The following is a 143,123-nucleotide window of genomic DNA, read 5'->3' on the forward strand; positions in this document are numbered from 1 at the left end:
ATGTACCCATCTTGGAAGTTCCTTCCCCTTTGCCCACATCTCTTGTTCAGCATTTGTATAATAAATACATGCTCGCACAGGAATGTTTCTGCTGCAGTAGCACTGCTCCTTTCCCACACCATACTACAGATAACAGAATCGTGTTTCTGGACCAAGGACACTCTAGCAGCTCAGCGGAGGTTCAAAGCAGATACAAACCAACCCATTTCTTCCAGTCTTGCTCTGAAATAAGTTGACTTGTTTACCTGAACTCATCCAAGCTCCCAGTAGAGAATGGTCCCAGCCTAGAAGATGCACAGTGCTGTTAGCATAGCACTGCGTTCAGTTTACTGAGCAAAACTATCTGCTGGAACACAGATTAGGGGTTACAGCTGCCTTGCATCTTTTCCGTCCTTTCCAGCAAAGAAAATCCTTCAGAAAAGCACTCTCACACTCCAGTGGGAATCTTAAGGGAACAAGGAGATATCTTCATCATTGTGACCTCAAAGGAGCAATTTTTTTTGTTCTTGTTTTTTAAAAAAGACACAGTGGCATTTCAGAACTGCTAGTGAAGGACTGTTTCTACAAGCACAGATAATGTATCATCTGTACAGTAATTCTCCCAGTGGAAGATACATGTCACTTCTTGAAAGAAATTTAAACCTGACTGGTGAAGTTCAGAATTTATTTTGGCATAATTACAAACTGAGCACAGAATTACGCAAACTGCATTTAATTAAGAGGTAAAAGTAATGGAAAACTATCAACTGGAAACCGAGCATGGAATACTAAATTTCAGCTTTGCTTACCTGAGTTATAAATCCTTACATCAAATAGTTTTGGATAAACAAGCAAATGGATGGATTGCATTCAAGTTTTAACTGCTCTGTTTAGACTGATGGTGTTGATAATTAAAAGGTATTGATATGGTTCTATATCCAGTGGCAGCACTGCAGGAGATGACTTTAGTAGACCTCAAACCTTATCTGTTCAGTATCATTCCTTTCATTATGCTATCATAGCTCATCCAACCGTGTGGAACCTGGATTAGGGAACAAGCCTGTCCAAGATGTTACTGCCACAGGCACACTGGTTGTTCTATTCCTAATTTAAGTACCTTCAACCAAGAAGCACACATTAAGAACTGACTCATTACAAATCCTATGGATTTGTGTCCATAAGTCAGCTGCAGACCTCATCTATCACAGACAAAATCTTCAGGGCTCTGACAGCTGAGCTTAAACATTTTGTGATAGCCCAAGTGACAGCTCCACCTGCCCCACAAGGACACCTTTCTCCTGGCAGAATTCTGGAACCTCAGCTTCCCCCTACCACCAAGCTACAATGCATTAAATGCAAGCCCATGACAAGATGTCAAAATACAAACTGAGGAGTTGGACTCAATCCCTCCCCTTTCAGCAAGGACTAGACCCCCATGCAAAAAACCACACTAAAGCAAACAAAAAGACTACCAAACCCACATATGCCTTTTATAATGAAGCACCAACAAATTCAACATGGAAAAATGACTAACAGGGATTTTTAAAGTCTTTAATTCTTCTGCATAAAGACAATATGCCAAAAACATAACATTCTCATATCTACAATCATAAAGCACATGGAAGCATGCACACTGGAACAACAATGGTCTATATATTACTTTAAAAGGTGCTGTACAGATTTGTACCCCATATACACATCCCATGCTCAGCAGTATGTGACTGAGCCACGTTGTGCTGGGATACTACCAAACCCCGTGCCTAAGCACGGACAGATGAGTCCCAACAGCCACAGGAACTGCACAGGACAAAAGTCACCAACCCACAGGCAGTTTCCCTCCACCCCACAACAGTTAGAGGTTAACTAACTTTTTAAATAGCAGAGGCCCCAGCCTCTTCAAGTGTTTGGGAACAGAGCACACAGCCAGGACATTCTTACCACTGAGCAGTAGCTGTGACCTAACACACTTCTGTTAAAGCAGCAGCACACATTCCCCTACCTAATCGAAGTTTGTTCTTTGTTGGGAACTGTCAAACTCATGATAAATAACCACAGCAGTGAATTTCTGTGCACGTGACAGTCCTTGGTGAAGGCAATCTAATGTTCCAGCCCACTGCAATAATGCTGTTTGCAGTCAGGTTTTCCTAGTGCACTGGACGCATCACAATTGTGCCTGAAAATCCCAAACAAGCACAGAAATCCTGCAAAAACTCACCTCGAAAAGATTTTAGCAACAATTGGAAATGCAGTTTTGGAAGGGACTGGAAGTAGTTCCTGAGGAAGCAGCTTACTTCTGCTTCAGCAGCATATCTGGCTACTAGGCACCATCCCTAGGCCACAGTTTCTGCAGAGGCCTTACAAAGGTCTGCAACAGCAAAGCTGAACTACTGCAAAGAGAATTCCCAGCTCTAACAGACACTCGTACCTCATACATGCTACATAAGTCACAAGGTCTGTAAAAAATTCTTCCAATTGAAATAGTTCTGCTCTAAACTCCACTGGAGCCACAGCCCTCACTTTTGAGGTTTTCAGCACAGTGATACAAAGGTAGAGCAAGGGAGAGTCAAGACCATTGTGGATTTCAGCCAGGACACTCCATGCCCAAGAGCAGCCCCAAACCTGCAAATACTGCTGGCTGTCATCCATTTCCTGTAACAATACCACTGCCCTCATCTACTTTCAGCAGTAGATTGTTTTTTCAGGACATGCTGCAACACACATGAAAGTGCAATCCAGGTATTCAGACTGTGTTGCTGTTCAGTCACTCATCCCCTCATAGAGACACAGTTGATTATAATAAACCATCTTCCTTTCCCCTTCTCTCCTCTCACTTAGGCAGATGCTAGCTTAATGCGTTTTATCTCAGAGAACGGAAAATAAGCTGAAAAGGTAATCGCCAAAAGTTAAAAGCAATCTGTTTTTAGCAACTGAAGAAAGGCTGGAATTATCTACATTCTTTTGAAGCAGTTCTCCAGGTTGCATGTACAATCATGGTCCAGTAGAACAAACAGGGTTTTAAGTCCTTGGTTTAACAGGAAGTATTCTTCACTCTGACTCAATATTGGACCAATTCAGCAGCAAAACATCAGTTCGCTTTATGCAACATGGTCTCCAAATAGCGACAGGAAGAGCCATCAACTGAAGTAGACTTTACAGTATGGTGCAAGTCATCTGTCAGTGCAGGTCAAGAAGAAACAGTCTCACAAACTTTAAAGGAACATCCATCATCATCTTAGCAAAAGCTTAATGAAATTTGAGGTTTTACACTTGAGGCAGAACTCGCAGAAGACAATTTATCCTTAAAGATCTGGAGAAACCTAAACAAAAGGCAGATAACATTTTATAAATACAATATTATCTAGTCATTAACAGCAAAACATTACTCTCCTAAGCTGTGGTATTACAGTACAAATGGATCAGAGCATTGTACAGGGTGAATTTAAAGCACAGTGTAAAAGACACAGCCATACTTTCCATACTAAAGGAAGTGTTACAGACTGCATGAACACTTTGAGAACATAACTTACTGTAAAAAGAATACATACCTGATATAACTAAACTATTTGCCAATAAGAAAATGAAACAGCTGAGCCTATATCCCAACCCCTTACATCATCTTCACCTAAATATTTACTACTTCAAAAAATACATTTCTCTCAAATCTAATCAACACATTCCTGACATGTGTCCTACTATATTTTTTTCCTCTTTAAAAAGCAACCAGATACATTCAAAATTATAGACAAGTAACGGGGCTCAGAACAGCTCCATTTTTTTTTCCTGAGACCAAAACTCCAAGTAGAAATTTTCAAAAATGGAGCGGAGTGGGGTTCTCTCATAACTCACAAGCTGGTTTTAAAGCAATATTCGCTTTCCACAGATATGTCAGAAAGCTCCTGCCATTTGAGAGCTAGAGCTCATCACTCCTGAAAACTACTGTAAAAGGTATTGTCTCTCTCTGAATATTGATCTCTGTATCCCAGGCAATCTAGGTGTTGTCTCAGAGAGAAGCTATTTAATTCACTTTCTGTATTTTATGTGCCACAAAGATAGCTTTTCAATTAGAATGAGTGATTACGAACCCACTGAGCATAAACAAGCATTATAGCCTTGTTTAAAACAAAGACAACTACAAAACAGATAAATATCAAGTGACTACCCAGAAGACCACAAAGGCTCCCAACTCTGATTATAAATGCACGCTTTTTTCACCTGCTCATTTCACCTCGTGCTGATTGTACATATGCTGACTGTAAATCCCTTCTTCTTTCAGTGCAGAATTTATGAGACTTTACCAGTCTTTCAAGTCTTGATCCGCTGATCTCGTGCTGTATTATATTCTTCAAGTCATTCTGTCACAGGAGGAAAGTCCTTCTTTGATAGTTCTATATACAAAGACAGACTAAATATTTACAAATACTGAATTAGCCATTTAGAAAAAGTAACACATTAGGTCATAGTCAAGCTCAAAGAATTTAACTTAAAAATCAATTGAGCCAACAGCAAAAAGATGTTAGTAGAACAACTTTTTTTTAGAGTGCTACCTGCCTTTTCCTCATATTCTTAGGGGAATGCAAAATTTAGGTAGTGTTAAACTAGTTATGCGGCACATTTTTAATAAGGCGATATTTTAATGATTTTATTATGCAATATATTTCATGATAATGACTGTTAAAGACATCTGTATTCTATTCCATATTTCAGTCTTCCTTAAGCGTAGATCAAATTACATAAAATACTATGTTCATAAAACTCTGACTCAAGATACAAACCATCTTATTAACACAACAAAAGAATCTACAGTTTAAAAGAGAACTTTCATTGAAACCTATTGCTGCAAATGCAGAGCTGATTTCATCACAAAATACTAAAGGCAGAAAATCTGCTACTAAAATAGTTTTCAAAAAAAATGGCAATTAGGTGATAAGACATGTTTTCTAACCAAACAAATATTTCAACTAACTCTGAAGTATTAGAACTTTTAAGGTACGGCACTAAATACAGGAGGATGAGAGGTTAACACTTATCATAAAGGAATAAAAAGAGAAACTGATCTGTTTGAACTGAACAGTTGGATTCTGTTGAACAATGCTGCATATGGGCTACTGAAACAGAATAGGTAAAACAAGTAGTCACCATGAACTCACCTTGATATTTAAATTCTTTTTGTCATTATTCTCTCTCCAGTGCTTCCCCATCCATTTTCAGAGTATTCTGGCTTATGTCCTTCCAGTAAACTGCTACAAAGCTTAAGCCTACAAATAGAAATCCACATATTTTCCTTCTGTACCCCTTTTTCAATTCAAAATGATTAGGTGGCTTTATTCCAGTAACTTTTTTTCTACTAAGAACAGTGATAACTTCCTACTTAATCTAATTGACTATCACAAGAGAACAGTAAGGATTGAATTTTACCAGCAACACATCCTTAAAACCAATAATAAAAAAAATAATGAAAGCTTGGATTGGAATATAGTAATACTGCAAGCTTGGTTCTAACTTAATATGTGGAAAAAAACAATTGATAAGCTGCATTTTATACCTCTCCAGCCTGCAGTCTGAATCTCTGAAAGTTTTGCTGTCAGGCAGAAAGATGCTTGTGTTTTTCTGTTTCTGGGCATTCCATCCCGAAGAACAACTCGCTGGAATCAGGTCACTGCATAAAAACAAAGAACTGTCATTGTTACCAGCTGTAGAGCAGCTGGTAACTTCTCACTTCTGCGGAGAAGAAAGTTTTCAGCTCCTAGGCTTAGCAGGCTGGTAACAACAACAGGGACCAATTCTACGAATTGCCATTGCTTTCCGTAAGACAACAGGGGAAAGATTGCCAGCATCTTACAGCATTTCCTAATGGTGGAAGCAGCAGAAAGCAGTAGGTGGGGAGTTAGACTAGGAAAAGCCAGGTAAATTCAAAGAACGCAATTAACCATGTGTTGCAGGAAGGAGAAAAAAGCAGTATTATACAGGGATGAAAAAGCGAGATTAAAAAAAAAAAACCATGAACACCTTCACAGCATAGACAATTAGAGATCATCATTATAGTATTTACCTTGTTATTTCTATACCATGTTGTACTGTCATTACTTCATCATTGTCACCTAAGGTCTCCCACTCTGAACAATTCGAAAAAGCCCTCTGATGTCCTGATTCAGTAAAACTGAAAATAAAATGAAAAGGTCTGAAATCATGGAGCTTTGTATCATAGTTCCTCCTAATTCTTCAGAGGATAAGGGGGCTAAGTTGAGAAAAAACACAACCATATAAACATTTTTACTAATGCTTGTGAAAAAAACTACTCACCTCCCTCCCCCCACCCCCCAACTTAAAACATTGGATCATGGCTGCATTTTTTGTGGTTCTGACACAACTTTGTATAGAGTTAAACCTCATTCTCCTTTATTAACTTATTTGCCTGGAAGATTTTTACACCAAAACTAGGAAAGGGAAGGAAGAAATAAGATCAAAATCAATCACTAGAGCAGAAGTGCAATTCCTGAGCAACTTAAACAAAAAAAAAAAGGTACTAGCCTGAAAAACTCTACCTTTCTGTTACATATTTTTGAACATTAACCTGACTCTGGTCACCCAGCCTGGGACTAGGACAATTCTGTTGTGCCAGTAAGTACTTTTTCCTCATACTACCTTTCATAAGCAAGGAAAAGCTTTATCAAAATACAGAAGGGATATGAAGAAAGAACTTTTCATAAATATAATTTCCCTGTAGTATCTGTAGTAAATTTAACAGGGTAGTAATTTACTAGGCAGCAAGCTTCAATATTTGCTGACTTATGAATGCACATTTTTTTGTGCATTCCATTCCTCTACTATAACATTCATTAACTTCTATATAGCCAAACTTCTGCATGCCAGAAGGTAGAATGCAGTGCACATAACACGTACAGAAAATAACTACTGCAGAGCCACAGTAATTTCAGAATTACAACCACTGAAGCAGAAACTACATTCTATGCGGAATCAAGAGCAAGACATTAATGTCATCTGAACATATACATAAAAAACCACCTGCCTCAAAATAACCTATGCTGTATCTCCTGATGTTTTCTTCAACTTTGCAATAGAACACAGTGTAAATATATCCAATCATACAGCATAATTATTCTGGAATGAATTCCTGTCTTCATTAAATTGCACTATGTTTACATAAAATTAGAGCTATTAGCAAATGGGAGGATAAATTCCAGTTATATTCCAAAAGTCTGTTTGTAATACAAATGGATCACCACATGGAGAATCATTTCATACCTTTCCAGTGCATGGTACATATGCATATAATGGCTTTTGCCCTTTGAAACCACAGAAGGGTCAGGATTGTTTCGTTTTCTGCGTTTCCATACTGGAGAACAATCAGGAGAGCAGGAACTACAAAAGTAGGATGAAAAACACTGTGTAAAAATTCACATGCATTTAAATGCTTACCGGTTTTGCAAAGTAACAGCATGTGATGCATGGGAAGATTTTTTTCCCTTTGTGGTATGATTCTTCAGTCATAACAAAGGAGTACTGAAGAAGAAAATGGTTCAAATTTGGTAATCACTCCATTGTATTCTGAAAACTGAACCCAGTCAGAATTGCCCAAGAAACTCCAGTGAACTTGGAAGTGGAACCATCTTCAGCACACATAACTCCCAATTAAAGTAGTTCAGTAGAAAGGTGAGTGCATGAGGTGCTTCGGTTTTACACTCCCTGCTGATCTGCTGACAAGCAGTGCTGTTAAAACACAGAAGCAGAAAGAATGCTGCTCTCTTCTGCTGTTCATCAAGCAATTCTGCAATTCTCATAGTCTTTCCCCATTTAATGCTCTGTACCATAGATGGCCTACATTCAGCATTGTAAATGTGAAGCTCAGTCCCAGCATCAGCCGCTCCCTCACTAAACATTTTCTACAAAAAAAAAAAAACACCAACAAAAAAACCCTGACAGCAGCAATATTTAGTTATCTCAGTAAGTTGATCAAAGTTTTATTTCATACCTCTCCAGTGCATAGTCTGTCTGGCTGTGTTGGTTTCCACACTCACTTCTCTTCAGTTTTTCATCAAACATGGGGAAAACAGAATCATCATGATCTCTGCAGAACCATTCCTGAGAACTGCCTGAAGGTTCCGTATTACTAAAAATAAATAAATAAATAAATCTGGATTTAAAATACTACACAGCTAGCTTACTGCTCCAAAATGACACAAAAGCTGCTGCAGTGGTTCATGGCTCATGTCATACAACACCCAGATGGTGCAAACAACTGCAGCTTCCACTGCACGTCAATCAGAACACAGCTAAAAACTATTTACACACCCCAGTTATAGTGCTTACAGAAGTACATTCACTCTTCTACTCCCACTTTACTAGTCCAAAACTTGTAAAGTGTTAAGTGGTGTGAGTGAATGAAGCTAGCCTTGTTACAGAAATTCAAAGGTACGAAAAAAAATAAAAAACTTCCATCTTGAACACAGCTGCCAGTCTCCTGCAAAGAACACAGAATTCTCTCTAATCTTCACAGTATTCTTTAATTCTCTCATGTATCATTATCGCAGGACAGTGGTTCTGCTGACAACAAAAAAAGGAACGATGGAAAGCTTGTCAAGGTCAAAGAACAGTAATGACCAGATTTCTACTTATTCTTATCCCTTTCTAAGATAATTTTATCTTGTGCTGACTGGTGTGAATGCACAGGGGAATACTGTGTTCTACCACAGAAAGACCAAATGCGTTCTTCCTTCAAGTGGAAGGAGATTCATCAGAGATGAATTTAGACTAAAAATGGACTTGAAGATTAACAGAATTCAAAAATTAAAACAAAGTTTTCAAGTAGGTCCCCATTCCTGAGTCTGAAACTCGTCTCCTCTTCAGCTCCTACTTAGGAACACTCTGAAGGAAACACAGAGTCTTCCTGTGAAGCAAGAGGTGTGCTGCTGACCGATTCACCAATACATACACCGGCTGCAGATCCCAGGTCTCTTCAGCAGGAGGATCCCACGCGTGCAGTGCTATCTTCCACAGCCTGATCTGCTGGTCCCAGGATCTACGGCTGTACTTCTTAAATTTGTTGGGTGTTCGAGGATGCACTCCCGGTATTCGCTGATTCCTGTAAATACACAGTAATGTTTGTACTTCAAGATACTATTTTTGTTCTTAAAAATCCTGTCTAGCAGATAAAAGCAAGCAGCAGTGGTCTAATAGTTTTCCTATTTCTAAACACTTACACTGAGATATGTAAATTCTAAAGCATTGTTGACAACAGACTGCACAAGCAACAACAAAATACTGAATCAGACCATAGCTTCATTCAGTCCAGCAAGACACCAAAGCAGGTGCCTACTGGCTGCAGACAAACAGGAAACCAAAGAAACACACTTCAGTAGTACCCTACCCTCTGGATACTTCTATCTCAAACTTCATGAATCTTGTCCAGTTTCTTTGTACTCACTGTTGTACTGGGCATAGCTGGGATGGAGTTAGCTTTCTTCATAGGTACCCCTGCTTCGCTGTGTTTTGGATTTACAGCTAAACAGTGTTGATAAGAAACTAATATTTTGCCTACTAATTTGTCTCTCTTTTTCCCTGATCTGCCCAGCTCCGTCCTGCAGCCAGTAAGCTGGGAAAACAGCTGTCACAGCTGACTCAAATTGCCCAAAGCAGTATTCCATATTATATAACATCAAGCTCAGCAACAAGAACTGGGGCAGAGGAAGAAGAGGATGTGTCTTCCAATGTGGCTGCTTCTCAGAGACCAGCAGGCTATCAGTATTCTTGTGTAAGTGATTGCCTTTGCATCCACCAAGTTTCCCCCTCCTCCTTTCCATCACCTATTAATTTTCTCTGATCTCAATCCATGAGCTTTCTTAATTTTGCTCTCCCTATTCCCCCTCCAAGCCACTGAGAAAGGGGCAGTGAGCAAAGAGCTGTGTGGGTACATGGCTGCCAGGGGTCAACCCAAAAGTGTCTTCGCTGAAGACTTCTTCCACTCATTATTACAAGGTGGATTGCTCTACTTCTAAATAGCATCTTTCCTTCGGGAGCATGGAGAGCTGTGTACCCACATGCTCCAGCTAATTCACAAATGGTGTGCCTTTCCTAAATCATCACTGGGTAGATGCTGTAACAACGCTGTCTGGGATCGAGCAGTGACCAGAGGCAGTATTTCTCAGATGGTGCCTCCAACTCAGACTCTGACCACCACTAAGTTCACTCAAACCCTGGCTCCAGTACAAAATACTGTTCACAGGAACAAAAACATAATCATGCTTTAAATCACACAAAGCACCTTTACCTCAAGTAGTTCTCCCTACCACCTTCACAGATCAATATAATCATCCACTGCAGTTTTGCTATCATTTTGTAAGATAAATAGATCCCTGCTTAAGAACAGTATTATTAACTGCCTTGTTAAAATGCCACCCAGAAAACTTTTAAAATAGTTTATCCATTATTTTTTTGTTTCCCTCCTCAATGTTCTCACCTCTTCCTGTTTTCCACCTACAATTTAACTGATCACAGCACAGCTATGCAGCAGCCAGGCACCACTGTAAGACTGGCTGCAGCCACTCCTATCACTGATGACACAGAGACAAGCAAAATCACAATTCAAAAGGCAGTCTGCAACTCTGAAGAAAGAACTTTACTGAAGATGCGTGCATTATATTGTGGAATATCTGTGGTCATTTATGACACCTGTTGTTGATATTTAATCAAGTTTTTAATATTTTGTTCAACAGGAAGCTTGCTGCACTCACTGCACTGGCTGGCAATTTTCACCATAGACTCTTAAAGGCAGAATCCAGAGAACACAATTCTAAGTATCAAGTCACATTAAAACCAGAAACTCTTCCTAACTACCTCCAAAACTAAAAACCAAGAACACAGATGCACATCCACATGTTACTACAGAGTAGTTTCTGAGTCCTGATAGGTCTGCAGTAAGCAGAGGGGACTAACTAAGAAGTCTTCAACTTCCACAATTCATATTAAAAAAGCCTGAAGTGGAATAACAAAGATGAAAAGAAATCCAAGTTTTGATTTCAGTTAGTTACTGACAAATCATTGAAGATTGGTTGCTCTTAACAATACTTAAATGCAAGGCTTCATTCATTCCTTAAAGAGAGGATTTCCTGGTATCAATTAACTTCATAATGGCCTACTAACAGTCACCAGAAAGGTCTCATTGAAAAAAATATCTTTATTAATCAGATTTTTAAGCATGATCGCCACCATATCAACAGCAATACACAAATGCAACATATAGCTTTAAAACTTCAGTAACTAAATTTGCTCCTATACAAAAAAAAGACTTCTTTATACAGAAAAGAATTGATTCAAGTTTTCTTCACTTATCATTCCTATTACTTCAAGCAAACTGAAGCTGTGTGCTCACCTACCCACGTCAGGAAAAAAAGAAGCAACCATGCAACACGGTACAACTTACTTTGGAACTTCTTTAATGTATCTGTCATATGCAAGTGTGTTCTTTCCAAAATTGATCTGCTTTTGTCTTCTCCTCAGAACCACTTCATCTGTTTCCCTTTCAGACGGATTAGCAGAATCATTTGAAACAGAGCTTAAGAATAAAAGTTAGAATGAGACTGTTGTAGAGATATTAAGGTGCTTTTCAAGTCACATAAACATACAGTCTGCAACTGCAATGACAGACAGCGGGCAAAACTCTTACTTCTCTAGTTTACAGAGCTGAAAGTTGGACTAACCAAACCAGCCACTAGAACAAACTGACTGGGGTTTTCTAGGTTAATGCAATTGCTCAGGTTTGTAATAAACAGATGTACTTGAGGCTACTTAGCACCAGAGCTGCCTTACAACAAGCTTATGGTTAGTCCCACAACAAGGAAATCAAGTTGTGCATGACTATTGCATACTTCAGTAACAACCTCCTAGTATGTATTAAAAATCTTCAGCTCAGTAAAACAAAGGTGGATAATATAAAGGCTTGAATGACCTCATAGCCATTTCTCTAAGCCTAGAAAATTGGTTTTCATTTTCCCACCTCACTATCTCCATTTTCTTGGACAGACAATTGTAATGAATATGAAATTTAACCTAAAAAGGAAGAGAACTTGCAATGATCACACAAACAGCTTTTGAGTTCTCCAGGCTACTCTCTACTTAATGTTTCCTTCAGACTTGATATGAAAAAGCCTGTCTGTATTTCAAGTCTTTGTTTATGTATGTGAAGTAGGTGAAAATCATCAGATGGTCATTGCTAAAACCACACAACAGTAATTTAGTAATTATTCAATACTTACTTTGTCATTTTCCTAGCAGATGTTCTCATTGTTTTGCCTTCTTCAATTCCACCTTCCCAGTCAGGGCAATTATAAAGAGGCTGAGAATCGTCTGCTGTCATAGTCCTGGAAAATCAGAACTGTGTATGAACATTTGTTGCTCATAAATATTTAAGTGACAGAATCTTCAGTGGTGGACAAATGCAGCTTCCTCCCCAACTGTGACACCATGAGAGTGTTCTTATTCCATTTTAGTTCAAAGTCAAACAAATTAAAACATTTCAACTTAAGTCACCTTCTGTGGCAACGTAGTATAATTGGGTTAACTTTGCAGGAAAAGAAAACAGTCATAAAGTTTTATATCAAAACATAGACCTTAATCTCTTAAAACATTCCCAGCTTAGCTACTGCCAGTAGTTCTCTCTACAGCTCCATCAAAGAGTACAATAAACGAAATTATGTAACGTCAAGAATCTTTCACTGGCAAAGGACTTCATAAAGGACAGGAGAAATGGAGTAGATTAGAAAAATATCTATCACCCAAGCAGAACTAAGATCCTGACAGACACCTGTATTTCATACTTTCCTGGCACACCATTTCAAGAATGTAAGCTCTGCCACATAAGGGCAAGAAGGGAGCCAGGAAGCTGCTTAATAACTAGTGAATTATTGATATTTTCTGAGTGAAGTGACACACACCTGTTACAGTTAAAAAAAAAAAGACACAGTAAATAAAAACTGGAAAATGAAGCAATATTCTAGGGGGGTCAGAAGTTTTCCTTCAGACTGAAGTCTGTCCACTTCTTTAATGCCTCAACTTTTAACATAAAGTAAAATAAAGTAGATTTAGTTTACAGTCTAACCTCCCTGAACTGTTTTGCATCAACAGTTGAGGTGACCATTGATGCTGTTAAAATAATTTTAACACTACATGGCATGAAGATCCAGCACAAAGGAATTTGTCTACTCAACCAAAAAGAAAGAATATGTTGCTAACACATCCGTTTTGATTCACAATCATAATGTGCCATTGTTTGTTTTTTTTAACGACAGCGTTAAGAGACACAGGAAACACTCCTGAAGGTAAGATTATTTTTCCCAACCTCTTCAAAAGAGTTGCTTATTAACTGAAACAATATCAAACACACCACTGGAAATTATAAGAGCCACTTTCATATAATGCAGTACTCAGATGTACAAAGCACTCAGAAGTTTTCATGTATCTTCACTAAAATATTTAGCTTCTCCTAACTTATGTTCTATGCAATATTCTGCAGGTATCCAAGCATTCACCACTTCTCATACTTTCTGTCAGACATTAAAATACCAATTTCAATCAGTTCTTCTGCCTGAGGTCTTTAGTCCAGAATATCTAAGAAGCAAAGCAAAATACTCATGGAACTACCTACCTGTAATATTTGATTTCATCAAGTTATTATCAACACTAGACTGCAAAGAAAATTGTTACTTACTAAAAGTTGCAGTAAAGCTGAATGCACTGTCAAGAGAAGAGACTAGAAGAGATCATTGTTTGCCCCACTCACGTAAAGATGCACAAACAAGCAAAGCATAAAAATTAACAGCATATATCTTCCATAGGAGTTTTATACTAACACTGAAAACATAAATAATAAAGAGCTTAAGCTACTGCTTCAGTATATACAATTACTTTCATAATCATTACTTGCTGATGTTATGGCATGTATTTTAATTAGCCAAACTTAATGGTCTACTGTTGCAGATATAGTTTGCTAACTGTGTGCTATGGCATTATAAGAAAACATTGAATTCGATCACATCCCAAGCTTCGTCAAATTGCTTAAGACAAGCGTGCCAAGTGAGTATTTAAACAAATTTGACATGCATTGCTTACCTCTCCAACCACTGATCTACATGGCTACATTGATACTGATCAATTCCCAAAGAATCCGAATCATTCCAGCTTCCACATTTCTGTTCTTGTTGCCAGCAGTCTGGATCTTGCATGTAACTAGAAAATAAGAATTTTCATTCCATCACAGGGAGTCACTAAACACTGACTATGTGAAACAGAGTATCGTCATTTATAGTTACAAAATGCTGATTACTTTGGCAGAGATATGCAATTTGTGCCAAGTTATTCATTCAGCAATGCTGTCTTGGAGAGTGTGTTCGATAATGCAATTACTGAGAAAAGGGTCTTTTACTACTGCAGTTATGACACCTGAATTTTAAAATAGACTGCTCATTTTTAGAAAAGCAGAAGTACCCTTTCTCTATTTGGGATAAAAAAAAAAAGGGGGGGGGGAAACGTAACTGAAGACCTTCAATAGTGTTTATAGAACTGCTGACGTGTGCCAACATTCACAGTTTGCAATACATTAGTTTACATTTATATACTAGTCTATTTATCATTTAATGCTTGGAAGAACCAAACATACAGAATTATGACTTTTAACACAGGAAAACGGCACGTTTCAAGAGACTTAGGTCAACCGTTGACATGGAAACACTTTTACACAGGAAATAGTTTACCAGACACTGCCTTGGGGTCCTCACAAGCACGGAAGGAGCTAGCGTGAGGCACTTGTAACAGGCTGGAAGGACAGCTGAAAGATTCAGTTAAATTTTTCCTTGCCTTCCTCCTCAGTTCTGGCGGCTTTGACATCTTAAATGATAGGTTACTAAATAAAACAGCTCCACAGCCCTGGCTTCTGCGGTAAGAACCAGCAGCTCTGCCAGCACCTCCCTGAGGGAAGGAGCCCGTGCTGCCGGCTCCACACTCCGGGCACACAGACCCGGCTCCTGTGAGGTAACTGCACTTTTTTAAGTCAAAAAGTGAAAGTGAGGGCTTTGTTATTGTAAACCTGGCTTAACAGCCTAGCTTTTCTTCCTCCACCCAGACTCGCTTTCGACACATTCCGTGACACATTTCCATTTCGACTCACTTTCGACACATTCCTTTTCGCAAAGACAGTTAAAAGACAAAACGCCTCCCTAATCACCCGCGACAATTACCCAATTAAAACACCTAAAACAAGCAGCACACAAACCCCAACCAAACCCCCGCGCCCCTCACCACCGACCCTAATACACACCACCAAGGCAAAGCAGCACCTTTCCTCCTCACGACCACGAACCGAGGCCACCCCACAACCTCATCTCCCCCCAGAAGCCGCCCTGAAGGAGCCAAACCCTCACCCCCAGCCCTCCGGGGGGGGGGGGCTCCCACCTGTGCAGCCCGCCGTGCCCCCCACCGCCATCGCAGCGCGGCAGCCCCCGCCGCCCGCCCGACATGGCTGAGGCGAGCCCCGCCGCCGCCGCCGAACATGGCTGCCGGCTGGGCGCACGGCGCAGGCGCGGCAATGGCTGCCTGAGGGGAGCCGCAGAGCGGGGTTCTCTGTCTTGACTTATTTTATCCAGTCCTCCTCATTCATACTACACTAGGGAAATGTGTAAAAGAAGGAATTGTCAAGTGTTCCTTCAGGAGAATGTTAGCTCTTCTTCCACTGTCATATTCTGAGCTGAAACCACAGCAATAAGTTGGTCTGCTTTCAACCCACCCACAGTTTTAACCATGAAACACAGCTTAAAAAATGAAAACCAGAAGTCTTTCTTGCATAAAATCAACTGTATTTTTATTAATCTCTTCACAAAGTTTTAAAATGAACTACATGTATTCATTAAGCCTTTAACATAAAGGCTGTCCAATAACTGTTTTAAAATAGATAAACTGTTTGGATCAAAAAGCAACACAAATAACAAACCTTGTGGTATATCTTTGGAAGAAAATGTCTTGTAGTGCATGTCAGAGCTTGAATGTTCGTATCTCACCTCCTCAAATATCTCAAAATTTCTTAAGAAATGTCACTCATTAATAACTTGTGTAAGTTGAGGCTGACTGGAATGCTACATAGCTGCAGTGTACAACGCTTCAGCACAACAAAAATACTCGATTGGAAGTGATCACATAATAACCAGGTATTCTTGTTGCAGGTTTTGGCAAGCCTCCTGGTAAACAACTTCATTTACAGCATGGATTCCAACTATATCCTGCTTAGACAACATGCCTTTTGTGGGTTACCAAATTATGTTTGTCACTAACAAACATTTTGCCAGTATTATCTGGAATGCTACAATTACAGAAAACCAAACAAAACACAACTGTGGAAATAAATAATACAGATAGACACTGCCCATGTTCTCAGAAACACCTGTTCAGCTGCAGTGCATATGGAAATTTGGGCTATATATGTCTACATACATATGTGGTACTTACACCGACACTATGCAACCATGTATAACTTGTCATAATGTAATGACATTACATAATGTACTGCAGTTTACTAACATTACCTACCTACAGGTGCGTGATGGGAAGAACATGCAGCTGAAAAAGTATCTCCAAGTCACTAATAATAGAAGAACGTTTTATTCTTAAAGTAAATATTTTATCCCATAACATTACTCAGTTCATTTTTCTCTTAGAAAATTGCTGTAAAAATAACAATTCTAAACCCTACCCCTTTGTTTAAGAAACATATCATGGTTGGGCGGGAGACAATGTGTTTATTTTTTACTGCAAGCAAAATGAGGACCTGAAGCTATCACAAAGACAAATTCCTATTTTTATACTATATAAATTTCATGTTCAGTGAATTATGCAAGACAAATAAGATTATCAGATGACCTGTGTTAAGAAACCTGTCATGGTTTTTCCTTTTACTGTCTCTTAGAAGAAAGTGTCATACAGATTTTTAACAAGTTAGTTCTGTAACATAGCTTTTAAAAAGCTTACCAACTTTGGAGGCATGCCAGATTATTACAAGAATTTAAACTTGGAAAAATGCTCGTTTTAAGGAATTTAAGACAGGCAGTATTATTAACATAAATCATTATTTTATTTTTGTAATTGTTACAAAGTTTTCTTAGAGGCACTTCTGTGGACAGAACACTACCATAAAAAATATGCAACAGTATTATACATTTATGACTCTTACTTTGCTGTATTGTCATACTGGCAAAAGAAATAAGATGGGTAAAATCAAAGTTCTACTGAAAGGAAAGCTTTCAATCAATACAAAGAAGATAGAGTTATCTAAAGAAAAACACTACTGCACAAGCAATTGGGAGACTAAAGCTTTTACTGCATGAGATATTACTGGCAATTGACTGTTTTTTTTTTAATATATATAAATATCTGCAACTACATGTGCTTATTGTCTAAAGTTCTCAAGGCCTTTATGATTTTAACTTCATACATCATTACAATAAATATTTTTATTCCAAAGAGGAAAAGAGATGTAGGAATTGGCTGTCAGTGACAGAGTCCAGAATCCTACCTTCCCTTCTGCAGCTATTTCAAGGACCATATCCCTTATATATGTGCCATATTATGCAAACTTACCGTTAAGTAAATGGTTCAAAATGCTTATTTATAAAGTCTACTGTATAATAAGAAGGTGCATGTCAGGTGATACCACCTGGCCTTGTAGGACTCTTCAAAAGGTTAAAAAAAGTCCTGCAGAGATACTACTTCAAAATTCCAAATAACTTTTCTACAAAAGTACTGGAAAATTCACTCATCAGCTTCTTGATTTTCTACTAATTTTCAGATTTGACAACAAAACTGAAACTCAATTTTATGCTATTCAGATGGCACATGCCATTTAAAATAAAATCATACTGCCAGTCGCAATGTTAAATTTTTACTTTTTATGATCTGAAACAACATGTAATGAAAACCAGAAAAACCACTCTTATTAATAGGCAGTACAGATAATTGTGTAGTAAAAGTTGTATATGTAACGACTGAGATATATACTCAGTGTCCTTATACTCAAGTTTGGTCTCTTATAAGTGCAAATTTAAAAACAAACAAACAAACAAGAAAAAAAAAAAAAAGCTCCTCCACCAGCCATACAATATAGTATGTCAGATGTCAGATCTCAAATGATGCTGTCAAATCTGTTTTCAATTCCTTATCGCTCTCCAAAACATGGCTTAAAGCCACATATATATAACCATTTCCTGACCACATTGCTTTAATTGGGGTTCGGTGCATTCAGCATACATCCTATGGCTAGGCTGATACTAGCAAAATATTTGGTGGTTGCACTTCCAGTACTTGTACCATTTTTAACACCCTGCTACCTATTCCTTCTCAGAGCAGTCTTGCTTCTCAAGGACGTCAAGTTTTTTTCAGTTAGCCACTGGCATACGTGTTACCTGTGCTTATGATTTACAGAACCTTCTGATTACACACTATCTAAGGGAAGCATTAAGGCTTTCATTCTCCTAGACCAAAGCTTTAAACTACTCCTTTCTCTTACCATTTGTCCCACCTGTTTGCCAGAGGTTACTGCCCCTCTAAGATGGACTACCTGGATAAGCAAATACCTGCATCTCAGCCACTGAAGAGCACAGATCAGTGTGAGAACTCAAACACTCATTCTCCAACACCTTGAAGCTTTTCACCAAGCAGTGTGACAAGCAATTGTTCATTGAAGGGTCTGATAGACATACAAAACAGTAAGCACAACATTTAGGTCCAGGAGAAGGACTCTCTTAAATTTATGGAAAATGCTTGGGTTTAAATTTGCAAATTATCCTGATGCAGACTGTATCAGGGAGTGTGCATCAGTGCCCTCTGAATGTTAAAACACTGAATACTGCTTATGAGCAGTCTTGAAAATGCACACCTGAAAAATTCTGATTAGTGAAATGAATGATGGTCATTCTTGGGGCATCTAACATGGCAATTTACACCTCTGTGATCCCGGCATCTCTTTCAGGGAAAAGGTTACCTTTCAAAACTTAAAGGCTTTGAAAAAGCTGAGCACTCTTTCAGAGTAATTTGACAGTTTGGATATTTGCTGTGCTCCTTTCAAATGTAGAAAATAATCCATCATTAGAAAACATTGAAACCCTAAGCAATGTAGCTCCTGGAAACCAGCAGGTTTAATGACGCACAGCATTAGTAGTGTAAGTAAGCAGGGTACAGTTCTGAATCCTTCTGTTGTTTGAAATAAATATGTCCATCAAAAAATAAACTAGACTCAATTGGAATAAAAAGTCCCTGTGGGAACTGCATATCTTCAGGAATTCAATTCCTGAGTTTACAGAAACCCATCCCCTTTACATGTGGAAGGGACCAGCAGAAGGAACACAACTGGAATACTTGCTTTGTGAACACTCGCCAAGATGAATAATAACTTGAAAAACAGATTAAATAAACACAAAGGTATCAATGAAGACTAACCAAAGTCATTTTTTTTTCAGTTAGCCCTTTGTGAAAGAATCAGAAATACCTATGTTTAAAAGAGAATACTACTGCACACATGGATGGGATAACGTTATTCCATCCACGACATAAACAAAATATTGTTGTTCCAGAAACTGACATCTGATGAATAAAAAAAACAAAGACACAGGTAAAAATGGAAAGGAACATGAAAAGATCAACATCCATTTTAAAGGCTGTAAAAGAAAGCTCTGAGTTTGAACTCCTGTAGAATGTGAAGTATAAGAAAATGCTAACAGGCCTTTTGGCCAAAACCACTATGAAATACATTCATATTAAAAAAGTTAAAGCATATCCAAGAATTATTCATCTTATTATGCAAACATCTAAAATGCAGAACTTGGCTCGGCAAGTTGGACAAGGCACGCGGCTTGACAGCCAGGTCTCTGGGTGCTGCTGATCCTGTCGGCTAGCAAACCATTTGCCCATGCAGGTGAGGCACCACATAGGACGACAGTAGCATTGCTGGCATTCCCCTTCATTTGGCTCCTGGCAATTCTTGATGAGCTTGATGTTTGCAATAGTCTGCATACACCCTATGCATGGCTCCAGCTCCTGAAGGAGAATAATGTCAAAACTATGAATCGCACACAATGGCTTGCTATTGCTCTTCAAAAGGCTTTTTGAAAATTATCTCCATACAAGCACAGCAGGAACCTGAGCTGGGCAGAGCCTCAAGGCAGACCTGCCTCAGCAGAAGATATCATGTGCTTCCAGTCTCCAGAGCTTCCATGAGAACACAAACTAATGAATGAGAACAAATTTACTCTATAGGCAGAAAATCCAGAACTGCTGCATGAAACTGATTAAGCACAAATGACTGAAAACAGACTTTTTTCAGGTCTCTGAAGATCTCCATCTGTTTCCAGAGTACAGCAGCCACATTAAGGTAAACAAGCAGCCATCTTTATCATTCAGACATGCTCTTTTTCAAATAACACAGAAATATACAGTTAGGAAAATAATCAAAGCAAACAGTTCTCACTACTTGTTACATCAAGTGGTTCCTATCTTCCATGTTTGTAAATAAAAGACATAAATAACAGGAAATATGGGGTCTCCTGAAATTAATGAGCACTGGTCTTGAGGGACCAGAAATTTACTTAATTTTTCTCGGAAAATATTAGAATAATTTATATTTCCCCACAGTTATTATGCCATTTGAACTAGCAGTTGCATATAGAGAGATCATCTTGCTCTGAAGTGTTTTAGCAATTAGAATCACAGAATGGTTTGGGTTGGAAGGACCTTAAAGATCATCTAATTTCAACCCCCTGCCACTAATTAATTGATAAACAATTAGCATTTCCCATGTGTCTTCCAGCTAAAGCTCTCCAAGAACCTGATGAAGTTTAAAAGACTGCTGTACAGGCAAGGAGATGTGAATCCTGTTCATGCCTCTATCAGGGATTTATAAAATTCTGGGAAATGCATCTTAACACCTAAATGTGTATTTATATTAAAGAAAAATGGAAATAACTATCTGTCACTTACCTTTTAAAAAAATATAATGGCATAAATGAAAACAAAACAAAACATTGAAGTGCTTACTAGCATTTACAAAACTATCCTCACAGCAGGGTAAAACCATACTGTTGGTGTAAGATAGCACTGATATAACAAAAAGCAGCTCTGCTGTGTGGTCTCTGGCTACCACTTCCACAGCACATCTTCCTTTAACCACATAGGTGGTTTGATTGTCGAACAGATCAGACAAAAACTAGTCATCTTCCTTAGCCTCTTTTCACCCCAGTCATTTCTCCCAGTCAGGTTCACCGCAGACAAAGTCTTGCATCAACATTGGGAAAGGAAGGGTGTAGGAAGCAGGACTGCTTCTTTCAGGGGCTATATAGGGTTTTAGTTTGAGAAACTTAGTTTTCTTAGTTTTTAGGCAAGAATAACTCCAGTGCAGAAAGGTTAACTAACTTTTTCAATATATTCATGGAGCTTCAAAATAGGGAAAAATCACGTCGTATTTTTAATGTCTGCATCATATTTTTTGTTGTTTTTTATTGTGCAATGTCAAACCGAAATTGAGTAGCTCAGTTGACACTTAAATATGTCACAAATTAAAAGCCCTGAAAGCAACTCTAACAAATAAATAGTATATTTTCTTTAATGTCTTCAGACTGTTTGCTGGCACTGCAATCAGAATGCACAACCTCACTATGTGCAGATATGTCTGATCCAGCTTTATTTTGGCTATTGCATGTAACCATGCAGTGAAGATAATAGAAGCTGCGTGATACTGCCCAAGATATCAAGTACTCACTCCATTAGCTGATACATCTGCCACAGCCTCCCTGCAAGGTCACCAGAGCTAGTTCGATTAGTTGCCTCTGTTACACTGAACAATGCTTTAGTCACGCTTATGATTACAGTACAAGTATAATAATAACCAGGTCTCCCCAAAGGTTACTGAAGGAAGGACTCCATGGCATTATTTACAATTAAAGCAAGCCCCAGTTAAGCATCTTTAATTTATTACAGAAGAAGATCCAGCAAAACCTGGCTGTCTAGAAAAGCAAGCTGTAATAGAGCAAACTGCCTAAAGCACAGTAACAACAGCTGTTATTCTAGGTCTCTGTAAACCTTCTGAAAATACAACCTCACCATATCCAAATGTTTTCAAGTAAAAGTTTTATGGAAATTATTATAGGGGACTTCCTTCTACTATTTTTCTCTGCTATTTTTCTCGTGTCTCAAAAATGTAATGTTCACAAGACAGTTTGTTTCTTAGTAGAAGGAACAGAAGCAGCAACCAGATCTACATAATAAATGTTTACTGAAACAGAAGGTGAGCCCTAAGTAAACAGAGTTACCAATTACAGTAATCACAGGCTCACCTACATTGAAAAATATAATTATTACAGTCTCACATGGATAGAAGGTCTCACCTGAGTGCTTGGAACAGAATAAGGCTGGTTAGTTTCCACCAGAGAAGTAAAGGTTTCTAGAAATAAATCACTGAGGCTTTGATGGATCACAACATTAGCTGCATTGCTGATGGGAGCACGGAGCTTTTCTCGGAGCTCCCCATACTCTGTGGAGTTCAGCCTGAAGAAGAAAAGATGGAACAAAATGTTACTTTGGTTATCCATTCAAATACCTTGATAGTACGGTGCAGAGATGAACATCAGAAAAGTGAATACATGGAAAAGCTGTGTGGGTTGGTACATACTGGTTAGAATAAACATGACAGCAATGATTTTATTTTCTTTTGCTGTTTGTTTGTTTCTGATACAACTTGAAACATGATGTCATCCTGCCTGGATCCCAGCCTGCATATATAAGTAAGTTCAGGCTTCATGTCCAGCCAGTTCTTCATCGTACCCTTATCAGATTGCCAGCAGGATATTCCAAAGATCAGCTAAAACATCATAAAAGGAAGGCTTTTGAAGTCATTAGCATGAATAAAAGTAATACTGATAGATAAATCATACTTTAACTAGAAAATACTGCATGCACAGTTTCTGTCCATCTTTTTAATGCCTATTTACTTATACAATAGTACAAGTTCATTATAATAATATATATAGTTCCCTAGAGTTCATGAACTCCTGAGAACACAAATTATAATTATCATATGATGAGGCTTGTATCACATATCAATACAGTACGTGTAAACATCAGAAAAATGACAGTTGATATAAGTTTCTATGACTCTGTGATACAATTACAGATTAAAACTGAGATTTCACAAAGGCTACAAATGGCTGCTGAATGTGACATGCTCTGATTTAAGGCAGCAGCAGGCTGTGTTTCACACTAGGTTGCCTCTAGTAAAATAAGTCTCCCTAAGCGAGTTGCACAGGCCTTAAGTACCACAAGACTTTACAGATCCTGTAGTGGCACATTATTATTGTTACCCTTTCAAATTTAGCAGCTCTGAACTGTAGATTCAGAAGTCTCCATCTCAGTGTTTCCACTCATTAAACAGCTTTCATTGAAGGAGCCCTGGGAACATCGCCCTGAAATTCCTGGGTCATTCTGCCACTAGCTCAGTTCCTGCAGCACAAGGCTAGTTTAGTTTTAATTCCTGGTGGTCTCCATTGTTTTAACTGCTGTAGGATAATGGAGTTTGCTGACTACAGTGTCTGTGCAAATAATAGAGACCTTTGTATCCAGAGAATGAACTCACACTGAACACGCAGAGAAACATGGCCTGCCTACACAAAAGCGTTTTTATTTCAGAAACATCCCGCTGTATCTACTTCTGATTCTGCATATATACAATGATTCTGTAGCCTTAAAAAGGGATTTTTGTCCTATGGCAATTTTCTTAAATACTGTATGGCTGCAGCCTAACTGATTTGCTCTTTTTGACATGTCTTATTACAAGAGCTTCTAAACAGTCTTCTCGGTGCTGTTCCATTTAGCCATAGAATTTGTGGTTTTGGGAATTTTTTTTCCTAACAGAAATTGCCAAGGAAGTCACACTTTTCTCAGCAGGGGATGTAGTTTTATCACTCTGACACTGAAGCACTTACAGAAGAAGATCATTTAGTTGTTTAATATTTATTTGGTCACCACTCTCACAGGCCTACAGAAGTCTCCTCTTTTGGATTCTGTCATGCTCACCCTAACTTCTCAGTTTGAGCTGTTCACCTGGATGTCTCATGCCTCCCTCATGCCAGGACCCCTCCATTTAGCTAAATGTCTGGTAACGTCTACTTTTAGTTACCTCGTAAATACATGCTGCTGACTTACAAATTTACAGCAGACACTCAAATACCTTTTCCAATGTATAGTTGCAGGAGCACAAACATGGCTTTGTGTACTCCTTTTAATGACACAAGAACAACAAAGACCTTAGCACCATTCTATTCAGTGTTACAGGTTTCTGCAGAATCTTGTACTTTTGCCCAGCTACAGAGAAAGACTGCTAAAAAAATAGCGCAGGCCCTGGGAAAACTATCCATAACAGTTCACAGAATATTTACGATGATTTACTGCTATGAGAATACATAAATCATAAATGGACCAAAATTATTTCCTTGCTTTAAGGGTAGTTGGCTTGCTCAGTGAGCTCTCTTTTGACAAGTGACAGAGTTACAAGCCTTGAGCAGGAGGAGCAAAAAAAGACATGGGAGTACAACAGACAGTTTTAGACACATCACTATTTCTTCACTCCCAAAATTCATGAGACCAAAGATTCAGAGATTCTCCCTTTCTTTCCTGTTCTTCACCTTTCAACTAAGTTTTTCTAGTTACTTTTTTTTTTTTTTTTCTGCATCCAGAACAACCCTTTTCCTAAGAGAGGACCAAACGGGGCAGTTCCTCTGTTTAACCATTGTGCATTTATTATTGTAGGTACATGAATCTTCCTAAACAATCTTTCTTCAACACGCTGCATGGTAGAGCTGTGCTCACAGCATCTCTGAACACCAGGCTGGGAGCAAAAAGGAAGGGGCAAGACCCAAGGAGCCTTCAGATCTGCCACAAACACACTCCATCAGCATCATCAAATACAATATATATAACATAACAGGGCAAAATATTTTGTTTTACCGAATATCAAACGCCTTCACGTAGGGATTAATACTGGCAACACGGATGGTGAGGAACTGCACAGGCATATTTGAGTCTGGCGTGAGCTCATGCTGTCTGGAGTCTGTCACTGTCAAATGAATGTCCTGCTGCTGGGCAACATGTAAACAGTAGGTGGTCACCTTAATCACCCACGTGTCCGTAACGATCACCCTCGCTCCTGGGGCTCCAGTAGCAAATTTGTCAATTCTCCTGAATTCTGTATTGATGGAAGAAGCCACTGCCCTCCATCCTGACTGTGGGAGAGCGTGAACAGCGAGCGTCCGGGCTAAGGGGTGGTTATTCCAACCCTTCCGTGACCAGTAATATGCCAGGGCACCAGCCACCGCTGGGAAGAGAACGGCGAAAAACAGGAAAGTTTTCCATCCACTTGAAGCCAGGTAGAAAAAATAAAGGTGTTTTTCAGGTGCAGCAAAGCACATACCAAGGTAATAACCTGCAAGGAAGAGGAAGCAGTTAAGTACACACGTAAAGACACACCCCTGGATCTTACAGTTAATCTAGCCAGTGAGCTCACCCCTGGGACAGCTGTAGGACGGTATCTGTCATCCTAAGCAATTTGATACTTCGTACCCTTACCTGTCACTGAGTTTTACTAGAAATATATCACTCAAGGAAGCTGATTTGAACTTCCTGGTTAAATAAAAACCTCTGTTTTTTGTAACAGCATGGACACAGCCAGGTAGTTTCAAAGCTCAGCATTCCAAAGAAGCCCGAGAGCTCCCACCACACTGCCCGCTGTCGGGGAGCTGCCCACCTTCCCGCACCCAAGGGTGGGAGGTGGGTGCCGGCCCCTTTCTCCCCACCGAAGCCGAAGCCGGGTGTCTCACCGAGGGGCAGCAGGGAGTGAGCCAGCAGCGTGCCGGTGCTGCGCCGCAGGTGGTACTGCACGAAGGCCGCGTCCTCGCTGCCCAGCCAGGAGGCCAGCAGGCCCTGCACCGTCAGCCCCGCCGAGCGCACCTCGTCCGGGGGGAAGACGAAGCAGACGGCGAACACCACGTAAGCCAACGTGAAGGTCACCGCCGGGCTCTCCATGCTGAGCCGCCGGGGCACAGCACGGCTCAGCACGGCTCAGCTCAGCTTTGCGAGGCTCTCTGGGAGATGTAGTCCTGCGGGCTCGCCAAAATCCTGCTGCCACCGCACGGCACGGCCTCAGGAGATAGATGGCCGTGGGGAGGCTGGGCAGGGCCAGGAGGGTTTGGGGTTGCTCCTCACCCAAAGGCTCTCATTGTGGCGTCACCTGCTGTCTCCATCCCCGGCAGCCAGGCACGTGAATGCGGAGGTGCTGAGCTCGATGAAGTTCATAAACTTTTAATTGTACGCTGCGCAGGCCCGGTGGAGGAAATTAATTAGAGTTTTAAACGCAGAAGAGCGCCGTATGAAGATAACATCCATCTGAATTAGGCTAATGTTTTACTTAAGGCTCCGGAAAAAAAAAAGAACAAGAAAAAAAGAAAAAAAGAAAAAAAAAACACTTTTTATCCAGGCTTCCTGTTGTGTTTTACGTAATGTTTTCTTTAGAGGATGATCAGCTAAGACCTTAATGGGAGACAGATTTAAAGGTACATTTGTACACTCCAAAACACAGTAGAGTCCTACCTGTGATTTCTGGCTACTCCTGAAATAGAAACGAAACAAAACAAAACAAAAACTAATAGCCACAAGAATGGCTGTTTCTCTCAGAATGCAACACCCCCCCTGCCTGCACCCTGCAGTAACCATGAACTGCAACATTTGTCTGTTACAAAGAAAGGGGAAATTGTGTAATTGGAGAAGCACAGAAAAGAAACCATTGTGCAACATTTTAAACTGCTACCAAGTAAACCAAGTAAATAGGAAATGCAGCCCCCACAATGTGAAATCTTATGCTGGCAGATGGTTGCCGTGTTACTGATGTTGTTGGGGATCAGGAATTCACGGTTGTTTAGTGATTCTTGAATAAGATTGCTGCATCGATACAACTAAGCTTGGATTGGGAACATCTTATTTCATCCTAAAAGACAGTGTTGTTACAAAATTGTTTTAACAATCATTTCATTGTTGCTAATGACTCAGCTGCAAGATCTGTTTTAATTCCTGGGCTGGGCTATGAAGATTAATAAAAATAAGCTTGTGAAGCTTTTTTTTTTTTTTTTTTTTTTTTAAGAGGAATGTTGAAACAGAATAACTGAGATGTTGTGGAAGTTATTGTGCCGGAGGGAGGAGGAAGGAGAGGCAAAATACTCTCAGAGCTATGTGGGACAGTTGTGCAAAAGTCCTGAAGGTCCATGTGGATTTATTTATCAACACAGATTTCTCAACAGAACCAGAATTTAAAGGTGGATGTAAAACTTTTCCAACTTCTGAGCTGATCCTGCATTATTTTCTGCATCAGCAAATTTTTATTTATTTTAAAGGATCTTAATGGGGAAAAAAAGAAACATTTTATGAACTCAGCACAGGCGTGACTCTCAGGGGATGCTCTGGGTTTTTACTTCCAGAGACCTCTCAAAAAGTCAGCCCAGCCTGCTGTAGGCTCAGACCTGACTCCTCCAGTCTCCTGAGAGAGAATATTAGAGCCTATTCCTGTGATTTTTACCCTTTTTTGCTTCGTGTGGACATCAGGGTGTGTGTAGTTTGGACTGATGAGCACAGGCAGGCACCTGCCTGAGTCTGTAAATATCTCTATGGGTTTTCAGTGCTTTGCAGGCACCCTCTTAGCTCATTTCCTTCTGCTGCAAGAGGGTTTTGGCTATTAAAACGTTGGTTTTGTAAAATGTCACACCGAAAAGTGGAGTTATTTAGCACAGGATTTACGGACCCGAGTCTCTGCCCCCCAAATACACTTCAGTCCTGTGGGGGCCGATCTTGGGGTGCCAGTAACACCACAAATTTCTCCAGAATAACACTAAACACGGGGTTTTCTCCCCCCAGAACCAGCAGGTGCTTGGCCTAGCGGGAAGCGGGGCTGAGCCATAACAGAGCGCCGCAAACTACAATTCCCAGCATGCCTCTCGCGGCAACACCCCCTTCCGCGGCGCCCTATTGGCGCGCCGCCCCTCTATCCCCGCCCCACCTGGCAGCGCGCTTTTCCGATTGGCTAAAGCGTTGTAAATGCCGCTTCCCATTCGCCGGTTGGAGCCGCCGTTGAAATTTGAAATCCTGAGGCGGTGGCGGCTGTGGCGGAGGGGGGTTGGTGCCTGCCGGGTCCCGCTGGACGCGCTGAGGGGGCTCGGGCCCGGGTCGCTGCCGGCAGGTAAGGGCTGAGAGGGGCTGGGGGGGTTCCTTGGTGTGCTTTGGGGGGCGTTTGGGGGCCCCTTTGTGGTTTTTCGGGGGGTTGGGAGGGTTTTGTGGGGGTCTTGTGAGGGGGTCTGTGGGGTTGGGGCTCAGAGGCAGGGCTCAGGGGGCGACGAGGGGCCCGGGAAGGGCTTGGGGTCGTCCTTGGGTCTTGGGGACGGTGTAGGGGGTCTCTGGTAAAGGGGGGTGTGGGGGGGGAGGGGAGGGGGGCACGGGTTTGGCTCTGTGGGATTGGGGTCCCCAGGGGGCTTGGGGGGGGGGGGGGGCTCGGTCAACAGAGATACGCGTTTCTGGGTCGCTGAGGCCGCTTTTTGGTCCCCCCACGAAGAAGGGGGGGATGAAGGGGCTGGCTGCTGCCCCACAAGGCTGTTCTGAGCTGGGGCTGCTGCGAATTCTCCCTCAAACGGTTTGGGAGTCGGGTGGCCTCTGCGGTCAGAGGCAGGCCGCGGCTGTGAAGGAGGCTGTTAATGGGAAAAGTCATTGCTGGTGCTGGGCTGAGGTGTTTGTGGTAGAAATGAAAGACTTTTTGAGGAAAGTCCAAGCGAGCTGGGCCTGTTTAGCCTAGAGAAGAGGGTACTGAGAAGGGATCTCATCAATCTCTACAAATACCTGAGGGGGCCACGTGAAGAGGATGGGGCCAAACTCTTCTCAGTGGTGGCCAGTGATAGAACAGGGGTTAACAGGTGTAAATTGAACCACAGGAGGCTTCATTGCCATATGAGGGAGAGCTTCTGTATGGTTTGGATGACAGAGCACTGGAACGGGCTGCCCAGAGAGGTTGTGGAGTCTCCTTCTTTGGAGATGCTCAGAACCCGCCTGGATGTGGTCCTGTGCAGCATGCTTTATGTGATCCTGCTTGAGCAAGGGTGGACTAACGGTCTCTGAAGGTCCCTTCTAACCTCAACCATTCCGTGAAAAGACAGCTGTCAGCTCTGTGGGGAAACACAGCAGCACGTGCCTTGGGTCACTTAGTGATGTGTGAGCTGCAGTTAACACATGAAAAAACAGCCCAAAATACCAGGTGTGAATGTTGGTTGTAATGTGTTACTCCATCTGGGGTGAGTGCTCGGCATCGTAGCTGCTGGAGGGCATCAAAAGAATAAGTAAGTAGGAAAAAATTGCTTTTGCTTTGCATGTTCAGTGCAGGCATTTGAGACCACACTGGTGTATTGGGTGTTGTGCCCCTGTGACTGGTAGAAAATAACAGGTAGCTGCTAGGAAGCCCTCAATTTATAAATTGTATTCACTTGGTGTCACCAGACTTATGTTCTCAAATACAGAATGGAAGACTGCTGCTTGTACATAGATAAATATTCTTCAGAAACATGAAGCAGTTTCATTTTGGGATCTTTGAGTGGCCATAGTGGGGGAAAACTTGTCTTTCACAACCCCTGCTTGCATGAATTGGCTACTGATCACCTCAAACAACGATGTCATTTTTTTTACTTAAATTCTGCATTTATTTAAAATATTTGACTTCTAGATTTAATATCTAAAAGTCTGGACAAAAATACGCACATGTATATGGGGTCAATTTGTTAGCCATTTTAGTGATCTGAATCTGGTGCATGTGTAGCTGAATAACAAGCCTGAAGTCTCCAGGTGAGCATCCCATGCTTGTGGAGCTTGTTTTAAAAGTGCTGCCAACTTCATCACATCTTAGGCTTTGTTTCTAAACTAATTGATTGCACAAAATACCTAAAGATTTGTTGATCTGTTGTCCCAATTTTAGCTTGCACTAAAGTGTTTTATTTCAAGTTCTACAGGTTAATGTAAAAAATATTTTATGTGTAAAATAACTTGGGCTGAAGTATGAGTGTGATGAAAGCTAAAGAAGGAACGAAGAAATAGCAAATAGAGGTGTACTTGGCATTGCTTCCATATCTGTTGTTTGCATTCTATTGCTGATTAACACCCTGCTGTTGTCAGTCTCTCAGACAAAGCAGCTGAGCTCACTGGAGAGTAGGAAGCAGACTTTCCCTTAAGGATTATTGTAAGAGTGGGGAGATGAATATTCAAATTTCCATATTTAAGTCTCTGCATACAAGGGCAATGAGATTGAAAATGTGACAAAGCTTTCAGTGTGAGTGTGCTTGTTACCTCTTTACGAAAATTAAAATGATCATTTGGAGTCTCCCTCTGCTAATTTTGTTGACTGCATGATGGAGGATGGAAAAAGAAGCTGATGGTCAGCTGTTTGTTCAAATCAAGCTTTTGAGACAACTTGGAATGGTTATCCAGTGCAGAAAGCCAACGTCTCTGCTTGATGATCCTGGTTATCTTGCATAAGTGCTGTCTGATGCCTTCTAATTTCAATTCTTATGAAAGAAATCACTTTGTCAGGGGCCTGGCAGATAGCTGTGCTTCTCAAGAGCTGAGCTATCCTTGGTGGACAATGGTTATGCCTAGATCTTGCTTAAAATGCCTCTTGTGCTCTGGTCCTTTTTGGTTGTTTCTGTTTGCTCAGTAGCACCACTGAGCATTGTTGCTTTAATGTTTAAAAACAGAGGAGACTCCAATGGGAATTAGAAGTAGACTGAGTTCAAGTACATAGAACATGTTGGCTTGCCTGGGATACTTGAAGTGTTCTTTTTGTATTTCTAACTTATTTTCATCTTTGATCTTAGATGTTGTAGAAATTTTAGTTTCAAGTCTTTCACATTTGAAATATTAGGAAAATTAGACAAGCCTGTATGGTCTAGTGAAGCTTTGTGCATGTCTCAAAAGCAATATTTCATAAATATCTATTTATTACTTTTTTTTTTTTAGATTTACATACTAGTAATGTCTATACAACAAAGGATTCTTAAGTATATGTGCTTCACAAAAGCAGCATGTGTTCAGACAGTGCTGGAAAAAGCTGAATAATTGTATTCAGGACTCTGATCCTAAACACACCCTAACTAAACACATTTGTGTTTTGCTGATATACAATGTAGAAATGAGACCATGTGAATAAAATAGAGGAATGATTGTCATCTGCCCCTTGCAAAAGCTGTAATTTTGCTTAGCTGGATGCCCTATTACAAGAGACGTGACTGCATGTCACTGCTGGTTTTAAGGGGCTGAGAATGAAGAAACTTGCAAATGATAGAGCTCCTTCTAAAGTATGGGCAGCTTAATTAGTAGGGTAGTATGTTAACTGGGAAGCATAATATTAGCAATTAACTGCCTAGACCACTAGCAAAAGCAGAGGGGCTGGACAAATGCTGCATTTAGATGCTTTCATAGTCTCGAGGTACCTTTTCATGTCAGGATTTTGAATGCTTTTAAGGCTGCTTTTGAAGCTTTTTTTTTTTTTTTTTTGCTAGCCAGTATCAGGCTTCCAACTTCAGTTATCTGAAAGTGCATCTGGCTGACCACACCCTCTCATTCATGCAGTGATGTTGTATGTGTTGATATCCTAGAATGAGTCTGCAGATTTTAAATGCAGAAAATGGAGAAAATGGAGAAAACATCAGTGATGATCTAACAGCGGAAGACTGTGGCTTTTGCTTCGCACCGCCGGAACCTACAGGGAGACCTTCCATTCTGCGCCTGTCCCAGAAAGAAAACTTGCCACCAAAAAGTGTGGCAAAAGCTATGAAGGTAGAGTTTTGCTTTCATATTGGTTCTGTTCTTCTTCCTCCTATGATCTACACTACTAAATGTGTATGCTGTTTGGAGCTTGAAGATGTTCTGGTGTTCATGTTCTTTTTTTCCTTCCCTCTGCTCACCCCTGTCCCTTTCTTAAAGGTGACCTTTCAAACTCCTCTAAGAGATCCTCAAACTCGAAAAATCTTGAGTCCTACCATGACGGACAAACTTGAGTCTACTTTCACACTTGATGATTGCAGTGAAGCCTTTCAGGATGATCTTTTATCTGCACCCGTCAGTATTGAGTAAGTAGAGTATTCACTGCTAGCAGCATTAGCGATGGGGGACATCTGCAAGCTAATTTTCCCCTTTTTAAACCTGTATATTTAAACTGTAATATAATATTTTGTAACGAGATGGAAACAGCAAAAATTAATGCTGACTTGATACACAAACTTCTTTCAAAGATAACTGTTACTGCTTTTAAGAAAGCCTTCTCGTGGTTTGTAATATTGAATATTGAACTAGATTTTTAATTCCTTTAGTAACTGATTTCCTACAGATGACTATAATAAGATATATTTCTTAGTGTATATACTAGTAAGCATAAATAATTTAAGAGAAAAGCACTTTAGGCAGAGAATGTGAAACTGCTTCCTACGGTAAGGTTTTCATGCGAGGCTATGACTATTCTGAAGTTAATCAAGCCTTAAAACTTCATCTTTATGTTAGGTACTGCTTTATCTCTTTAGGCTTTCTCCTTAGGATATGTTTTCTGGAGGGTTAGCTTGAATTGCCACCTTGAGCCAGTGAGTGTTAAGATTAAAGGAAATCTAATAACACAGGGAATATCATGTCAATTCCAAGTAAAAACAGTCTAGCAGCCTGGGTTTTAAGGAGCCTGGTGGCACCTGTCTAGAGAAGAGCACAAGGTCTGCAGTGTTACAGTTTAGGGTTTTGTAACCTCTCCTTTACTACAAGTGTTGTTATAATGGTATAATGATAAAATATCTAAATAGGCAAGCCTCAATGCATATTTTTCTTACTGAATTTTTTCAGCTCCTTGTTAAACTTCTGCAAATATCTGGTGTCTACAGTGCCCAGTGACAAGAAGTCTCAGATCTTAACTTTTGTCTTCTGTGAGGAAGTATATCCTTTTGTCTTCAGCTACCCTATAGTATTCATTTGATCCCAATTCTTGTGTTTGGGACAGGGAGAAGGGAGAAAGATTGAATGCTTACATGTTCATTAAACATTTAGGTTTGCTTCAGCTGTTAATTTGTATGTAAACTCCAGTTCAGAAAAGTACATCTGAACAAACCACCTCAATTTTTAAGTAACTTAATTGTGTTTATGCCTCAAACTTATTGCTTAAATGAAGATTTGGTACATACATGGCTCAGTTCAGTTAAAAAGGCTAGCACCAAACTGGCTTTAGTTAGGGGGATGAGTGTGTGTCAAGATACCACTTTGGCTGTGCATATCTTTTCTACATTTAAAATATAAGAATCTGCTTGCAGCAAACAAGCTAAAGGAGTGGGTCTTGCTGAAAGAGGTCACTTTTGACTAGTTTCTGAATAAATTAAGCAAAGTTTCAAGCAGGTGTCTTGCTCTGGGCTGGCATTTATTAGGTTAAGCACTGAAGGAGAATGGGAGGGGCCTGAGCAGTTGAACAAGTCTGGGGCTGAACTATCGCAGGGAAGAGGCACTCCAACCCGGTGAGAAGAACTTCCTGAACTCTATCTCCTGCCTTTGCTTTCAGGCTTATCAAAGTGCTATTTTTACTGACAGGCTTTTAATCATGTCCTGCTCTACAGCAGATATGAATGGCACATAGAAATAGCTGCTTTGAGCAGGGACAAAACAATGGGAGGAAATCCTGTTTCAGGAAGTAATGGCTTAACTCCCTGTAGTCTGAGGCAAAGCCTCAGAAGTTAAGTCAAGTTTGGGGAACTAACGTGGAGAGCAATGACTTGTAGACTACCCACCAGTAGTGAGTACATAAACTCATTCTTTAACCTGTTTCTTCTGCTGGAGAGTCTTATGTTTTATGTACTGGAGAAGTATTTGCTTGTATACTGCTTTGCTCTTCAGCTCTTGTGTTGTATTGAGTTCAGAGTGCCTGAAATGTAGGTTCTGTTTTGACATATAGGCCTGTGCAGATGATATCCTGGTGGATACTTGCACTGGGGGGAGGGGGGGAAATCTGTTGGTGACCAGACAGAGCATTGACTAGAATGGGAGAACCTGAATCATAATTTAGTTTAGTCTGTCTTGTGACTCGGTCATGACTCATGGATGAAATTACACAAAAATGCACAACTTGTTGTGCCTTTCCTCAGACTCCTTGTTGTTAATAACTTCCTAAACAACGTGTATTTCACACTGCTTAGTGACAGGGAAATGTCTGTAAGGTCATCAGAGGTGACTGGCATAAGGCAGCTGTGTGTAGAACTGGTGGCTTAAGAATACTGAGTACCTTCAAAGATTGATTTTTCATGTAGCTTGTGTGTGCTAGCTCATGATTTCAGACTACTTAGGTAGCATCTGGATTTTTGCTTTTAGGGTATTCTTTTGCTATCAGCTGCTCGCATTATACCACCAATTTTTATTATCTGAAGAAAGCTACTTAAGCAAATAGCATTTCACATCATATTTAAAGAGATCTAAAAAATGGCTATATCATGTGTGATTTGACCTTTTTTAATGCAGCACGAGTCTTCAAAAGGCTGAAGCTGAAGCAAGTAATACAGAGATAAATACGCAAATGCCAGAGAAAGTCAGTGCTGCTCCTTTCCCAGATGATGAGATGCCAGTGAAGAGCCGAGGTTCCTACAATATTGATTTTGATAACTTAAATGACATCAATCCCTTTCAGAGTTCAATGCAGCTTCAGAACTCTCCTGGAAATCTGCAAAAATCTCCTGTAAGAGTATCTAGCTGCTCTGGGAAAACTTCTGAAAAAAGTAGTAATTCTCTTCCACTGGATAGTACAGCTTCTTCACCTATAGCAAGTACTGAGCACCCAAGTGAAGAGGAGAATACTCTTTTTGCTGGAAAAGAATCTGTTTTGACAGAGTTGGAGTCTAACAAACCCAAACTGTCCCCAAAACAAGCTATCAGTGACTCTGTGCAGGAGTCAACTTCCACAGAAGTAAACCAAGCTGGTAAATCTGGCAATCTGGGTCCTAGTAGCTCTGATGTAACTGATTCTTCTAAAACTGGGGAATCAAAGCTTCAGAATGTTTCAGTAGCAGAAAAAGCTTCTGCAGAAGAGTTGAAGCCTCTGGAAGAACCTGCTGTCTCTAAAAGGGAACCCTCAGAAAAGCCTGGTGTCCCCAAAGCCGGACCAGTAAAACTGGAATTTGACTTTGATAATACCAGTGCTAGAAAACCACCGCCGAAGAAACTAGGTAAAAGGCCTGGTATTAAACCACCTTCCAAAAAAATTCCGACTACCAAAACAAAGCCAGAGAATACTGAAGTGCAAAATAAAAGTAATGTGGAAGATGAAATTCCTGTTCCAAAAGCATCTTATAAATTTGACTGGGACAAACTTGATGATCCAAACTTCAATCCCTTTGGAGGAGGCTCTAAAATTTCCACCTCACCCAAGTGCTCTGAACCTAGCTTTCAGAAAGCTGAACTGCAGGAGGAGCTGGATCACACCTCACCAAGCAAGGAACCTCTTCCAGTGGAGCAGGATAACAGACCAATTACTGGTGAAATTCTTGAGAAAAAAGAACCCAGAAGCCCGTAAGTAAATCTGTATAACTGAAAGTAGAAGGGCCTTGAACTCATGTGAGGAAAAAGTAGTTAGATGGTATCTATCTAATAATAATTAGGCTCCTACACCTCCTTGACTTTCTTCCTCCAAGGCTGGCTTGCTTATATTGCACATGGTAACCTTTAACACAACATGTTGCAGCAGCTAAGATTTCATTGGAGAAACCATGGCTAGCTCTTGGCAAAAGGTATCTTTAAATTTGGAGGAAGGGAAGGGGGCAGACTTACATGGGAAGAGCATTAATGCCTTGGTCAAGTAGCTCTTTACCTACTCCAAGATTAAAGTGAAGTGTGAAATATCAGGTAACTACTATCTTTCAGTAAACAGGTAAGTAGGCAGTGTTGCATATCAGGTACTACATGGAAGAACTAGGCAGTTCTGTTCTATACTTAGTGTCTTGGCTGAACTCAGAGGTGCTGTTTCTGCCTTGCATTTTCTTGGTATCTGAATGCTGTCTCCCATAAAAATGCTGGTCATGAAAGTTCTATTTTTTTGGCACCAGAAGAAGCAAGCTTCTCCTACTTGGGAATGGGAGATGACGTGTTGCCTTTTCTTGGAAGTGTAACTATTAAAATGTCAGCATTACAATAGGCAGCCAGGAACAAACCTGAAGGAGACTGCCAGGAGATGCTGATTTAACAGAAATGTTTGCTCTCCCAGTGTACTGTAATCAGCTACTATTTACCAAAGGGGAAAGTTATGCTGTCAGCATTAACTGAAGTATTGGACCTCTCTAATGAAGTTCTATGGCTTACACCAAGAATCACAGTGTTATTTTGGTGGAAAGAGCAGCCTGCTTGTAATTCTGCTCTTAATTGAACAAAAGCCTATCTTTAGTTTAAAAATGTTGGGCTGCTCAAATGGAAATGAGAAGGGTGTTGAGTGAACAGGAACAAGTAATACTGTTGTGATTTTTCTGCTTCCCACATAGCACTGCTTCTGGTGGAGGTAGAGCTTTGTCATTTAAGTTGTGACCAGGCAAGACAGAGAATTTACATCCTCATCTTCCTTGAAGCTTCCTGTACTTTGCAGTAGAAGCGCTCAAATAAGCTTATTTATTCAGTGCTTCAGTATATCTCATAGATAAAATTCAGAACTGTCTGTGACTGGGATTTTGACTTCTCCCTCTTCTTCCCACCAAGGGAGATTGGCAAACAGAATGTGGTAGAAGACAAGCCAAGAATGCAAGAAACGCCAGGAGTTCAAGGAGAAGCTGAACTTCCAGAAGCACCGGCAATGGTAAGGTATAGAAAAGATAGCCAGCTTTTACCAAGTTGTTCCTTGGAACAAAGTTCTTTGCAACTTAACCTTGTCAGACCCATGTTTGATAATTTATCCAAGAAATAGTTTTTTTTTTTTTTATGAAGCTTCAGCAGTTCTAGAGTAAATGAAAACTGTGTCGACTTGTCTTTTGAAGGTAACATCAGAGACAGACAATTGGTGCCTTGGTATGTGGTATCATTTTTGATCAGAAGTTGCATACGAGGACAAACACAAGGGTGTGGATTCTTAAAAAGTGACTCCTGTACTTAGTGTTGGTACTGTTTAGTGTCCCAGTCTGAATTACTGAGGCTTATTATCCTGGTTGCACAGCTAATTTGTGCCAAACCAATTTGATTATTATTGTGACTTTCATATTGCATTTAAATTGTTGTTTTAAACAATAAAAAGGATTGTTTTTTTCTTTTCAGGAGAAGCAAATAAACCCATCTAAAGTGTCTCCAGCTAATACCCCATCTCAAGATAATTTAGTTTCTGCTGACAGTGGGAAAAGGTCAATGTCTGCAGAAGAAACTAAACCTAGCTCACACAAAACTGAAATAACAGCAGATGAGCAGACAGCAAGCACTGAAGCTGAAGAGTTCTTCAGACCATCAGCAGAAGGTAAGGATACTCCTTCACAGTAAAATGGAAAGATATTGTTATAGTAACTTCTGTGCATATATTTCTCTTCAGTTTTAGGACTAATTTTAGCTTTTATCTTCTATTTCCTTCTTCTGGAAGGATTGTTGGGGGGGAAAAAAAGCCCAACACAATAACTAGCAGGGTGGGAAATGTACCTGAGCTTACTTCTAACTTTTTCTGTATTAATAGGTTAAGCTAAATTGAAATAGCTGGCTATCAGCCATCAGCTGCCTGTGAAGATGAAACTTGGGCTTGTGTAGAAATAATTTATTTGGGGCTTCAGTGGCAGCTTTTCTTTTTTTAAGAAGAAAACCTCTGCCCTTAAAATCACTTCTGGTATTAAGGGGTTTCTAAAGGGAGAACACTGGAGCTATACAACTACCTGTAATTGTGAGTCTTGAGGGTAACTGCAAGCCCTCAGCACTGCTTGAATAGTTGCTGCTTATTGCTATATTGGATGGTCATTCATCCATTTTAGAACCCTTTGCCTGATTTTCATTTTATTTCTTTTTGAGATAAAAGTACAATATCTTTTAGTAGATGGAAAATGAGCTCGTGAGATAGGAGCACAAACTTATTGACCGTATACACCAGCATAGCTATAGATGCTTCACTGTGAGATAGCAATGAAGATGCAATATTATCATATCATATCACTTCTTTTCCAGTTCTAGGAATGGGCAATGAAATAGACTATCTGGAGCAGTTTGGAACTTCATCAGTAAGTATTGTATTGAAATGCTTTGTTTGCCTCCCTGGCTGGGTGAAAAGGAAGCCATCAAGCCTTAAATGTTTTTGTGAAGTAACTTGACTTTGAACTTGCTTACAGAAATGCAGGTTTATTTCATAGGAATGTGTCTATAAGGCATGGTGAGGAGGAGGGAATGAGGTTATAAACAATTCTGCAAAGAATCAGGTGTCCTATGCTTCCGGTTTGCAGAGTTTGCCATTTTTCTTACAGTGGTGAAGTTCAGATGGATGACATTTCCCCTCTCTGCCAAAATGGCAAGAACAGCATGCTTTGAAAGTGCAGGATCATTGTTTTGAAAAGATTTTTTAAGCCCTTCCGTTTCATGGGCTGTTTCAGGAAATGTTTCAGGAAATCTGACTCTGAATTGGCTATGTCATGTTTCAATCAGTTCAGCTCAGTTGTTTTTTTTCTCCCGCTTTGGGCTGGAGTGGGAGTGGCTTTGAGTATAGAGTGAATATACTGAAATTAAACTTGTTTTTTAGTCATACTGTGTTTGTCCTTATTTTTATGTGAGCAAAAACAAAAGACAAGACTGCGCATTCAGTTTACAGTACCATCTTTTAGTGTCTTTGCTGGTTTTGAATAGTTAGTAAAAGTTTGTCCTTTTGGCTCTATCTGTGAGCAGAGGACTGTTCACTTGATGTTACATAAGGACTTCAGAACTCGGTGCCCACAAGCTTATGTATTTTTCTCCTGAGAACAATACTCTGGCCACAGAAGAATAGGCTCACCCTCTTTCCAGAGGGTTATTTGTGTGGGGGTTTGCGTGTGTGTTATTCTGTGAAGCAGCAAATCTACCAGTTTATGCCTCTTCCCCTCAGTTCAAAGAGTCTGCTTTGAGGAAACAATCTCTGTATTTGAAGTTTGACCCTCTGCTGAGAGACAGTCCAAGAAAACCAATTTTTGGCACTTTTGAGACAAGTACAAGTATCATGGCTGTTCCACCACAGTATGGGTAGGTACTGATTTAATCTAGACTATAGTATGTGGTGGTGTAAGGAAAGGCAGCACTGGAATATTATGTTGTGTTTGTTTGTTTTTAGCCCTGTTTCTGATCTAAGCAAACTGCTTGAGGAAGCTGAAAAGCCTGCAGTGAGTCTTCAAAATGAAGAGAAACCAAAAGGACTAGATCTTCTAGGAACATTTACAACTTCTGTAAGGATGTCTGGAGTGATACTGGGTTTAATGTCTTTATTTTGGGGAAGCGATCAGCCAGAATCTGGAGTTAAGACTTACACAGCTTTTAAAGATTGCAGAATATTTGAGGCTTATCTTAATTGTTGTCCTAGAAAGGTTGGTTAACTACTCATATCAAAGCTGAACTTTTGGATGGACTTAATTTTCTTGTATTACAAATCTTTTTTGTGGAAACTGATGGCATTGCACATGGTCCAGGAGAATTTGAACTGTTTTTAAAAACTGCTTTAATCAAGCAATCTTTTTTCATACAGCTGAAGCCACAAAAATAAGACAAACTTCTATTTTAATTGCAGTGCTGAGATGAAAAGCACTTTTGATTAAACTTGATGCCATACAGTGTAAGCTTCAGAGCAATGAACACCCTTATATGAACAGATCTGCACATAGTAACTCATCCTGAAAAGGTGTTCTATTTACTCATAGGGAATAGTGTGGTGTCATAACCATCAGAAACACAGCAGATAATTGGAGGATAGCACTCTGTTACACCTCAGATACCGATGTAGCTTTATAAAATACCTACAAGATAAGAAAGCCATGGTAATTAAGTTATGGAGGTAGTTAGGGGGGCTTCTTATTGGGATATATTCATTTACACTGATCTATCAACAGTTAAATATTGCATAAAAAATTCAGAATCACTTAACTCAGCTTTTATCTCCTCACAGGACACAGATTCCTTAATCCCAGACTCTTTCACTAGTGACATTTCTCCACTCAATTCTGCTGCTTCCACAGATGCTGCGGTGGATGCTATTATAGATGTACTAAAATATAGCCAAAAAGACATGGATGCAGCTGTTGAACTGGTTAAAAGAGAGGTATGGTGACACTTGACTCTGCATAGCCTTGAAAATCATTTTTGTTTAGATTCTGTTGTAGAGTTCCACGCTTGGCAATTCTATCAGTCATACATGACATAAACATCTCATCCCCAAAAGCTTGTTGTGTTCTTGATAGGAACAATAGGAGTAGAACTCTGAAGAGCTGGTATCTAAGGAAATACGTCAAACTTAACTTTTAGTTGGGTTCTGCCTTAGAACCGATCCATATTAAAAAGCATTCTTGATCAGATCTGGGGCTTGATACCAGTTACCAAAATATTTTTTAAACTACCCAGGAAATACCTATTCTTACCAGTGGGAAGGAGTGGCTGTGTTTTATATAACTATTCCAGTAAAGCAAGATAAATCTGTAATGTCAATTCAGTGTGGCGATAACTTTTTTTTTTGTGGAATAGGAAGGCATGTCAGTATGTCCAGCAACTAAAATAAGTGCTGGGAGATCCAGAGCTCCCTCTGGACTAACATTAGTTGGGAGGGGAAGAAAGAGTCAATGGGATTTTAAACATTGACTCACAGAGTGGCTGAGGTTGGAAGGGCCCTCTGGAGGCTGTGTGGTCTGACCCCTGCTAAGGCAGGGCCACCCAGAGCAGGTGGCCCAGGACTACGTCCAGGTGGCTTTTGAAGCCCTCCAAGGAGGGGAGCTCGGGAGCTCCACAACCTCTCCAGGCAACCTGCATGGTAAAAAAAAAAAGTTTCCTGATGTTCGGGGGGAACCTTTCGTGTTCTAGTTTCTGCCTGTTACCTCTTGTCCTGTCACTGGGCACTGCTAAAAAGAGCCTGGCTCAGTCTTCTTTGCACCTTTCCTTCAGATATTTACAGACATGGATGAAATCCCCCTGAACTCCTTTTTCCGTGCTGAACAGTCTCAGCTCTCCTCGTAGGATAGGTGCTCCAGACCTTTCACTATCTTGGTGGACCTCTGGACTCTTTCCAGTGCTGGGGGACCCAGAACTAGACCCAGCACTCCAGGTGCAGCCTCACCAGTGCTGAATTAGAGAAGGATTGCGAGAGGAAGGATTGCCTCTCTTTCCCTGCTGATGCTTTGCCTCATGCATCCAAGAATAGTTAGCCTTCTTAAGAGCAAGGGCATGTTGCTGGTTCGTGTTCAAATTGGTGTCCACCAGGATTCCTAGATCCTTTTCTGCAAAGCTGCCTTCTAGTTGGGTACCTCCCAGCATGTGTTTGTGCCATTTGTTCCTCCTGAGGTGCAGGACTTCGTACGTCACTAGTGTGTTGAGGACCTTCTGGATGACAGCATGACCCTCTGGTGAATGGGTCCCTTTTGCCTCATCTGTGAATTCATTGAGGGTGCGCTCAACCCCAGTTATCCAGATTGTTAATGAAAATGGTAAACAGGACTGGACCAAGGGACCAAGTATTGATGCCTGAGGTACTTCCCTCATGATTTTCTGTAACTAAATCACTACAGAAATTGCTTTTGAAATCCCACCTTCTCCCTGATGCCGAAAGAATAGCGTATTCACTCACTTTAAAAAATCTGGATACTTAAAAAATTATAGCTTTTGGATTATGTGAATTCATGAATACTGAATATTGTAAGAGCAGGACTGAAGCACCAGTTCTCATAAAGCTAGTTTTCACTTCAAAAATAACTTCAGAAGAAAAGAGCATTCTAAATTCTAAGTGAACAATATCACAACCAGTAAATGCCCTTAGTGAAGGTGTAAAGCAGCAATAGGCTGCAGGTCATTTCTTTTCTTTCCCTTTTATACTCTAAAAATACTACCTTTTCTGGGAGTAACTTTTACCCAGTATGTTGTCTAACACATGAAATGGGTGGCTCTGGCAGGGGTCAGCTCTTAGTGCGCTGATCTGAAACAAAGAAGTTATAAGCTTTGCTCCCTGTTCTTCTAATATTTTGAACATAATTCTTTGAAGTGAGATGTTAGAGCACCATTTTAAACATGGAGAAATAGTTGCAGCAAGGCAGGTGTGACTGTTATACCAGCTATTTGGGCTCTTAAAAATGGATAGAAGTGCTCGGGTTTCCTGTATTAACCTGAAAGCAAGATGGATCGAATTTAAGATTTTTTTGTGAAACACCTCAAGCTGAGATGAGAAGGAGGGAAAATGTATTTTCCTCCTGAGCAAATATAACGTTTCATGAAAGCATGCTTTCTTGTCTGCTGAACCATTTCAGATGAGTTTGCTAATGAAAGCTATCTCAACATGCTTCTGCTGTTTTAACACTTATTTCTAGCTTAACTATTATTGATGCCTTCTGCAAGCATACCTCTTGAGTTGAAATGTTCAGATTCTCCTTATGTTATATTCTTTTTCACTCCTGACTCACTTCCTGCCATCTGAAATACTGCAGTACACTTAAAATGCATTTACTCTTAAAACTGCTTAAACAAACAAAAAACAGTATACTGCAATGTATCATGCAACTTTGAGAGGAAGACAGCAATAATTAAGTGCACTTACCTTTTTCTGTTCAAATTTCACAGCTGTTTTTGGGCCTTGTTCGATGTTCAAGGCCTCCCACACTGTGCAGTCAACTTATCAACATTATGGCTATTAATAGAAATTCCAGGACAAAACTGAATTCATGGGGTTTGCACAAACTATTTAGTATTAAGCAGTAAAAGCACTCTTTGCTGTTACTGTGAGCTCTGCTTTAATTAAACTGATGTGAAATAGTTCTATTTATTTTTAAGATGACTGAGGTGTCTTAAATTTGGAAACATGTTAGGGAGGGAATTGAGTATTGAATAAAGATGACTCCAAACATCAAATTAATCTTGACCAGCGTAGTCTTTCAGTATTTACTGTCTGTCTTGTGTTATGATCAGTAGATGTGTGACTGACTTTTTATGATTTGTAAATAAAAAGGGAATATATGTCACCTGAGAGCATTACTGGCCAATGAGCTATGTGTAGGATGGATAAGAGCAGGCAAGTGGTGGACTTGCCAGCTGAGAGAATTTGGTAACACTGGGAATTGTGCAGTTTGAGTTCTAGTTTTCACGTACATCTTACTTGACTCAAATTTGTAAATAAATGTTTCACTTTGAACCTGTTAGGCAGTTAGAGTTTGAAATGGGGAAAATTAAGTATAACTAAGCTATCCTTTGGACCATTCCAAGTATCAAATCTTGTATCACTTCATGTGAAAGAGACATGTTTACTTTTCCCTGAAAGGTTCAAGAGAAAGAGTTGGAGACTCTCGAATGGAAAAAGAAGTATGAAAAGCTTCATATGGAATACAAGGAAATGGGGTAAGTATCTCTTCTATGCCAGCTTATTTACTGCAGCTGCTTCTTCCATCTCATAGTCTAACTTTCTTTTCTTTTTATAGAAAAATAGTTGCTGAGTTTGAAGGTACAATAACCCAAATGATGGGTAAGTTCTGAATTTGCATTTGAAATTATTCTGGGGGCTGTGTTTAGCCTAAGGTTGCCAATTGAACTGTTTCACTTCTGATGTCATTAATGTTTCAAGTGCTTTGAGGGTGAATAAGGTTTCAGACAAGGTACTTAGAGGGTAGCATTTCAATGAATATTCATATAGACATGGCTGTGTGTTGATTTAGTAGACAATAATGACATTGGGAGGCAAGCATGAGCACGTCTAACATCCTCTGACACTCCAGTGGACTGTGAACTACCAGTTTATTAAAACTGGCAGATCCAGATGTCTGCAGCTTGCTTAACGGTTTATTATCTGGCCTTAATTAAGCGATGGGATGTCAGTAGGGGATCTTGCTGGACTGATCTGCCCTCTTCTTCCATCAAGTTTGTCTTCCTAACATTGAAGCACATTAAGTTCTTGTTACATAGGTACGTTGTTCTAGCTGAGAAGTGAATTAGCCAAATCTGTGCCTTGCTTAAACGTAGTTCTTTAAGGAAACTGAAGAGCATGCTAGTTTTTTTTGTATGTATGCTTTTTTTAAAAAGTAAGCCTGTGGGAAATGTAGCTCAGGTGTGCTAGCAAGAAGTTGTCCTGGAAAGGTTTGCCAGGCTAGTTTGTCTTGTTATCCCAGTCTTCTCCAGTTACTCGACTATTGTGATAATCACAATCTTTAATAGCCTTGGGGTTAGTACAAGAGAACATGTAGCAAACTAAGAGAATACTACTACTTTACTAAAAGTAAAGACACAGCCTCCTTTTTGGAAGAGACATTATGCTATGAAAACATCTTTTCATAGTGTTATCTGGTGGGTTACTTGTCTGTATTATGGATCTAGCTTTATACTAATTCAATAACTATCATTAATGTAACCCTGTTACCTCCAATTTCTTTAGAGGATGCTCAGAAGCAAAAGGAGCTTTCAAAGAAAGAAATGCAGAGGATGGCGGAAGAGAAGCAACAAGTTATTTCAGATCTGAATTCTATGGAGAAATCTTTTTCTGAACTCTTTAAGAGATTTGAAAAACAGAAAGAAGTGCTGGAGGGTTACCATAAAGTAAGATGCTATAATGCAAATAATACTCTTCCAAGATAAATAAGACTTCCTTTCCTCTTAGAGAAGATCATAAGTTATGCATTTCTAGAGCAGCCATTAATTCTCTAGTAGAGGCACAGCCTGTAAAACAAGTCTGCTTTAAAGATTTAAAAATGTTCATTATATTTAGTGGCTGGCTTAAAGTATGATAATGATCTTTCTGTTAGAAGCCAAAGGCTTTTCAAACAAAAATGAGCTTTTTCTTATTGTATGTATATTGGTTTTTCTGTTAATTATGAGGAACAAATCTATTGTAGCAACTTGTTGCATAAGGACAGCTTGTTTTCCCCTACGTAGCATTGAATGGGTACTGAAGAGGATTTTCTATTACAAGTCAAAATGATATATTTACTGAATGTTCTCTAGCTTAAACTGGTGAAGTCAAACATACTCAGACTAGAAGAATGAAGCTAATGATGATCATAAGCTATGGTTTCTTATACAAAATGCTTAGACTTATTCAGCAGAAACCTATGCAGGACTTCATCTTGCATTCTTTCCATCTCTCTGCCCTGCTTTCCAAAGCCCTTTCCTTAGCACAGAGTTAAAGCATCACCTGGAGACAGTGATTTGCCAAAGTCAGGAGTTGGAATTAGTAGGGAGACTTGGCGCTTATTTCATAGCTTGTGTTACTTGGCAATTTTTCCTCTTACTCTGATTGGTAAATACTGTCACTTTGGTGTAGTTAAGTTGCTGACTTGTGCAAAGTCTTTCCATTTTACCTACTAGTACATAAAAAGCCAACTAAACTTCTTCCTGGGGCAGAATGAAGAGGCTTTGAAAAAATATGCTGAAGAATACCTGGCTAGAATTAAGAGAGAGGAACAGAGATATCAGGCACTAAAGGCACATGCTGAAGAAAAGCTGCATCAGTAAGTACCATGCCAAGAAGCCAAGTACTAAGAGTGAAATATGCAGTTTTCCCAAGTTGCTGTTAAATGGGGTTTGCTTATGCCAAAACCTGGCTTAAAGTAGTGATTTTGAGGGGTTGATCTTCAAAGAATGAGAATCTAGTGTGATTCTATGAACAGTCATACTGCTGTTTGAAGGTGATAGAAACATCCATTTTGCTTCAATTCCAGAGCAAATGAGGAAATTGCCCAAGTACGAAGCAAAGCTAAATCGGAGACTGCAGCGCTCCAAGCCAGCCTCCGCAAAGAACAAATGAGGATCCAGTCTTTAGAGAGGAGCCTTGAACAAAAGGTTAGTCAAAATGCTGTGACTGAGTCTTTTTAATCTATTGCCTTAGACAAGCTGAAGAAATACCTTGCACCACTACTAGAAATAGTCCTAATAACTGCTGTTTTAGATGACTGCTGTCCAGGTAGGTGTTGGGAAATAAGTACTGAAATTGAATCTTGACATAATTGATGTGTGCCTTATCTGTATATAGATTTTTTTTTTTGAGCAAGAGGGCTTGTTCCCATAGATGGGTCACAGAAATGACCAATCGAGGCTGCTGTCTCAGGGTGCTCTCTAAGCTACTGAAGGAGTTAGTGTTTTGAAACTTAAACACATCCAAGAGCAGAATCTGGAAATGATCTTGAATAACTGCCTGATTCAGCTTGTTTGTAGACACATGATTTGTAAGCCATTACCACTAGTCAAGCTGTTTTGTATTGGCTGAACTCTTTCAATATTGTTCAGGCCCTTAATCTTTATGAAGCACTGCGATCAAATATACTTCATGGATGAAGTCTTGAAATGCTTTGTACAGCCACATCAGTCTCCTTTGTTAGAACAAATAAATAGAAATATTTCTGAGGGTTGAAACATATTGCTGGAAGTGCATGCTCTTAGTTCTACTGCATCATGGTTGTACTTTTGCCAATGCTGAAGACTCAAAAACAGATAATTCTGATGCATTCCTGCTGTTAAGAAAAAATATCCTGTATTTATGTCTTCACGGTGATGGCTAAGGTTTGAATAAATGAGGAAACAGTAGGCCTATAACTAGAAAGATGAAATGAGTCATTTAGCACAGAAGTATTTTTTTTCCTGTTTCAGATTTGATTTTTCTTGTATTTTATGTTAGGAACTCTTATTAAAATGGTTTAACCACTCAAGCAATTAACACAAGCTGGAAACTACTACCACATGTCGGTAAAAGTACCGAAGCATCATGCCATGGAGATGTCTGTCTTGTGAAGTTTAAAATCCAAACCATTGTTATCATCTTGAATTTCGGTATACCTAACAAAATGACCTTGAGTCTGAAAAGTCTAAGTTTACCAAAATTTTTAGAAACAAATTGATCTATGGAAATCTGTTGAAGTAGAGGAACTATAGCTAATTCTGCTTCACTTCCTGGGGATCTTACGGGGATCTACATGAGATCTACAAAGTAGATTGTCCCTTTGGAGTAAATTTCTGTAAGTCACTAGCATATAAACGGGCTTTCTATTCCATGTTGGGAAATGTGGCTTATTGTGACTCAGCTTGCTACCTGTAGCATACCTTACATGTACCCGTAACTCTTCTTTTTTTTCTTTAACAGACTAAAGAAAACGATGAACTAACAAAAATCTGTGATGACTTGATTTTGAAGATGGAAAAAAATGCATAGCTTAATTGTTCTTGTAAATATTTCTAGTTTTTCTGACTTCCTGTCCCATGTGTTCATTCAGTCTTTTAATTATGTATTGGGGGAAAAAATAAAACTTCTGATTTGCACTCCTCTTGTATATTATTATCTCTTGTTGGAAATGTCAGTTTACTGATATGTTTATAAATACTGAAGTTCAATTTTCTCTTCTGGTATGTATCAATATATTGCCTACTTTCACATATGTCAGTGGAAGGAAAAACTAATCGTCTTACCCTCAGTCTCTTCCCTGTGTGAGAACACCAAGATTCTGTGATATCCTGGCTGCTGATGAAGGTCAGCATTAAGGACATGTCTATCTTGCGCTTCCTGCTGTGTCATTTCAGTCAAAACTTTATGAAGTTAGAGGATTGTAGTTTTAAGCAGACTAGGTGTCACATCCTGTCAATGGTGACTTATGTTCCTTCTTTATAAGAGACAGTTGTGAATCTTGAGAAGACTTGATAGCTGTTTGCAGTAAACCAGGCCAATTACTGACCTTGAAAGTGAATACTGAGCAGAATATTGTATAGGAGTGTTTTGTACTTTATTTCCAAGCAGGGCGTGGCGGTGGGGGGAAGAAGGTTTGGGATATTTTTTTCACTTAGTGATGTAAAAAAAACCTCAGAACTTCAGCTTTTCTTTATTAAAAGAAAAATATAAACCTGAGCTGAAGTGATTTGTTTTCAGATGAGCTAAGATGCCAAGGGACTGGAAAACAGGACAGACTTGCTTGCTACTCTACTGCCGTAATATTTTTTAAGTCATTAGTCTGATGCTATTGACTTTCCAGTCAGCCATCCAGAGCTCTATGCCACTCTTACAGAAAAGCTTTGAGGAATGTAGTAGGCTGCAGGTCACAGGTCATAATGAAATCAGTTTTAATTAGGACAGAAGTAGATACGTCAGATAAGTTATTACCTAACAGACCTTCTACAGGATTGTCTCATTGTGTAAGCTATAGTTTTTCGTTTAATATTACTGGGAGGTCATTCCCTCACTTGCCTAACTAGTGGCTGCATTTTTCTCTCAGAAGGGTTGTTGCTGCCGGGTGTGCTTGTGGCTGTACTTGGAGCTCTTCCCGTATTTGTTAAGGGTAGTTTGCTTGGGGCAGGAGGAAAAATGACTAACAGTACTTAAATCATGGAATCTGGGGTATACTCTGGCTAGGTAGCTACTCGTCATTATTGGTATGTTTACAGGAAGCTGTATGTAGCTAGAATACTTGAGACCTGTTCCACTCTAGGGTTAATTAACACTTCAAAGCTCATGGTGCGTTGAGTTTTCTTTCACTTTGTAGTTTCAGAACTAACCTGGGAATGTCAATGTGAAGTCAGTAGCAATGATATTGAATGCCCGCTTCCTGCAGAAATTGCTTTGCTAGATTTTTTTCTTTAATCTATAGCTCAGGAAGTGCTACATGGAGGCAGAGAAGAAGTCATTCACAGAACAGACTACAAAAACAAAGCCTTGCTATCTCAACTTTAGATAACAGGGATTACTCCAAGCTGTGTCTTGGAGTGTCCCTTTGTAATAGACTTAAACAGAACTGAGAAACTTGGTGCCTGTTGAATATGAACTTTTGCTCATATTTTTAATTATGGAGACTAATTTCTCTTGAAGTTCTCAGTGAATACTGAGGCTGCAGGTTGATGTTAAGATAAGATTAAGCGTGCAGCCACAAAGTGTAGTCCTTTTCTCTCTGGTGTTGGATCATCTCTGTGGTGTGCTGGCCCGGATGGACTAACTGGCCAAGGTGAAAGGGTGTCTGATTAGAAGAAACTGGTTTGCAGGGGATCGATGTGCTGTGAAGGTTCACTTTTTACATCTAGTACAAAAAGGGATAAAAAACAAAAAAGGCAGGTCACTTTGGCAGAGTAACTGACTACCTTAATGCAAAACTGAACTTGAACTGATAACTCTACAAACTCATTAGAAATAAACTTGCAATGGCAAATCTTCCCACAAGATGTAGCTGCTGCTCTTCCAAATATTGGCTGTAAATGGCAGGGCTGTGTGTCAGCACACTGCAGAAGTGGAGATAGTCCCTGACTAGTGCTTAATACTAACAAGGCAATTGTTCTAGTAGGTTCCTGTTGGGAGGGATGAAGAGCTGCAAAGTGATGTATGCCAACAGACTGTATATACATAGTGATAACACTACATGAAACTTCAGTGCTACAGCTATCAAAGTAGTAATCATACCACCAATTAATATAATCAAGTTCTTCAGAGTTGGCTGGGTGACAGGGTCTCTGCTAGTTTTGCCCTTCTGGTCTATGGATGTGGGATGGGGGAGTTGTAGGCATTTTGTGTGTGCCTTTAGGCAGCTGCTGCACAAGGGAATACTGGCACCCTCCTCACCTTCCTTCGTTCCGTCAGGGTGAAATGTCCATGGATGGCTTTGGGTGAACTGCATAACTGCATAAAGCAGACAGTCTCTGATCCAGTATCTCGGCAGATAAAGGGAGGAGAGCTGTGAAGTGGAGGAAGGAGAGGAGCCTCTCAGCTTGCTTGTTCCCTTGCTTGAATATAAGGGCATTGCAGACACCTTAGTCCCCAGTCTCCTGACTGAGGTGGATGCAGATCAAGTCCAGTAAGAGAGCAGCACACCAGATACAATTCTCATTTGGTCTCTTATCACGTGTATCATCAAGAATCACATCTCATGTGGCTGTTTATTGCCTATTGATATTGAATAATGGAAACTGCACTTCAGTAAGATGTTGAGAGACAGCACACCACAGTCCTACTGCAATCTGTGACTACTGTGCTGTGAAATCTGCCTGAGGCTCTTCTATTTGCTGGTTGTCTCCCTCTGTACAAGATAACTACGTGACAATCATCACTCAGAGATGGCTATGAATACCTGTGCACTGAGGAGGATGAGTGGGCAGTATTTGAATGTGTGAGTTACCAAAGCTTATCGCTTGAGTATTCCTTAACTTCCAGCCTGGATGACTACATTTTGCTTGTCAAGTTTGTGCATGGCTTTTTTTCCCTTTTGCTTCTTTGTATGGTCTGCTTTGACCTTTGCATTTTAATCAGCTCAGAAGGGATAACTTATTTTTCTCTACAGGTGCAGTATATATCTTCAATTTACACTCACAGTCTGTGAGAAAGTCTAATGTTTCATAATTTCTAGTTGAAGAGCGTTTAAGTGTCACCTTCCTTATTTCAAAGCATCATTCTTTTTTTTAACTATTATTCCTCTAGTGCTGGACAGTCCCCATCAGAAGAATTCATTTTTACAGCATGCAATATAGGTGGCTGGGTGCACAGTACTGAAGCTGTGTGTTCCAGTTGGATGAGATTAGAGTGCACTACCCTCAGATATGCATCAAGCTGGTTGGTTTGTTATCTTATTGCTATTTACTAGTAGCAAGCAGATAATAGGGAAATAGCGTACTGCCTGGTGCCTCTGTGCTCACTTGTTTTTCTTTATTCATACTAAAATAATATAGATTTTATATAAATGCAACTAATTGCTAGGTGTTGCACAATCAGAGGGTGACAGTTCTTGCTCCAGACAGCCAGTTTCTGGTTCAAGTATACAGGATGAGATATTTTTATTTCAAAGTTGATTAGGGTGGATCAAAGGTACTGAATCTGTTGTGAGAGCTAACTGCACTCCTGTATTTATAGTAAGGTCTTTCAGGGGACTGGGCTTTTAACACATTTTCATGATGTTTCCCAGGTTCTTCATATTACTCAAGTCTTAAGGGTGCGCAGCTGCCCTTGGACTCCTCTCAGCTGTGCTACTGTGCAGGCAATCTGCATTGATGTTAGTCAGACTGTGATGGGACTCCTTTTTTCTGTTAGGTTTTCAAAGCAAATGTAACTGTTTAGCCTTGTCTAGCATATCCAAAGTCACCTTTCCAGCCATGTCAGCTCCTGTTCCATCATAACTTGATTTCAGGGTAACACTTTTCATGGTCCAAGCATAGACTTCTTGGACTCGCATCTAGTTAGAGACATAGGTTCTGAAGTCACGGCTCAAACCCTGCTGCATTTAATACATATCTCCAGACTCATTCCAGAATTGGAGGGTTGCATTCTGACTTTCTAGTCCTTTTTGCACTGCTCTGGTTTAAATAAATGCCCTAGTGTAACGTGGGAGAGTTTCAGGAGAGTCATCTCAGTGTGAAACTTGAACCGTGCAGGGCTGAATCTGTTGCTGTGACTTCAGATGGACACTTCAATGTACCAGCTTCACTTCTAAGGCTGAAACTGGTTACTCCAAAGCAGATGTAATTCACTTCTGTCCCACATTTAAAAACACAAACCAAACACTGTAATTTGCACAGAAGAAAGCCAGACAAATAATGGGACATCTGTGTTTTCCTCATTTTGGAGCAAGGATTTGCTACCTGAACCACTAAACAATATTTTAAAGTAGAAAATAGAAATTGACACTCTTTTTCCACCAGAAAACAGATTTAGAAAGCTTTTAGCTTCAGCATGCTGTATTTGGCTGAATGAGGAGCTCAGCCTTGTCAGAAGTCATTCGATCATGGCACAACTGATCCTTCTTTGGCTTTGAAAGATTCCTGTGATTTTTTTTTTTTTGAGCTTGTAAAATGGATTGGTCACAGCATTTACTTCCTTAGATGTCTTTTCCTTTCCTGTATGCCTAGTTAGTACTGGCAAACTAAATGCTGCACAGGAGTGAAGGAATTCCTGTGAGTTTCTTCCTACTTTTAATGATACGAGTGTCAGTAAAACTAACAGCAGTTTACATCAGGTATTTGCTTTTCAGCACTTGTCAGGCTTTTGCCAGTGATGTCTTACTCCCTGAACATCTCGGTGGCCATTTGCAGACTGGGAACATAACTCTGTCAGACTCTAGATTTATTTTTTTTTTTGAGTCTGCTGGGCGAGAGTTTCCCAGTGGTGAAATCCTGCTGGCTTTAAGAGGGTTGTGGTGTAACTTTATCTGTCTTCTGGAGTCCTTCCTGACTCTTGGTGTGCTAGAGGGGAGAAGCCAGGCTGTGAGACTGGCTCCTGGCTGGTGTCACCTGCCAGAGCGCTGATGGAGCTGGAGCCCAGCTTGTGTATGATCCCAGTGTCCCAGAAGCAGCTGTGATAGTTTGATGGAGCAAACATGGGTTGCAACAGAGCACCAAGTGTGCTCATGTGTCATGTACCTTGTTAGACATAAGAAAAGAGCTGCTTGGGACATAAATCTGGTGAATCTTCCTCCCTGCATCTCTTTAAATTCCTTGGACTTACAGTGCAAGACTGGGGGGGAAAGGTCTTCGAGCCCTTCCACTACTGTGTTGCTCTAGTCCCAGATTTGGTGGCTCTTGTGCAACACCAGGGTGGAATTCAGATGCTTGTGGAAGAAATGTGGTAGGATGGCATGGAGCTGTCTAATGAACCATTCAATGCTTTTCTCCAATTTGTCTTGGGAGCATGTTGAGCTATATTGTATCCTTAAGCCAGTTATGCTTTTTAATTTGTTTAGATGTATTATTTTTTTGTCCAATTTCATCTACAAAAAAATATAGTTTCTCTGCATTGCCTTTTTCTCCCCAAATCGAAAGCCTGTATTTTTCCCTCCCACCATTAGTAAATATTGGGCTTTTCAAATTCAGTTAACTCCCTTTTGTACCAGTTCTTCAAGCTGCTTCTCTTATTCCCTCATAGCTAGCCAAAAAGAGAACAAAACTTGCAGAAAGGTGATTCTGGTTACAAGGAACAAAGAGTCCATATTAAATAGTGGGAATGGGCTGTGCAGCCTGGAGTATGGGAGGGCATCAGGCAGTAGGGGAATCCAAAAGTTTTCCTTGAATTTCTGGGCATGGATTTGTCCCTAGTTTAAGAGCACAAGTACCATTAAGGAGGAAAAAAAAAGGCATTGCGTGGCAGACACAGGAAAAAGAGAACATTATTTGGGGAACTTTGCATAACTAAGTTCCATCGTGCAGCAAGTTCCACCACTTGTCTGGCTCTGGCACCTAAACCAGCCAGCCCCTGCCTTTCTTTCCATTAGCAAACCCACCGGGACTGCGTTTGGGAAGCGAGTGACAAGCGTTACCCTGGCTTGCGCTGAGGAGCTGTGCGGGAGCCTTTGCCCAACAGCTGATGGTTTTATTTATAAGCGTGGCGCCACGACTTGTCATTCCCTTTGAAAGCAACGTCAGTGTGATGAGGGAGAATTATGTTTGGGTTGGAAGAGAGGTAAATGTTGGTTTAAAAATAGATCCTCAGCCTAGCTCCTAAAGTGCGTTCAGCAAAGCTGAAGGCATGGAGGTGTGCTGGCTGCTTTCTGTTCTCCCAACCTCAGCAGCATCTGTTGCTGGCCTGTTCAGTGCTGCTGTTCACCATGTCCCTTGTAGCCTGGAGGCAGAATGTCACTGAACATAATCTATAGCGTTAATCGATAACATTTTTTATTGGTTCTTGCAGTAAATCAATAACATTTCTAATTGGATCTTGCAATAAAGCTGGGGTTTAGTCAATGGGGGGCTAAATTTGAGTGCTGGGATCTAAGCGCTGAGTCGTAGCGTGCGCTTGGAGAAGCTGCTTTGGTCCTCCGTGCCTCCGTTTCCACAGTGGTAGCTGGAAATTGATGAGGGCTGCTGCTTTGCACAATGCACTGGGAGGTTTTCAGTTCCAAAAGCTGAGCCTGTTACTAATATTTTCCGTCTGAGGGGCAGCCTGGAGCAAGCACTCCGAATTTTAGCTGCCCAGATCTCGTGATAGAAAAGCTGTTGTTCTGATAAATGAACTAATTAACAATGAAGCATCACATCTGGTAGAAAAATCTCTGCTGGAGTTTCTAGGGAGATTTCTGTAAACAAATAAAATCCTTTCCAAAACAGTGTTTTGATCAGCAGTTGTTTCCAAACAATGGAACTTATATCTGGGTCTCAAATCTGAAATCTCCAGCTGAGATCTGGTCTGCCTGGAATCCAGGACATGGGGACTGGCTGTGGGTTTAACTATTGAATGGAGGTGACAGATATTTTTTTTTTAAAAAAGCAGATCTTCTTGTTGCACTGTTCACGTTGTCTGTGACGAGTGTTCTGGGTGACGAGCAGAGTCTGGCTGTACATCGTGGTACCTCTGAACCTGCCAGCCCCACAGACATCTCCCCTGTCAGCCATCTCACAGCTGGCACCGTGGCAAAGTTCGTGTTTCTCTCAGCCTGTCCCTATTTCCCAGGGCAAGCTGTATGGGGTTGCTTTGGAGGAGAGCCTTTCTGTGGGAAAAGATCATGCTAGGACGCTTGGTGTCCATTTATGCCAATACATTTCAGCCGAGGGGCTGACTTGTGAGCAGCTCTTAAATTTTATTTAGTCTTGGTTTAATCAAGATGACCCCCAAACCTGGGGCTGCAGCTCTGGGATGTGGGGGTGAAAAGCTGGGCTGTGTTTGGTAGCACTGGGTGAGCAACTGGCAATGAAAAAACGTGCTTTTTCTAAACAAAAATGGGACCACCCTGTATTTTCTGTAAAATGAAGGCTTTTAAAGAGTCTCAAAGTGGTGGCTGATGCTAGGACTTAGGGCGAGGTTGTCTGGTTGCTGCAGAGCCCCCAGCAGCCGGTGCCGTATCACACACCGTTTATTTAGCTGGCACTGACAAACCCATTGCTCAAACTTGTGACATTTCAATACTTGGGGTGACTCAATATGAGCAGGGAGTGTTGTTAACTTCTTTCTGCTGCCCGAGGTCTTCGAGTGACAATTATTCAAGGCAGAGCCCAGAGCTGGTTTGTCTGCTTGGGGTCTGCAATTCGTTCCTACAAGTGCTGCTCTCCTCTTCCACCATAAATCCCATCCGAGGCACCCCAGGAAAGCTTGTGCTTGGGCTTTAGGTAACAGCAGACCATGGAGACCATGGAGGAGGATGCTTTGTATTACCCAGTATTACGTCCAATCTAAGCATCCATCCTAATGTGAGCAGGATAAAAAAAAAAAAAACAAACCTGCAACTGGAAATGTTGGTGGCATATTTGTCCTTTCCTATTTAGATACATAACTATAAGACCACGGGTCAGTACACACATTCACATCTCTCTAAGCATCGTTCCTTGTTGTCTGATCCAAGCTCCAAACCTCCAGATGAGGGTTTTGCGTGTTCTCCACTATGCTAAGACGCGGCTCAGGATCTTACCAGCTCCGAGAAGTGTTCCCGAAGCTAAATAAGAGTCCCACTCCCCCAGTGGCATAGCACTTTGCAGCGCTGCCAGGTGTTCTTCAGCTGATTCGCATGGGTGGACAGGGAGCAAAGCAGCTTGATTGCTGTAGGCGAGGAGTTAAGGTACCTGTGCTGCCTGTCCAGGTGTGAAACTGTTGTGCACTTAATTGCTTGCTTTGCTCACAGCGATATTTGGTTTCTCAGCTTTGTAAGAAATATAATTTATGGGAACTTTATACTCCTGGCAAGCAACCAAGCAATTAATTCAGGCTGCATCTTTCAGTTGCGTTTTGCTGTGCTACGTGGCTGTGAAATCCAGAGGATGATGAAGAAATGGATAAAATTGTGGATCCATGATTACATAGTGGATTCTTGTAAATAAAATGAACAGCAGCTTGGGTTGTAGTTTGATTGATAATGAGGAAAATACGAAGGGAAAGGCTGGAAACCTACCAGAGATGATAGGAGAAATGAACTGGATGGGCAAAACCGAGCTCCAGGTTTTATGGTATGGCTCAGGCAGGGTTATGAAGCCTTTTGTTAGCAGCAAGCACATCTCCAGGTCCTTACAAGTGTGCTAAGAGGGGCCTGGGCTGTGAATTCATGGCGGAGGATGGTGATAGACTCCAGGGCTCGGGGCAGTATGCTGCAGCGTGTCTGCTAGGACAGAGGGCAGAAAAGAGCCAGCATGAGTTCCAACCCATGGTTCCCAAAAAGTTAGTTGAAGCTCAATAAATAAATGGTGTAAGTGTGCTTTAATTCTCCAGTTTGTAGTTCACACCTGCTTTGTACTGCTGGTAGAGGTCTGCAAATAAAAAAAAGTGGAAAGAGGGTTGCTACTTCCCTTGGAACATCAAAACAAGACAACAAACTGCAAAGCCACGTATCCACGCCATCTGCAGCAAGGAACAGGCAGGAGCTAAGTTTCTGTGCCGGCTGTTCATAATTGTAATAATTGTAATAAACAGGTCCAAGGCACGTTTCAGCATGACTGTCATGCACGGGAAGCTAGAAATGTCCTGGTCCTATACAGCCAGTTCCTTAAGGCTGTTAGACATGTCATTTGCACAGATTTCAGTGGGAATGAGGTATTTGCTCATGATGAGGACCCAAGTGCTATTCCTCCCCCCTACTCTGCGCTTTGCATGTGGGGAGATGGCAGACTTGTGAGGTACCCCTGCCACCAAGCTGCGTTTTGCTGCAATTCCCCTTTTCCTGCAATACCTGGTAATATAACTTATGATTCCAGGGGTAACTTTACAAAAAATAAAAAATAAAATTAAAAAAAAATTATATATATATGGTGGAAGCTAACAGGTATCAGTGGAGTCAGACATTTCCTCTGGCCCAGAGCTGGCCTCTGTCCCAGCTGTTTCCTCCTGCACGAGACAGCTCCAGGGTGGGAGGCTGCTGTCACAGCAAGCTGCCTTTCCTTTACATCTTCTTCACAGCTCTGCAGATGGATCAATGGACTGCTTTCAACTCAGCTTTCCTTTTAGACCAGTGGGGAAATAATATGTCATTCTCAAAGAAAAGTAGGGAGGTGACATGAGGGATCCTCTTGGATTAGGGCCATAGATCAGTCGTGGCAGGAGTGAGGGGTAGTTGCAGGAAGGATTTGGTAGGTTTTAAGGACTGTGACTTTCAAAGACTGGTGAGTCGGGGCCATGCTAAAGGTCTGCAGAACACAACCATGGCTTTTTGCTCAAGATGGTCCACCTGGCTATGGGGCTGACACAAGCCATCAGCTTTATGAGGTGAATTTCCAATCCCAATTCCTTCCCTCCATCCTATTCCAAGATGCAGCCACCCTGACAAAAGCAACAAAGAAACAACTTGCACAGAAGTAAATAAAGAAATAAATAAAGGAATAAATAAACCTTTATTAAAGACTGTGACCCCTGCTTGGGGTGGCTCTGCTGGGGCAAGACTCAGAGCAGAAGGCCCCAGAGGTCCCTGCCAGCCTCGGCCACCCTGTGAATACTTACTCTAGCTTTGGCTTGCATAAAGTGGTCTAGCAAGAAAGGCAGAAATCTCAGCTCCTGCTTTCTGTTACAGGTGGAAATTCAGACGTTCCCCAAGAAATTCTTACAAGTGACCTGAATTTTACTTAGACTTAGCATTTTCAAGCTTTGTAAAAAAGTTTTAAGAGGCTCTCTCAGACCAAAACTTGCTGAGCGAGAAGGAGCAGCAAAACGGGGACTTTATTTTCCCACTAATCTCTTTTTTGCAGCCACTGGTGAGGAAAAAAGCAGCTTTTCTCAGCTCTTAGCTCTTTTTTTGCTGTCAGACCTTTCTGTTGGGAGAGAGTTGTTGTTTTTTTTTCCTTATTCTTATTGTGACTTGGGATTGTGCACACCAGAAAGCAACTGACTGCATAATAAATGGGAGGCGACCTGAAAAAAAAACAAATAAGCTGGAGTTTCTTGGGTGTTCAAAAACCTGTTTGTCTGTACATTGATGGTTATTTCTATTTACCAAGGAACTACATGTACGCTTCTGCTTTTTCAAAAGTACATTGTGTGTGTTGTTGACAGGAGGCACTTTGGCTCCAAAATACTGCCAAATATCATTGTCCAACAGGGAGAGATCTCCTTCTCCTTCTCTCCTGTTCCCACTGTACTCCTCTCCCTCTACATCTCCTTCTCTTCCTCTCACATCCTATCTGCACGTCTCCCTTTTTTCTCTTCCTCTCCACTCCCCCTCCAGCCAGAAAACCTTCCCATCACAATTTTGCACTGAGATCTGCTATAATTTGCATTAAATTCTTAATTAATATAAAATTCTTAGTTAATATAATTGCGCTTAACTAATTTAAATACAAAATTGTTTTGAGTCATGATGTGAAGCAACCAACATTACCAAGAAAGCCAAGGAGCTGAAGTTGTTATTTTGGCTTAGAGAGTTTAATATGAAATGCAAATACAGATAGCCTCTTTCCCCTGGATTTTGTGCCTCTGGTTGTAGCATTCTGGTTCGGGAATGTCTATTAATATTAAATAATACACTTGGGTGAATTTCGTAGGTGGAAGCCAGTACAAATTTCAAAGGACTCCAAAGGAGGCCCTTCATAAAGGAAAGAAATAATTGCACATTGTTTTTTTATTTTGTTATGTTTTTACCTTATTTGCCTCCAAGAAGCTTTAAATAGGCTTTCTTTGTTTGTCCACACTGGAGCAATATAACCAGGGAATTTGGCAGGATCCCAGATCCTGGCAGCAACTGCCAATAAAAGCTCGCTGAGCAAGTACAAAAAATAAAATCACACAGTATCATTTTTAACTTTGATTAAGTTGTGCTAAATTGCTCCAAGGGAGGTAATGGCAAGCTCCAAGGGGTTAGGACCAGCATGGGATGTGAAGGATGTTTATCTTGCAAGTGTTTGCTTTGTGCTGTATGTGTAGTTCCCACTGCTGGGGAAACACTTTGTGAAAAGCCCACTATTGAAAGTTTGGGGAATAAACACTGCAACAACAGGAACAAACAAAAAACTTTTGTACATGCATAACAAGTCACTATCAAATAATACAGTTGATTATGCCTTAAAACGCTCTTTGCCATCCAGTGATGGGGCTGCCTCAGATTTGCCAGCAAGTGGCTGAGTGATGCCAGGGACCGTGGTCCTAAGCCTGATGCACCATGACTGATGTGCCACCGTCTCGAGGAACAGGGCATGGTTGAGTGATCACACACTTGTGTTAGGACAACCACAATAATGCTAGTGCCCATCCATGGTGTGATGCTATATAGGGCGGGAAGCTGGGGAAATTGGCTCTTGTTATTCCAGCCTTGTTTGCTGTGAAACACGGTTTGGGAATGCTCCTGGAGTGGGCTTGGCTGAGAAGGGATCCAGCTGAGTGATGGAAGCCACCACCAGCCCCTTAGGAGCTTTCTGGGGGTGCTTGAGGACCAGAGGCTGAGACATTTAGGATATTTGTGTCTCACATTTGGCATGGCAGGGAGTTAATACAACTTCGTGGTCATGAAGCCAGCAGATGGGGCCCATTCATGGGGATACCCGCCATCCTGAGGCCTGGGAGCTTCACGTTTCAACCTTCAGATGCTTCACGTTTATGTTTTCTTTAGGGCATGATGTCTTCCCTAAGTACCTGGGATGCCAGGGATGTCAGGGCTCCATGGTCAGCCTATTCCTGCTCTGCGCCCACCCCCAGGTTTCCCCTGCACAGCACTGGGACCACAGTTGAGGATCACCTCTCCCTCGTGTTATCCTTCTCCTGGGACAAAACCACTTTATGTGTGGGGAAGACCACTGGAGGAAAACCTCCTCTAATCTCATCTAATTCCACCCAGCCTGGAGACCTGCTCCACACCTGCCATTGCAACGGAGAACCCCAACTCCTCCATCAATAAAAATGTTTTTTTCTTGCCTGGCTTCTGGCAAGAAAAGGCTATTTGGGAACACAAAGTAGCTCTCTTCCTCCCTGAGCTGTTATCCAGAACTTAGGTACTCATTTTTTATTTATTTTTTTTTCTTTTCTACATCACTGCCCTGTGATAAATGATCCTCCAGCGCATCTCACTGTCCTGATTCCCAACTTCCCTTCACTTGAAGCCATGCACTTGTTCAGCTCAGTGGCTGCAGAAAGCATCCGCTCCCTGGACATTTCTGCTGGCCTTGCTGTTTGGAGTTCTAGCTCTGCTGCTCTCAGTAATTCCTCCTGAAAATCTTGGGTCCCACAAAGAGTTCTCTGTCGAGCCAGGAAGTGTTTGTGCTTCATGGTCTGTGTGCAGATGCCAAAGTTCTCAGCTGTGGAGCAGAATTCTCTACTCTGTCCTCCATTCCTTGGTTTCAAGTAAAAAAGGAAAAAAAAAAAAAAACAATCCCCAAACAATAGTATTTCTCCACATTCTTCTGGTTGCTGGAATCCCAGTACTCATCAAATGACTCCTCAGACTTCACATTGCTTTTTGGGGTAGCCATGCCCCACTCGATTCATCTGCTTTTCTTCACAGCAAGAGAGTACAATCAGTTGTGTCTGCATTTCCTCCACTTTATCCCATTATCAGCTCCATTATGAACTCTGTGCTTGCTACCACATTGGTCTGAAGGTGTTTTTTTTCCCCTGGAAATCCACTACTGTCAGGAGTCCTGGCACCGGTTTGCTTGGTTTCCACATGGTTTGCCTGCTAACACAGCTCCAGAGTGGCTCTGGCCCAGCCTCTGTCAGCACGTTTCACAGATCACATGCTGATGTAACTCATGTTTTTTACACTGGAGATTTTTATTTATTTATTTATTTTAACCCAAAGAAAGAGTAAAAACTGTGGTAAGGACAAGGATTACAGCTGGGGTTATGTTTTGCCTTTCTGCACGTGTACCAGGCCCAGCAGCACTATTCCAAGTGGGCCTGCAGATCAGGCCTTGCACCAGGCCCTTCTCCAGGGGTAGTAAACATTTTCATGACAGAAAGGGAGCGATTTGGTCCCCAGATGTGAACATCTTGTGCTGGTGAGACACCCTGTGGTGCCAGTGATGTCCTGAGCAACCTGCTCTGGCCTGGCTTGAGCTGGGGCCCTGGATAGGACATCTCCAGAAGTCCCTTACCACCACAGCCATGCTGTGACCCTGCCTTAAGCAGCTTTTAAGGCCTGTCCCTGGGTGCCCACAGGTTAGGACTAAGCCTTGCTCAAACTTCAGGGATCCAGCTGTGCGGAGATGGGGTCCTTTCTTCCCTATCACTTGCTGGGTTTTGCTCTCAGCCTTCAAATCTGTCGTGTTTATGTGTGGATTTGGTCCCCTTCTCTGCCAGATCAATGGCAGGACTCCTAGTCTGGCAATCCACAGGACCAGACTTTGTTAAAGCATGTGTTTGAGTTATTTATGGCATCTGCTAAGCAGCCAAAAAACATTGGGCCAGACTTTCACATGCTACTGGGATTTCTTTGAAGAGGCAGAGATGTTTCCATTGCTGTAAGCCTATGTTGTGAATACAACTGGCAGGTCTGGTCAAGGAGATTCACCAAGTGTCTGGGTACCGAGAGAACAAGAGGGCCCAACGAGGACAAAGCAGGCAGCATCCAGTGTCCACACGTGGAGTGACAACCGCCAGCCAACAGAAGCACAGCCCATGATGCCTCTTGTCTATTGAACCTGGCCAGGTGTCCTGCTTTTAGCTGTGATAGAGTTAATTTTCTTCCTGTGGTGCTGTGTGTTGGATTTTGCATGAGAACAATGCTGATAACACCCTGATGTTTTTGTTGTTGCAGAGCAGTGCTTACACTAAGTCAAGGATTTTTCAGTTTCTCATACTACCCTGCCAGCAAGGAGGCTGGGAAGGGACAGAGTCAGGACAGCTGGCCCAGGCTGGCCCAAGGGATGTTTTGTACTGTATGGCATAATTCTGAACAAAAACACTGGGGAGGGCACTGCTCAGGGCTGGGCTGGGCATTGGTCAGCAAGTGGTGAGCAACTGCATTGTGCATTTCTTGTTTTGTATATTCTTTTATCGTTAATAATATTTTCCATTCCTTTTCTGTTCTATTAAACTGTCTTTATCTCAACCCACAAGTTTTATTTTTATTTTATCTATTTATTTATTTATTTTCTGTTTTCCAGTTCTCTCCCCCATCCCACAGCTGGGGAGTGAGCAAACAGCTGTGTGGTGCTGAGCTGCCTGCTGGGTTAAACCACAACATCAGCAGAGCAGAAGAACCAGAGCTAGTAGCTTATGGCTCAGCAGATTCCCCCCCCCTTTTTTTTTTCTTCTGTGCTTGAGCAGCAACTTCTTTTAAACCTTCATCTAGGGCTGAAACTCCATTTTCTGTTCCTCAGGGAATGCCATCATTTCCTCTCGTCCTGTATTGCACCGAAACATTGGGGCAGATGAATGTGCCAGCAGCTACCAGGTGTTGGAGCTGCATGGAGCAGTGGTGGGGACTGACCAGTACAGAGGGGCAGCCACCCCATTGTGGGAGGAGGTAGTAATGATTCCTGGCTTGCCTTACAGTGCCAGGGGGATATCCAGGGAATGCACTTCATCCCAAGCACCTGGCATCTTGGTGGATCTTGATCTCTCAGTCCAGGAGTCCCTCAGTGTTGCAGAAAGCCCAAAGAAGCTATAAGAAACAAACAAAAAAACAACATTAATAAACAACAACAACAACAACAACAACAATAATAATAATAATAATAATAATAATAATAAATAATGATCAAGATGGTCCCCTCCAATGGACATGGAGAAGTTCCTGTGTATCAGGAGAGAAGGCTGTTTAGGCAAGATAGGGCACAAATGTCTGGCCAGCTTGGTGTCTCTGTGGTCAGTCTAGCTGGAGATCTGCCAGCTGAAGGGTAAAGGAGGCACCTGAGGTGAAAACTTTATCAAGAGATTGTAAATGCAAAATTCAGACATTTGCTCTCATTGATTTTCTTTCTGGAAGCCCACAGGTTTTCTCTGGCTGCTCCAGAACCATTCTGTAGCACATTTCAAAGTAGAAAAAATCATTTCTTAGGGAATAGCTGGTGTTGGGCAGCAAGCCCTTCAACTCTCAACGTGTTTCCAATGGCTTTCACATTTTTTCCCTCATATTTCTGTTGGCCTGTGCTATAATTTAGACACTTGCTTCTGTACCTCTTTGGTTAAGGTTTAAACAAAACTAAAATCTCGTGATGCTTTACTGTGCAGACTTGGGCCTGGCTAAACTTTCTAGGCTCTTTATCAACTGTTTCTGTGTGCTGCATAGTAACGTTGGTTAAAAGCTCTTCTTTTGTAGTAAATGAGAGCCTGCTTGTATTTATTGTACTTCTTCTTGCAGAAATGCCAATAGAAGAGAGTTACCAGCACAGGTTTGTGTGGGTGGTATTTTTGTATATTGTCACTAATGCTTTAGGAGAGGTGGGTAGGATGTGTATGCTCAAATAGCATAATTCCTGTGCCCCCTCTTGTGTGTCTCTGGTAAGATGATAACTGTGTGGAAATCTTAAAAGGAAGCCCTGATTTACACCACAGGTTGATCAGAGATCATAGTCACAGGGGACAGAGGTAGAATCATAGGGTCACAGAATCATTTAGGTTGGAAAGGACCTCAAAGATTATCAAATCCAGCTGAAGCCTCAATTACTTTCAGGTTTTATCCAAAGATCATCTAATTGGTAGATTTTGCTGATTTTGAGGACTCTGATGTGAATAGGTCACATTTCAAAGCAGGGATTTTAACCTCTTTGTTTCAATGAGAAATAAATTCTCCAGATATATTGTATAAAGGTTCATTTCTGTGTTATCACGATTGAAAATATTGTCATCAATTAGCAAGGAATACGCTATAATGACATAATCTGAGTACAAAGTGTGGGTTACAAATCTATGTCAGTAATTATCTGTGTGTTCTTTAACTAGTTAATATGATGTGATAGATAAACCAGAGAAAAACAATGCATTTTCTCCCTAATTCCTTATATATAAAAATGATGAGCTGGACATGAGTTCCCCCAAAACTACGAAAAGTTGAAGGTTGTGCCATTTGTCAGTGGAAAGGTCATTTCACTGACATTAATGCAAATTTGATCTAAAGAGCTAGAATATCCTCAGATACCATTTTTTGTTCATTTGTTTGTTTTGATTAACATTATAAACAGCATCTAAGCAGGGTTGTGGTTATGAGGAATCCCAAACTTCCAACCCATGAATACCAACTGATGAAAACTGACCTATGGAAAAACTGCCCTTGCATGCACATGCTTCCATCACTGCAGCCAGGATACAACCATTGTCTGCCATCCATGCTTTGGTCCCCTGCTCGACCTGTCCCCAAAGGGAGTGCTGGACACACTGGAGAGGGTTTTGCTCCAAGCAGAGGCTGTCCATTTATCTAAGTCTATATCTTGGCTCAGGAGATTTCTGGATGCATTTAAAAACTTCTGTACTCTAAAGAAATAATCAGGTTGGGGTTCATGCTGTGTGTTTTGGGGACCTTTCTGCCCCGCTGTGATGTCTCAATGGTTTTGCTGTTCAGCACAAGCTGGCAGTCTCGCCTGCTCACTCGACTTGTGGGGCACAGAGCCCAAGGGCTGTTTCAAGGTGCACGTGAAAGTAGTGAGTGCTGGAATCAGTGAGTGGCTGTGAACCCAACACAAATCTGCCAGACTGAAAAGCTGGCACGTTCACCCACCTTGCCACCCCTTTTATAACAGTGACTGACAAGGCTTGAAAGGATGTGTACACTGGAGCCAGGTCCCATTAAGTAAATTGAAATTCTCCCCCTCCCTTTCCCCTCAATCTGGCATCCAAACACTTCAGCAGAATAAATATAACAGCTACATAAAATCTACTATTTACTTTTGATCCACTTATTTGCTACTTTACTGCATGCTTGCCCAGTTACATCACTGGCCACTCGCTCGGGGAGCTCAGCCCGTTCTCTGGTGAGGGCACTTCTGCATCACGAGCACCTCCCGAGCTGCTGGGGCTGAGTGTGGGATGGAGCCTGGCTCCAGCCCTGCCTGTCACTGGGTGAGCTCTTTGAAGCCATGATTAAAGGTAAGGTTTTTCTTCTCGGTATTTGCAGCAGCTGATGCTTTTCTTTGGTGACATGTTAGGAAACAGATGCTTTCAGCCCAATGTTGAAGGGTGGTGAAGCCTGCTGGCCTCCAGCCTCGAGTCAAGTGATTTGTACACGAGTACATCTTTTCACAGCTGTGCAGGTGGCTGCTGGACCTGGGAATCACTGCTAAGCACCCTTCCTGGTACTAAAAGCCACTGTGGCCTTGCGTCCTCACCCAGAACTTGGCACCACCCCTCCTTTGAAATCCATCAAGACAGGGTTGATTCCCATCATCATCTGAAACTTCCTTCCACGTGGTTCTTGGAGGAAGTTTGACTGCTGGGGGGGAATCCAGAGCCATCCAGCACTCTTGAGGTCTAGCCTTTCCCTTCTCATGTCCCCATACACCTGCACCAGTGTCACTCAGGATCACTGCTCTAGGGTCCTTGGGGACACTCCAGTCCCACCTGGGTGCTTCCAACCAGCCATGAGGTTTCTACCAGAGAAGCAAGGCCAAACTCTGCCCATACCTGTATATTATAAAACTGAAAGCAAATTTTCCTATCCATGCATATCTAACATATCAGAAAATACTTATTTCCACCCACGGCCATCAGCAGTGCTATAAGCATTTACCCTGCCTCACTACAGGGGAGAAGGCCTGGAGAGTTGTGTCTTGGCTGATTCAAGTGCACGAGCCTGTTCATACCCCTCTGTTGTTATAGCTCCCCCTTAAAGGAGAAGATTAGCACTCCATTTAACAGCTCTTTATATGACAACACACCATAAATTAAGTTCAGCATAGAGGCAAGCGTGTGCACCTCCAGGCCTAGTCTCTGAGTCTTCCTATTAGGAGCAGAGCAATATCCCAAATCAAAATGCTGTCCTGTGGCTTTGCCACAGTTAAATCCTCTTCAGGTTTAAGCTGGGACTCCGGAAAGAAGTCCCTGGAGCTTTCTACTCTCTCCTGAACAAAGCCCCAGAAAGAAGTGAGAATAGGCTATAATGAGGAGACTTGCCAAAATGCTTATTTTCCAGGCAGATATTTCAACCTGGATGAAGGTGTGAAGTGACTGGGATGCATACAGGCAGGCGTGAAGAACAGACCACATGTGGATGGGGGAAAGAGGGATTTGGAGCGGTGTTCTGCAGAGATGAGAGGGAGTAACTTTGGATGTTGCTGATGAGACCAGCTCCTGGCCTCAGGGCTGAGACCTCAGGCAAAGGCTGAAGAGGATGTGACTGGGGTACTTTTGGGACCTACAGATGATTTAGTGGAAAGAGAGTAGAAAGAGAGGGTACTGTGTGATTAATTAAAACATTTTCCTAAGGGCTATCACTGCTTCTCTGTAATCAGAAATACCTAAAGCTCACGAAACACCAAACCAATGCAAAATGTGAGATTCTGCATGGACTGATGAGACTCGGGTGGTTTGACTGGTCTCCGGCTTGGTATGCGCTCACTTTGGAGACTGGTGACCACAACCAACAAAAGGGGAAAAAAGCTGCTGGCAGTGGGACAGACTGACAAGAGAATGGACAAGGAGGGGGGATGCTGCCCATCTTTACACAGCTGCTGTCTTCAACGGTAGCTAGTGGAAGACAAGGCTCTGGGCCATGTATTAGAACAGCATGGGTATGAGAGAATGTTTCAGGTCTTTTACATCTCTATTACAGTGTCCTCTCCAAACTGCATCCCCTCTGATGGTGTCTGCAGTGGAGCTGGGAAAACAGGAATGGGAAAACTGGCAATCTCCCCTGACTCCTCTGCCTGGGGTGGAGCAGCACGCCTTCCACCTGCACCAAAACCATCAGCAAGAGGAGCATGTGAGAACAGGAGAGCTTAAGCACTTGGGGCACTCTAATTATATTTTTAAGGCACTTGGTGACCTGGACTCATGTGTTAGCCCAGATGAATCTGGGCTGTGCTCTCCTGTGCATAAGAGACACATCCTGAAGCCCTTTTAGTTTTGGTCAAAGCAAAGATCAAAGAAAGATCTTCCACAGACGGCACACGCTGCATCCAGCTTATCTCCTGAGATGGAGCGACAGGTCCTCAGGTACAGAGAGTGGAAGTCTCACTCCAGTGGTAACAAAGCAGGACACGTATATGTATCCTGATGCGTAGCGTTAGCAGTTTCACACACTTCATAGCTCTTTGCTCACTCAGGAATGTGGTCACTGCACACAGGCATTGAAATGCCAGTTATTTAACAGCACAGTGTTGCTCAGCCAAGGAGAAATGGGAACAGAAGTGTATTTTCTGCCTCTTGTTAAAAGGGCACACTTTTGAATACGGGGCCTTATTCTGACCTCAGTCACTCAGAATGGCTCCACGTTAACAAAGGAGGTAGTGTTGATTATACTGTGATATAGAGACCAGGATTGGTCCTGTTAGTTGTCTTTATATTTTAACCAAAATTTCAAAAGCATTGAAAGGCTGGTTGATCTTTCAAATAAGAGTTGCACTCATAAAAAAAAAAAAAGGGAAAAAAAGAAAAAAAAAAGGAAAAAAAAAGAAAAATAAGTGTTTTAAATTGGGCTGTTGAAGGAATGTGTAGATTTTAGTCCATCCCAGATTCAGCTGCAATTAGCATCACCATTACTATGCTGATTTATTCCTGTATAGTCCCTTGTTACTCGGAGAGACAGAGTGAATGAGATCAAAGATGCGTGGTCCTGGCACTTCAGCATCTCCTGGGAAATCTCTGCTCCCTCCTTCCAGGAGCACTGTTTGGCTTTGCAGTCGTGGCTCCAGGACCTGGTGGTTGCTGCTCCTGGGTACCTGAGACCACCGTGCATACAGCAGCTTTCTCCAAAATGCTCGAAGCATTTCCTCAGCAGTGGCAGAGGGTTTCATCCAAACTACCTACTGGGAGCATGGCTGATGGTCCGGGTTGCTTTGTTGTGCCCCTGCATCATGTGGGTGGCAGTGGACAGCTGTGGGATGGCACGTGAACCATGTCTTGGTCTCTTGGTCCCATCTAGGTTACTAAAATGGGTGTAACCACAAGGTACAATCTCTGTCCCAGACAATTTCATCTAATGAGCACTGGTGGGGTTTAACTTAGCTGTCGGCAGCACAGCAGATCCTGCTTTCCGAGAGGAAGGAAGAGAAGACAAGGGGGAAATTTATGTGTTCCCCTGGGTTTACTGGTCCATGGCTCCTGTAACAACACAGCAAAACATGGACTTGCTGCAAAAAGAGGCAGGATAGGTTAGTTTAGGACTAATCTGTGTGTGTGTCCAGCTCTTTCTCCTGCCATTCTGCATACATCATGATGCAGATGTCCCCAGCTGCTGTCCTCAGTGGTGGCATGTAGCACTGGGGCCACGCAGGGTTGTCCTTTTCCATACAAACTCCAGTGCTTTGGCTCACCCGTTTTTCAGGATCTAATTGTTTCCAGTTCATTCTGGGAAAGACATTGCTCTAACCCATGCTCTCAGCACTGGCTCCTCTAAGCAGCTGAGTGCTGTCTCAAAGGCCAGCCTGGGGAGCTTAAAGTGCTGGGGCATCAGGAAGAGTTTCCCCTGAGACCCAAAAGACAGAGGGAAGCATTTTTTTTTCATTTATTTTATTTTATTTTATTTTATTTTTTTCTCTCCCCTGTGAGCATGGGGCATGCTCTGCTTGCTAGCATTGTCCCCGAGCTTTATTGTTCAGATTGCTTCCTATTGCAGAGATCTGCAAGAGGCTGTGCCCTGGGTTGCTCCTGCTCTCTTCCAGTGGCATGTTAGAGTGATTTCATATGGTTTTCTTATATAGGATATAAACTTGCTCCTTAAGTGCCCTTTGGAAGCCCTGCACGGCACCAGCGCTTGTCGTTGTTTAAGGGACTCTTGTTCTGCACTGGATGGATGTTTTTAGGACACTGAACCCCATGACCCTCTTCATTTGCCTTTGGAGAAGTAGCAATGACCCGGCTGTTGGCCAGGAAATCAGAAGCAGCATCCACAGTGGTCCTGGCTCCGTCACCAGCCGTTCTTGTCACGTTGCCCAAGCTGCCTCCCCTCTTTCACAAGATGAAAGCACCGTACAAGGCTTGTACCCCCGCTGGCTCACCAGCTTCCTCCTTCAGATACATGCAGCACTACCTGGGAACAAGCTACCAGCAGATAACTTGTCTAGCTAGGAACACATCTTTTTGCCTCTAACACTACTACGCCTACCTTCCCGTTTTTATTACAGTACGCAAGCTGTATATGGCTGCGTGTTACCTTTTCCAGCCCCAGAGGTGTTCTCTCTGTTATTTTCTCTTTCTACCCAAACACGAGTAAATTATTTGTGATTTTTTTTTCTTTTTTTTTTTTTTTTTCCCTGAGCTGCAGATGGAAGGAGGGAGGATATTCCCTGCAGAAGCAGGCTGCAGATGTGGGAGCAGGCTGTAGATGGTGCTGCTGGCCCAGGAAAGCGGAGCTGGGCTCTATTTGCCTACAATAAAAGCTCCAGTGAAAGCAGCGCCTCTTGAGCAAGTCAGCACAGAGAAAACCAAGGCAGCTCAGAGCTCTCGGAGCACCTCGGCGGGTAAATCCTGAGCTCTGCTGCCAAAAGCTGATGTGTTGAAAAGGGGACGCAGAGAGACAGCGCTGAGGGATCGAGGACCACCGGGGTGTTTGGGGGGACAAAGCGATCTCCTTCGGCTGTCCTCTGCAGACCCAGCCCTGCCCATGGTGGAGCAGGACAGAGCTGCGCCTAGGCCAGGACTTTTTGGGCAAAGGGTAGATGCTCTGGCAAGAGATGTAAGAACCCACGAGAGATTAGGAATAACTGAACATCAGAGAAATTTCTTCCTAATCCCCAGCCATTGGTTTAAGCCCTGAAGATTTTGATTTCTTCCAAACCTCTTGTTTTTTGTTTGTTTAATGCCGGCTATTATGACCGACTAATCTCGTTAGCCACAAATGCAAGCAATTCTCTTGTGGATTCCTACTAGATTTGTTGGCTAGAGGAAGAAAATCACTGGCAATTGAATTATCATGGCTTAATGAATTACCACTTCTCCGCTGAGCCCTGGCCACTGGCGATTTATGAGCTCTTAGCCCTTTGCAGTTGCACAGTGGAGCTCGGCAGCACATTTAACTGAGATCTAATCTGCTTTTGCAGAGTGGTAGCATCTCCCAAAACGCCAGGCACTGTTTCAACACCAGCCAACCTACCAGGGAATGAGCCATGATCTGCTCACACCTGGAGTCACGCTGATGCCTTGCAGCAGTGAGTTTCACAGGTCAATTAGACAGCATTTACCAGCATTAGTATGCTGACATGTCTGCAGCTGGCCAGGTGCCTCCAGCTTCCCTATAACTTTCTAGCCCAAGCAAGAGAAAACCAAACTGACATGGCAAAGCATTGGACTTGGCTGCTGTGACCTGCCAAAAGGTTTTCTGCCCCTAAATGCTCCCCTAATACACTCTCACCGTTTTCTGTGATGCTTATGGAGCAGCTCTCTGAGCCCGTCGTCTGTCCTGTGCCTGTTTCCAGTATTCATGCCACTGCAGCAACTGTTTGGGGTGGTTCAGATCGGACATTTCTGTGTCACATGGCAGGAGGAGCACTAGGTAATGCTGAAACTTTGGGGCTGAGTCCTTATTTAAGGCCTGGCAGGACTCCACAAGTCCTGAATAAACACCTTCATCGGTCCCTTCAAGTAAATCAAGAAAACCAGCCCTCCTTGACTCCGTTTCAGGCTTGCAAAGACTTTTTCTTCTTTGCCTTCCCTCTCTTGGAGGAAGTTTATATCAGAATACTGCTGAAATTCAAGATCCCTCATCTGCCTCACCCCCTAAAACAGAGGCACAAAAGAGGCATTAAAGACACCGAACATGCAAATAATCAAATGTTTTCATATGCAGAAGAACGGTTGCTTTTAGTAACTCATCCTAGAACACGACGGCATTAGAGGTTTTGGAATGAGGGCCTCCCAACAGCATCAATAAAGGGAAAAGGTCCAAAAAGTAAGCTAAACAGTGCTGCCGCCTGAATATAGCCTTTCATTCAGTCGTCCCCACACTGTTTCAGGCTCATTTTAGAGCTTTTTCTTTTTTTTTTTTTTTGATAAATGATGGAATTTGTGTTTTTTGGCTCCCATTCAAGAGTTTATATTTTTGTTCTATAATTTCCTTAAACATTTAATTTCCTACATTAGTTGACGGTCTCTTGCATCTGCCGGAAAATTAGTTCTGGTGCTTCTGTGCCTGCACTGGGATTTTTTTTTTTTTATTATTATTATTATTTTAGTTTTTGAAGCTGCAGAGAGAGTGAATCCACCCGCAGCCAGATGCTGTGTTGGTATACAGCCTCAGCCTTGTGGATGATGTAGGAAGACACCACAGATAAAGAGATCAGAGTCAAAGGGCTCTACTGTTAAAGTTGTCAGGGGTTCCCCTATTCTGTTTAGCTGCAACACCATGGCCATCTCCAAAATATTTGAACTCTGAGGTGATAGCTATGTGGGAACAGTTTTTTTTTCTTGATTTTTTTTTCCCTAAATGCTGCCGTTGACCTGTGGAACTCATTGCTGTGAGGTATTGATGCTGTCCTGAATGGACAAAAGTATTTCTGACACATTTCTCTGTTCCTCCTTCACTTTGATGCTCTTGCTTTCCAGTGCTGCCTCTGCAAATGAGGTGTTCCTCATTTCAGGCCAACCCTCCCTACAATGGTGGAGACTGCACATCTGCAGAGTGGCAATCCTCAAAATGAACACATGAAAATACTTTTCCTAATGGCATTTAGGAAAAAATGGATGGGAAATGGCATTTAGGAAAAATGCCATTAGCAAAATTAGCAAAAATGCCACTAGCACAGAAGTAGGTGTGTTTGGACATTTCTTTTTGGAGTTGGTGAGGGGACATCACATCTGTAAATCCTGATTCCCACAGCCCCGAGGAATGACACATGTTGAGAAGCATCCTTTGACTCTCTCGTGTCTTTGCTCATTCAAGTAAACTGAGACAAGGGATTTTTTGGGAGCCAACCCCCCTGAACCCAATGCCACAAACATACACCCTTATTCTCCTTCAGGAGAGGGCAGCATTCGGCCCTGTTGTCCCAATGGCAGCAAATAACTCCTGACACACGGCAGCCCCTCATCTGTTCCTACCGGGCAGCTGCAGGATAAATCTGCACTGATGCAAAACGACGGGATCTGTCCCAAGTTAGATAAGCTGCACATTATTAAAAAGTTACTGGAAGGCAGAGAAATCATCATTTCCTTGATGCTTGGCTGGGAAGAGAGGCATGTGCTTCAGCCTTTTGCAGAGCGGAGGACTGAGCGTTCTTGGCACTCCGGCAAGGAAAATGAGGTGAAGTCCTGGGCTGACATGGGATTGGACATCCGAATGGGCAGACCTCAGAGCAGTGGGACCAGCTGAACCCCCCTCTGTCAGCAGGTCAGGTGCTTTTTGGCCAGGTGACAGCATTTCTAGAGTTTAGGTCTGGTCAGGCGCATCGGCTCTTGCAAACAATTCTGATTCTCACAACAATCTGAGCCTGCTGCCATGGTATCCAAGGAAATCTGCTCTGGTTTGAATTAGCATACCATTACAAGAGATAAAGGCGCTCTCCCAATTGCTATCAGCTGAGGTTTGCTGCAGCAGATGTCTTCCCCTGTCTCTTCCTAAGTAAAAGCTTCCACTGACTGGACTTGAGAACGTCTCGTGTCTCGGTGGGAATGATCTGATGGAAAGCTTAACAAATACTCTTTGTTTATTAAGCCTGCAACATACACAGTGTGTTTGTGGCCATGGAGGATGTGTAGGAAAATCTTCATGTGTCCTGGAAATACTGGGAAGAGCAAGAGTTGTTTATAAGTGGAGAAAGTGCCTGTTGGAAGGGATGCACGGAGGGCTGTGGGCTGCAGGAAGGAGCTATGCCTGCAGGCAGCACCTTTTGCTGGGCGAAGGCCTGTCTTTGGAACAAAACAATTGCATTTTGGAAGAACTAAGCCCAATGCACCATTTCTGTCGGCTAGATGCATCCTCGCAGCCTGTGACATGTCGACTCATGAGTTACGGTGGAAACCAAACCTTCCATTACATCAGAAACAAGTCCATGGTAAATGGAAGGCTCTTATCCTAACTCAGCAGGGTGTGATTGCTCCACCTGCTAGGAAACCCACACGAATGCAACGCTGATTTATTTCCAGCCAACCTCTGGGGACAGCCCTCCACCCCACCAGGAGCTCTGCAAGGGGCCTGGACCAGCCCTGGGGCTGAGCTGGTGGCGAGGAGCCCACTTTTGTAAGGTGGCTTTGGCATAAGGTATCTTGCCCAAAATACTTTGGCCTACAAAGAGACCTGCAGGTGGCCTGAGAGGAAGCAATGGGCATGCCAGCCTGCATGCTCTGCCCAAAACAGGGCCCATGCCTACAGGAAAACCTAATGCATGGCTCTAGGATGCAGATCATGGGACCCTGTCCTTCCTCTGTCAAAACTTCCACTCATTTCCACGGGGTTTTTCATCTGAGCTTAGGCTTCGTGGTCCTCTCTTGTCAATGGCTGGATTTCATCTCCTTCCCTTCTGCACAACGTGCTGGTTGCCTCCTCCATCCCCATCTTCTTCGTCAGGTTGGGATATTGGGAGAGCTGTGTGTGGTCCTGGCCAGCTCCTGGTCCACGCTTGCTCCAGGAGAAATTAAAGTTTCAAAGGTAAAAAGTGTGTGTGTGTGTGAAGTGGGGCTTATTTTTCTTGATACCAAAAACGTCTGGAGGAGTGATGTTTGGCTGGGAAATTCCTGCCCAACCCCACAGGTCACCTGAATTCCCAGAAAGGCAATGGCTGGAGAGCACAAAACAGTATGTGAGAAAATATCAGACATGGAAAATGTACAGTAGCAGTTCTTAGGCCAGACACATTAGAAAAATTAAGAGGCACAATCAGTTCTGCCATCCTTTTCTGCCAGATGATGTGAAATCTGATACTGAGACTAATACAAAAAAGTCACAAGGGCCCTTGTACCTCTAGGATTTTTTGTTTTTGTTCTGAGTTGAGATTTTTCTCTTTTTCTGAAAAAGTGGATTGCTCTATGTTGGCCCCACTTGCTGCTCTGCTCCTTCATCTTGATACCTGGAAACCTCTGTGAGGCAGGGCTGGGACAAACAACCACAAAAGGAGGACAGATTTATCAAGAAAAAGTGCTGTGGACATTAGGTGGGATGCACTTCTCCTCATGTAACCCTCTAACCTGGATGCTGAGGGTGCCTCCATGGGGTGCCTCAAAGGAGGTACCTCGAGGTAGTGCATAGGAATGAACCTCCTCTGCTGGAGGTCATTGCTCCTCATGATGGAAAAGCACACGGGTGAGTGTGGACTGGATGCCTCACTTTTAATCAGCTTATGCTGAGATGAATCCTCTTTGGAGATTTGATCTATGCGCAGGAGCTCCAACAGAGCTACATTCAGGGCAAGGAGAGAGCTTAAGTGACAAGATTAATCTAGAAGCTCAGTCCCCTGAAGATGGTGATGGAGAGAAGAGATGGACAGACTGAGTTCTGCTGTGCAGGTTGAGGTAGGCATGTCTTTGGAGTGCTGACAAACCAAGACACTATTACAGCTGGCTGAGAACTGTCTATTTTTTATGACAAAAAAAAATAAACAAGCCAACAATATTGAAATGAAACATTTGGGCTCAGCTGTGTTCAACATTTATGCATGCTTAGCTCACACAGGAGGGAGACCTGGTGGCTAATCTCTTACATAGACCAAGCCTGTATCTGGACTACATATCCCACGATGAATTACTGCCTTCTGCCTTGTTGCATTTCTGTGTTTTGCCGTGGGACCTGCTGATGCATTTTGGGGTGGGAAGTCTCAAACGTGCTGAAGCTTGTCTACTAAGGAGGCTGGGACCATAGGGCATGTGCCTGGTGACCTCTCAGCAGCTCGTCCAGGTGCAAGATCAAGCCTGAAGCACGTCAAAGTGACGTATGAAATATTGCTTCCCAGAACAATTTATTCTATGAAAAACATTTTGATATTTCAACATTTTGTCCCGAGTCATAACGGAAACAAATACTGAAATATTGGAAATTCCTGTGGGATGAAATTCCTGTGAAGTTCATTTTTGCACTTAGTGAAAGTAAATACAAAAATGTCTTGTGGGTGATTTCTTGTTTTTGCTCCCCTAATTAAAGTTTCCTGATTCTTTTCCATGGTGCCAGGGCCAGTTTAAAGTGCTTATTCCCTTCAAGAGCCATTGCACGCAAATAGGCCTTAAGATGTCTCCACAGTGGGGAGGGAGATGCACATGGAAATCCAGATTTCTAGTGAGGGTAGTCCAAGGGTGGGGAGCAAAACCTCCTCCTTGCTCAGTTATGGGCACCTCTTTGCAGAGCACTGATTGTTGCTGTGGTTTGCTTGCTGCTTTGCATCAATGGGATACTGTCAGGAAGAAACAAAGATATGCATTTTTTATTCATTTTCTTCCTGGCATATATAAAATGTGCTGCTTTGTTGGAAACCTTTTCGGTTTATTTTAATAGCAGTGTGGGACGTCAGGAAACATTCAGATTTCAAGCCTTGCACAGTGGCAGAATTCACATTTCAATTAAGTTTGCAGGAAGGCTTCCTTTAGCCAGCAAGGTGCTCACCAGCGCTAGTGTTCTTCTGCTAGTGTTCCTCTTCCTTGTCCTTTCTTCATCCCTAGCTCAAGTGACCATGGATAGAAAGTTTATTGCTACCGAATTTGGCAAGGGCTTGACGCCAGTCTAGGGCTTTCCAAAGCAACTGGCATTTTTGGAAGACTTGGCCCATCTGCATCCTGAGATTCTTAGCCTGAGGTCCAAAATATAATTTTTGCTCTCCTTCAGTGTACACAAATATTACTGAGTTATGATGTCAGCTCTTTCTCCAGAATTTGCCTTTTCACAGAATTCCAGAACAGCTGAGGTTGGAAGGGACCTCTGGAAGTCATCTGGTTGAAACCCCTGCTTAAGCAGGTCCATGTAGAGCTGCCAAGGGCACTGAACATCTTTGGTGTGTTTGGAGTTAATGGGTGGCCTCTGAAGGGGGTAAAGTTTGGGAGGCCTGTGCAATCAGGGTGGATCCCTGCTGTATGGGTCCCCTGCTTTTGCCACTTTTCCAGCATCAGTTTCCCAGCATCGATGAGCATTTCCCAGCCGGAGCAGTTTAGGACAGTTGTCACTCAACACAAATGAACTGTTATCTTGAGCACAGACCATCCCTAGCATTTCCAGCACATTAGGAACCTGCTTATTATGTTTGTCTTTGGAAAGGAAAATATCACATACAAGAACAAAGCCCCATACTCATAACAACTGCAGGGTATCAGCACAATATTTACAATGTGGTGAGCATGGGGAGACACAGAGGGGAATGAACTCAAGGCTCTTTGTACATCCACTGGGGCCATGGCCCCACACCAGCATGGGTCCAGAGAGGTGATGTTCCCGAGCGACTCTGAATCCACTTGCAGAAACAGATTCTCTTGAAAATTGCTGTGCTTCCTGTGTATCTAATTTGGGATTAGCGAGCCAATACTGTGGTAATTTGAGCAAGTGGTTTTGGCTGTTCGGCCCTCTGAATGAATTGGGGTGGCTCCAGAAGGCACAGCTGCTTTCGAGTCCTTCTCTGCAGATTGATATGGGTCTGCTGCTGCTCAGGTGGCTACGACCACCATCAAACTGGCCACTGCAGAGAAGTTATTTAGGGCAGCAGTTAGGAGAATGATGTGTCTGAGCCACAGAAACAAGCCAGGGAGTCCTTTTTGCAGGGGCTATGCCGGCTGCAAATCAAAGCCTCTGCTGGCAGGGGGGTGGATGGCTTACGGTGATGTCTGCAGTCATGGTTTGACAGCAACTGATACGATGCCTCAGCAGTTTTATTAGCAAAAGCAGAAAATTCAGTATAAATATCCCTATCCCATTGCCACTTTAGCTTCCTACAATAATCCTTCCCATCTACATCAATGGTGAGTTTATACATGTCTTGTTTTGAGGCCTTTGCATCTTAGGAGAAGTTAGCCATAGGAAATGCCAGGTAGTAAAAAATCTTTAGTCATTTGGGATTATTGCCACTGCATGGCAAAATGAGTTGAGGTAGAGACTTACCAAGTTATTAGACTTTTTTCACCCTTGATCCCCATTCAAATTAAATGTGGGGAGTCATTGTAATACAACATGAGCTACTAACCCGTGTACAACATGTGCTACTTAACAGTGCTCTGTCAATGTAAGGGTACAGAAATACTGTATTTCTCAGCTGTTGCCCAATTTTTCACAAAATAGTTAAACTTCTCTAAAATTCAATGTGCATAGAGAGATTTCAGACCCAGCTTAGGTGTGGTGGGGCCAGGAGGGCAGATCTTATAAGTGAGTGATCACAAACGAGGTTGCAGGCCCTGATAGTACCCTCGCATGCACCTGAGCTCATTGCTGCCATGGTCCAGCCTGTACATTGTGATTAAATTTTGGAGAAATAATGCTAGCAGTGATAATATCGATGCTACGTAACGTTTCAGCGAATGGACATATTGCAGAGGAGTTGACTGGATTAAAAGAGATCACATAGATATGCTCTTAGAGATGTTTGTTTCTATGACTTTCTGGAGACTACAAGAAATCAGGTTTCAATGTGCTTGCCAGGCACAAAAATAGTAAGCAGTTTGAGCATCAGAGCAACACACAGAGTGCATGAGCATGAGGAATGGAGAGGTGACTTTTAAGTTGGATGGAAGTTGTGAAACATTGGTATGTTGAGCACAAAAAACTCATCAGCAAATTCAGACTCCAGGGTGGGGGTGGCTGATATGGCAAATAAAGCCTTGGGAGCACACATCAAGAGGTACATGCACGGGAAGCTGCCAGGCAGAGTGGGAGAAAACAAGCAGCAGGAGCTGTAGCTGTCTGCAGGGTTTTCCCAAGGGGACCAGACAGTCGGGAGGCTGGTGGTGAAATCCCCACAGCCCTGCTCATGCAAGCCCATCCCCGTGGGCAGATTTGGGTTCTGATCTGGAAATCGTCGCTTGCCCCTGTGTCTGTTCCTCCCCTCTCACAGCTATGTGTTCATGGCAGGGTGTCATGATCAAATGCATGGAATTGCCCTGGAAAGGCGTTTTCCTCTGCTGTGTACAGACATGCCCAGTGCAACAGCGTTTGGGGCTATATATACTGATTGAAATAAAGAAGAGTGAGGAAAGCAAAGCTGACATTGATGATTGTTAACGAAACTTTTTTTTTTTTTTTGGAAAGAAAATAAAAAGTCTTCTAACATATCTACTTCTTCCTCAGGCATTGAGGAATTTGCTCCCTGCTTCATTTGCTTCCCTGCTGTGCTCTGGTACATGATTCAGAGCAGACCTGTCCTGCCATGTATGCTTCACACCACTCCATCCCGACAGACTGAACAGTGATGGAAACAACTCCAGGAGAGCCCGTCCTACCTGGGAAAGTACATGTATTTCTGCAGGGCTGCAAAGCTCTGCATTATCCGCCAGGTTAGATTTGGCTTTGAAAAGCCACCCACTGCCTCATAAAGGCTGCGCCAACTATGCATCCTCCAGCTGGAAACACTTCCTGGGTTCCTGTTTTTCACCATGAGAAATCTCCACGTGAATCCCCCCCCCCTGGAGCAGGCTTGTCCTGCAGAGTCAACCTGCATCTGCTTCTTCCTTGACTTCGTCAGCTGGTGGGATTTATGGTGTTGGTACCCCACAGGAACTGGAGAAAAGCTGTAATTTGTTCATGGTGCAAGGCACTGTACACATGCAGAATGCAGGAAAACAAGAGGCCAGCTGGTGCTGAGCTGGGTGTATCAGCAACCACTCACATTTTTCTTGTATTTATTTTTATCATAGAGAAGGGTTTTTTTGTTCCTGAGTCAGGGGGAGACTGTCTAAAGTACTGCTGGTATTTGCTTCACTACCTTCCTGTGAGTGTAAATCTTTCCTTCTCCTTTCTCTCTATGGGGGCAAACCATCCAGTAAATCCCCTTTTTTAAACTAGTGATCAGATATATCAGCAGGCACAAAATGAATTGTGAATTGAGTTTAGATCTCCGCCTCTGCAGGGGGCTCTAGGTCTGCTAAACTTTCACACTTGATAGCCAAAATCTGCTTGTGATTAAAGGGGAAAATGAAAAGCAGACAGCTGAGGTGAAAGGTGCAGATTGCTCTGTTTTGCTGCCTGGGTTGGTACGTCAGGCTGCAGCGCTGTGGAAGGGCAGTGCCTGACATGCAAACCCAGCACAACCAAGTCAGGTGGAGATGCTGCGATTTCACTTCAATGCTGGCCTCAAACTCTGGTTTCCCATCTGCTAAATTTTGGAGAATATTGCAGCAATTGCACATACTTATATCTTCTAATTCACTAGATTTTTGCAAACACCCAGTGCTAGTGGCCCTGGGACAACCCCTTATATGCCTAGGGAAGGACTTGGCTGGCAGCAGCCACCGTTTGTGGGGCCTGAGACATCTCAGCAAGAAGGAAATTCCATCCCCAGGAGGTGGCTAGAAGCAGCATGAGGGCAGGAAACCTGCAGGAAAGGAAGCACGGAGGAGGGTGGCATTTGGTGATGAAGCAGTCATATATGCAAACCCCAATATGTCTGATACGGGTAGCAGGAGTTTTGTTTGTCTGTTCGATGGAAGGAAGGGACCAAGTCAGGAAGAAAATGCCCCCATAGAGAAACTCAAAAATTTCTTTCATATTTCAGGGAATAAAGGGACCATGTCTTCAAGACAATGTTGATGAAGGGCCAAATTTAAGTTGTCTAGCTACAGGATGCAGCTTTAGAGTCATAGTACCTTCTCTGTACAGGGAGATATGGCAAGAAAGCTGAGTAATAAGTTTTCTGAATTGCTGATTGCTACCCAAATTTTACCTAACTTGTTAAATACCTACTGGAAAATGTGGCCTGAAGCCTGATTTGTACACTGTTCAAATTGCTTTCACAGATGGAATGAAGCACAAGAAAGCAATGAACTGGAGAGTAATGCATACCCATGAACTGAAGCTACTTCAGGAGGAGGTACCTGAGACCTTGAGACTGCAGAGAGGTGCTCTTGTACCTGGTGAATCGGCTGAAGCACCAGCACTGGCAAATAGAGCTGGAGAGGTGGCTCCAGCCTTCCCTTACTTCTTTCTAAACCCTTCCTCTTGGCTCCCTTCTCTCACCATGGCCATGGGCTGAGATCACATCAGGACTTATGCTCCACGTGGGCTCAGGTACTGCTTCTCGGCACTGCAGATTTCAAACCAGGAGCTAAGGAGTCCCTCCTATCTGTCCCCATTTCAAGCCTTATCGCATCCCTGGAGCAGCATCTCCAGCTCGGGGGAAGAGGAACAGGCCAAAACACAAGGGTGGGAGGGACGTGGGAAGTTTGGATTGGACGGGCGAAGTGAACCTTTGCCTTGACTTTCATGCTAGGCATCTATTGCCAAAAGGGATGAATAATGTTTATGCATGAATTATCAACACAGAGAATCCCTGAAGCAACAAGTCGCTCCCCGCTGGCTGGTGAATGTTTTCACAGTGGCTTGCAGCTGGGCGCAGCACCCCTGGAGCAGTGCTAAAGACAGGCAGAGTTTTAAGCTGGTTGGAAATTGTCACCAGCAGGCTCTCGTGGAGACACAGGACATCTCTCTAGCTCTCTTTTTCAGCTGGGGGGGCATGCTAAGCATTTTGTGCTGATGATTTCACAGGCTCTCTGATGTGCACATACTGAGAGATCCTACCACGGGGATCAGACAGACACTTTGTTCAAGTCTGCAGATGAAGTGGTGAGAAATTATTAAGAGGATTAGCTGCTGGTCCAAATACATGTCTGCTGGAGCAGCCAAAATACTGCTAGACGCAGGGAGAAAAAAATGTATTCGTTCATACTCTCTTTTGTATTGTCTATGGTTTCATAATTGAGGAGTTCAGAGTTCATGGGGGAGCTAAACCAGTGCAGCAGCAAAAAGGGTAGATTCCTGTAGCAGACCCTTGAAAGAAAAGAAAGCCAGGCATGTTATCAAAATGTGCTTTTAAATCCATGCAAGTTACCAAAAAGAACCAAAACCTGACAAGGACTCTGAAGGGTCAAGCCAAGCCCCACCCCGACCAGGGGGCCTGGCAGCCATTTTAGGGAGGGCTGAGCTGAACTGATCTGCCATTTTCTGAGGCCCTGAATATATGAGCAGAAAGCTCAAAGAGAGCTCTATCATATTTTGGCTGGACTGGAACAAGTCCCTAGCCTCCCAGAAGAGGCTTCAGCACTTCTTTTGCCCACCTTTCTGCCATCCTGCTGCAATCTCCCCCTTCAGGCCTGGGATATATTTGCTCAGGACCTTGCCCCCTAACCCAGCAATATTATTCTGAAGCCTTTTACTTCTGAGTAAGTCTTTATTTCTTCTTGTTTTATGTGATATACAGACAAAGGTGTAATTTATTCAAGTTCCTGCAGTGGTTCTTGCCAGAATAAAGAGAAGTAAGAGCTGTCCAGTTGCATGACTGCTCACTACAGGCCTGGGACCCCAAATGTCCATTCCCTTAAGGACAAGTGGAGATATTTAGATTCCATGTTTAGTTTAACCTGTGGCTACAAAAGAATAATAATTCAGATTTTGGCTGACACTCCAGAGTTGAAAATCTAAAGTTTTTCTTAATAAAGCTTTGCATACATATGAAGCTGTGCAGTGAACATAAATTACAGGAGAAAATTGATTTGGACATTAGAAACAGTAGAAAGGCAAGGAAGCACTGATGGTGTTAGCTGTGGGATCTGCTATGGGAATCTGTGGGAATGGGTTTAGATCTCATCTTGAGGCAACAGAAGGTGCTATGGGAGTCCTGGGATTGTTTTCAGCCATTTTCTATGATTCTGTGCCAAATTTTCCCTGGGTGCGATTTTTTTTTTCTCTACTTCTGCTCCTAGTGATTCTGTTATTCTCTCTTGACAAAGCATAGGCTGAGGCAGTTACTTTCTTAGGAAGGTGAAAATATCTCCATATGTTAATCTGTAGTCCTGAATTCCTTTGGGATGACCCTAATGATATAAATACAGCTATGATTTATTATCCTCTGTGCTTAACACATAGATGTCCCACTGTACTCTTTGTTTGGAGTTCATTCACGCCATGCCCATGCATCACTTGCTGCTAACAAACTTGTTGATTCTGGATTTGAATTCACAATGTTCAAGGGATCGGCTGTCTTTGCAGCCTCGTACAGTTTTCTTCATCAGCCCTTTGACTCCCTCTGGATTTATTTTGTGGATATAAATAAAGCTTATTCTGCAGTTCTTTTAAGTGAGCTAAATATAAGTGGGGAGAAAAAGCAACAGACTTAGAAGCACAGAGAATGCAAGAAAAAACCTCTCGCTGAATTGTCAGGACTCCTCTGTTTTTATACCAAAGCTCTGCTTGTCTGAACTCATGACCATTACCCTGATCATGATGGAAACAGGCTACATGTTCCAAGTGTATCAGAATTAATGATCAGCTGCTGCAAAAAGATGGACACTATTTCTTAGTCTTAGCCTGCCTGGTGCAAAGTTGTTTTCCAGCATATGGGGTGTTTTTATGAATCTGTGAGTAATGTGATGTCTGTCAGAATTATTTGTATTATCACTATTAATTGTAGCTACCCAACTGCCGTTTTAACTGTCTGATGGGATGCAGCAGTATCTTTGCGGCATGAGATCATGACAGCTACGGAAAGGTGGAGGAGAAAAGTTTCCAGATCTCAAGAAAAAAACACTGGGATTAATCCTCATCCTGCTGAAGTCAGATTTCAAATGATCTGATGTCCACACAGGCCTTCCTTCAAGTCCATAGGACTTTCCTGGATCTACAAATGTTCATTTTCCAGTACTGAGCTATATTCAATCCTTGGGTGTCCAGAGAGAGACTTTGCAAGACAATAACTGTTTGAAAATTTCCAAGTAATGGTATTTGAAATCTCCTCCTTATCCTGATAAATAAATAAATAAATAAATAAACTATTTAATCAAAAGGAAGAATTGAATTAAAATTATAAGGATGAAATGACTCTTCAGCAGGTCATGTAGGGTATAATTTGTTTCTTGGCTCAGCCTGGTTCAGTGAATTCTCCTGCATTCAATCGTTCAGTTAGTTCTGAGTATTTACAGCAGCTTTGCAGTGTTTCCTAGCTATTGCAGTGCTAAGGTTTAAACCGATAATTAGAAGTACCTGAGGCTTTCTTTTTTTGGTTTTCCTACTCACATTTGGAGGGTGTGAGGGGTAAAAGGCAAACTTGGACATTTGAATTTCTCTCCTGGAATGGTGCTGCTTAAAAATTTGCTTAATCTTATCAGCCTGGCAGGACTCTGCTGTATGTGTGTGTGTTCCCTTACACAATTAGAGGAAACAGCCACAGTGGTGGAAACTCTGACATGATCACACCAGAAATGGTCAGTGGCTGAACAGCCATCGAAGACCACCCCACAATTCCCCTCTGCCTGACTTCTTGCATTCACTACCAATTGCAGGCAGGGTTTAAAGGTGATCTTTACTCTCTGCCCACAGCAGGGGAAGGTTACGGCTTTCTCTGACTTCAGTGGGAAACTGCTGGGTCCATTTGCAGAAGCATCACTTGATGCTTTCTTCACCAGACTGTCCAGGACCCTGATTTTATTGTCCAAAATGAAGGTCCTTATGAGCCTGAAATGTGATAATCTGGTGTCAAAAGAAGAGACAAGTTTGTAGGGCAAAGAGATTTTATTAGATTATCTAGACTGAAAAATATTGGCAAGCTGTGGGACACACAGGTGCCTTTTCAGGGCAGATCTGAAGAAAGACTTAAATTCCATCAAAATGTCCCAGGTAAGCTGCAGACAAAGGGCGGCCTTGTGGCCTGCAAGCTGACATCTGTTTCCAGCTTTAGCAGTTAATACCTCTCTTAAGTTTGCCCACCACTGTCTGTAACTACCAATACATGGGCAAACTAACATGTTGTCTTGATAACTGGGGAGGTGCATGTGTGCACCCCTAGCAGACAGTGACAAATTTAAGCAAGTAGAGACCTCAGTGAAAGTACACTGAGGGAAATGAAGAATAACAGCATTCATTGCTTCGAGGGAACCTGGCAGGATGGGCAGTTCCCCTCGTATTTTGGCACTCCTGCTTCTGATCTGGGGACCCTAAGAACTGAGGGGAAAAGAAAGAAGGGGAGAGGAAAGAAAAGAAACCTTGTTATTCAGACTTTTTTAAACCTCCATCAAAGGGCTGGTTTGCGTTTTGGACATGTCTCAATGTAGGTTGTCATTAGTGACTGACTAGCTATATTTGAATAGATACAAGTGACAACTCAGAGCCTTTTCCCAGCCTTTTTTCTTTTACTCTGGTATGTGGAAAAAAAAAAAAAAAAGGTTCACTGCATTCTAAACTACATCTGCAGATGGTGTGTGCTCCTTGGCTCCAGTTGGGGCTCGAAGTGAAACACCACAAAATGCCTATTGTTGCTAGCACATTCTGCCCTGCTCTGGTAAGAAGCCCTGTTTGCTCTCAGCAGATTTGGATCCTGGTTCCTGTCCCTGATGTTTTCGTATGAACTTTTTTGGATGACATGCCAGACTTTCTGAGGTTTGCCAGTTTCTGATTATAGGCTGGTTCTTGGGAATGGGAAAAAGGCCATGGTACCAATTCTCATCCTGCCCCAAATGCAGGCTGCATCCCAGGACCACTGAGGTCAGCAGAACAGTAACAGTGGATGTCAGAGGGAGTCTGAAACCACAATAACTCCACTGAAACCCTTGGAAGGTGGGTAGAGTTCATCGCTGTTACACTTCCAAGAACTAGGGAATTTTGATCCACAGAGACATATGTGTCCCTGATTCCCAGTGGTTTCTTAGCTCTGGTGCAGGTTAGGAGCTGAGCCCTGAAATAATTTGTAACTGTGCTTCCAGTGCCTCAGGGTGTTCAGACCTACCTAATATTTGTATTACTGCTGTATACCGAGGTCCTGGCTGGAACCTGGGCTCCTTGAAGCAGAAAGAGCCATACAGGCTGGGATTTATCTGGCCACTTGCTGATACTTAGAGTGTGGGTGCCTACTTTGGAGCTACAGGCTATGGAAACAGTACAGTCAATAGAGTCGATAAGAAGTGGGATATCATGAAATAATCACCTAAAAGTGATCTCCTAAGAAAGTCTCATTTTCTCCATTAACTGCAAATTAAAAAAAAAAAAGTCTATTTTTTCTTCATTAACTGACAGCTGTGTCATAGATGTCTAAATTTAGGTAGGAGGTGTGCCATCCAGAATGGGAGTCAATGTCTCCTTCAGAGAGGATATACTGTTAGTCAAGACAGCTTGGCCTGGGAAGTGAAATGCAGATGCAGTGAATTTTAGTTCACTTGGGTGCTTTTAGACACCAGCTATGCCAACTCTTAGGTTTGCCATCCACTCCCCTGCTGCTTCTCCCAGTGGTGAATCTCTTATTTACACATGGGCCTGGTCTGCTTTAAACTGAGGTCTTTAGAAATAAGGTATCCAGAGTCATTAGTCACTCCTGAAATCCTGGCTACCTGATTTTCTTCTCAGGTCCTCTTCCCCTCTCTCTTCTCACTCTTTCAAGCTCAGTTGTTTTGGTTACAAGAAGTGCAAACTTTCCTTTCTTTGCAGCCTTTGTCCCAAATACTTTCATCCTCACAGGACACTTTTTGCTATCTTCCACCATCTTTGGAACAGATCAGCATGTTTTGGAAACCTAATTCTCCAGTGGTAGTGAAGTGGTATTTTTCACCTGAGCTCAGTACTGTTTTAGACCAGCTGAGGCTACAGCTTTTCATGTTCTGTGATGTGCTTCGATCAAAGGCGGGAAAACACAAAAATGTTTGCTGAATTGTGTTTTATGGATCAGAGGAGGCTTTTCACTCCTTCGTGAGTTGTTCGGGACTTAAAAAAAACAAGCCCCCAGTCCTTGCATATTCAGTTCAGATGCTGACAGAGCAGATGGTGAGAGAGTATTTTCTCTTCAGCCTCTCCATGTGCACTCACGCAGTTCAGTGCAAGAGGCCTTGATCCCGCCTGGGCCTGTGGCCATTCCTGCAGTACACATGCTGGATGATAGCACATTTTCTTTTCTCATGTCAAACGCTGGGTGTGTTTCCATCCCTTAGATAAACTTTATGGTGTTTCTATTTCCCTTTCCCCCATGGTACTGATTATCCCAGAAATAGATAGGAGCTGGAAAGCTCTGTTCTGGATCCTGTGTTGCATCTGGCATTGTGACTGGATCCATTTTTGGGGCTGTGATAATTTCGTGTTTGCCCTTGTGCCAAGACTCTTCTGTTTTTAAGTTTTATTATTTTTTCCCTCCATGAATTGTATAGATTTTTTGTCAAGTGTTTCTTGTTTGAATCCTCTTGTTCTCTTCTTCTTTTTATCTTTCTGCTTCTCCATCTCCTTGACTTATTCTTTGTCGTTTGCTGGGTCACTCACCCTGGTCTCACAGCACTGAGCTGAGACCCCTGGAGGTGTCACACAGCAGCAGTGGGGCACGATGTTCTTCAGAGACAAAAAGGGGGCAAATGTCTTTAAGCTTAGCCCTGCCTGAAGAGAAGCTTAAGCCCTGGAAACCCACTTGTTTATCACATATGATCTTGTCACTCTGCTGTTATTCTGGAAGGCTGTGAAACTTCGGCAGAAAGCGGGTGTATATTGAGTTGGTACAGAAAGCTTTGGTGTCCTTCTGGGAAGAACAACACGTCAGTGTTGTTTCTTCTACCGGGACAAGTATGAAGTGTATCTCCCAGGCTGCGGCCCAAGCTGTAGGTGGTAGCTGACTTTGGTCTGTCTGAATCCTGAGCAGAAAGGTTTTGTGTGTGGCACCTCCCTGAAGGGATATCGGGGAGAAAAAAGCTTCTGCCTGAGGTAGGGACACTGACCATCCTGGGCAGCTAACAACGACATAAATGCGTGGCCTGCCACCCTTGGAAGTAGAGACCACTTCAGCTTTTCCTTTGAGATGTTTGTAGGGCAAACTCCTCGGGGAGGCGGTCCAGGAATTTCTAGAGTGTCTCACCATTTATGAGCAGATAATTACTTTTGTGTGAATGGTTTAAGATGTTTGAGTTTTTCCAGATGCTCCTTAGGTATCTGGAGAGCTACGTCTCTCCTTCTCCTGCCTGTTCCCATGGGGAGGTAACTTCAGTGTCCCAGGAGTCTGCTACTTTGGAAACTCCATAAATATGAACCTGGGACATCTCCTGCCAGGGGAGGCAGGATCATCTCCATCATTTGTAAAGCTCTTTCAGATCCTTGAGATGCAGTTATTGTTTTGACCTTATTGTGAAATCTCAGGGGTCATGACTCAAGAAATAGTTGTCCATATGGAAATAAGGACAGGACTATTGAGCATTGTAGTCATAACACTTTAAAGACTAGATAAACAAGTGCTATGGGAAGGACATAAACTTTTGTTTCAGGGCAAAACTATTGTGGGTCAGGAAGTAATTCTCCTTTCAGACCATTTATTCTGTAACTGATGGCTGCAACAGAGACTGGACACTCTCAGAATCAATATCCCATGGCAGAGGCACCTCTGTTTATTTGTTACTTCCAAGTTTTGCAATGAATTCATCGGGATAAACAATCTTTTGTTTTACTCTTGCAAATTCGACCACCTCCCCACTTCTTGTATTCCCATACTTTATTTCCTCCTTGGCACTAATTGCTTGCTTTCAGTCAGCATGTTTCTGCTTTCCAAGCCTGTAAGCCATGATCTGGGGGGCACAGTCACATTTACATCCCTTCGCAGATGGCCCGTTTCTAGTACTGTCAGTCCTTGGGGTTTATTTTTTGCTCTCTTTATGCTCAGGGACAGACACTGCTCAGTTGGTCTTTGTGATTCTAATCTTTTTTTTTTTTTTTTTTTTTTTTTTTTTTTTCTAATACAGTTTGAGGAGCAATGAACTTGAAAAACAAGATCCCTTTCTCTGGGGCGAGAAGGCACCTGAATTTTGGCCTGTCTGTACCACCCACTAAGGATGTGCGTGACAGTTTAGAGAGGGCTGAGAGCAGTGTATTTGTCGTCATTGTAATGCCCTTTGTTGTTTCCATATAGTTCCCATTTCTACAGACACCATCTGTTTGTTGGGATTTTTTTTTTTTCTGCCTCGTCACTGCAGGCTTCAGGAAATGCCATCTTGCCAGGTGGCATCTCTATTTGCTACTGCTACAGCAGCTCTAGAAGCAGGTGCAGTTTGTGGCATAATGTCGCTTTGTGCCAACCCATTACGAGCCATGGCCCTTTCAGGGACTTGGATGGGGTTATTGCTTTAGCTCAGCTCCATTCGAGACGTGGGCATTGCATCTGAAGTGCCACTGGCAGCTGACTTCTCACTTTGATTTATGCTAACCTTAGAGCTGCTGGTAATTGCATGCATGTTCTTGTATTCAGAAAGTTTACGCAGTAGCCAAGGAGCAGGGATGTCTTCATGCAGCTCTGGGAGGATGAATGGCTCATTTTGATGAGCATCTCAGACACTTTGGGGCATGTGAAAAAGCCTGACTGTGTGCTTCTTCTTGTGATAACAGAAAGGCTGGTGGAAGAAGAATTGATAATGCTGCAGCTCTGTTCTCCAAGACTTTCTGAATTGATTTGTGGATATTTCATCAGCCAAAATAATACATGCAGAGAAATGGTTTTGTATAGTGTGATTCTGTGGCTCATTAAGTGAGTTGGATGACCAGCTGGGGCTTGTCTTCTTGGTATCCCTTACAAGTAGCACAAGGGGGAAGTGGTCAATGCACAGTTTTTTCTTGGCAACTTCATCTACCTGCTTCAACTGAACCCATGGGGCCACATCAGAGTGCACAAGAAATGGTCAGAAATTCTTCTCATACTGGTGCTTCCTCTGTGAGTGCCCAGAAGATGTTTTGTAGCTGTTTTACATGGAAATATGTGTTCTGGAATAGGCAGTGAAATTCTAAGCTACCAGGCATTTCATATTTTAGATAACACCTCTCCAAACAATTCCTTAGACTCGTTGACTTGTTCATTTTTATGCACTGCAAGGAAAAGTTTGCATAGAGCCAGGAGATTAAAGAAGATGGGAAATGAGAAGCTGGTGTCAGCGCAGGGTGATGCTGTATTACAAGTCCTTGTGTAGCAATATGCTTTTTTCTGCAGCTGCCTAAAGAAAATTTGTAAGGAAATACAAAGAACAGAGGTGATGTTCAGAGATGAAGTGGGAACAGTGCAAATGAGATTCCTTTTGAATCAAGTACAGATGTTCAGGTGAAGAGAATGGGAAGAGCTTTTCACTGGGTGAAAATAAAACACCAAGGAATCATAGGTAAGAAAATCCGTGCTTTCTCTCGTGTGGAGGTGCTCGTGTTTGCACCTCCTCATCAATTGCAAGGACAGTCAGGACATCTTATATCAGCTTTGCTCCTACTGCCGTGCTGCAAACATCACAAATGCCAAAGCTGGTGCCCTCCTTCATCCCCACCTTGAAGGAAAGCTGGGGTCTTCTCTGACATTCCCTCAGCCCGTCAGCAGGAGCTCTCAGCTCTCAGTCTCATTTGTCACACTCAGTGTAGCTTTTCCATGCGCAAATGAATACCAGATTGCTGGAGGAAGTTGTGCTCTTTTGCCCTGCTCCCAGTCACAAGGTGAGTGTGTAGCAAACTCCCAGAGGCTGCTTTTGTGTTCCACATATCAGATTGATCTCCTGCAATGAGCACCTGGGCAGGACTCCCTAAAGCCATTAAACTTGGAAGGCAATGCACTAATTTTCCCCAGAAACCATCTCTTCTGTCACTGTCAAGAACATCCTTCCAGTCCCTTGCGGGTGCCAGCAAAGCTGTAAACATGGAATCTGTTACAGTCCTTCAACATCTTTGTTTACAGCTGCTCTAAATACATTCATGTGAGTAATCCCTGCACCTCAACACGTTCCCCACATTGCCACCATGCACAACTATCGGCTTCAATGCAATTCATCATGCTAATAGAGATAATTCGATGGATCCTTCTCGTATTTGCACAGAACAGGTGTACCCTAGCGATGAGGATGAGTTTAGAAGCACTGTGGAAAACACTGCCTTTGGAGAAAATTGAGGTGGTTGTTCATTGTTCTGTTTCTTCAAAATAAATGTCAAATGAAAAACATCACCCAAGTCTTGTTCCTCTTTCTGAGCTGATCTAAAGCTCCTTAAGAGGTGCTGAAATCACTGCCTTCAGTCCAAGAAGCTTTTATTTAGGCCTTTTATTCATGTTCATTTCTCCTCAGCAGTTAGGTAAATGTAAATATCTGGACATGCTGTTAAATGTGCTGTGAGCAGAGTTGGCAATACCACTAAGAAAGGTCTAATACTGATTTCAACCTAAGTGAAAAAGAGGATTATGTGATCATTCCATCCGACCATCTATTTTTTATTTTATTTTTATTTAAATCTCATGGCTAATTTCAAACCAGTATCGAAAGGAGGAGGAAGATCTCCGATACAATGAAGTTTCTGCAAATACTTTGAAACTTGGCAGCTGGGTAGAGGATAGAGATGTGGGATAATGATAAGTGTCCTGAAAATAGAGAGAAGTGGTTGAATTTCTTTCAGTCTGCTTGTTAGTATGTTATGCTGGCTGGCTGGACCATAAGCACATGGCTTGGGACAAAACATGGGGTATTTTAGTGCTTCTCTGGTAGGGCAGAGCAGAAGGCCTAGAGAGAACTAGGGTGATTGCAGGGGGTTGGTGTTGGCAGCCGAAGGGCTTGTGTTGAGGTGAAACCATATTTCTTCAGTCTCACTGCTCACACAACTGCTTGCTTAACGTGGGCAAAAGAATGTATTTTTCCCTTGCATTGTGCATAAAATTTCCTGAAACATTTTGTCTCAAATTGACTTGAAATATTTAGCCTGCAGCAGATATCCGGAGCATAACATTTCAGCCCACACAGTTGAAGTCTGGCAAAATAGGAATTGATTGAAAGTAGGGTCTGTTCCAGGACCATTCAGGAGGAGACTGAAGGGGACAAGCTCTGCTACTCGTTTTACCCCACTTCTGCAAAATATCACTGGAAGTGCTGGCTACTACAGCCATCCTCTAGATATAACTGAGTTAAGTAATAGAAGCTATTTCCCAAAAGAAAAGCTGCACTGAGGCTCTCCAGAAACCCAATGCTATTGCCCGAGGTGTTTCGCTGGCAGCAGAAGGCAGACCTGGGTTCAGGATATCATTTTGGCTGAACTGTGTGTGCAAAAGCAAATGTGCCAGAAGCACCGGAGAAGGGGAGAGGAGGTGGCAGCAGAAAGCCCAGAGTGGCCACAAGACAGCTCCGAGCATAACCCCAGCTGACCGCTAAGAGGGTGTTTTGAGTATAGAGTTGACCAGAAAAAGAGACCAAGAAGACAGGGAGAAGCTCTTCCTTAGGTTTTGGTTCCCACTATGCCCAGTGGAAAATGGGAACATGAACTTTCTCTGCAGATAAACAGGACTGCACCAAAAATACTCAATTCAATTAACAGCTTTTGTAATGGAAACATTCCCATGGTCCTAAGGATCAGCTCTGTACTGTGGCTAAATGATCGTGCATTACATTTACATACACAATGAAAGATATGCATATATGTTTAAAATAAAAGAACACTCAATAAAAGGACTGAGTATCACTTTATAGGTTTTTGAAAGAATTGTACTTAAATTTGAGTTTATTCCCATTTGTCATGTTGGGTGAGATATGTATGATCAAAAGTAGATGCACGGAGCACAGCCATTTCCATCTGAGCTGGACTCTGTAGCTGCCTTTTCTATTTTTTCATATCTAGGGTATAATTCTGCATGTCTTAAAATAGGCCTCTAAAGTAGGTCAGACAAGGCTCTCCTTAAAACCACCTATTGAAGAGCACGAGGGTGGCCAGCTCTACCTTGTCGGCATCTGAAATGAGGTGAAATAAATCCCCCCCACTGCTGATCCCCAGGTACGTGGCGCCTAATGCCTGCCCTGGGGTGGGTGGTCTGATCTGTCAGGTCCTGGGCTGGATGACAGGACTGTTTGGAAGTGGTTTCCACGAGCTGTCTGTGCAGTTTCCTTTGCAGACAAATTTTAGCTTTTTATCCTTTAGATGGTGGTGGGACACTCCGGCCCTGACCGTATGTTGTCTTTCTGCAGGAGATGTGTGTGTGAGGTGCCTCACTTCTGCTCCATTTTAGCAATCCAGCCGCTGACCCTGGGCACTGTTTTTGCTCTCTGTGGGATTTTTGGTGCCACTGGGTTTGAAGTGTTGTCCATTAACCCAGCTTTAGCAAGCTTACAAAGGAAGGAGAGTGGTGTGGTGAAAGCACCCCACTGGGTGGCAGGAGATCTGAGCTCGGCTCTTCACTCTGCCACAAAAAAAATATCACTGTTGATCTTGGGTGCGTTTCTTACACTTTCTGCTCCACCACAGTTTCCCCATCTGTAAAATGTGAATGATTTTTACCTACCTGGCTGAAAACTGAGAACCTCATAACTGGAACTCGAGGAACCTAGAGGGAAGTTCTGGTCTGGATTTGCTCATGACAAAGCATCTACTAACATATTTTCAGCCGGTGCCTGGCAGAGCATAAATGTTCAAATTTCTGTTTAAATAAGCTCTTTCATCAGATGAAAGAACATACCAGGAACCGGTCAGCAGTCTGCTCTGCAGAGTGGCCCCTGAAAGGGGAGCTCAGACCAAGGAGTTAATAGTTTCCAGGTAATGAGGAGAGCGCAGAGCTGCACCAAAATGCAGTCGGTACCTGAGGACTGACCCAGGGAGCTCCTTTTATTCTGAGCAATCCCATTTATCAACTGCTGGTCACCTCTGCAGTGGGAGGGCAAGGAGAAGGAGGGCAGTCCTTTGGTGGACATTGAACCATAACCTGTGCCGTAAAGGATTTGGCTTGAACTGGCATGAATTAAAGGCTTTGGTCAGGTTGGCCTTGGAATTGTTTAGGATGAAACCGATTCCTTTTAGCCTTTGAGAGGGCCCAATTTAAGCTGTTTAGCGGAGCAGCATGGAAAATACTGCACTTCAGTTATTATGTGGTCAAACTGAAGAGCAGACGCCATTTACCGATACTGCTGGATCCATAACCTCACATCCTTTCGGAAACACCATACTCATTACACTTTCTATCATTGTCGTTATGGCCACCAGCGAAGAAAATCCAGCCTGTTTTATCCATTATGTTTCTTGGATTCCGTGTTGCTTAGAAGGCTTACATGTCCCCCAGCCCATTCGCTGCAGGGCAGCACATGTTCATCGCAGGGCTTGCACTCCACTGGGAAATGTGTGTCTTTTGAGACACAAGGGCAGGAAACGCTTCTGTGAGATGTCAATGGCCTTAGAGTTTATTAGGATAAATGTGGTCGCAAAGGCTCTTATGAAAAGAAAACACTTCTAAGAGACTGATTACTTGTTCTTCTAACCCTAAAGCTTTTTTTTTTTTTTTCTTTTTTTTTTTTTTCTTTTTTTTTTCTTTTTTTTTTTTTTTTTTTTTTTTTTTTTTTCCTGTCTGGCTGCAATGGCATCTTGCTTTACTTGTGCAGTTTGCTGCCTTGGACAGTCTCTTTGCCCGTCCTACCTGGGAGATGGTTTCTGCTAGCAGCATTGAAGGAGCCTGGTCTGTGCCTCCATGACCATCCAAAACCAGAGTCTGATTATTTTGCTCAGACCCATTTTCCATCAGTGTGGCTCCTCTGAATGGATGTTGATCCCACTGTCATCACAACTGAATTGGGCTGATCTCATGCGTGCTGATACCTTAGTCATGATTAACATTTTGAGTGGAGGTTAACAGTGATTCTCACCTGCCATGAAGTGACAGAGTGTGAACTTGAGAGCTTTGTACCAGCTGACTGTCTCACCTAAATTTTGGACAATAAGTCCAATAAGTAAAGAGACAAAGGAAAGTGTTACTTTTGACTGCTTTCTGGAATAAAAAGAGTGTTTTTCTCTTTATAGCTTCCCTGAGGAGCTGTGAATGTACATAGAGGAGCAATGAGAAAAAATTAGGAGAGGAAAATTCAGGACAACTGCTAGTAAACTGAGGTGTTAATCTTCTGACCTGCTTTCAACCCTTCACTGCTCCACCTGTGATGACCATTTCTCAGCAACATGCAATGGGAAAAGAGATGGAAATGGTGAAGGAATGGAAATGGCATCTTGGTTCAATGGGCACTGTCTTCACTTGGGTTTCAAATGAAGAAGAAAACAGAAATAAAACACCGGTCCCCTTCCAGAATAAAATAACACTGTGAGGGGACTCAGGGGCTGGACTGCCAGTGCTGATTGCTGTCCCAGAGGCATAAAACCCCCCACTTTGAGCAGCTGCCCTGCTCAACATGATGGGAACTTCTGGTGCCACACCAAAATGAGCGTGAAAGTTCCTCAGTAAAGAATTTTATACAACGATTGGATGAAAAAGAGCAGAGGCACAATCCTGCCCCAGCAGGCAATAAGCCTGGATGATCTCGGAGGCATTTTCCATTCCTGTTGTCCCTGTTTTGCACCACAGTGATTAAGCCTCAAAGCGGTCGGTGTTTATCTAAACCCTTTTAGTCTGGAAAACAGGCAGGAATCCGCTGGAAGGAGAGACTTCTTGTGAGTTTTCCTGCCCTCCCTTGTGCTGGCGGTTGGAAACACTGTGGGGCCGGCATTGTTTATGATCTTTCTTTGCTCCCACTTCTGGCCCAACCCTTTGGAAGTGCAGAACCACACAAACAAACAAAAAATAATTATATATAAAAAAGAAAAGCCCTAGGAACAAGACACTTCAAAGTCAGTCTGAATGTCGGCAAAAAGGTCTGCTGGAAATGCTTTGTCCTTTGCGTGTGGAGCAAGATGCTGTCCCTGCCACGGATGCTGCGTGCACAACTATTTCCCCTCAAGCAGACCATGCCTGTGGCTAAGTGGCACAAGGGGAAATTGTCCTCTCATTGTACCCCTGCTCACGGAGGTGGGCTTTCCTCCAAACCCCTGCACACCATCCTGAAGGTCACGATGATGAGCAGAGCAACGACGCAGCGACAGCTCTGTTCTCCCACTGTGCTCTTCGTGAAGGGACTCCCTGCTGCAGCTGCTCTGCGATCTTCCAACGAGCTCTTCTTTCACTGTGCTTGTTTATGTCTTTCTTTTCCTTAGGTCAGTAAAAGCTGTCTTGTTGAAGCTATGTTTCTTATTAGGAAGGTTTCTGTGGTCCAGGATGGCCTGTCATATCTTTTTCTTCCTGTGTGTGAAATAAATTTGGAAAGTTTGGTTTTCATTCGGCTGTAGAACAAAAACAAATTCCAAAAAACTCACAAAAGATGGGCTTGTTTACTGATATAATCACAGCATGGCCCCTGCGGCGGGGCCCAAACCAGTGCCTATTCCATTAGTGTCAGCGTGGCTATTGTGAAGGACAAGTTCAAGACCAACCATGACAAGACACGCGAATATAGAAGTTCCTAAACAGTCACTTAATTTGGACATCCCCTTCTTTAATCTCCTGAAAATAAATATAAACTTTCCTATTTAGACTGCAGCAGAATCTGAAAAAAAAAAAAGAAAAATAAAGACTGTTCTTCATTAATATGAATGAAGTTATAAATTAGCAGCCTCTCCTGTGATAAAAATCACTTTATAATCAGCATGGAGTCTAGGCAAGCACTCCATCACTCACGTCTTTATTTAATACAGGTTTGGGAGACAACAGCTTTATCTCTGGCTCTGCCAAAGCTGGTCTCCACTAAAGACCAGTACTGCTACTATTTGCAGAGCTTTGAACAAGCTGGGTGTGCCTGTACCAGTATTGCCTCCATCCTGCCAAAGGGAACCTGTCTGTCCCAATCACAAATCAAACCTTTTTTCCAAGAACTGCAGTTTGGTGTCATGGGAAATTGTCTGCCAGTTGCCAGAAATGATGGCTTATGTGAGCAGCAGTTGCTTCTCCACAGCCAAGGACGTGCTGTACCTAAAAAGCTGACTTACGCATCAGCTCCGTTCCTTTATAGGAAGGCTTGCTTTATAGAAATGTAAATTTAGGTGATGCTTAAACCAACCGAGCCTCCGTCTTGGTTGGGACCTTTGATCTGAGTGGAATATCATGACAATAGCAACGATCTCAGAGGAGCGAGGCTGCTAACAAGCAATGGCCACATTGGTTGGATAGATGCCAGGGTATGGCTGACAGGGATGACGTGCCACAGGAAAAGAGCAGGGACAGTCAGAAAATGCTTTTTTTTTTTTTTCCTGTTGTTTGGAAAAATCTATGGAGGGAGAAAGTGGGTCTTATTGATAAAGCATTGGCCTAAGACAAAGAGCTGTGTTAAATACCGTTGCTGGCACAGGCTTTGGGTGTGCATCCAAGAATAAGTCATGGGACCTTCGCCCCTGGTTCTCAGCCCATAAAATGGAGATGTGGAGGAGGAGAATAACAGCCCCTTTCCTTTATCCTTGCTTTGTATGTGGCAGACCAAAAATCTTGGGGGAAGGGGCAGCATCACAAACAATAGAGGCTTGTTCCCTTTTCAGGCCTCTGAGCATTGCTGTGCAACAGACGCAGGTTGTGCTATCTGAAGGCCTCTTTCAAGGTTATGTGGTTGGGACCAGCACTTATATCTAGGCTTTAGAATTAGAAAATGAAAGGACTCAACTGTTTCAAAGGTCAAAGTGTCCACCTGTCCTGGGCAGGCTCCTAGACTGATTTTCTAGTGTGTACTGTAACATTTTACTTTGCTTGGAGTATGAGATGTGAGTTCAATGGCAATTTGCAGCCCAATGTGGTAACTTAATTGGCAAATCTTTGAAGGAGAAAGTTTGGGCTCAGCAAAATCTAACCTTCCTTCTGGGACCGCATTCCACTATAAGGCTGTCAGTTTGTCCAGGACTTAGCTTTCACCAGAAATGCCCTCACTACTGCGAATATAAACTGTTCCTTGTGACATAACGAAAATGGAGAGGATGGTTCCTGATTCTTGACTCTGTATTTCGTTTTGATTTTGTGTATTTTTATTGTTGCTGTTGGAGTGGGAGCATTAAGGTAGAGAAAAAAAATGGGCCCACTCATTTGTTTCTGTGCTTTTTCAGCAGGGAAAAATATTTATTTTCTTTAGTCCCCAAACTGAAGCATTTCACATATTGAAAAATGGTTCTTGTCTTTTGAAATGGAAGGTTTCTCAAAAGAGGGTTTTGTTATTGCTATTTCCTTTAAGTATATGACATTTTTGACATAAGTTCATTCTTGGGTAGAAAATTTTGAGGGCAAATATTTTTAGCTTGTTGAGATATATCTGTTTTTCAGCATTTGTGGGCTGGTAGATTGCATGGACTATGAAACCATAAGGAGTATGAGCTATTCTAAAGCTCTTCTGTGGGATGTCTGTACTACTGTTTTGAAAAAACAAAATCCTGAAAATATGAAGTATTTCACTGATAGCTATTTTAGAAATATTGATAATAGTCAGGGAATGTGTTACTGCTTACACTTTATCTTCAGTCTGTTCATAGCCTGAAGCCTTTTGAAAACTTTTACGAGGATAATAAAGAAGAGGATTGTGCGGATGAGAAAAAAGGATAAACACATATAAGAAAAATTTGAGAAAACTCCAGATATACTTATTTTCACTTACCCATGATCAATCTACAAAGACTAAAAAAGCTACTGAATTTGGCTGATAAAGCTTAATGTCATTTTGTTTCCATTTTAAATTATTATGGAGTTGTGCTAAGCAGAATTCCTGAGGCTAAGGAAAACTCAGGTACTCCAAACAAATACCGTTTGAAGTGAATGTTTTTTGGCAAGGTGTTTCATGGTATGTATTGCATAATTCCATCCAAGATATTTTGATACCTTGTTTTAGGAAAAGAAATTGCTGAGGATTCAAAGTAAAATAAGACTGTGGGGGGAAAGAAAATAATCTGTTTTCTTGGAACATCCCTCAGAATGTTGCAAATCTTGCAGAAGTTTATGGGTAGCCAGAAGCATCAACTGAAGCCCTCACCATTAACCAGTCTGTTACCAAAAATGAACATTAGAGAATATTTCCATTTTACATTGGTTTATATGATAATTTTATGATTAGAGAGGTCATGTTCAGACTAGCTCCTTAGGAATGTCACTCTCCAAACTCTCCCAAAAATCCTCAGCATTAGGCGGCACTTTGTGTTTTGAAAGATCCACTCATCAATCACCACTTCACAATATTAACTAATCCTGGCAACACCCTTGTCAGATGTGGAAATTTAAGGCAAAAAGAAGTTAAATTCCAAATTGTGAAAGGATCCCTAATTTTGACATCAGGATAACGACATAGGCATTTCTAAACAATAGGCCAATCTTGAATTCTAGAAATATTTGGACACATACCTCCCACTGAAACCAAGAGGTAACAAGGAGATGTTTTTATTTCTCCTATAGTCAAAATTTCAAGTCTTTTCTCTCTTCTATACCACAGAGATTATTTATATTTTTGTGGGAGATATTATAGAGCTATAGGAAATACTGAAACCCATTAAACATTTGGAATGAGTGCACCGAAAGTTGTCACGCATTATCTGGGATTAAAGTTGAGTACTTCTATCCAGAACCTCCACTACTGAAAGTTAATTGTTGAAACTTGACTTTACTGGCTGGCAAAATGCCCGTGTACCTCAGCAAAAGGTCAGGCGTACCGCTTGCTTGCTAGGCAGAGGCAGGAGCATATGAGAATCTCAAGGCAGCTTTCATCCCTCATTTTGGATTTCAGTCTCTTTCTGGTGTTTAGAGGTTGTCAAAAAGCTGAGAAAAATCACATTATTTCTTCCAGTTCCCTGATTCAGAGGTGTTTGTGGAAAGGGCTGTAGAAGCCCTGTATGATCAAAGGGTCTGTCTGGCCAGGGGATCCTCCTCTCCTCCTCTAGGCTTGAGTCATGGGACAGAAAGAGGAGTTTGGCTATGGACACAAGAGCTGCGTGGTCACATTCGTCTCCTTACAGCATGTGCTAAAACTTATCCTATAAAACCTCAAGTTAATTCAGATGAATTGTCCTCAAAGGTGCCTGTTTTGCTCCACTGGCAGGGACACTCTAAAAGTGGACACCTCAAGTCCAACGGGATGAAACCCAGCCCAGCCTTTTTTGTGTCTACGTGAGTTACTGAACCCTTAACCAGCTTTGATGGTCTAGCTTTAGGGTGACTTTGAATCACTGGCAAAAGCAGAAGTCATTGACACTCCAAGGTTTATTTGTCAGCTGTAGGCAACTTCTTCTGCGCCTTGTCCGTAAATAGGATGTGACGGCTCGTAAGGTTCCTATTTGGGTCCTGTGAGACTCCCAGATGTTTGGGACTGCCACCAGCATCATTCCACCCCATGCCCGCAGGGATGGGATCCAACCCAACAGGGCTGCGGCTGCAGCAGAGGCGCCTCCTGCCCGGGCACCAGGTCTGCACAAAGCCTCCCGTATCCGCGTCCCGCCAGAACGGGGAGAGGGCCTTGAAAAATGATGCTGCCGGCATGAAGGCAGCAGGGGGAGGCTTCCGAAGACCTTTCTGGAAAGCTGAAAACAGGAAACGTTTAATCAATCTCTGAGAGAGAAAAAAAAAAAAAAAAAAGAAGAAAAAAAAGAGAGTCTCTTTCTGAGCAGCCAGGATGTTTGTGAAATCCCTTCTCCGTTTATTATGATGCTGAGTTTCAGCTGGCTGTTTTATTAAAGACAGCTGGGACACATTACTTGCGCATTAACACTGAGCCAGCTTTCATTTTAAAACTTACCCATTGCTGGGAGCTTTCCTTAATGCGTTCCTGCTGCTGCCAGCTCCATAATCCACACCAGCAGCCGCGGGGGAAGATCACCTCGCTTTACCATACTTCTTATTTCCGGAGAAAGGCCTCGTAAAAGTCAGCCTGGCTAAGCAGGAGCAGGACGGCCCCTCTCCTTGCTGCAGCTCCAAGGTGGAGCAAGGCTTGCTGGAGCGAGGGGTCGGAGGCGCATCCGCCAAGAGGACATCTGCTCGCGAAGCAAAACTCTTAACGCTCATATGCAACTCTCTCTTAATTGCTTTCCAGGGACATATTAGAGCTTTTTGCAATGTAAACTGTGTTTCAGTACATCACAAATCACTGTGCGTAGATCGTTGTGGAGGTTGGCAAGCCCCGTTGTGAAAGCTAGTGGGGATGAGTGTGCCTTGGTGGCTGCGAAGGGACTGTCAATGGGGTGCATCAGGAGGGTTTGGGTGGGGAGCACCAGCACCTATCTGGGGCTGGGGGTTAGGTGGCCAAGGTCCTTGTCCTCCAGCACGTGTCCCCCAAGAACTTGTTTTCCTCAGGGATTTGGGAGGCGTCTACAATCCCTAATCCATAATCTCCTGTCCATAAGTAAACACCAAAGTGTGGATGGAGGGAGGTGAAAGTGTCTCGTGTGCTCCCAGCCCTGTGGCCTGGGATGTCAGAGGACATTTGGTCCCTGCTTTCTGTCCTCATCCCAGCCCTGAGCATGGCTATGGATGCCCTCTGGGAACATAGGTGTAAAATGCTGTTGTGAATTCAGGTCTGGATTTTGGGAAGGGGTCAAAGAGGTAATGTTCCTGTGCCCACACTGCTTCGTAACCCCGTCTCTTAACAGAATAAGGCTTGTGCTATTGCGCAGTGTGTTGTGTATGTGCATGTATGTGTTTATGTAGCAGGTGTGCTTCCTAACTAATTTTGAACTCATGTGCCGATTTCAGCTAAATGTAACAGAGGGGTAGAGATTTCAAATGTACTGAATTCTTGCAAGTGTAAATAAGCCTTTAGATGGAGAAGAGAGGCTCTGTTAACACCCTCACTGATAGGCTGCACTGGGACTGTGCTTTATTAGACACGTGAGAATCCACTCAGACATGCTCCATTAAGTGTTTTAATTGTAGAGGACATTTCCATTCCTGTTTATGCCTTATTAAATACCAGAGTGATCACCCTTCTCCCAAGTCCAGGAAGAGGCATTCATAACATTTTGCTTTCACATGACACTAGACAGCTGCCCAGGGAACAAACTGCCCTGAGGGTGAATTTCTCCCTGATTTATCTTAGCTGATGCTTAGTTAATATCATCTTATTTCTCAGCAGCACTGTGGATCCTTTCTTGCTCTGTAAAAATACCAGAATCTTTTTTTTCCCCTGAATTCTGTTAATGTCTTAACACAGTGGAATCACACAATGATGAGATTCTCAGGTAAATAACACCCATACATAAAAATAAGTTTTTTTTTTTTTTTTTTTTTTTTTTTTTCTTTTCCTCCTTTAGCTGTTTCTTTTCCTTTGGCTTATTCTCCTGTATTTGCAATGTGAGAAAGGGTAAGTGTGCCTTACTTACTTGCCACCTCTGCATTATTTATTATTTTGTCTCTGCACAAAAAGGGAACCATTATCAATTCTGACAGCATTGTCTATGCTGCAGAGCTGCCATCCTGCTGGTGAGGAGGTGGCTATGGTGCCCAGCCTGTTACAATGCTCTGAAATCCCCCCTAAAAACTCACCTGTGCTGTGATTCTTTCAAAGAATTTGATAACTGCTGAGCACTAGCATGCTGATACTGCTTTCTAGTGTGCTACTCCATAATGCCTCATTGTTTCTTTGTATTTCTACCTCAGTCTGCATCTCCCTGTTGCCTCTTTAGACTTAAAGCACACTTGGAATAGAAACTGTCTGCAGTAAGTGTTGACGTATTTTATTTTATTTTTCTACACCATCTAGCACAATATCCCCGTCCAAGTTTAGGGTTCATCCATAGTAACACCACGGATGGCTCATCCATTTGGAAGAACTCTTGTCCCTTGGCCACAGTTGCCATCAGCAAATCTGGTGCAAATCACTATCTGAAGGTCCTATGTAGGTTTTGATGTGGCCAGCATGGTTAGCGTGGCTCACAGTGAATGGCTATTTAAACTGTTACAGACAAAGCAGGTGCCCATGTGATCTGTTTTGCTAGAGCTGCTCTTGATGTGATCTTCATCAAAAGAGTGATGGAAAACAGCTGTAGAGTAGCATCTTAAACAGGCCCCACTCCCCCCATCAGCAAACAAGCATCACCACCTTAAATCATCTTTAAACCAGTTTAATTGCTTCTGAACTGGGTCTTGTGCTGGTGAATCAATAAAATTATAAAATTACAACCTACATATTTTCACTCTATTTTTTTTTTTTTTTAAATAGAAAGTTGCTTTGTTTTTTATAGTAATTTCTGTAGGTTTGAAGCCATCTTGTTCTTGTGTATCCATCCTTATTGTCATCCTCAGTGAGCACTTCTCAGTAAGCAAGAGCTTCGTAGAGATCTCCAGGTGGGTGGCATGAAAGAAGAGACATGACCTCAAGGGAAGACTTTAACTTGAAGTGCTGCACAAAACCTATTATAAAAAGGGAACAATCCACAATTAAGAGCAAGTGTCCAGTCTGCCATGTGGCCATTGAAATGGTTGGCATGATTCTGGAAACTCATTCTACACTAAAGGTGTCCCAAGTCCTTGATGGCACCTGATAGACTCCTCAAACTCATCTCCCATGACAGAATTGGTGTGAAGCCAGTGCCATGGCCTGTTGTTAGAGTGGCTACCCAAATTGTGCCTCAGCCCAATGGAGTCGAGGTGAAATCATAGCAAGGAAAGGAGACTGTTCCCCAGAATCCAATTCAGCAGTGCTGCGGTTGCATAAAACTATTTAAGTTTGATGTAGCAGCACTCTCCAGAGGGGCTAGATGCCTGGGGAAACCAGAGGTACACATCAGAGCCCTGCACAAATTATGTTTGGAAGAGAAACCTCTAAATTCTTGGAAAGTATTTATCAGGTTCATGAAATATTAGGCCTAATACTGTAGGGTCATAAGCCAGAGTGGGGCTGATACGTGTAGGGAGATCCAGAAGCGTATATGTGTGTGCGTGTATCTGCCTAATATTTCCCAAACCTTTCTCCAGCCCAGGTCAAATAGCATGGATTGGAAATGCTCATGAGTAATTTTGGTTTCACTGGATTGGCACTTGTCAAAGGAAACGGAGTTCTCTGGAAAATTCCTGAGGGTCTCCAAAGACCATTACACGAAGTGAGGGAGAGGAGGGGGGAGGCAGCTCAGGCGTACACTTTCCCTGTCAGAGGCCATTAGGGAGGTGCCCATGACATGTCACCAGCTCTTGGTGGTGAATAGTGGCACTGAGGTGAATGAGCTACCCTGTCATGTTTGGTTTTGGGTAAAATTTTCCTCTCTCCTTGCATCCAGCTCAAGCACATGACTAGGTTCTGCCTTTACCAGCCTTTATATAGAACGATCTTTTGCAACACTTCTTCATTTCCACTGCCTTGAGCCACCTTTCTTTATCTCCTCCATTTTATGCCAAAATAATCACCTGAACAAAAGTGAGCGTGCTATTTTATACCATATACCTTGCCTTAGCAAGGAATTAATTACTGTAGTTATGTATAGGAAGGAGCTCTGCAGTTCATTCATTGCAGTTTGCTTTAATAAATTCAAGGACCACTGGGTCAGGCCCTGGGCTCGAGTAAATCTACATAGCTGCACTAAAGCAGGTGATGATCTGCCCCATTATTTTTCTTACAGTGCTGCAGTTTGCCTGGGACACTTGGTTTAACATTCACATCCTGAGTCTTGCAAAAAGTGCCAGGGGAAATTTATAACCAGAAGTTAATTAACCATGAATCAGTTAATATTTGGGCATGTGAAGTGCTATATACATGCAGGGGATTAAGCTGTCAGAAGGAACTTCAGTTTTAAATCTCCCAGGAAAGCTGTCACTTCTGGCAGCCTGCTGGTCTCCAAGTTGACGCTGTGCAGGGTGGCTGCAGGAGCACTGGTTTGGGGGAAAGGTTCCTTTTGCTATTTTCTACAGGTTCTGGGGCTTTTCTATGGATTCCTATCCAAATACTCCCCTTCTTGCCTTGGAGTCCTACCCAAGAAACTAGATTACCCTTTGTTTCTGGGGTAATTAAAGCACAGGGTGAGATGCATACACCTGCACTGTACAGATCACAGTGACTGCAGTGTGTCCTGCTGGCTCTGGAAGAAGGACACCTGTACGGTCTCTGCAGACCCTGCTGTCCACAGAGACACTGGCAGCATCTGTGAGATGAGCCCTGCATTGCAGGAAGGATTCAGAGATGGATGTAAGGACCCATCTGCTATTGCTGCTCTTCCTGGCTGCTTCTGCTAGAGGATTTATACTCTAATCGATCCCATATTGCCTTTTTTCCTTGACCTGTGCTATAAGAAGTTATTACAGTGGCCATCTGCTTCTGGCTAACATGATCTGCTGTAGTCCAGACCATACCCCATAAATGTAGGCAGAGGTGGGCATCTATATATTAAAGCCAATTTCTCTCACTGCCCTGCTGCTTGGATATTTGTGCCTCCACCAGAGCTTTAAAACAGCTGCTGAACTGATAGATCACCTTGATATGCCCAGTCACCAGCACCCAAGGAAACCTAAATTTAGCAATAAACTAGGTGTTTCGTTTAATGTTTTTCCTGGAGATGGAGGTTTAGTCCAACAGTGCTATTTGCAGAGCTCTGACTGTTGACTGAGCAGGAGAAAGAGTGACACATCAGGGTCAGGCCAGCTGCCCCGCAGGCTGCAGGTGACCCGCTGGGGCCAGGAAGGGATTAGGAGCTGCAAAGGGTGGTGCTGGTGACCACGCACCCCTGTGGACCCGGAGGAGCTGACACAACCCCGCCGCAGCCAGGAACACTGCCTGAATTACGAGACCTCAATGAGCTGCTGAGGTTTAGGATGTCGATGTGGCTGCTTGCAGCTCCCTGAGGTGGCAACAGCCTCATTTCACAGAGCTTCAAAGAGCCAGGTTTGATATAACCAACTTTTTTTTTTTTTCTTTTTCCTGTCCACTTGAATGCACCACATCTGCAGTAGCTGCTGAGTAATAGTGACAGCTTGTATGAAGAAAATGAGCATGAATGGAGCATTAATAAAGCTCTGTTAGACCCATTTAAAGCAGGCACTTTCCCAGAACTAGGAGCTGACGTTACATCGCTGGGGTTGTGTAACTAAAGGAAGGGATGGAGCTGAACTTCCCATCATAACATAGCCCTCTCTAAAGTATTTGGAGAACTAATGTCTTCATAATGATCCAGGCCATTATTTAGGGACCCTTGCTATCAGTTTTGTCTGCTACACTGGTAAGGCTCACAAACTTCATAACATTTTTATGTGCAGAGAAGCACAATAATATTATTATTATTATTTTTTTTTTACTTGCTAGGCATCAGTTTTGAAGTTGTATATAGGTAGGCAAATACCTGAGATATTGTGGTGACACACACTGTGTCCTTTTACTGGAACAACAACGACATCTCTGGCATTTCCCAGTCTGTTACTGCTGTAGGAGGCTGATTTCTCATTATTTGGGCTATTTGCAAACTTGGGCAAAGCGAAAAAATAACTTGTAAAATGCAAGGCCAGATGTTGTCCTCTTCCTCTGTACGAACAGCACAGCTGAAACTCGGGGACTGCTCCTAGAGCTCCTAGATTAAGATGCTGCTCTAAGCTGAAAGGCCCAGCTGGCAGCTCTCACCTCTTCTTTTTGGAGTTGTTTTCCAGTATGAGTCTGCAAATTCAGACAGAAAGCCTTGTGGGGAGAACACACTGCCATTTACTTTAGTCCTCAAAATATTTACTCTGCTGTAACACCTACCAGACCATCTCATCATGCACTAGACAGCACTAGATGGGAATGTATGTGCAGAGCTCTTGACATGACCGTGGTGTGAAAGTTTTCATGTGAGCAGGAGAGCAGCGCACAGCAAGGGAGATGGATATCCACTTGGTTTCCCACAAAACAAAATAGTTATTAATGGTTCTGCAAGTTCCCCTCAACACTAATTTCCTGTTTAATTTAATAGGTGGAGAATGTCAGTGCTTTGTGGACTTAAGGGCTCATTTTTTGTCCCTGATTCCAAGTCCCTCATGAGCCAGACCCCTACAACAAGCCTATATGATCGGATACAACCCAGGATGTTTATTTCTTGTTCCAACACGTGGTTTCTAACTTCTTGCCTCCCTTGGTTATAAATCTCTCAGCTGCCAAGAACCTGGAATGTCACCCAACACACACCGGAGTTGGTCCTGCATTCATTTACCCTGCGTCCATCGGGAGCAGTGTTACTGCAACAAAGAAAGTTACACCAGCATGGGATTAGAGACAGATCAGCCCAAGACCATTTCCCCCGAAACAGAACCAAACAAAACCCAAACAAACCAAAACAAAATCAGGCAACAACAAAAGTTACTGAGTTAGATCTAGGATGGACGTTAACACTTGATTGCCAGAAGTTGGCGTCTACTCTGGGGGCTGATAGGACTTCTGGGAGATGATGCCTTCATCAGAGTGATGGATGAAGTTGCAGAGAATCCCCATATAGATCAACAAGGCACAGATAGGTTGTTAACATGACTCTACTTCATTCTGAAACCCATTAACCCGCACCATTCTGGGGACCTAATTTTGCTCTGACTTGTGCATTCATTCTGCAGGCAGTGATTTCGCAGGAGCGCCTTCTGATTTAGATCAGTATAACCCAAATCAGACTGAGACCTCCTCAAAGAATGCTTTAACTTCTGCTATGATCTATCCTCTAGCACTCGGTCTGTTGGCAGCTCAGAGCATGCACATGTATGCTTGTTACGAGATCTCCGATGACCACAGGGAAAAAGCCCTGGGGAGATGCTGGAAATGCATGTGCTGTGTGGAAACTATAACTTACCCAGGTGCACAGCTCTTGAGGAGTCTGAGCCTCTGAGGGAACCAAAAACCCAATTTCCTGTGTGGGAGGAGAAAGTTTTGTGAGGGTTTTCAAATGGGAATAGAGATGCTTGAAACACAGACAGTAAATAGGTGTAATTTTCCTGGTATTCCTTTGGATACTATGTATTACAGGGATGTTCATATAAAAATCAAAAAAGGGAAGCAATTAAAAAACAAATGAACAAACAAACAACAACTCACATACACACACAACCACAAAGAATTAAATATAATACAAAGTTTGCTTAATTTTTGTAACAGTGCCTCATTGTGCCAGATGAATTAGCCCCTGTTGTGCTGGGTGCTCCACAGAGATACAGCAACAGCCAATACCCACCGCAAGAAACAGGCAGCCATAAGGGTCAAGACAACACATGGCATATTCTCAGACCCATTTCCTCAGGTGGAAATTGTGGCCTCTAAAGATTAAACAACTGAGTGACACAGAACCAAAAAGCAATGCTAATACCAGGAATTAAGCACTATTGTGCTGAATCCTGGTCCAACAACCCCTGCACAACCAATTCACACCAGCAGGAGTGTTGAGCCACCCAAGCACATCACAGTGACCAGCAGGGATGCCAACCAGCTAGAAACCAGGGCAACTCCTATAGGTTTGTCTCCAAAAACCTACGCCTCTGCACAGAGACCTCCTCACTTCCCCGTCCTGTGATGCAACCACCATGAAAACACGAGTACATCACTTTTTTTTTTTTTTTTTTTTTACATTACCCAGGAACTGCTAAATTCCTCTATCTGCCAATAGCAGTATAATAATCCCAGGGTGAAGAGCAGGAGCTGGGTGATCCCTGCATGTAGGTGTATGTTGAGGAGGCATGGAGTGCCTCCTGCTAAAAAAAGGCTCAGTTGTTGGCAGAGAGGGTCAGAGAGAATATGGGGAAGAGCATATGAAGATGGCAAACCTTGTTTATGACCTTATTACAACCATGTAGTGTTGCTTCTCAATAATATTTTCTTTCCTGTCAGTGACCTGCAGCTAAATTAGTGGTGTATCTCTCGTATCTAATAGCTCTAAGTGGCTTCCTCTTCTATGAATTTGCCTAGTGCCTCTTTGAACCCAAGCACATTTTTGGAAATCCGGAGCATCCTGTGTCAAGGAGCCCCACTGCTTAACAGAGAAGTCTCTTCCTGTGTTTGAAGCTGCTGCTTTGGTGTTTTGTTTTCAACTTTGTTTTGCTTTATCAGGAGGGAAACTCCCCGTGCCAACCCTGAGTTCAGAGCTTCCAGCATCCCCTGACTTGTACCTTGTAACCTGGTCTCTGCAGTCACCAGCAGCTGATGAATTCAGCTGTGGGAGGTCAAAGTCATTACTATTTATTTTCTTACTTTTTCCACCTAAAATTATTCCTTTTTATGATTAACACAGCTAATGCTCAATTAAATGCTTAAAAATACAGATAAGCCACCACACTCCTAATCCTTTGCTATCCTTTTTCCTCCCTTTTTACTGCTTTCCTAGGGTCTTGCCCCGTAGTTCAAGAAACTGCCTTACTACAAAGCAATGAAGACAGTAGGAAGTATCCTTAAATTGCCTTTTATGCGACTGAAACATTTATTTATGATCAGTCTGTTTGCGGTTTGAAATGGGACTTTACATCTCCTCAGCAGCTCTTTCACAGCTCATAGAGCAGCATAGCAACATCAGTGGGCTTAAGTTTACAAAGTCTTATAAGATCAGCGAGTATTAGACATGCTTCATGTGTTGCCATCACACTGAAATGATGAAGTTTCAGCTTTGGAAAGAGGGAGGGAAAGCTCTGCTAAATCTTTCCCCAGTCTTTCGATCGCAATCCAATACTTACCCTGGTTGTAGAGACTCAGAGACAGAGGTACAGAGACTTGGGCTGAGCCAAAGGACAAACCCCAGGCTGAAATGGGGCTGGGTTATGCTTTCCCTCTCTTTATGCTTTAAAAATCCTAAGAATCTTAACTTAAATGTTAATGAAAGCAGAGGAATATTGCAACGTATTAACAGTTCTGTTATAGCTCGTAGCCTGGAATTTCTTTTTTCAGATGCAATGACATGCTTAATACATCCGAAGAAATTATGGTCAGGTAATAAATAAGGTTGAAGGAGAACAAACAGCAAGTACAGTGTCAGATGCTTTGAATAGGAGAACACTTATACCAAGAAATGCCAAAGAAAACACGCTTCTTCCGCAGGTCTTTTCACTGCTATTTATTCAGCATAGGCTGTGAATAAATAATAAATAGTAGAAAGCTACATGGAATTAAACTTTGATAGTGACAGACATTACAGATAGGATGAACAGGCTGCAATTCCTCCTTTGTCACATAAAGCAGAAGTAATTAAACCTGGCTGGACAAATGCCAACAGAGCATTTTCAGTAGGAAACACAATCCAGCTGAAATGCAAGTACTTTCCTAAGTCACGCAGGTATCTTAAAATCCCTTGTTCTTAGAGTTTCAGAATGAACCTGAATGAAAGAGAATAAAACATGTATATATATTTCTTCACAAATCACATTTTGCTTTGAAAATTTTAAATTGTATAATTGCAAAGAATAAATAAAATAAATCAACTGGCACTGTGTAATCAATCCTAAATGCTATTTATTCCTTCAGAGAAAAATTCTCCGTTTACTGCATGGTGGAAAGGGAAGGAATTATATTTTAATGTAGCATGAAGACAGATGTCAACCTCTCAAAAAAGATTAATCTCTACTGTCAGTGGTACCTCGGTCAGGGAACGACCTCTGGCTCCTGCAAAATTCAGCGCAGGCTGTCTTGCATATAAAATATTCACTGAAACCTCTGGAGCAAAATGTCTGAGTCCCCAGTGTGTGTGTCCAGGCACAGAGATCTCTGTCCTTGTCTACAATGTGCCAGGAGCAGACCTGTGCCTGGACTTGCCTCCCACCTCTGCCTTCATAATAGGGCAAGGAGCTGCTTGACCCAGCCCAAGGGGATGTCCAAGGAATGAGCTGACACCTGCTATGGGATTTCCAGGTGAAGAAGTAGTGAAGTATTAGAAAGATGATGACTTTTTGCTCAGAAAATGCTGTCTGCCTGCAGTTGTGTTGAAGGGATCATGGGTAGGACTCCATCCACCTTACAGCACTGGACGTAACCAGAGACCTGCGTCGATCCCTGATAAACTGCTTTGGTTCAAGATTCACAGAAAGTTTTATTTCTCTCTTTAGTTGGCAAACCGTGTTGCATAGGATACGTTCCCTGGAAGCTTTCTGCTCAAACTTGATCTCATTGCATCTGAGCTAGCTGTTTAGAGTTGCACTGTGTCTGAAAAGCATTTAGCTGTTCAACATCCTGCTGGCCCCTCCTGTCTATTTTTCTGCTGGACAGAGGTGTCTGGAAAGGACAACCAGGTGTCACGCTTGTCTACTACCAGAAATGGAGTTCATAGTCTGTTAACATCAAAGCCATTTTACCTGGAAACCCCTATTGCATGGAGGGTAGGACACAGCCACTAGCCATGAAAAGAGAGGGGCTGCATGGCAAAATGATTTTTTCTGTAGTGCACGCAAGCCAAATATTGAGATTTTATTCTACTGACTTGAATGAATTTTTCATTTCTCTTTCAAAAGAGATTGTGACAAAGCACTGTCTCTATCTTGGACAGAGTATTTTGGTTTAGGTTTTAAAATATCTTTAGACTTACGTAAATGTAGCTATGGAGTGAGAATCATCTAATCTAACTTTGTTTAAAGTTAGACAAGCTCTCTTTGCAGTCCATACAGATAAGCACCTCCAAAGGACCAATCACCCCATCTGTTGTAAAGCATTGAAAACAAATGCCATATAGACGTCTCTTTTGAAACCATCAGAATGAAGTATTTTAATGTCTAACCCAGGTTTATAATAGCTTTGTGATTGCAGCACATAAAAAAAAAAAAAAAAAAAAAAAGAATTCCCAAATGAATCAGTTTATTGGAATCAGCACTTTCAATGAAAAGCCTTGCAATGGAAAACCCCTCCTTGGCTGCAGCTAAGAGCTGTTTTCAGCAGCTGGGAAGGCAGGAGAAGTGGGCACTGCAACTGCAGGAACAGTGTGGATGGTATGGATGTTCTCACATGTAATTGTAGCATGTAGACTACCAGAATGAGGCATTTTCCTGTGACCACATGTGTGTGCACCAAGGCTGCCCACCTTGGCATGCAGAGCCCATGAGCCCATGAGCCCTACTTCAATGCAATGGGTGTGGAAAATATGTGACTTGGAAACAAAAAACAAAAAACAACTCTTTTTTTTTTTTTTTTTTTTTTTTTTTTGCTTCTGTTCATCCTCTTGAGCCTTAAAGAAGTATGTTCAGGTCACATTTACAAGCTTTGATCTGCAAGACTCAAGACCAGAGATGTCTGTCCTTTGTGAAAGCCGAGATCCTCTCTTAATTGGCTGAGTCAAAGAGCTGATGTTTAGGAAGAGTGCCAGTTGTGACAAAACATAATGAAATGATGAGATTTGGCACCGCTACAGTGTAGTGTGCTGCTTGTTCCTGACAGCAATCCTGAAAGTCATTTATACATGGAAAGTACACAAAAAGCCATAATTAGACCATATGGTTAAGCAGTTCCTCTGGTGTCGCTCAGCAGAGCAGCACCAACTTCTCGTTTTCAGCAGTAGAGTGCGTGGAAGGGTTGGATGCAACCTGGAGGATTTCCACTTTTTTATTTTTTTTTGCAGGATTATCTTTTCCATCGCTATGGAAACCTCCCATTATTGGCTTTCTGGGAGAAAATATGTCCATATCTTTGATCTCAACCACAGCCCACATGGTCTATAAAACTTGGAAAGCTGGAGTACTGGCACAGCCACTCTTCTCTCATCTCAGAACAGAGCAGCCATTCTTAATATATATGTATTTTTAACATTCTTGTCTGGGGAAAGATACAAGGCACCAATGACCCAAATACAACTATCGGCGCAGGGGAAAATATTGTTTATCCGTATATGTTTGCTTAACACATTCTGAACAAAAATATAAACGAGTCAGGGAGCTAAATGGGGTGGAAAGCTCATGTGTGAAGGGAAGGTCTGGGAGTCACCCCTCACAACAGGCACTGTGTTACTGCTCAGAGGAGGGCCAGAGCTATAAGGAGAAATAATCACAGCTATTTGTTTCTGCTAAAATGGGGGCTGGTTTCAGTACTCTTTGCTCCGGATGTAATTCTGAGCGACTTCTCTGAAGTCAGCAGGGTTAAAAGAACAGAAACATGGTGGAGATGAAAAGTGACTCTTTGAATTCATGTCTATCAGATCTGTCTGTAGACCATTAAAATCTGTGATTAAAAGACAATGGAAAAGTCCAGCATCACAGTCCTTTGTATTAAATTAATTTTAATTCATTTAAGGCAAAAATAAAAAGTACATTGTCTCCCATGGGAAAAACAAACAAACAACAACAACAACAACAAAAGCAAAACATTAATTTTGTGCCTGTTCTGTTGTCATGGCCCTGTTGATTGTGTCAACATCAGCATCCAGTCCTAGGAAATATTCATCAGGATCTTGATTTTGCAAGGCCTAATAATTTAGTAATTTAAACTCAGTACTTTGGTAAGGGAAGGAAGCACAAAATTTATTCGTAAAGGCTGCAAAGGGTGGAGTCTGTGGTAAATGGAGTATAGTGTCCCTGATTTACTCAGTAAATCTTTAATGTAGTTGGGCATCAAATCACCAGTCCCTTGGTGGCCATTTCAATGCCTGAATCACTAGAGTGACCTTTATTTATCCACCTTTTATTCCCTAATTTTTATTTACCTGCCTTTGTTTCATTTACTCTTTATTTACCTGCCCTTCTCACCTGTATGCACAGCAAAAATATTTCATTTTCAGGCAGAGAAAAGTGTGGGCGTAACACTTGGTTGACATTTTTCAGATCTCCAAGCAATGATAATACTCGTCTCTGGAATTTTGAATTTCCTTCCAAGAAACCCCAGGAAACTGGGATTTTCTACATTTAACTCCTCACCATTTTTCACTAGTCTTGTATGGGATGTGGTTGGGGTGGAAGACTGAGACATGTCAGAACCATTTAAAGAGGAATCTGTGACATTAGGCAACAAAAACTATCAGACTCATGGTGCCTAATATTTGTGCAACAACGGAGCTTTAAATTTATTCAACCTTATTTTTTCCTGTAGAGTAGATGAAGTCTAAAAAGATCTATGAAAAACACAGGCCACCTCGTGCCTTCAACCCTTTGGACTACCCAGAGCCAGCCTGGCTCAGAAACCCTGGTAGGAGTGTCTTGTTGACATAATTCATTCCTTTGCAGAATAGGCCATTGATTTTCAAGCAGCAAGCAAGCATGGCTTGTCTCCTTGAGCATCAGAAAAAAAAAAAAAAAAAAAAAAAAAGAGTCAGTCTAGGAGGGTTACAGAGACGCCAGAAGGCCCCAGTGTTTATTAGTGTGGCTGGTGTCTTTATTTCTTTTGATACCTCATATGTTTTTGTGGCGGTGGTGGGTGGGAAGGGCGCCTCTCCTGTCTTGTGGGAAGTTTACCCGAGGAGAGGGAGAATGAGGAAAGCCCTCTGCAAGCCAAGAAGCTCTCGCAGGGTGCTGAGACAGCCCTTGCTCCGCTCGCGAGCAGTAGAAGCAGCGCCGGGTTTATCAAATTATAGCTGGGGACGGCTCTTCAAAGGGACCCTGGCGGCACGTTGCAGCAACGCTGCGATCCGTCGTGATTTATGAACGTCTTGCAGCTTCTTCTGCCAGATGTGCCTGCCCTTTGTTTTCTGCGGGGGCTGGCACCCTTCCATGCCGGAGCCATCCCACGCGGAGGGAGCGTGCGGAAGAGACAGGCTCTTGGAAAGGGAAACCGGGTGCGTTGGGAATGGCAGAGCCCCTGGGCGCAGCTCGGATGCCTCAGCTGCCTTTATGGAGCTGCATCTGCTCTTTACGAGCTGTAGGCTTCACTGATGTGGAGACGGAAATTGTGAAAGGCGGTTGTAGCTGGGATCTGCAGTGGCTTGCAGGTAGCAGTGAGATTTTGGAGAGCTGACAGCAAGCGCTGTCCTACTTCAAAATCATTGAGAAACAACTGTGATGGTTATGGGGATATAAAATACTCAAGGCTTGTTGAAGCCGATGGAAAGATTCCTGTTGACATCTTGGGGACAGAAATTTTAAGTAGGAACTTGGGATTCCCCATAGCATTTCTGGGCTGGGAGGATCCACGTGTAATTCATTTATATTTCATTTGAAATGCTGATGGAGGAATCCAGTCCACCTGGGGACTGGATTTTCATCCTAAAATGGGTGAAAAGTTCTCTGCCCAGTCAACAAGGACAGGTACCTTGCTTAGCTGGGCAGGGCTTCACATTGCAGGCATCAACAGTATCTTCCCCTCTCCCCATAAGTGACATATAGATATTCCCTTTAGGAAGTTCAGTCCACTTAGCACCTAAAATTTACACTTGCCAAGTAAGAATCTACTTGTAAGCAGAATCTACTTGCCCCAGATTTACCCAATTCCTCCTGGTTTGTATGAAGAGAATAAAGCCATGGCTAATTTTTTTTTAGGAAGCAATCTGACCCTGCAAGGAGAATTATATACGTGACTTTCTACCCTTCTGGATCTCTTGTTTCTGTGAATCACAACAGTTTGCTGAAAAGGGAGTATAAATAGAACAAAAATGTAAATGGGAGTGCCCTGGAAAGGGTGCAGCCTGAGGAGTATGTCGTGCAGGTGAAGACGTGCTTTTTCCACGGGTATTTAATACTCTTCAATGGAAGTCAACAACGAGGGGAGGAAACCCTCCCCTGTGTGTTCCCAAAGCAGTGCACGTATGAGGTCCTGTCATCACAGATCACGCTTTTGTCAAGGCCAATGCCAGCTCCAGGCACGAGCCCAAAAGGTCCAGGGCCTCTGCAGGAAAGGCAGTGCAGGTCTGACAGCATGTCCATTTGGGTCATTTAAGAGGGCTCAGTCAAAAGGCAGGAAAAATAACTGGTTAGTTGACAGTGAATACTACCACACAGTGTGATGAAATAATTGGAAATAAATGAGTTTGGAGGCAGCCCAGTTCCTATCAGTTCCTGGCTGTTGATTTCTTTCTAAGTATAATTTTTTTGGACAGCTAGGCCACAGAGGAGTCTCACCTGGGACTTTCCACCTACATGTGCCTGGCTTTCCTTTATACAGAGAAAAAATATCTGGAGAGAAAATTGGAAATGTAATACTCCAGGAATAACTAGTTTTACCCGATTCACACACAATTTTCTTAGATGCAGTCAGTGGCAATATGACCTGAATCTAGAAATTTGTCATCAGCAAGTAGAGAGGTTACAAAATCCATAAAGCCATCAAGATTTATCAGTGCAAAGAGAATTTGCAGGATGTGCAGGGAGAAGGGCTGTTAGTTGTTTGCTGCTGTTTTGGGTCCCTTTCATTGGCCAAACAGAACTCACCTAGCAAGGGTATATATATTTTATTACATTTAATGTACTTTAGGAACCATATAATCAGTAGGTTGAAGAGCTTAAAGAGCTTTTGGCAAGTCTAGCTCCACAGTCCTGTGTCCTCATGACTATTCAATGTGGCATTTTTATTGTGGGGACTCATAGCACTACCTAAAGCAAAGAAATGACCCCCTTTCCTTTGAGCATTTGAGGAACACAGAAGGCCAAATTCTGACATATGCTTCCCATGACATGTGGGAAATTTTGGGCACCAAACTGTCACTTAGCAGTTCCCAGGCCTTGGCTCCACGGAAATGGATGTGGTAGCCCCCAAATAGCAGGCCCTGCCTGACCTCTGACTGCCCTAGGGGGATGGATGGCCTGATGGTAATGTTATGTGGTGCCCTCCATCACATGAGCATGGAGCTTGGTGGAAGTGTTAGCCATGGAATGAGGATCTGGGGGCTCAGGTTAGGCCTCTGGGATAAAAAATAGAGAAATCAGAAAATTGGAAATATTTGTGGAAAGTCTTAGAAACCTTAGAAACAAAGTGACAAAGGTCAAAGACTCATAAAGTACTTTTAACATGGTTCTCTTTCTTGCTTTCTGAAATACTATTATTAGATATCAAGAGGCCAGACTGGTGTCACACGTTAGGATGGACCTGTCCCTATGTCCCCAGACACCTGAGATCCCAAGCAAAGGAAGTGTGCTTCTGGAGAGATACAAGGAAGGGAAATTTCACCCTTGAGTCATGGAATAGTGTGGAAGAATGGGCTAGGGTTGAGCAATATAGAAGAGTGGTGTAGGGCTGGACTGATGGTGGTTCGCCCAGCCAAAATAGCAGCAGCGTGCACAATGTAGGAGAAGATAGTGCTGATGATGAAGGGCCCAGAGGACCCATTAGCTTTAGGAGAGAAGTTTCGTCTTCCATCCCATCTGAGGCTGCAAGACCATTCACTCAGTGTCTGCGCGTGTACGTGCGTGCCTACAGGCGGTGGTTGGCCCCCAGTGAGAACAAGTACAGCTAATGCTGAAATATAAACACATGCACACGTGCACACAGGGAACGGCGCTAATCTGAGCACTGTCTCCACATTCACTCTGGTGTCTGAATCACTGTCAACAATGGCAGGGGTTTGAAACAGAGCCAGGAGCCCTTCTCTGCAAGAAGAGATGTGCTCTGCTGGCTGTGGTGGTGGCAGCAGGACAGGTCCTCGGCAGTGCCAGCAGCACGCCGTGCTCTGCTCTTCCCACCAAGCAGGAGGGCAAACACCTCGCAGCCCCTGCAGATTTCATGCTAAATTCGTTCCCTGGTCCAAGAACAGCCAGGAGGGACTCGGGTGTGATGGGTTGGGTGAAAGGCTATGTGGTGCCCCTATCTGCTCAGTACAAAGCCCCTTACCAGGGCCAGGAGGTGGAGAAGGGGAAGAATTACTGTACAAACAGTTGTCCAAGATGAATTGCTTTTCATCCCTTGAGCAAGAGATGGCCTTTCAGTCCCGGGATACAATGAGGGTCTGTTCTGATTGTATCTTTTCACAGGCTGTGTACAGCCAAGGAGCATTTGTCAGGGACAGGCTGAGGTTTTTGGGAGAAATGAATCAGGCTCTCATGTGCTCCATCCTCCCTAGGCTGGAAACTGTTATGATGTTAATGGTGGTGATTACTGTGTGTTTACAACTAGAGGCGGGGTGTTTGTGTCATATCATTTGTCTTCTCCTTGGGTTTTGTGCTCTGACTCCATTTGTGCTCCTGCTTGTCATGGTCTGTTGCTGCTTGTTGTGCCCTGATCTGGCTGATAAATCCCAAATCTTTGATAGGGCGATTCACATGTCTGAAGTTCTGCTTTTGACAGCTCTAGTGCCATTTTGATGAATCATGCAACATTCATAGTCTCCTTGAAATCTTTAGCAATGGAGACAAACAACTACATGTAAATACTTACGTTTGTTGAAAAAAATGCCTAAGCTGCCTGGTAAAGATCTGGAAAAACTGACCAAAAAGTGTCCAAAGATTTTAAAAAGCCAATATTCAGAAAGAAACCTAACTTTTATTTTATTAAACTACTCTCAAAAGCTTTTGAGCTTGACTCGCTGCTATGGAGCACATGTTGGTAACCATCCTGAGAGCTCCTGATCCAGATGGAACTGTAAGATCAGTAAAACACAAATCAGGGACTGCACGGTAGCAATGATGACTTTGGACTGTAGAACTAGGAGGAGGTCTACGTGGGTCAACCAGCCTCGAGCTGTGTCCTTGTAGGCAGCTGTACCACAGCCTTTGAGTCGCCATGAATCCTTGTCCCATTAGCCTTTTGTTTAATGACTATCTCGCTCAGTGTAACCTGATGTCCTTCCCCTGGGATGGGTTGTGTTTTCCCGGTGTTGATGCAAAAGTGCCAGCCATGGAGCTGAGCCAGGTCCTTACCCACACCTCTGCCCAAGCTCTGTGCAGAGGAAGGGGCAGTTCTGAACCTTGACTCTATGCGTGATGCCAATAGCTGATGTCAAGAAATAAGGATTGTCTTCCTTTACTGGGCTGAACTCTGATTTCATGCTCCCCAAAGCAGCATGACTTACTTCTAAGGCCATTAATGGAAAAGCCCAGCTGCCTGCAAAAGAGTCAGGAGGTAGTGAAGCAATCTCAGGTTGTTTCTGACTTGATTTTTGTTGTTGTTGTTGTTGTTTTAAAAGTGATTTCAGGCTCAAACTGCATTGTTCTGATTTACCCACACTTCCCCCCAGATTTGCACTGCTGGGGAAAAAAATACTTCAGTAACTTAATTCAAAGCATATCAGAGTGAGTTGCCAGCATAAACCCGTACTGACTTGTGGTTGAGGTCAGTACTCATCCATATTGACCCAGGAGGCAAATACAGACCAAGGAAAAAAACAAGATAAATATTCTCCTTATGGGACAATACATCTTTATATTGGCTAGAAATCTCAATTTGATTTTTCTTATGCCCTCGGTAGGAAAAAAAAAATGAAAACAATAAAGAGAAATAAGCACATTTTAAAAGAAAGGAAAGATATGCTTTTCCAGGCAACATAGTAATTTTTCTGATTTCAAAACCACTTGCCTCATTGATTTTTGATCCAAACCGCATAAACTCCACTTAAAAATACAGCCTGTCCCTGCAGGGCATTTAAAAATACACACTCCTTATGTCTTTTCCTTTGTCAATATAGTGTGTGTCAGCGAGGAAGAAAAAAAAAACACAAAACAGAAACAATAAAAATGATAAAAGGGGATTATCTATATTAGTCTAGGAGGTGATGTGGGATCCCAGAGCTGGGGATGAGCTGTGCTGTCAGGCCATGACAAGGAAGTCAATGGGATCTTTGTCCCTGGTGTTGGTGAGGCTTTCATTTGCTCTACTGAATCAGGAGGTGTGGAAGATCATTACACGAAGTGTGATGCTAAAATTATGCTAATATACAAATGTTTTTAACTTGTAGACATCAGCATGATAGTGAGACCAGAGACAACAAAGTTCAAGAAGGGCAAGACATATCATGCTGTGACTAACACTTTTTGTCACACTGATCTCAGTGTCCTGTAGCTGGCCTTATCTCCTAAACTAAGCTTAGGACACTTCGTGAGGGCTTCCCCCAAACCCAGCTGAGATCAGCAGCAGAATTCCTCATCCACAGCACAGAGTTTTTAGAGCCTATTACAAATTTTGCATCTCCTCATTAACTGATGTTTTTGTGTCACTGTGAATTTCTAAATAATTCCACTAGCGACACCTCAGTGTCTTTTGGTATATGTCATCTCATCCTTTATGTCATCCAATTTTTCCACTCTGACCTGAGTTCATTGGTGGTGTTCCCCTCTACCTCCTGTGTTGCTGGATGTCACACTCAGTGTAAATGTGCTAGACGATCAAATGGGAACGTGACGGCCTCCCCCCTTCACAGAGCCCCATTTTTGCACATGCAACCAGGAATCCTTTAGGGTATGGAGTACGGTATGCCACTAAAGCAATCTCACCAGAGGAAAAAAAGAGCTCTTTGTGACTGAACACTAGCAAAGCTTTTCAGGGGGTTTTTTCACTGCAGTCGTTGTGAAGTGGTGCAGGGGACTCAGACCCAGTCCTGGAGAAGGCAGATGGACCAGATGACCCCTCCAGCTCCCTTGGAGCACTGTTGTGTGTGGATGCTAGAGTCCATCAACCTCTGGGTCATCTTTGATCTGCAGCTCGCTTTTGTTTTCAATTTTCTTTACATCGTAAAACCTTGCAGCATCCAACAGGATGCTGACCTCGCTGTTTTGGGAGCACACCAAGTCATTTGTTTAGCACATACATTACACCAGATGGCTATATTTGAAATTAATTTATCACAATCGTTTTGGGCGGACTGAAATTACAAGTATGTGACAGCTTCTTGGGAAGCGTGATGGTTTTTCAATATTCCCATCCTTGACACTCCTATGTTGAAATTTCTTTGAGATAACTTCCAGAGAACCAAGTAATTTTCATTGTTAGGTCTGTGCTGTAAATGTGTTCTCATGCATATTATGAGATAACAGCTTTACTCTCCTTTGCTGACTCCGTACAGAGGTGCACAGGGTGTGCAGGTATTCCTCTTGCACTGGCTAAAGGAATTCACGTGCCTGGCTTCACTCTGCCTTTGAAAATCTGCCTTTGAATTGCTAGGATCTCCTAACATGCCGCATCTCATAACTTTCCTGCCTGTTCCTAAAATACAAATCCAAAATGGGTTTTGAATTAAACATTTTCCCTTGGGCACTCTTAAATCATGTAGAAAAATGAAGCCAGGGGGAGGAGAATGTTTTAGAACCGAGATTATTTATTTTATTTTCCTTGTGATAAAAGCTCAATCCAAAACACATTAGAGACAATAAGAAAACACTCCTACTCGTTTGGTGGGTGAGAGCCCAACAAATCATGTCCAGAGGCCCTGTGAGGAGCCGTACCTTACTGCTGACTCACTTGGGCTTTCTCCTCATGGTTTGGGGCAAGGCCCAGAGATCCTTATCCATAAAACCCCGCTGGGTGTAGCAGGCCTGTCGATCACAGGGTGACTGCCGGGGTGCATCCCGCGGAAGTGTTCACGGGGGGGAGCACACCTGGCGCCGGGTAGGTGTGTTTGTTCAAGCAGTGCCGGGAAGGCTTCTCCTGACCCAAAGCCAAACGCCTCCCAGCTCAACGTGCTGACTTGCTGCGGCTTCCAGACATTTGCTGTTGGCTCGGCTCCTGCCCCAGGCTGACCGTACTGTGCCAAGGTATGTGCTTTGCCTTCAGAGGGCAATGCAACTGGCATGAAGGGATGTGCTTGTTTCTCTTTTCCTTCAAGGCTGAGCTTCCTTGGCAAACAGGAGATGTGTCCTCAAGAAGAGAGAGGAGGCGAAAGGTGGGCATGAGGGAGGAAATGACGACAAAAAATTCCTGGCTCGGATTGTCATGCTGGCAACTCCCTGTTCGATGGAATATTTCCCCACCTTTCTCCTCCACCATGACCTTATTGAACTAGGACAATGTCTTTGGAATAAACTGAGAAATGAAGATGGTAGGACAACCATTGGTCTCCCGAGGTTCTTCTCAGAAAATGGTTTTGCCCTGGGGGAGTATTTTTAATGATTAAGTCAACAAAATCTTCTGATTCATGACATTGTACCTTCAGGATCTCTGCTCCACCCAAACCCTCCTCTGCAAAGGATGGAGCGGAAGAGTAGGCCTTACATGGGATGCAGCCCTGAAGGGACTTCAAAGAAGCCGTAGCTTTATTTATTGTACAAAGTGCTTTAATCTGCCACTTTAGAGGCCTCAGCTGGGGTGTATATGACTAAGCACATGTAGGTGCAAGCTTCCACAGAGAGCAAGAGTGGCTCAGCAGCCCTCCAGGTGGGGCAAGATATCAAAAGTGCTCCAGACTCACTCTCAGACCATTTTGTGGTCTCTTAATTAGGCTGTGGGACTTCTCCTTCTGGTAACATAGCAGAGCTGGTGACCTGAACTGCTCAGATCATCTGAGCTTGTTCTTGAGCTCACTGATGACAGTTGCTGAAAGATGGGAGCTGACAACACATTACCCAACCACAACAGAAGGTGACTTCAGGGGCACGCATCTCATTTGGGGCCTGAGATTGTATATGAACTGTAGGAAATTATTGCCCAATGAGTGCTGGGTTTCTCTCTCTGTGGGATATTAGGTCACTGCAAACACCACACTTAAGATTGCTTAAATTTTCATGGAACTGTTTACTTTGGGAAGGGAACTGCCAAACAAACAATAGAAAGAATTCAAAGGAGGGAAATATTTGGGGCTATAAGCTGTTCTTGATCTGCCTGTGCAGGTTGTAGGCAGAAGTGGGAACAGTGTGTTAAATCTTCCTTAGGTATGGCGAAAAAGACAAGAGTAAAGTAGTCATTATTGCTAAGTACTTTGTGCAGAATTGGGGCTGGAGATCTGGGGATCTTCAGGTTTCAGGTAGTTGTAAATTGGCTCACAGAGTTATGTGAAATCAGTGAAACTGGTATTGTTTGCAGCAGTAAGGCATTTAAGTGTTGGTAGTGAACAAACCATTGGAATAGCTTCACTGTAAACATATCTAGAAAATTAATAAGGATCCTGAAAGAAAGGTGCAGTGTTTTAATCCCCAACTGGAGAAGTATAAGCCTCATATCACAGGACTGACACTGCAAATGGCTTAGAAAACAGCAGTCACTCAGGTCAAGGAGAACAAATAACCACGTCTGGAAACTGTCTCGGTGCCACTCATCTCAGTAGGAAATGCCACAAAAGCGATGATGAAACAGAGCAGACTGCAACTTCTCCCTGGGAGGTGTGGAGCCCATGGGAACAGGCTTAGACAACCTCACTAAAAACAACCAGACAGCTTGTATTTATTGTATAGAATAATATATTATCCTGAAATTAACCTGTGCATTCATGCTGGCCAGGTGGCTTACTGTAAGCCTGAGATGGCATGGAATTACAACAACAACAAAAAATCTATAAATACAGTCATTCAGCTGGGATAATTGATAGATCGTATCGCGAAACGTCCAGCAGCTTTCTTGACAGCTTGTAGGTTTTCCTCAGCAGACACCACAGTGGTTTCATAGTTTACTGTCGGATCGTTCCTCAGCGTTATCACATGCAGCCCTCTCCAAGCGACACGACGTTTCCTGTTTACAAAAACAGGAAACCGATGGAGCAGAAAGGGCAGGTTGCAACAACTCAGTTATTGCTGCTGGATTTTTCTCTCCCCTTGCTAACTACCCTGAAATGAAAAGAAATGTTGGCGAGAGCACAATCCATAGCCATAAAGCACGGAAAGAGATGTAGTTCACTGCCTCTCTTGCTGGCATTGAGCTATGCTGTCATTTATCCCTGCAGAGACATGTTTTGCTTTACTTGGTGCCTTTACTGCTTGTAAATGCAAATACACCTCCTGTATTATTTTTAACCAATGTGGAACTGAAATGATGTGTTTATTTATTGCTTCTCTGACTAAATGCTGCCAGCAACTTTCATAAAATTGTAGTAAGCTCATTAATTTGACTACCTGACTTTGTAAAGAGCCACAGCATCATCACACCCTCTTCATTAAAAAATGCAGGGTCCTGACTATGTTTTCTTGCCACCTGGATTTTGTAGAGTGCCACTGTGGCTAGGCAGAAGGAGTCCATGTGGCCTTTACTCTGCAGTGCAGTGGGTGGTTTGAATTGATGCACAAGTGTCAGCAGACAGAGCTGAGGGGTTAGGGAGATCAATCCGAGCAGCATGGTGCAGGCTTGCTGAGGTTTTGTGAGGGTCGCGTCCCAGCAGCTGTAGCAAGGTGGGACTTGAAGCAAGGAGACAACATACCTGTTCCAGCTGCTGGTACTAAATTTGACATTTAAATGCTGTTGAACCTAAGAAAGAAAATGTGAGGTATTAGCAGTAAGAAGGAAGGCAGCAGAACAGACAGGCCCTGAACACCAGATCATTTTGTTGCCCTTCTCCTCCTTCAGCTGCTCCTGTAACAAGGTTGTCAAGCATTCAAGGCTGTCAAGGTTTCCAGAGACACCAGTATAAACTGCCTGTTGTAATGAGGCTGGGAAGATGTTGAATGCAGGACACACTTTCTGTGGGTCCTGCCTTATCAGGTTCTGCTGTTAAGTACAAGGTTGATAAGGGCACATCTTCTCTGCTTGCAGTAGGAGGTGTTAAGGGGACAATTGAACCCCTGGGTAGGTGTTGAGAGCTGTGAAAGTTGCCCTCCACATCCCACATCATCCCAAGTGCTCACTCTGTTCTTGGGGCTGGTCCTTGCCCATGGATGTGCCATGGGCAGTGGTGACCCCCTCCAGCTGGCACCCATGGGCTGAGCTCCCAGCTCACCCAGGCTGTCTGGAGACTCTGTCATGAGAAAGTGCCTTTTTCTCATCGATTTAAGGGTTTTCCACAAAAGTACTTGAAAGGGAAAACCGACAAGGGCTGCTTCCAAAGGAAGCTTGGCAACACCATCCGCAAAGCCTTGCACTGGCTTGAGACAGCCTTGGGCAAAGTCGCCTCAGCTTTGGGGCTGAGCTGTGAATATTTTCCAAGGGATTAAAAAAAAAGAAAAAGAGCCCTAATTCCAGAGCTGGTTATCTCGTTTGGCAGTCTTTTCCACCCAGTGAAGGGTCCTTCAGTCCCAGAGCCTGGGAGCAGCAGGCAGACAGAGCTGGCGTATGCAGGGCTGGGTATGGGACATCACCTGGGATTTTCTCCGAGGAGTTTTGGACCCTCAGTGACCTGGAACTGCTTGATCCTGGGTACTTTGTTTGTAATAAAAAGCCCTTTGTCCCTGAGTTGTGCCCGTCCTAAGATGCCCCAGTGGCTGTCCATACTCCAGGATGCCCATTATTCCCCATTTTTTGTTCGGCTTCCTGGTGAATGCAATGGAGCTCAGACTGGTGGCTGGAGAATGCAAAGACAGGAGAGACCCCCTTGCTCTTTTCTTTCTAGATATTCTGGGATGTGCTGACACATCGCTTCACCTGTATTTAGGGGAGGGTGGGTTTCCCTGAACTCCTGTGCCCATGAAGTCGTCTCTGCATAGCTGAGCACCCCAAAACCAGCCCCCTCTGACCGTCCCTCCCCAAGGCTGGCGCAGGGGCTCTGCTGGCTGGCCTCCCCTCGCTGGCAAAGCCCTCTGTTTTCACAGCCAGTCTGTTAGCATTAGAATAAGGGAAAAGAGGGAAATGCAGTTCTTCTGGTGCCAAACTGGAAGGAAAACCCAGCAGAGCGCTGGAGGAAATGAGGCCGTAATGCACAAAGCGTCCCGAAGGCAATGGGAACTGGGGCATTTTTGTATAGTCAGCCTCAAGCAGCTCACGAGGTCACACTGGCAAAGCAGAGCTTGGGCTTCCAGACCTAGACAAGGACTGGGTGTTCCTCCACTCCTGGACTATGGGAGGAGAGGTACAGCAAAGGTTTGTCACTTGTTCTTCCTTGGATTTAGGAGCTCTCCTATAGGGGTGCTACTCCACGTCCCTCTGACTGGCAGCAGTAAGGCTGGGAGCCTGCAAACAGTGGCAGCCCTGCTTGTGAGACTACAGCAATGACAAAAGAGTTGACAAGAAAATTGCATGCTTTAACAAGAGCAGAAGTGGTTTATTTTGTGCTGCTGAAGCAATCTCTCCTGGCAGAGCATGTCAGCCATCTCTGGCTGATAGATGCTGGCAATTAGCAGTGTTCGCAGAAGGGCAATATTCCCCAGATCTTTATTTGTATAACCTTTATACAGGGAGCAGGAGTTCTGAGAGCCAAGATTGCATTTTCTAGCTCGAGCCAGCCCTTCGTCTTGCATAGCATGCTAGCAAAGCAGACGAGGAAAATATATACATTACCCTGGAGAGGATGAAACATGGGCTGTGGAGAGGATGAAAGACAGTTCCTCCTGCTTTTTGGAGGGACTGGCTGGGACTATGGCTGGTTGCAGAGAGATGCTCTCCTCTGGCTGTGCTGCTGAAAATGCTGCAGACCTGTCAGGTCTCACATGGTGAGGATGATCTTGGGATTGTCTCAGTGTGACCTGAGTGTTAGGCACATCATCCAAGGTAATTGTTCTGAAGGCAGTGAGAAGAATGAGGCCAAGAGAGAGATGAGACACGCTATGAGGCACCCTGGTCCCGGAAGGGATACCCGTTAACATCTCAAATGGGGCTGAAGGTGGATGGGTGGACAACTTGGTTGATAGTTCACTGTATCTTAGTGTGTCAGATTTGTGTGTTGAATCCTACCCTTAGCAAACAAACTCCCTTCAAAGTCAAAAGTGAAAGCAGGGCAGGGGCCTACAGAAGACAGAACATCTACCCAGAGACTAATTTTGTGGGAGCTCATGTTAGGTGAGATGAATCTTGGCCCTGTACCCTGCTCCCCCATGCCCTGGCTGTTTATGGATTGAAATTAAAATGTTTCACAGCTAGGCTTTTTAAAACATACTAAGCATAATTTGAACAAAATATGCTCAGATTAAAACAAAACATAAATAACACTCTGTCAATTATTAGTTAGACGTGACCCTGGGCCTATCTGCATACATGGCTCTGTACTGATGTGTGAAGAGATGGTCTGTGTAAGAGGAGAATTAGGAGGCTATGAAATACCCCAAGTCTTAGTGGTGTGCCCCAGAATCATCACAGGCAATGAAGTAAAATATCTGTACTTAAAGGGAATAAACTAAGAGAAAATGGATGTATCTAGAGCTTAGCCAGGGCTGTTTTTAGTCACTTTGTTTTACTGAGGAAATTCTCAGTAGGTTTGTGATAATTTGCAAGGGCAGGTGCTATGTTTTCTTTAAGTTTGGAAGGTGCCTAACAAACTGTTTTTCCCAACTTTTCCTCATCCTTTGCCTTAACTTCACTGTTTCAGACATTTGCAGCATTGGAAACGCTAACGTTTGCAGGCTGCGCTGCTCTTAGCCGTGGCTGTTTAGGAGCTTTCCAACAGACTGAATTTTGCTTATGGAAAAAAAAAAAAAAAAAACAACAAAAAAAAAACATCGTGAGGGACAATTCTGTAAGTGTGGGAAACAAGGCCAGTGAGTCTTGTTTTGGGGAGTGCTCTGTATGCTGCATAGATTCAATTACAAATTGTGGATTGCTACCGTGGAATATATAGCCTCCTGTATCATAAGGCAATAATCAAAATTATATGTGCTTGGTACATCACGAGGCAATCTCTTTACTCAGCAACTCTGAACAGAGGGCTGTTTTCCAGCTGGGCGCTATATCTAGGTACCCTTTGGAGAATGGTTGCAAGCTTCTGGCTCTGGCTCTGTCCATGTCCCACAGAAAATGCCTGGCCTTGCTCTTGGAGCTGCTGAGAGGCTGAGGGAGGCGTTCCTCACAGCCCTGCACCTCGATGGGGCAGCAGTCACTGTGCAGGAGCAGCCAGCACATCACTGGTGTGTGGGAAGAAGAAGGGGCTCCTGCCAGCCCAAATACAGGTGCACGGAGCTGCTTTTGCAGCCTACGTATGTCAGGCATCCAAGAACTGAAGGAAATACACCGTGGGCTATAATTAGGCCCCCGCGGCTGATACTTCTTCCCTGTAGAGGAACGCCTTTGTGAAGGTTCCTGTGTGTTATCGAACCATATTATCTCCTTAAGAGCAATCACGCTCGGGGTCACTGGCTAGCAGGGCCAGGCCAAGCACAATAAAATAAGCTGGGCTGCTAATTCGAAGCAGATTGCCTCAGCTCTGCAGCAGCACCAGTGCACATGGCAGGACATCACACTTCCAAACCCGACACAGGCTCCTTGAGCCAGCCAGAACAAACTGGGTTCCAGTCATACCTCAGAATAAACTTAAGTAAGCTTAATAAATATTATATTTAAACGCATGCGGCTCTGTGTGTAAACCACTGTAACCAAACTGAAGCAAACTGGAGCTTGTGTTACAAGCTCTGTGGAAATAACAGCGTTTGGCTCTTTTAATAGCCCGCTGTTTGTACTACCAAGCAACAGGCGCTCCAAATAAGAAGCCATAGCAAACCTCGCCTCCTTCTGACGCCTACTATCTAATGGAGACCAGATGCTAAGGGATATCTTGCCTGGAGTGAGTCACACAAGGAGAAGACGGTGATATACATCCAAAAGGGGACATCGTGATGGTATGGGACCTGGTAATTCAAGGGACCACCAGTTGCCTCTTTTGTCCAGGGTAAGCTCAGTAGTCTGTTTGCCCAAGCTGTCATCTCTGACTTACATGAGAAAAAGATGAGACAAAAACGGTCTCAGGGCATCATTAAAAGTCCTAAGAAGTCTATGATGGGTTATGTTTTTTTTTTTTTTTTTTTTTTTTTTTTTTCATTATTTCCAAAATCTCTTTGACTGGAAGCTTCCCAGTAATTCCTCCTGGTGAATTTCAGGGTAACTTTGATGTTCATGCTCAGGTGTAGGCATTATATTGAAAATGAGCAACAGCAGCTGATTACTTGAAATTACTATTCAGATTCTTGAAGCTAACCCACCCCCTTGCTAGGAGGACAACAGGGTTTTGGGTGTGGGAGAAGCAGCAGCCTGTCTGGTGTGTACCAGCCAGGGAAATCAAAGAAGCATGGTCTCAATGAAAATGTTCAACAAGGGTAAAAATGGATTGGAAATATTTACTCAGAAAACAGTTAACAAAAACAGCTTGCGGTAAAATTGGAGGATGTACTAAGTGACCTCCTGGGGTAACAGAACAGAGACAGGAATGTCAGATGATGAGGGAGCATGAAGATAACATGGGCTGGGAAGAAAGCACTAAAATTTGCTTTGGAAGACAGCTTTAGAATTTAAAATTATCTTTACAAGTTGTAGAGAGACTGAAAAAATAAGGGAGCAACTCAGGAAGGACAAGGAACCCCATTTAGGCATAAATAATGTCTGAACAAATACAAGAGGAACTGGTTACACAGCAAAATGTCTAGGGGATGCAGTGAAATACAGGCTGGCTGGAGGTATTGATATCTTGCTGTCCCAGAAAGAACATGGATACATATGTAAGCAAGAAGCATTCATGAAGAAAATTTTCCATTTTGTTTAACAGTGATAAAACTTAGATTACTCTGTCAAGTCCTGGGCAATCTTAAACATGTAGAAGTTTGCTGGAAAGGGAAAAGCTATAGTCAGCTTTTAATTCTCAATGGCCATCTTGCTTAGTGCAAGATGTTATCTGGTACATGACCATCTTCTTTTGCTTTTCTTGCTTTGTGTGCAGTGTATTTGTTTTTGTTCTCATGCACACTTGGTTAGGAACATGAATTTACTTGAATAGTTGTTTATTTGGATTGTTACAGATGTGCACAGACATTTTACGAAACGATGTGCAAAGACGTCTGTGTGAGGTTGTGAACGCAAGTGCAGTAAGGCTTGGACCCACGGACAAGTAACCACACTTATCACTGGGTGCAGAAGTCGCCAGCTGCACATTCCTAGCACCATGTGTGAGATAAAACCTTTTCCAGTTGCCAGATATGATGCAGCTTTAGCAGTGGTCCAGAAGTGCTGTCCTCCAGCTCTGTTGATGCTCATACCACCCAGGAGGCCAAAGGAACTCGGGACTGATGCTGAAGCCTGCTGTGTTGATCCTCTGTTATGCACGCACAGGATGTCCCTGCATCCTTCCCTTGCCTTTGTGCGCACCAGCAGAAGCCCAGCTGTCATCAGGGGTAGGATGCAATGATATATATTGAGAAAAAAACAAACAGACAAGTCCTATGGGTGTCTTCTGAAGATGCTTTAGAAAAATGCAACTTTGGATCTATCTGAGGGATGGAAATTGGGAATGATGCAAAATTGTTCCCGATGGGTAACTAAATGCTTTCTTGCACCTACCACAGCATCCCCCTGACCACCGACATTATCTTGTTGAGCTGAGTGGTGGGAGAAGCAAAACACTTAGAAGGAGATAAATGGGCTATATTTGAGCACCGTGTGCTTGACAAATTAGCTGTGCACCCAGGCTGCCTTTCATCTCCGAAGGAAGGAAGGGCATTTCAGAGCTCTGTGATCTCCCAGCCAGGGGACAGCTATCTCTGCAGTGCCAGAGGCAGCCAGTGCATTAGCCCCATCAGCTATCAGTGCATTTAAACAAAGCATCTCACAATTAGCACTTTGCTATTTCCTCACCACTGCCTGTAATTTGGGGATGTCAGTGGGTTGCTTCGAAGGGGGTTCATGGCCTTTGGGTTGCTGCTCGTGACACATGACTATGGTTTCCATCCTCCTGTGCTTGAGGAACCATTTTTGTAAATGCTGCTTGTGTGCTGCTGCCATTCTTGATGGGAGAGATGCCTCTGAACAAGGCAAAATGGTACAAAACCACATATCTATGTTTCTTCAGACATCTGCCCATGTGTGAGGATCTGGACATGGGTCTCACTTTCCTACAAAATGAGGGAATGTAAGAGCTCAGAGGAAGTCACTTGTGAGACTTGGAGGGTTTTATGTCTGTTCTCAAAGTAGACTTAGCCAAAACTTCATAATTTAACATCAAGTTTAATTCTTCTGCAGCAAAACTGTATGCTCTGGTCCTCTAGTTTGGTGGAGAGACAGCATTGGACCTTCAGGAATCAAGCAAAAAACATTTTTTTTTTTAACTTTTTTTTTTTTTTAAAAAACTTTTAAATTTGGTGGCATTAGAGGACTCAGATCATTCAGAAACAAAAATCCAAACTCCAAAGGCAAACACACTATTGCAGGAGAAAAACGGACCGATTCAAAGCATGGAACATTTTTTATTTTTATTTTTACACAGCTAAATCTCTGAAAAAGTTTGTTTGGGTAGAACTGAAGTGAATTATTCTCTGGTAGGTCGGGTTCTTGAATATAAGTTATCTTTTCCTGCTATACAAAGATCAAAATAAAGAAAGGTTTTTAAATTAGATGGATCAGAAGTCCTTACCCCAATTTCCCTGATGGACAACGGTATTTCTAATGGTATTTGTAGATGGTTGTCTATGGATATTTTTTAAAAAGTATATTCCTGTTATAAAATCATTTGTGATCTAGTCATAGTGAGATCTAGTCCTAACTGAACCTTGTTTAATGATGAAGTGAAGAACAGGTTGTAGGAAAAGCAAACCAGGCCCCTATGGAATCCATGCAATTTCAGAATGTTAAATGTCCATCATTGTTATTGTTTTTAAATAACTACTAATCCTTCCAAGTTAGAGAAGAAATGTGCTAAGAACTTTTCATTAGCCTCTTGGTTGCCTTTCACTGATTTCATATTTATTTATTTATTTATGTATTTATTTATTTAATTCATATTTCCCACTAACAACATCTCAAAGAATGAGAGCAGTCTTGATTCACGACATGTATTTCCCCATTTTTCCCTTTGTGCCCTGGCACCATCTAGCAATTAGTGCTGCTTGGTTAATTCATGTATCACCACTTTAGATACTGAAGAACAGGAATTAAGCATCACGACTTTGACTGGCAAGGACAAAGGCTCTTAAAAGAGCAACAGCAGAAGAGGAACAGCGCAGGTCAACAGCCTGAACTATCAAGGCACCCAAAATGCTGTGCTTGGGAAGACATCAATGTTTCCTAACATCACAGAAAGCAGGAGTCTGCAGATTTCGTGACAGGGTGGCCTTCGCTTGAGACAAAGACAAAAAGACACGTATTCACAGATTAGAACTGTCAAAATATTTATGTCTTCTTTTTGGTTCCAGTAAGCCTGGAATTAGGAAATATACTTTGGCTTGTGAACACACATTTTATGTACTATGTACAGCTAGGAGATGGCTGGAAGAAGATTCCTATCTGCTGCCTGTTCCTAGGGCTGACCCTAATAACCAGAGATGGAAAATAGGTGCACACTGACTTTCACTTGAGGGGATATCCAGGTGAGCAGCATTTTATTTTACTTAATGAAAAATATCTTCTGTTTAAAACAGAGACAATCTCAAGCATCCTGCTTAAGAAAATAGAACCGAATGTCAGCTCTTATACATCCAGCACAATGATGGACAAGTTTATTTAGAGAAAAACAGAAGCATCACACTTCTAATCCCATCAGTGTCCACAGTCGCAGCAGTGTGGTGCTTCAACACATCAACAGTTAAGAATTGTTATTCCTAATATCAAACACTTCTACCATTTGTCCTATTCATGAGAAAAAAAGTCAGGTTTTCCATATTTGTCCTAAGGATCCAGCTGAAGGACATTGAGTCTTTAATGTTTTCACTATTACCACATGATCCTCCTCCATCTCTGCTGCTGTGCTTTGTGCTGGTTGGGACCCTAAGCCCTGAATCATCTCTGGGAAGTGGATGCTCTGAGCGGTCCAGTGCAAAGTGTGAAGCACGTCGGTGGTTGCTGTGGTTTCTTCTCTCTGTTTTGCAGGGCTCAGCTCTTTCCTGGTGTTCAGTAAATGACAAATACACTGTTTTGGTGTGGTTTTGTATGGATGTGTGAATTGTTTCTGCTGATACCTGCCTGTCTGTTTAGCCCTTCCAGTAACTGTTAAGCTTATTTCCACCAAACTTGACAGACGGATGAGAGTCTCAAAGATAATTACACTTCTACAGACTTCAGGAAAATCATCATGTGGAAAGGAAAAAGAAATCCAAACTTGTGCCTGCTGCTGTGGGAAAGCACAGAAAGCTCTGCTTGACAGCATCCAGCTAACAAAGCAGCCAGTGCCTACAGCCAGCCAACATCCATGTGGGCAGCCCCAGTGCTGCCTCTTATCCTTGGGTGTATCTCGTGGGACAGAGTTGGGGTGAGTTCGTATAATGCAGGGCAGAACAGAACAATTTATTTGAAATGTATGATTGCCAGAAATCAGACTGGGATGCAGGTTAGTGTGAAAAAAAAAATATTAAATAGGTGCTACACTGAATTCAACAGCAAGAATACTAGTCTTGAACTTTGTCCACATTTTGTAATAAAGTGACAGAAGAGTGAATTTCTAAGACTGAAAATTTAGTGAATACAACCTTTGCCATTGACAGCACCCCAGTTGTGTGGTGGGTGATTCAAAATGGTCTCCCTTGCAAAATTTGGGTTTTTGTTTTATTTCCCAAGGCTCAGTTGCCAGCACAGATCTGAGCGTTTATCCTCCTAAACCCTTAAACTCATATTTATTTATTTATTTTTTTTCTCAGATGAGATAAGAAGCTGATTCTCCGTTTGGGAGGTGTGATGTATTCACCCAGTACTTGTTGGTGGGTCTTGCATGGGTCATGTATGCTGGAGTCCTGCTGCTGCCAAAGGACCTCAATAGGGGAATCACCTACCTGCCTTGGCTACTTGGCTAAGGGTGCCAAGATCTCTGTCTGGAGGTACCCAACCCTCTCTAGGACTGTGAGGGAAGCCCTGATGTTGGGCTTGGTTTCTCGCTTTTATACAGCTGTGACGAGGAGTGGCATGCAGGAAGCTTCATTCGAGTATAAAATGCTCGAGGATTCCTCATATGCAGAATTTTGTTGTGGGAAGCAGACAATAATAGTCTTCACATGACTTTTTTTTGAGGTTCACCATCAGTATTTGCAAAGCAGTAAAGGTCAGCACCGTTCTGTATTATGCACAGGCAAGAGAGCAAACTGGCCTGGTTTTGGAAATGTGTGATATACTCAGATGTTTAAAAAGACCTTTTCAGATGAGCTTACTCTCTTCTACCGTTTAAGAACAACCATCAGCTATTAGCTGTCCCTCCAACTTTTAATGCCCATGACCAAATACTTGAAGGTATTTCTGGAGTGCCCAGAACTATTTCAGTGAAAGTGGTAATTACAGAAACGATATTGCTTCCAGCCAGCAATATCCCACAAGATGAGAGCACCAGACAGCCCCTGGCCACAAGTAACAGAAATTTGAAAGAAAATAAAGGGTTTATTTTTAAAAGAAAAAAGATCATAACTTTATATTAACATTATTATTCAAAGAAAAACACTTCCTTATGAATTTGAAAAAACACTTTAGGCTTCAGTTTTTTTTTTTTTTTCCATGCCCCAATTGCAATTAATTCCAAACCACGAAATAGATCATACAATAACATTAACTGGATGTGGGTGTTGTTGGTTCCCCAAAGGCTGTCATTTTGCTCTGGCCTACTAACTGGTTTTCAGGATTATACCCTGAAAACTTTGAAGGTGTATGAGAGAAAACAGCCTAAAATGTTGTCTCCTGGCTTTTTTTCTCACTGAAAAAGAAACTTGCTTGGGTGACACATCAATATTTGTTGTACATGATTTCATGTGTGCAAAATAAGTTTTGGTCTTTTTTTCTTTTTCTTTTGGTTCTTCCCAAATAATTTATGCATTTATTTCAAATTTAGAAAAATGTTGAAGGGTTGACTGCTTTTTGTGGGCACTATTTTTGACTACTCTACTCATTATATCTGCACAAAATAATATTGCTTATGTGCATATAGTGGAAAGTCATCCTCATGCTGAAAGCTGTTCCAGAGTCTTTATAATAGATATCTTCCAATTAAAACCTGTTTGGAACCCTTCTATGGGATGTAAGTGCTGCACAGATCTTTTGCTGTCTTCCTCTGAAGCAGCAAACTTGTCTTTTGTCCAAAAGAGTGAAAATGACAACCTTGCAATAAACCATCTGAGTTTATAGATGTCAAAACAATTTAATGACTGGTATTTTTTGTTTTCCGCTGTGGTGAGTTTTCCTGGTTTTTAGAAAGGCTGAGCTAGGAGTGATAGGGCTATGGATTATTGACTGGTAAAGGTAACATTCCTTGGTGTCATGACCTAGGTACAAGAATAATAAACCCAAGAGCCAAGACATACCTGATATTTAGTCCTAAAGGAAATGCCTTCCCTGAATAAGAATACTTATCTTAGTATTATTACATTTTTTTTTAAAGAAAATAATTTCTATTTTTCCTCTGCATAACAAACTCATTGTGCTATTACTGCTGCAAGATTTTATTTATATAGAACTGCCTGTAGGAACTAATTTATAGTGGGGAAAGAGGAAGGGAAGAGGGACTCCATTACCAAGTTTTCTGCAGTGAGATGCCTCTGATTTTTTTCCATCGTGAGGGGTGGAAAGGCCTCACAAGACATCCTTGCAAAAAGCAGTGCACACAATTTATATAACAAAATATCATTTTTCCTCACTCTGGCTTTATCTGACTTCTCAGAACACTGTGTGCTCACTACAGAGGATAAGAGGATTCAGTGTGCAGCATTTTATAGTTAGGCACTAGTTCAGTCAGCCTTAAAAGCAGCCTTGATTTTCCAGGGATATACTTAAACTTGCATGTGCTCTACCTCTGGACCAAGACTTTGGTTTGTTATTGTACAGCGTTTTGTCAGTGAAACATTGGGGCTGATACAGCCTTTGTTAGACTGATTTGTTCTGTGAAAAATGGAGTTACTGTTTATTTTTAAGGCAAGACAGACTGTGCAGATCTGCTCAGTCACACATGTTAAAGTTGGGGTATTTTTTTGATTATTTTTTTTGATTACTTTTGATGCAACAATTGGTAGAGAGACAAATGACACAATGGTGTTTACTGGGTTTCTATTCCCATCCTCCAGAATGATAAAAAAGCAAATGATAAAATGCTGAAAAATATGTAGACCTGTGTGTTGGACAATTGATTTTAATCTGAAATCACAAGTCTGGCTGCAGAGGTATATAGGCACCCCATTAAGCCTATATATTTCTCCAAAGGGAATAAATCACAGCCTTTACTGACAACCCACGCTCTCCAGACAGAGGTCCAGAGCTTCCTACAGGAAGTAGTACTGACAGGAATGTACTCTGAACATCACTTCATAGAGGTTTTGCACCAAAGCACAGTATCTGAGGAAGTTTCAAAGCCCTGAGTGCTCCCCACAGACAGGGATCTACATCCTTTCCTTCTAGAACTAAAGCAGGACCTGTCTTTTCTTTCAGGACATTAGTGCATCAAGGGGATCTATATTTGGTTAGTATCCAAGCCTTAGAGCCCTCCTCATGGTGTTCAAGTCTGTTGCACAGTCACAGGGCTGCAGCTTTTCCTGGATAGAGAAGAGCTGAAGATGTGTCACTTGGGGAATTATTGGAAGAAGAAAAAGATTAATGAGATAGGAGCGAACATGGATGATCCTGTCTGTGACTGGTGGGATAAGTGCACTCAGACTTGTTGAATGCTGTGTTCAAGTATTTTACATTAGAGTGGGTGAAATACTGAAAATTTTGAGCAAGGTCAGCATCTTGGTCTTGCTCTCCCACATAGAGCCCTTAGGTTATAATGCCATGTTTATTCATTCCCACATGTTCGCAGAAATCTGTCATTTTTGTACATAATAGCAGAACTCCTACTGCATAAAAGGGGGCTGATTCCCATTCAAGTTGGCCCGTAGCTAGCAATTAGGGCAGTTTTCAGAAGAGAAAATTTGGATTTAACTTTTCTGAGGCGAGGACAAGAACTGAACCTTGGTTTTCACATTCTGAGTGACCTCCAGCCATCCAAGTGTTGGAAGGGTGAGTTGGGTTTGGTCAGAGATTTTATGGTATGTCCATTTGCCTGTATGGGACAGAAGTAAAATTAGAGGGACATGCCTCTGTACCACATCTGCCAGGCTTATTCAGGTGTCTTGAATGCCCTAGGACATCTTGGACAGCTCCAGGCTCTTTACACAAATTAATCACATTAGCACTCCATTGAATATTATGGGAGCTTAGACATACATGGGGACTTCCATGTGGTACATAACTAAAATTAGGGTGAGTGAATGCCAAATGAGAATAGGTGGTACCATACCAAGCTAAGACATGGTGCAGGGTGCTTCCTAGGTACACACCAGCCTGGGAAATTATGTTAATGTCCCTGCTTTTCTGCATGAAGCATTGTCACTGCTTTCAATCATTCTCCATAGGAAGACTTGCCCATCTGGGCTGCTCTTCTGTCAGCCACCTCTGTTTGTGATGCAGCCTTTTGGAGCAAGCATGCCAAACTTTGCATGCTGAGGGATTCCTAGTGATCTGCATTTTCTGTGCTATGCCCATTCTACCACTTTCTTTTCTTGACCAGACAGAAGATCCTTTCTGGTGCTTCCTCAGCATAGGCAGGGGGTTATTTATAATCCCACCTTCCATTTCTGGAGTGAACACAGCCCAGTTCCCAGCCCAGACCATGACAAATGCCCTCACCAGGGAGCAGTTGGATGGAAAATAACATTTTTTGTCTCCCTTGGGCCATTAAGCACCTCATGCTCTGACACCTTGCTGTGTCCAGCCAGCAGCAGTGACTTTACACTGAACCAAGAGCCAGCAGATCTCACTCCTGAGAGTCAGGGCTGGCTGCAGTTCTCCCAATTCCTGTGCTTGACACAAAAGCCATGACACTCTTAGGCTTCTTTGCTCCTGATTGTGGCTTTATTGGGCATAATAACCATTTTCCTCTGAGCATTTAAAATATGCAGGGACACAAACACGTTTTGCTGTGTTAGATCCCTGTCAAGCAGATGTTGGTGGCTCACGGTTTCTGGCTTGGTTATCTTCATTACTGTACAGATACATTGATTTTGTCTTTTTCCTCAATAGCCCTACATGAGGGAAGCTTAACATGCCAGTGAGGCAAATGATAACACAGGGCTGACACAGTATCAAATTTCCCTTTACAAAGCTGGAACATATGTTTCAATACCCAAGTTCATGTAAGTCCTAAAACATGATACTCTGCTAAGACATGCCAAAGACATGAAAGGGAATTCCTGGGTTTGAATACAGCAGAGGTTTGAAGGTTTCTTTCCCTGCTCCTCCACTGCTACCACCACTGACAAAGAAATTAGAGTGAGACCGATGACTATTAATGTGTTTAAACAAAGCAATTTGCTTCTTTCTAAGTGCAAATGGGAATTTATTCTTTTTGTTGTTGTTGTTGTTGTTGTTGTTGTTTATTTGGGGCCATCAAAGTTTGTGGAATTAATCTCAGCTGACTGTAGGAGTTTATGTCTGACATAATGCCCAGAGATATTTTTCATAGTCAATGGAGAGAAAGAATCACTTTCAAAGTGTGATTCCTGTTATCCTGAAAGAAATGTTCAATAGAGGCCAGATGAGCTACACTTTAGAAATGCCCCTCTACCCACTGACTATTCAGAGGTCTTGTAAAAGGGGGTGGTTTTTCTGTTAGTGAGATGGGAGATTCATCCCACCTTGGCAGCCTCAGCCGCTGCATATGAGGTATTTGCTGCGAAGGTGCATCTTTGGCAACAGCAAAGCAAGTTGTGTTTTCCTATTTCCAGTCTTGGAGTTGCTTTGAGTCAGGGCAGAGCTTGCACTATGGGTACAATTTCCTCAGCCCCCACTGGCATCTCAGAAACCTGCACCTGCCCAAAGAGAGAAGACAGGGCTGTGGTACTCTGCTGAGGCTCCTGGGTGCTGCAGTAACAGCAGGCTCTACTTCCAGAAAAAAAATATGACAAAATAACAGAGGCTTTACCATCTCTAAGGTCCTCATTGTGTTACGACAGATAAACAGCAATAATGGTGCTTAAAAGAAAGAGGGAAAAGGGTTACATTAAGGATATTTAGCTTCCATTTCTTGAGACTACTTTCCCCAAATGCCAAGGGAAGATGGAGAGTTGGAGCTATTCACAACACAGATTATGGAAAATCCATGCCATGGAGAGCAGAAAATATTTGCAGAGGGTGGGTCCCACTTCCAGACACAGCATGGTACAGGGAAGGAGGCAGTGACTCTGGAAAACAACCCAGCCTCCTCACGGCACCAGGGAATGCCACATTTCCACCCCATCCTGGGAAAGAAACTCATCCAGCTCTGGCATTTGTCCTTTCAAAATGTTCCTGAAAAATTGGAGCAGGTGCAGGAGAAACAAACAAACAATATGATGGTTGCAGGAAACACTGTGCAGTGAGACCCTTTGGTGAACTCCAATTCCTTATTTCAGTTAGAAAACTTAAAAGAGGACTGCACTATCATGCATAATTCGCTATTTCTCTCCAGGAAGAACATGCTGCCTATCCAATGCAGGAAGCTTAAAGAAGGCAGTTCCAAACTGGAAATAAAGCACATTTTAACTGTGATGTTGATTAACAGTTGCAGTGAACCATAGAAAGATTGATAGATTTCTTCATTTCTCAATGTCTTCAATTAAAACCGGATGACTTTCTGAAAGACTTGTGTTAGCCAAATAAAACTTACTGGAAAATTTAAAGGCTGCACAGTACAGGAGTTGTTTAGGGCTTTTCCACAGGGAAGGAGAATTTATATGGTCACTGTGTATTTTATTGTTTCTGTTTACTTTCTGCAGAAGAGCTCAAATACAAAGAGATGCTTGAGATAAGTGCAGAAACAAACAAGCCAACTCTTGTCTTTCTAAAGATAAATGTCAGCAGAAGTTAGTGTGGCTAAATCAGATTTGGAGTTTATCTCAAAGAACCTACATGATGAATCTGTCCTGGAGAATTTTATTTAGCTATCCTCATAGATTTTATTTGAATACTTAGGGGGGAAAAACAAAAGGAACTTCAGAACTTCAGAGTTGCCATAACCAATAGCTAATGAATTTGTCTCCTTTCTCTCTGATTTATAAGCTCTCTTAATCATAAACATTCCTCCAATTTTGCTAGCTGACCCAAATCAAAAGGACAAAGTCAAAGATCGTTGTTGCACATTTTAAAATGCAAGACTGTCTCCTTCTCAATAAAACATGATGGATTCATGGTCCAGCACAGAATTCACAATCATAAAGCCGGGTGATAGAGGTTAACCACCACATTGCAAATTCCAGGGCTTCAATTCATAAATTCAAAAATAAAACATACTTAAAGAAAATATGGAATTTGCAATTTTGTAAACTATTGACCTACCTCAAAACTGGACCTACCTTTCTGCTGCTTGTGAAGTACGTGATTCCAAAACGAAATAAAGGCTTGGTAAGTGGGACTGTATTTTTGAAACCACGAGGGTGACATGCTCAAGAAGTCAAACCCAATTCCCTTCCATTTGTTTCTCTGGTTGTTGCTGCATACATCAAAGCAGACAGTTCTCTTGATCTATTTAGCAACAGATTTACATAGAGCTTCAGGGATCTCAAAGGCTCACAACTGTGGCCAAGAAAAAATGGCATTCAGGAATTTAAAAGAAATGTTCCCTCTGTGGTCATTTCTATGAAACTATTTTAACTTAATACTAGCCCTGATGAGGTGGAAAGCCCCCCTCCCCTTTTTGAAAAACAGAGGGAATCTAAAGCTGAATAACATGCCAATCAGAACTGTTGTCATCTCACTAGTATTTCAGGATCTGTGCTCTCTGCTGCAGGAATTTGCACTGTATTATGATATTTATTGTACTTTTTGCACTTCTTTCTTTGTGGAATATTCCAGTGTTAGGTCATGGTGCTCTAGACGTAATTGACAGAAAAATCCACTGGCTGCAAAAAGTAACCTGCAAAGAACCTGTACCGCAGTTATTTCCACTTTTCTCTTACTCTCCTTCTGCAGCATAGAATAACACAATTTACCATAATTATATTTTTAACCTTCCTCTTTTTCCAAAAATTGGTTCTTTATGCTCTGCTAGTGCTTTCTCAAAGAAATTGTTTATGACTAGTCTCTGCCATCTGCAGAGTCCTGAGGGGCAGACTGGGGCTATTAACTTAATTTTGGATGAGTGTATGTGCAAGGTAAATGCACTTGAAAAAGCAGCATGGATACAAGGATCAGGTTCATGCACACACTGCAATTTCCCTTAGCTTAAATGAGGATTCTTTTTATTAAAATAAGAACTTAATTAATACACATGGGCATTTGAGGATCAAACTCTACATAGTATTCATATGGACTTGATTTAAAGATCCTGAATTTAATTAAAAGTACTGGTAAAGGAGTATGTTTCTGATGGGAATAATACACTGATAACTTTCATAGTTAGGGCATGCAGGAGGTTATGACTGGTCTCTCAAAGATTAAAAATAAAAGTAAGGGGTGGCTAATGCCTTGTGGAGAGTTTGATTCCATCAAACTTGACTCCACAGTGCTGGGCTTGTTTGTGCATTTCAGTCCTACACCCAACCCTGAAAAAGGAGAGGGGTACTCTAGGTCCACTTTGCCCACAAGGATGGTGGCAAATTTTCCACTGATTAAAAACATCTCTGTTTTGTCCCTTTTCCATCCTAAACTGAACACATTTTGTCTTGTTTGTGCCAAGAAGCAAAGCAGCATTAGAGTTGTATAAAACTTGAATAGGTGACCGCATGGAGAATTCAGCTACTGTGGGAACAAGTCAAGGACACGAGGGCAAACCCTTAGTAAACACTAGACCACAAGCACTGGATGTTCTTGTCTGCAGCATCATTTGAGGGCTGCCTGGAAGTTCTCTTCAAGACCAGATTTGCTGTCCTTATGAAGAGTGCACCTCGAGGCCACAGACTAAATAGGGAGGTGGACACTGCTGAGAAGATGCTTGGGCAAGCTTAAAGCTTCGTCTGCTGTTCTCCAGCCTTGCTGCCTCTGAAACCATTTAAATACATAAGGGCAATGAGCTGAGAGCATTCTCTACTTGCACCCAGACATCACAGGCTCTGTACATCAGTGAGTGTTCATCAGTGACTGTTTTGTCCTGCTATATGAACTAATCTGTGAAGAACACAGGAGAAAGATTTTCTATGGCCCAGCTCCTGCAGGCAGGTAGAAGGCACTATGGCACTTCACTAGCTCAGTGGGTGCATGGACATCTCACAGTGGAAATCATGGTGTGTGCATTCAGGTATCTGAGTCTTTTGCTGCAAATTCGTCTCAAGAGGCTGGGTCATCCTGAAATCCCCCAAATGCGACTTTGGACTGGAGCATTTAGTACAACTGTTGAAAAAGCAGGACATTTTGTTAAGCAGATGCCATTTGGCCCTTGCCTTCAGCCAACTGGGTTACAAAAGTAGCATGTTCATGAGCCAACTGCTGCAACTGGCTCAGAGAGAAGTGGTGGTGGTATCAGACACCCCACAGTCTCTGATTGGGCATCTGGGTTGAAAAAATAAATATCTAATGGAACATAAATTAAATAGATCTTCTAAATAAGGTCCCAGTCCAGCTTCCAACTTGTCATGAAATTTCCATGGTCTTAAAAGGAAGAAAATGAATAAACCAAACACCCAGCATGAAGCCTATGCAGCCTGCAGGTTAATTTTGCCCTAAGTAGCACTTTGGAGTTGTGTAGACCCATTGGATATATGTGTTTTGCCATAACCAAAGTAAAAAGAAGTACTGACTTCTAAAAAAAACAGTTAGAAAACAAATTCAGTGATTTGTATTTGTCAGATGAAAGAGGGGGGAGCGTGTGTGGTGAGAGCTCAGTGCTGTTGTGCTTGGCCTCCTACTAAAGAAATTTTTTTTTTTTTGCAAGTGTTGAATGCATTTTTGGTACTGTTCACGAGGCTGGCACTTCACACAAGTGTGTGTAGCCCTCTTCTGTTTCAAATTAGCCAAATTTTGGGTATGGTAAAGAGTTTTTTTTCTTTCTCTCAAATATTTTGCTTCCTCTTGGGCTTAGGAAAATAATTAAAAGAGGAATTCTCTCTGTCACTCTTTGCAGGGGCATATGTTTTCTGCTCTCTCATCAGTTACTGTGCTAATTTTTTGGAAAGGCTTCCCTTATTCTTCTTGTAAGTAGAAGGTGTTGGTAGCCAAAACAAACACAGAAAGAAGCCAAGGAAAGAATAAGATATAACTACTCGGACAAATGATCCAAAAAGGGAAATCTCCAAAAACTACTGTAAGTGCTATAAGATTTCAGATGGTGAACTCATCCAAAATTAATGGTTAGCAAAAAATTCAGTTCTTAAACACCAATAGGATAAAAAGAACAGCTTCTAACGGTAATAAAATAAAATAAATTAATTAAAATAAAATAGACTATTCTTTTAGTGTGGAAGTACTGTTTTGTGGTTGAGGCATTGGGCTTGGATTCAGGAGACCAAGGTTTAGTGCTTCTCTCTCCAGAGAGACCCCATGTAAGTCCTGTTATATCTTCATTCTTTCTCTAAAAACAGTGCTAGCACTTCTTTCTTAACTATTTATTTCCCTCAGATAACCACTATGAGCTCACCATTATTATATTTGTATGGCACCTTAAACTAGAGGCCTTGATCTTATTTTGAGTTTTCCAAAAAAAAGGTGGAAACACTTTTTTTTTTTTTTCCAATTAGATACAGTACTTTTTAATAGAAAATCATCTTCGCTGAAAGTTTTTGCTTATGACCCCCAAATTACACTTTTGTAAAAATTCAGAAGACGTATTTTACATTGTGAAAGCATCATGAAATCTCGGGATCTATCTGAATTTATATTTTTTCTCACATGCAGTTTTCCACAAGAAAGGAGCTGGACTGCCATAATGTTCTATAACTATTTTATAAATTTCATCTTGTTATAAATTACCTCTTAAGAAAGTTGATAAGTGCCAAATGTAGCGTTAAGTCAGAGGGAATATATGCTTCCTCTAAAAAAGTGACCTTTTTATTTTGCTCTTCTTGGTGTCACTTTTATTTACAGAGAAAGAAGAAAGAATAAAACCAACACAACATATACTCCTATTTTTGCATGCAAGGGACAGAGACCTAAGAAAATCCTATTGTACACGAACCACAAAACATTCAGCCTGAATAAACAGAGCTTCCAATCTGTTGATGACACACACATGAAACTGGGACTATGTATTGTATTGCATGACAATATTTATGAAAGCAAGTGTAGTCTGAATAAACTCAGTCAGTCCTGTAGAATGAGAACGAAGCAGCATTTCAACGGGAAAACATGAGCAGGGTTTTCTGACACACCCCAGGTTGAGCGGTGCGTTGGTGGGGGGATGGTGTGTGTTGACATTTTCCTTTAACAGGTCACCAGTTGGCTGAAACCAGACACAGAAAGCATTAACCTCCAGAGAACTGCTCTGTGAAAGTTAGCTGAGCTGGATTTGCCTTTTCACAACAATTTCAGCCACTGGTCCTACTGCCCT

At 42.5% G+C, this 143,123-nt stretch overlaps 3 protein-coding genes and 2 long non-coding RNA genes across 10 annotated transcripts; 2 read left to right on the forward strand and 3 right to left on the reverse strand.

Annotated features, from left to right (window-relative positions):
* Positions 1–1,516: 1,516 nt before the first annotated feature.
* Positions 1,517–15,595, reverse strand: LOC137855501 (uncharacterized). 3 transcript variants are annotated; one of them, XM_068679672.1, is made up of 12 exons: positions 15,439–15,595; positions 14,101–14,217; positions 12,249–12,353; positions 11,417–11,548; positions 8,930–9,079; positions 7,970–8,107; positions 7,243–7,359; positions 6,029–6,136; positions 5,522–5,635; positions 5,127–5,234; positions 4,192–4,364; positions 1,517–3,296 (listed from the first exon to the last, which is right to left on the reverse strand). In XM_068679672.1, exons 1-10 carry the CDS (start codon positions 15,501–15,503, stop codon positions 5,135–5,137), a joined length of 1,146 nt encoding a protein of 381 aa, XP_068535773.1. In that variant the 5' UTR covers positions 15,504–15,595; the 3' UTR covers positions 1,517–3,296; positions 4,192–4,364; positions 5,127–5,134. The 3 variants fall into 3 exon arrangements, with proteins under 3 accessions (XP_068535773.1, XP_068535772.1, XP_068535771.1); XM_068679671.1 differs by having other exon boundaries at positions 4,205–4,381; positions 15,439–15,594; XM_068679670.1 differs by having other exon boundaries at positions 4,192–4,381; positions 15,439–15,594.
* A 1,490-nt stretch (positions 15,596–17,085) lies between these two features.
* Positions 17,086–26,760, reverse strand: TMEM129 (transmembrane protein 129, E3 ubiquitin ligase). The gene is made up of 4 exons (XM_068679673.1): positions 25,890–26,760; positions 25,021–25,495; positions 22,407–22,566; positions 17,086–20,064 (listed from the first exon to the last, which is right to left on the reverse strand). The coding sequence occupies exons 1-4, from the start codon at positions 26,092–26,094 to the stop codon at positions 19,816–19,818; spliced, it is 1,089 nt and encodes a 362-aa protein (XP_068535774.1). The 5' UTR covers positions 26,095–26,760; the 3' UTR covers positions 17,086–19,815.
* A 1,378-nt stretch (positions 26,761–28,138) lies between these two features.
* On the forward strand, positions 28,139–47,541 carry TACC3 (transforming acidic coiled-coil containing protein 3). Of its 3 annotated transcripts, XM_068679674.1 has the most exons (16): positions 28,139–28,294; positions 31,743–31,923; positions 32,071–32,216; positions 34,624–35,667; positions 36,841–36,937; positions 37,390–37,582; positions 38,272–38,324; positions 39,176–39,309; positions 39,398–39,509; positions 40,223–40,375; positions 43,565–43,641; positions 43,722–43,765; positions 44,669–44,829; positions 45,634–45,740; positions 45,951–46,071; positions 47,366–47,541. In XM_068679674.1, exons 2-16 carry the CDS (start codon positions 31,744–31,746, stop codon positions 47,432–47,434), a joined length of 2,691 nt encoding a protein of 896 aa, XP_068535775.1. In that variant the 5' UTR covers positions 28,139–28,294; position 31,743; the 3' UTR covers positions 47,435–47,541. The 3 variants fall into 3 exon arrangements, with proteins under 3 accessions (XP_068535775.1, XP_068535777.1, XP_068535776.1); XM_068679676.1 differs by lacking the exons at positions 28,139–28,294; positions 31,743–31,923; positions 32,071–32,216 and adding an exon at positions 33,485–33,629; XM_068679675.1 differs by lacking the exons at positions 28,139–28,294; positions 31,743–31,923; positions 32,071–32,216 and adding an exon at positions 33,636–33,904.
* Positions 47,542–76,610: 29,069 nt separating this feature from the next.
* Positions 76,611–84,160, forward strand: LOC137855505 (uncharacterized). Of its 2 annotated transcripts, none has more exons than XR_011095768.1 (3): positions 76,611–77,026; positions 78,345–78,984; positions 80,009–84,160. It is a non-coding gene; the product is annotated as an uncharacterized lncRNA (long non-coding RNA). The 2 variants fall into 2 exon arrangements; XR_011095769.1 differs by having other exon boundaries at positions 76,619–77,026; positions 78,345–78,550.
* Positions 84,161–99,207: 15,047 nt separating this feature from the next.
* LOC137855187 (uncharacterized) lies at positions 99,208–99,979 on the reverse strand. The gene is made up of 2 exons (XR_011095572.1): positions 99,758–99,979; positions 99,208–99,542 (listed from the first exon to the last, which is right to left on the reverse strand). It is a non-coding gene; the product is annotated as an uncharacterized lncRNA (long non-coding RNA).
* Between the last annotated feature and the right edge of the window lie 43,144 nt (positions 99,980–143,123).

The sequence above is a fragment of the Anas acuta genome, chromosome 4 (assembly GCF_963932015.1).
Source record: "Anas acuta chromosome 4, bAnaAcu1.1, whole genome shotgun sequence".
NCBI classification, from domain to species: domain Eukaryota; kingdom Metazoa; phylum Chordata; class Aves; order Anseriformes; family Anatidae; genus Anas; species Anas acuta.

Excerpts from the sequence above, each read along its gene's own strand:
- TACC3 (XM_068679674.1), top strand. The coding sequence starts at position 31,744 with ATGAGTCTGCAGATTTTAAATGCAGAAAATGGAGAAAATGGAGAAAAC. Across the intron at positions 35,668-36,840 it reads AAAAAAGAACCCAGAAGCCC|GGAGATTGGCAAACAGAATG; the intron begins GTAAGTAAATCT and ends CTTCCCACCAAG. Across the intron at positions 40,376-43,564 it reads TTGAACTGGTTAAAAGAGAG|GTTCAAGAGAAAGAGTTGGA; the intron begins GTATGGTGACAC and ends TTTCCCTGAAAG.
- LOC137855501 (XM_068679672.1), bottom strand. The coding sequence starts at position 15,503 with ATGTCGGGCGGGCGGCGGGGGCTGCCGCGCTGCGATGGCGGTGGGGGG. Across the intron at positions 11,549-12,248 it reads TCTGCTAGGAAAATGACAAA|CTCTGTTTCAAATGATTCTG; the intron begins GTAAGTATTGAA and ends TTTATTCTTAAG. Across the intron at positions 9,080-11,416 it reads TACATTAAAGAAGTTCCAAA|GAATCAGCGAATACCGGGAG; the intron begins GTAAGTTGTACC and ends GTGTATTTACAG.
- TMEM129 (XM_068679673.1), bottom strand. The coding sequence starts at position 26,094 with ATGGAGAGCCCGGCGGTGACCTTCACGTTGGCTTACGTGGTGTTCGCC. Across the intron at positions 22,567-25,020 it reads GTGAAGGCGTTTGATATTCG|GCTGAACTCCACAGAGTATG; the intron begins GTAAAACAAAAT and ends TTTCTTCTTCAG. Across the intron at positions 20,065-22,406 it reads ATTCTGTTCCAAGCACTCAG|GAGCTGGAGCCATGCATAGG; the intron begins GTGAGACCTTCT and ends ATTCTCCTTCAG.